At 40.6% G+C, this 144,179-nt stretch overlaps 1 pseudogene; it reads left to right on the forward strand.

Annotated features, from left to right (window-relative positions):
- The first annotated feature begins 57,118 nt into the window (after positions 1–57,118).
- LOC131409988 (protocadherin-8-like) lies at positions 57,119–104,001 on the forward strand (annotated as a pseudogene).
- The last annotated feature ends 40,178 nt before the right edge of the window (positions 104,002–144,179 follow it).

A 144,179-nucleotide genomic window follows, 5' to 3' on the forward strand; every position in this document is an offset into this window, starting at 1 on the left:
TTGAGAGAAGGACTCCTGTTAAGCCTCATCTCCTTTCTTTAGTGTGGGAAATTCTGCTTGGATCTGGGGGACTTGAATCTCTATAATAATTCGCTGTATTTTTGGCCATAGTTCCTGAAAAAATGAACTTGTCAGCATCTTTGTTTTTATCCCTTTGGGGAAAGAGAGCTAGAGAAGTGCAGAAGGGCAGTCGGAAGCCCGACTGCCCATTTAGCCCCCTCAGCATTTGCTCCTGAGCAAAGGCAGTCAGCTCAGGTAATTAGAGTCAGAATCCTGACGGAGGTACTTTGTTCAAAGTTCAGTCACAGTCTGGGATGGAGAACTCTGCATGCCCACTTCCCTTGTTAATAGCTTTGCTGACCTTCTCCAAAGAAAAAGTCATTAGAATGTTGAGTTATGATCTGTTTCTTGTAAAATCGCGCCAGTCCCCCATTTATAGCCCTGTATTTCAACCAATTCTAATTACCTCTTAGAGTATACTTTTCCTGGCCCTTGGAGAATATTTCAGACCCTGATCCAAGCAATCAAGCGTACTTCTTGGCTTGAAAGCTGATTGTGAACCGATGCACACAAGTCTCAAGGAAAGCCCCCTTCCCTTGCCCAACAACCACATAATCCTTGTCTCCAGGGCTCCAAAGAGCTGCTGTCATTCGGTTTCTTAACTTTGGAGGATAACCTTTCATGGAGGATGTTGGGTGTCAGGAAGCTAACGAGGAAGGGTAAAAAACTCTTCTGTATTTTGCAATAATTTTCTGCATCTCCCCCTGGAGGTTCTATTCTTCCCTCTAGTTACTGAACATCACTGTCTGAAGTCATTGGCCATCTTTTTTCCTCCACCTTTGAGGAGCAGGCTGGTTCAGTTTAGAGTCCACTGGGGGGTCCTGGGTAATGGAGTTTTTGTATCACTTCTGCTTTATCCCTACAAAATATCCGAAAGGTAAAAAGAAAAAAAAATCCCCATTGGTTTATGAAGTCAAGAGCTCCTTGGTACATCTTGAACTTGGCTTTGTCCGGTGAATTTTCTCCCTCCCCTACCTTCTTTTATATATTAGCCTCTATCATTTCAGACAATTCAAGCTACTTAAAGATTTTCGGAGGTCTCGGTTCCTTTTACACTTTGAATGGGACTAAAATCACCAGCACTACTGAGAGGAAACATTTTTACAGACTCTCTAAATCTCTCCACTGCTGAGAAGAATTTAAAAAAAAAAAGAAGCTTTTCTCTTGTCTCTTTATTTCTAATCACTTTTTCCTTCTAACGGGACTGAAGAACCATGAGAAACGGCACTCTTTTATGGCAAGGACTCATTTGCCCATAACGAACACTGAGTACAAAAGCAAATTAACAAAAACCAACCCTATGCTTAGAGAGACCATTAGGAACGATTTGACATTTATTGAACAACAGATGGCGATTAAAAGCATAAAAGCTAGATTGCCTCGCTAGAAACAAAGGGTAGTTCTACTGAAGAAGTCTAACGTTTCAATTAAAATACCGTTCAACGTCAATTAAATCATATGAAGATAAGACTGAAAATGGTTTCTAGCTGCACTATAATCAATAGTGCAGTTAAAATCCTCATCAAGAAGCACCCAAGTTTTTAGCTTGACAGTTTGCTAAAAGATTATCCAAAGCTTCAGGAAACCATTTCCTTCAGCGTAGGGGTCAAAAGGTAAACATTTAACCAGGAGTGCTTCATACGTATTAAACAGATTTATTTCCATGATGAGAAGGAAGCCTCGCTGCCTTCGCTTTGTTTCAAATCTCATCCACTTTTCAGTATAGATTAGGCATTAGTGTGGGGTGGAAAAATAACCCCATTATTTCCACAGCAAGGATCTCGCTTTAATGGTGTTCATATTCTTTTGGGAAACGGCGAGTCCGGGCGGAGAGAGAACGTGGTTTGGTAGTGAGACAGACCTTGGTTTGAATCACAGCTCAGTCACTTTGTGCAGGTGTCTTAAATGATCAGAATCTTTTTTCTCATTTGTAAAATTGTCATCATAATATTGCCTTTCCTGGATTGCCTGTGCATTCTAGGGTCTCAGAGAATGAGGGCCCCTGTCTTGAGCCCTCTTTTGGAAGAACCTCCTGATATGGAATCTATTCTAGCAGATCTTACCCAAGCTGAGTTCAGTGGGATACACGTTCTGCTACCTGCTCCATGTGGGTTGAATTGTGTCTCCCTCAAATTCGCATGTTGAAGTCCTAACCCCCAGTACCTCAGAATGTGACTTTATTTGGAAACAGGATGGTGGCAAATGTAATTAGCCAAGTCAAGATGAGGTGACACTGTGGTAGGGTGAGCCCTAATCCAGTATGACTGGTGTCCTTATGAAAAGGGGAAATATGGAGACAGACACCCACACAGGCAGGATGCCATGTGAACGTAAAGGCAGAGATCAGGGTGATTCTACAAGCCAAGGAATGTCAAAGATTGCTAGCAAACCACCAGAAGCTAGGGGAAAGGCTTGGAACACATTCTCCCTCACCGATGTCAGAAGGAACCAGCCCTGCTGACACCTTAATCTTGGACTTCTAGCCTCCAAAATTGCAAGACAATAAATTTCTATTGTTTAAGTTGCCCTGTTTGTGGTACTTTGTTACAGCAGCCCTAGCAAACTAACGCACTGTGTCAAGTACATTTGGTAAACATTGGTATAGCATCCTGCTTTTGAAGGTTCATAAAGCAGTTTACCAGTCAGGTCTCTGAGAAATTCTGTTACTAAGAATTACCACTACTTTTATTTAATCCATGGTTTCCCAGACATTTGGCCATGGAAGACCACCTCCTCCCCAACCCCTCACACATACATCCTCATAAATAGCTATGTATGTCTCTTGGAATTACTTTGGGAAAGAATGCTCTAGAATGTTTTGCTTTTAACCCCAACTCCTAACTTACATCACCCCTACTCCTTCACCTCAGCCCCAGGACTTTCACTTCAGTTCTTGCTCCTTCACCAGCCACAACCAGCCACTTAACTGTGTGCCCAGCACTACTCCAGAATGACACCAGCCCTTTAGTCATCACAGCATCCCTCAGCAGCCTTCCCTAGGTGCTCTCACCCCCTTTCTCCACTTCTGCTCTCCACGTGGCAGGTGTTGCTTGAGAAAGTAAGGAAACCCAGTCAAATGATGAATTTGGATCCATGGCCATGAAATGTAGTACAATTCAAGCTGAGTCTCCGTTGCTTCTCAGCAATCCTTATTTTCTTTTACTGTTTCTCCATTGCTCACATGCCTTCATGCATGCACTCATTTATCATCTAGCGAGTGGCCTGTTGTGGGCCAATTTCTATACTAGTCACTGCATAGGTAGGTGAGCCAGGGCAGGCACTGATGGATCCCTTCCCTCAAATACTGATGGTCTAGCAGAGGAGATTAACTAACGCTATAAGAGAAAAAGCACTCATGGAAGTACTGTCATATTAAACAAAACAGAATAAAGAGTGAGCAGGAGTTTGCCAACCAACGGTGGGAGAGTATATTTCAGGAATAAGGAATAGCAGAAGTATTCAGGAAATTTCAAGTTCTGATCAGATATTAGGTTACTAGTTGGGGGAGAATAGGATGTGAAGCTAGGAAGGAGACAAGGATAAAAATATTACATGCTAAGGCATTTGCAGTTCAACCTGAAGGGAAGGGGAAGCCACTGATGCCTGTATATAGTGATCAGATATTCATTTAAGAAAGGTCATTATGGGATTATAAGTGATTTTAATTTTCTTCTTTGTCCTTTTGGTATTTTCAAAACTCTGTCTGCTTTAGTTTTCAAAAATATTATATGTCTCAAGAATATATTTTTATTAAAAGGATTAAAAAACTCAGACCTATACAGAGAAAATCCTGGCTTTTCTCAACTTTCTCCCCATCAACTTAGATTTCTTCCCAATAGGTTTGGCTTATTCTCTCAGTTGAGTCCCTCATTTATCTTTTTATGCATTTGCATGTGTGTATACATGCACACATACATATGTATGTATACATGGACACATATACGTATGTACATCTATATATGTGTGACTCAAATTTGTTAGTTAAAAAACATAAATGCAATCATGTATGCCTCTTTTTAGTGACTTACATTTTTTCACATTTGCAATGTCCTGGAACTCTTTCCCCATATGGGTTTACCTCATTCTTTATAATGGTTCACAGTATTCCATAGAACAGATGTAATTTAATTTATTTTAACCACTGCTGTATTGAAGGAAATTGTTATTATAAGCAGTACTTCAGGGATATTTTGCACATGTTTTTGTGTGCATGTGTGAGTATTTTTTTAACTCCTAGAAGTAGAATTGTTGGATTAAAAGTATAGCATTTAAAATTTTGTAAAGTATTGTCAGAAATGACTTCCAAAATGGCCTCAGCGATTCATTCTTCTACTATGTTTTTCAATGAATGAAGTTACCAATGTTTTAAATTTCTTCCAATTTTTGGGGCCAAAAATTTCATTTAAAAATATTCATCTTTCTTATTACTAATGAGGCTAAGGATCTTTTTATGTGTATATTGCCTATTTGTATTCATTATTCTATAAATTGCCAGTTTTTAGCCTTCGTTCATTTTTAAATTTGGGACTCATCTTTACCTAAATAATTTGTAGAATATTTTTATATAATTTGTATATTAATTATTTGTCATTTTAATATTTAATATTTAAAAATTTCTTGCAATCTGGCACTTATCTTTTAACTTTGTTTATTTTGACTTATTATAAGGAAATTTAAAATTTATATAAAATAATACCTGATAATTTGTTTTTCTATGATTTCTAGGTGTTGTGTCTTGCTTAGGAAGGATATCTCCACTCTAGACTAATTTTTAAATTATGTTTTTCTTTCGGTACTTTTACAGTTTCTAGACTACAATAGAGTTTATTTTTGCACATGATGTGATAATTGAGTTCTAAGTTGATTACTTTTTCAAAAAGACTAACCAATGTCCCAACTCCATTTACTGAATAATAAAATACTATTTTAATAAGAAGTAAAATATTTTAAAAATATGTATTAATTTGGTGTCATTGTACAAATTGGATTGGAAGAGATTAAGAAGAACAATTAGAAGATGAAAAGGAATGCAGCCTTACTTGTTAAAATGTAATCCAGAGTCCCTAAGGTTTGTTACTAGAAAGAAAATTTTCAGGTAGGGAAGTCTGGCAGCTTAAACTAAGGAACTGTTTGGCAGTGAAAGAAGTGACTGAGAGGAGAAGGCATAAAACTGAGAGATCTTTAGAAATAGAATAAATAGGGATTTGTAACTGATTGTCTGAGGGAGAAGTAGGGATCCTGTGTGATTCTCAGATTTCCAACCTTGGTGATGTTAAGTACAAAGAATTTCCTAGACAAGAGACTAGATTGAACACAGTAAAATATGTTTCCCAACATAAATTAATAAAAATGCTGGGTAAAACATTGAAAAAGTGAAAATTAAAAAAGGCACACCTAAAAACAAGAAGGAGGCTCTCTAATGCTAAAAACAAAAAGGAAGCTGAAGAGGTGTTTAGGATGCAAAGCCAACGTGCCCAGGGAGATCTGGAGCCAACAGAGACATTAGTGGCTATGTTTTGAACATCATCTTGGGGACAGAGTTAAGTCCACAAGCCCTGGGTTGGAGTGGGAGCCCCTGAAATCAAATGCCTTGTGTGAGGCTTTGGGCTAGAAATGTGCTTTGATTCTTCACACAGGGCAAAAAAGTCACTGCCTTTGACAAAGGGGCTACAGCCCAAAACAAGCTACTGTCTCAGGCTAGGCGTGGAAACCATCTTACCAGGTCACAACTCCAGGACTGTGACTGTGCAGGTATAGGGCCCAAATTTATATGACCTGTGTGGAGCAAGAACGCTGACACCATAAACTAACTTAAAAACTGGTTGGGGCTGGTCAAGCCCATAGTGCCTGAGCAGAGAAACTAAAATTGGCCAATTAGGAGGCTAAGAAGCAGAAAATATGAGATAGATAAATAGATAGATGAATTCCACACCTAGACTTTTAATAGTTCAAGTGCAGAATATCAAGTATAATGAGAGAACCTAAAAGCCAATGAAGGGAAAAATAAAAAGGTTAACTATAATCTTACAATAATAAGATTGACAGCATACTTCTCCTCAGCAGCAATAGTTGTCTTAAGGTGGTGGAATATATTTCCAAAGTCTCAAAGGCAAATAATTGGGGATTTAGAATTCTATAATGAGCCAACTTATCACTTAAGAGTAAAGATATTTTGTACTACTTGAATTTGTATCAGGTGCTTGTTTTACATATTTAAAAAATTAAATAGAAGAGTGAAAGTAAGATAAAGACACTTTAGGCTTCCTAGGATTTAGAAAGTTTACTGTCCACAATAACACTAATAGATTACACTCACTAAAAATATTACTAAATGATATACTTTAGTTTGAAGAAAAGTGTATTCAGAAGGAAGAAGAGACATGCAAGCAGGAAAGGGAACAAATAAATTATGGTGATAAATCTAAATGAGAATTGACATTAAAATCTATGAGAATAATAACAATATTGTTCATAATATGTGCTTGAATCAAAATGAACAGAACATCAAACAAACAAAGAATAATAGCACAATAGCAGGGGAGTTGGGTGGGGAATTCTGAAGGGATTCAAAGTCTGCAAAGTTCCTAGTTTAGTCTGGAAGGAAGACAGATATGTGTATTAACTTTAACCTTTGATAGAAAAATTTAAATTTAGCTCTCTATGTATGAAAAATTTAGGTATAATTACTAAAGGAACAAACATAGACTGTATAACACTAAATGGGTAAAGGAAATGAAGAAAACATGATTAATCAACAGACACTAGGATGAGAAAATAAATGAAGTGGAATGAAAGCACAGTAAATAGAAAACACCAGAGAAATTTATAAGTTGATCAGTAGAATAGCATAGAGACCCCAGAAAATAACTTGGGCATGGAACTTGGTTTGTCCCTGAAGGGACATCAAAATCAGTGGTGGAGAAGATATGCTATAAAATACATGGTGTTGGGACAATTGACTTTCCGCAAGGAAGGCAAATGGAAATTAGATTACCACTTCACACTACACCCAAACAAATTCCAGACAAAAATGTGAAAAATGAAACTCTAAAACCACCTGGGAAGACATGTTGAAAGAAATGTAGAAAATATTGAAGAAGATGTGAACTTGGGAGAAAGAAGGAAGTCTTAAAAAAGATCAAAAAGCACAATCCATTATCAAAAAGGTAGATCAATTTGACTCTGGAAGGCAGAATGCTCCATAAAAAAAGTTTAAAAACAGCCTATGAACTATGAAAAGCTACTTCCTGTGAACATGACAAAGGATCAGTGTCTAGAATAAAGAAAAAAATCCCTACAAATGAATAAGAAAAAGACAAATAGAAAATAGAAAAAGTGTCCAAGGATATAGAAGGCAAGTCACAGTTGAGATGTAAATGAACAATAAATATAAGAAACTAGAAAAGTTCTCCTTTTCACTAGTTGTTTGGAAAATATAAATTAAAATGGGGAACAACATGTTTTGCCTTCTATATGTCAAAAAATAAAGTCTGACACTTTTGAGTATTGATGAGCATGTGGAAAAAGATATGTAATAAACCATTGAAAGGAAAAAATACCTAACATTCAAACTGGTACTTTATTATTTTTCCCTTTTGTTTGTCTCACATACCAGTCCTGGCTTAGGATATGGGCCATGGACAGAGGGGATGAAGTGATTTTTGAATGAATGAACGGACAAATCCCCCCAAAGAAACCCGGTATTGTCTCTCCCTCTGTCGTTGGACTGGATGTTTGTGTCCTCTCAAAATTCAGATGTTGAAACTCTACCTCTCATGTATGTATCATGATGATATTAAGAGGCGGGGCCTTTGGGAGGTAATTAGGGTTAGATGAGGTCATGAGGGCTTTCATGAATGAGATTAGTGCCCTTATAAGGGGAGACACCAGAAAGCTTGCTTCCCCAACAAGAAGTTGGCAGTCTGCACCTCAGAAGAAGGCTCTCATGGTCTGGAAGAACCAGACTGTGCTGGCACCATGATTCCTGCTTCCAGAACAGTGAGAAAATAAATATCTGTTGTTTGTAAGCCACTGGTGTGTGGTACTTTGCTATAGCAGCCTGTACAGACTAAGACACCCTCTTTAACACCTTATCTCATTTTTTTTTATATCTTTTTATGACCCTTACTTTATTTTTCCTCTGTTAGAGTCATTTGTTAATGTGTCTACTTGTCTTACTTTGTTCTCTATTCTCATTCTTCCAAATAGCAAAATTTTTGAAAGCTGACACTATTTTGTTTCTGGCTACCCTATAACTCATAGCATACTACCTTGGATACAATAAATATTTGTTAAATTTAATTCAATAAAGGTGAAAATCGTGTAATTTTCACTAGAAAAATGTGCTGGCCATGAGAACCATTGTTTACCGGTGAATCTCCTAGAACTTTCACGTATCAATTTAAGGGGCTCGGTTGCTTATGAATGAAAAGGATATTTTTTACACCTTTTCCTTTGAAGGGGAACAAAGTCATTGGATTTACTTATTTTAGGAAAATTGTGCTTAGAGGAGGAAATGGGAGTTATGGCAACAATCCATGCATCCTGAAAATGCACTGGAATTTCCTCAAAATTGGATTTGCTTTTCTTCAGACCTCTGATGCTCTCTTGGCATTTTGATTACTAAAGACGACAGGATCTTGGTGTGACTTTGGGGTTCCCAGAAAGCGAATTTTGGTTTAATTAGGTCTCACTGTATGAAGTGCAAATTGATTCACACCAGTGGGGAGAGGGAGGCAGGGAAAGAATAACTCTGCTCCCTTCTCTCTACCTGTTTCTTCTCCACATCTCATCCCCCACATCTCTTTCTAAACCGCCTCTCCTTTCTACCTGTATCCTTCCTTCTTATTGCTTTTCACCCTTCTCAGGCTCTTCTAACACAACTGAGTGCCCTTTGTTAAAAATCTCCATCTTAAGCGTGTACCTGTTTCGGCTTTTCCTTATCTGCACACAATTTATCTTTCTCAGGGATGAAGAAGGAGGGTATTTAGTATTGTATGGACACATATTCTGTAAACCACTCTAGAAAGATCACTATTCAGTGAGTGTAGTCTGGTGGTTTAGGACACGGGGAAAATTTAGCAACCCAGGGTGCCTGGGCATCAGTGGGCAGAAATAATTGCTAATTAGTATCCTACTAGCTTGGGAGCACTGATTGGCTTTGGGGGATCTGCTTTCTAGACCCAAAGTGTATTTTGTTCATTTTAGCTTGCTAAGGGGATGAGAGAAGCATGACGATTACTGAAATAGTTTCATTTCAGTAATTCAACCTAATGAAGACTTGTCATTTGAATGATTATTCAGTAGCTGGTCCTTGTTTTTCTGCCAAGGTTTCAGAAAAACAAATTCAGATATTTCTTAAGCCTGAGAAGACACATCCTTTCTTTTAAAATAATTTAGAGAATTTTATTTTATTCACGGATACAGGAATGCTCACAAAAGATTTGTCATCCTATATGATTATGTAAGTAGAAAAAAATGGAAGAAAATATCTTTTGAAACATTTCATTTTCATTTCAGAACACATCAAGCAATAATATAAAATAAAGTGCTTCAAATTGATATCTTTAATTTTCTCCTAGAAAGAAAATTTGTCTGCTATTTTATGATTTATTGAGGCTAAAGGCGTATGTGAGAACAAGTTTTATGATTAATTAAATGAAATTACTTGAGCATAATACTCGTAATGATATTATCTTTGAATTAAAATTCACTTGAATAAGATTGATGGCATTTTCAATCAGCAGATTAATTAAACTCTTTTGTTAATTACACATATGTCAATATGTTTGGATTATATATTAATCAATATACTGAAGCAACATCCACTTACTTTCCTCTAGACAACTGCTTTGCCGATATTTTCTAGCAGCTTTACTTTAGAAGTTAGAGTTCTTTCATTTTCTTTATATCAGAGGTCTCAATATTTAGCAGATTTAGATGTGAAAATAATTATCGCAACAGTATTTTTGCTTATTTTTCTTATCATTGTGAAGGTCTTTTTTGGGTTCCGATGATTGCTTTAATAATTATTCTTGTAAATGAACTTCAACTCTGCCACACTCAGATTTTTTTGTTAGAACAATGCAATGATGGAACTAGAGCTGACAAAGTCTGCAGCTGCATTGCTCTGCCTGATGCCTGTCTGATTTGAACTCTTAGCTGCTGTTCTGCTTCCCACTTGCAAGCAGGGTGCTGACTAAAATGAAATATTCTATTGTGTTTAACATTCTGAAGGATTGTTAGCTATTTAGGTACTTTCCTCTTTGGAAAGGTGACAATTTACTCCCATCCCACCCCCGGCCCCGCCTCCTCCCCTCCCTCGCCAAGTCCCATTTCTAGAGCTTTAATTCCTGATGAGTTCATATTTGCCTTTGTAGGTAGAGCCTGGGGGAAAAAGTGACTAGTGCTTTTGAACACAAAGCCATAGAAAGATGAATTTTCTTATGGTCTTGGTGCACTTGCGGCAACGTGATAAGCCCACATACGGGTAACGTTTTGTTTTGAGCGTCTCTACGCAGTGCGAGAAAACCAAATGGCGTGGTTGGACAACCAACCCAGAACCTTTCCTGTTCCTACAGTTTCTGAGCATATATTTTCTATATTTTTATTCACTGGGCCAAATGCTTCTCTCTGTCTGGCAAGAGTTTGCATGCTACAAATAGCTACCCTTGAATGAGTGGGAGTTTTCTAGGCTCTCAGAGAATCCAATTCTGAGCTGTCATTTAGCTCCTGTCAAAGCCTGGCTGAGATAATTGATATTTGAGAAATAGAGTTTATAGATGTGCAGTCTCCTACGTGTGCTAAGCTGTAGCCTTGATCACCAGAAAGCTCTAAATGTGGTGCTCATTAGCTTAGCCTTTTCCAGTGGAAACTCGTTCATGAATCATGTTTTAGTGTTAGGTCTTTATCTTTTTTTTTAGGCATTAATATTGGAAACAGTGAAGTGAAGAATATTTCCGTAGCTTCTGTAAAAACTACTTAAAGATACTGCCCATTATGTTGTTCAATGTTCCTTGTGCCAGAACTCAAGCAATGAATCTCTTTTAAAATTTATTATCAGGAAAAACTTTGTCTATATTGAAGAAGTGAAAGTTTTGTTTTTTTTAGATAACAAACGCTGTATCCCTTATTGTTTCTCTGTATGCGTTGGCTGTCAGGAAGCTCAGAGTGAACATAAATGCTAAATAATAAGAAGAGAGAGTGAGGAATCACAGGCAGGTTCTAGGAGAAGCATAGGAATAAATCTGTCTTTGTCTTCCCTGTATCTCTTCATTTACTGATGCAATGAACATTTATTAAAGGACAACTGTGTTCTAGGCACCATGCCAAACGTTGGGAAGAAGAACGTGATCCTTACCCTGGAAGGGATTATAGCCTAGGAGGAGGACAAGGTAAATAAACAAATGAGTCCACCAATGAGAGCAGTGCTAGAATAGGGGGATGCATGAGGTGCTGCAGCGGGGTAAACAAGAAGGCACCCAGCTCTGCCTGGAGACAGGGAAAGTCTCCTCGAAGAATTATGAAGAATAAATTCCTGGAACAGACAGGGTCACGGTGGAGGGCAGAGCGTGAAGGCAAAAAGGGAGAAATAACAAAGCAGCCACAGCAGTGTGTGAGCTAGGGTTACGCAATGAAGCTGGAGAGAGGGGCAAAACCCGAACATTAAAAACCTTGGTGCCTTGTCTAGAAGTTTGTGATTTATCCTCTGGGGCACACAGATTTGTAGAAGTGTTTTAAGCAGCACGATCATATTTGCATTTTAAAAGGCTTCTGGCAACCAAGCAGAAGACAATTTGGGAAGGGGGCCAGATGAGAAGCAGAGAGTCCAGGTAGGAGGTAGTTGGAAAAGTACAGGAAATACATGAGGGAGTGCACTGAAGCTGGGGCGAGGGGGTGAAGAGGAGAGATGAAGTAGAGAGAGAAACAGGCATTCGATCAAGAGATATCATCTAGTTAAATGTTAGACACAAAGAGAGGAAGCAGCAAGGATGACCACCCAGTTTTCTGGCTTAGGAGATTAAGGATCATGATGAAAGGAGAGAATATAGAAAGAGAAACAGGTGCAACTGTATGGGTTGGGAGATGATGTATTAAATTTTGGTCCTGTGGAGCCAAGGTGCCTCCACAAGAGATGGATGGTGGGAGATGCTTTGTAAGCAGCTAGACGGAAGGGTCTGGACCTGAGGAGAGAAATCTGAACTGAAGACGTAGATCTGGGAGTTATTTCTACACTGGAGATAAGTGAATTCCTCAATTCAATGAGATCCCTCAAGAAGAGTGGGAAGTGTGAGTGTAGAAAAGGGCTGAGTGTAGGGGGTGGCCAGAAACACAAGTGTCCTTAAGGGAGCCTCAAGAGGCATGGGAGACAGGAAGGGAGGGCCCTGAGGAGCAACGGTGTTGGCCCATACATCCCACTGCCTTGTGGTCAGTCTGTGAGGTTAACCCATGGGCATCACAAACTCAGTATGTCAAAAGATGAGCTCATCCTTCTCCTCCCCCCGTCACCTCCTTCTCTATTCTCCCTTTGAAGCAGAAATCTACCCATTCCCCAATCCAGATCCGCAGAGTCACCCCTGTGTCCTTAAGTCCCCAAGACTTACAGGGAACATTCACTTTGTTATTAAGCCTTTCCCTTGTCTCCTGCCTTAGCCTTAGTTCAAGCTCTGGCACTTTTGGGATTGGTTATGGCAATAGTCCCCAATGTATCTTGCCTCTGGTCTTGCTGTCGAATTCAAATTTGCTCACATCACTTCTGTGCTAAAAATCATACAATGGATTCCTATTTCCTGCCCAGTAAAGTCCAAAGCCTCAGCTTGCTTTACAAGATCTATTTAAACAGTGCTATGTGAGGCAGCCATTTTGCTGTCATTCTTTTGCATATGCAGAGTGCAAGGTACAAAGAAGCCTCCATTGTCAGCCTTGCTCCATTCCTCCTCCTTAAGGTTTTCTTAGTCTAAGGATGAGAATGGAGCCTCTACCCATCCAAGGTCAGAAGCAGAAATTGTACTGTGTTTTGTGGAGTTGTGAAATCTACTGCTACCGTTCCGTCTTGGGTTAGTTTCCTGATACTGAACTGCAGTATTTTTTTCTCTTATAATCACACTTTTGCACATGTTATTTCTTGTGCCTGGAATGACTTCCCCTTCTTCATGTTGATAGGTTTAGACAAGAAATAACAGAGATGTAGTGAATTCTGTACAATAAGGGATGTTTTGTTCAGGTTATAGTTAACCTAGATGCTGTTTTCTTTCCTACCCCCTCCCATCCAATCCGGAATTTATAGAAACCTTCCCATTGTTACAATGCAGTTCAAAGAGACGGAAAGAAAGATCAGAACAGAGCACAAAAACTCACCTCTGGGTGACTGTTAGAGGCAGCCACTATTTGTAGAGAGCACACTTTAGAGTAACCCAAATCCCCTCAGAAATAAGCTTGATGACTGAAAGATAAATTTTGAGCAATTGTTGACTTAGAAACTGAAAATTCTCTGTCATTTAAATGAAAACCCTGACACAGAGAAGAGTCCTTTGCAGAGCACAGAGGTCTCAGATGTAGAATTTTGTAAAGCAAAGAAGAGATTCAGCAAATACTGTAGCTTCAGGGCTAAGAAAAAAGAGAATTTGCACAGTATCTGTGGAGAGACATTTCTCTTAGAAATATTTCGCTAAAAGTTTCACCCATTCTGAGTTGAGGGAGAATGAGTAGTTTACTGTGTGTTTTCATGCTTAAATTCACCATTTAATAATTCGTGTATAATCATTTCCAGAGTAAGCATCGATGTAGTCATTTTCAGCTGGGGAAACAAATTATAAACCTAAAACTCTCTGTTAAAATTAAAAGCAGGTATAAGTCATCATCTGATTTGATAAGCCCAAGAAGAAAAGAATCCTATATGTCAAGTGCTTTGAATTTTGAAAATGCTTCACACTGATGAGATAAGGGTATTTACATTCTGTGGCCACAGCCACAGAGCTAGCAAAGAGCACAGTTGAAAGAACAGACAGGAGGGGAAAGGCAGTATTTAAATTTAAATTTACACAGGATTTGTCTCTTATTAAGTTTATTGGAAAGGAGCTGGAAGCTTCTGGACAGATTCAGTAACTACAAATTTCTCCCTGAGATAGTCATTTAATGTTAACTACAAAATTGCTGCTTAATATTCATAGAATGCAACCTTCCCCTGCTGCATGTGTAAAAGATTCTATTATTTACTCAATGCATATTTGTTTTGGAGGAAATGGAATTTGTTTTCTTAATTTGTAAAGAAATGCAACAGCCTTGTGTTAATCTATGTAAAAATTGGTCTTGCGTTAGTTGGAAAATCCTTTTATTTCTGGGCCTATTTTTCTCTTTGCAGGTTGCAAGTAAATACATGCCATTAGCAGATTTAGATCCAAACACAGCATGAAGATTGGTTTCTGTAACACAGTAACTTAAATTTCTTGAGCATTTTCTACGTGCCAGGCACTGTGTTGAGCATGGTACCTGTTGTTGTCTAATCTCCCTGCATGGGTCAGAGTCCAGTCAGAGAAGCAGAGCCACCGTGAGTGTTATGGGATGAGGGACTTCTTCACGGGTGCACTGGGTGCCTTTCTTCCCAACTCCATTTTCAGGGACTTAATGTTGTAGCTTGAAAAGTGGGAGTATTTACACCGCAGAAATCAGCCAAGACTACAAAAGCAGGCTCTCCCTGGAGAGCAGGTTTATTATAACTGTGGAAGGAGCTGGGGAAGTGAAGGTCTGGAAGAGGGAGTTGGAGGATGGCAGGTGTCATTTACCAGTTCTCCAAAGGACTGGCTCAGGTGGACAACTCAGAGCTTGCCAGAAAAATCTGGGAGCCAAGCATATCCAGCTGCCAAAGATGGACTGCACAGGGGAAGCTCTTGGAGGGGACCATAGGAAGCCGTTGCCTCTGTGTGTTTGCAGCCAAGCATTGAGGAGTAGGCCTGTGGTTGCTGTTGATGAGCAGAGCCAGCAGTTGGGGAGATGAGTTAGACGTGGAGCAGAGGGAAGTCAGCACCAGCTGGGATCCATCAGGGGCTAGTGTATCCCCATCACCGTATCTGATTGCAAAGAAGGCCTTCTGCCCTTCCCCTTCCCTCTGCTTCACTTCCACCTCTCAATTTTGGGGCAAGTTCCTCTTTTGGCCAATTCTAACCTTGAATCATACAGGAAACAGGTGTCTGGGAAACAGAGTTCCCAGTTTAACCAAGTTGACATGGCAGAATCCAACACACTTCCCAACAGTACAATGAAACAGATATTGTTATCCCCATTTTTCAGAAAAGAAAACCAAGATCCAGTGAGGTGACTTGCTGGAGGTTACACAAATCTATCACTAGGTCTGTGAGATTCCAAAGCCTGTCTTCTTAACTGCTGTAGTATACTTGGAGTGTTTTTGTTTCTATTTTGTCTTTTTTGCTGTTTTTGAAGTAATGACCCAAATGAAAGAATCCCATTCCAAAAGTACTATAGGTAAACATTTGACATGGATGAACCCATTTGACAGTTATCATCAACACTCTAGTGTGTGGGATGGCCAGATCAGGTGAGCATTTACAAAAATGTATCTTAACAAGGCTTAGTTTAGTCTGATGTGTTACCCCTTGCCCTTAGCTTCTGGGGATACAAAGATGCTAGGATGGTAGGACAGGGTTTCTGCCATCAAGGAGGACGTAGTTTAGTTGATAAAAATAGACATAGCAATAATTTTGGTACCAAACCATTTTATGTACTTTTCCAGATTTACTAAGCCCACGTGCCCTCCAGCCTTGGATGGCTGCTCAGCAGACAGCCTGACCATCACCGCCGTAGTCTGAATCCTACCATCACCATCTGGGCTTCAGCGTGGCCTCCATTTTGTCCACAGAGGCAGGAGCCTTAGAGCTTCTTGGCTCAGATCTGACTTGACTGAACTTGTGAGGGCTGTGACTTCCCCAGCACTTCTGGGCTCAGAGAAAGTGGTGCAGTTTTGGCTATGGACTGGGGCTTCTCCAGCAGCTTCCCGAAGGGACTGGATATTGTAACTCAGAAGAAGTGGGTGGGGAATTGACCCTTGGTGGGGTGACCTTTGACCAATGACAAACAGTAATTGGAAGACCCTGGCAGATACATCCTCCCTTCCTGTCCACACAGACTATTCTCAGGTGTAGTGGTTCACACAGCTGACTAGAAGGGGGAGAGCGGTATTGTGTGATTGAACAGCTGACTCTGTTTCTAGGAAGATGTAGCCAGTTCAGTAATATACCACTTTTTTATTGCTGCCCTCCCTCCTTTCCTCATTCTCCTTACCCTCTCACTGTTGCATCTCTGAGCCTCTTGTAAAGCCGGACCTCTAATCTTTGCTTCAGATTCTGATTGTTATGGAACCCAGGCAAAGATAATTACCTAAAAGTAAACAAACACTAAACAAATTATAATAGTGGCATGTATAAAATACTATTGGATAGATGTTAGCTCAGAGCTGGTCTTCCTCAGCAAAAAGAAGAGGATTAATATGGATGTTAGCTCAGGGCTGATCTTCCTCATAAAAAAAAAAAATACTATTGGAGAGGCTTGCTAAAAATATTCAATTCTTGACTTCTGTTTTGATGCTTATCTTATGTTTCACTATTCAAAGCCCAAGCCTTTGATATCTAATTCATTAACTAATTTCTTAAATTAATCCCTACGTGTTCACATGCCATGATGTGACCATATATCATGACCCTCAGGTGACATGTTTGTATTTTAAAAGAGATCTCATTAAGTCAAAGGGATGAGTAGTGTGTGGATTCCATATTGTGCAGTGAGGAAGTCACGATGGAAGAGAGAGACTCTCAAATCACATCCCATTGGTGGTGATCTCTTCATCCCAACATGATAATCTTATGAGTAAGACTTGCCACAGTAAAGACATGACTTTATGTTCTAACACTTCTTAAAATTACTTGAATTACCAATATTGGGAAGTAAACAACTACACGTTTTCTTCAATGGAGCTAGTGGGTGCTTTCTTTAGAAAAGATATGCAATTATTATTACGTATGACTATGGAAAAAACCCCCTTCATCCAGAAGATCTGTAGTCAAGTTGTACTAATCTCACTGTAAAGGCACAATGAGATTCTATTAAGATTAGTAGAATACGGCAAAATAATAGCCACCTTGCATTAATGATTAACATATTAAGAAAGTTTAAAAAGCAAATTTCTAAACTTAAGGATAACATGCATGTGTTCATATTTTTAAATGTGATTGTTTGGCAACTGCAGAATGGGTAGATTAGCTTCCTTTATTAAAAAAGAAGAACTCTCCCAAATTGACTTTGGGGACTAAATCCCAAACTGCAAATAATCAAAAATAAAGGTTAAAAATGAATACGCTGATACAGCAGTCTCCCAGAACAGAATGCATCATCACTCTACAATTATAACTGGGTTTACCAAGTGGCAGATTAAAAGAGAAACTGTCAGTTACGATATTCTAGCCACAAAGATTTTTAGCAGAACCTTGTGGTAAAAATTAGGGCAAAGGTAAAATGGTATATTTACCCTCGGGCCTCTGAGAGTCTTCACAATAGTTAGAAAGAGGGATTTTTTTTTTTTTTTCTGTCCAGGTTTTACCTTTTCTTTTCTTGGTTAGTGACAGAATCATCTCCATGGAAAATTAGCAGTCAGAGAGCAATGTTCAATTTCACTAAATTATGGCACAATTCTGGTTCTCTATGTTATGAGGAGCCTTTAATGCCATTGCTGCAGGACAATCAGAGACTTTTTCCAGTTCTTGGTACTTGAACTGCAAAGGAGAATATTAATAGGATAAAATCCTAGGATGGAAAAATCTTTCAACTCTGAAATTCTATGCCTGGAAGAATCATAAGATAGCATTTTCTCATAAAGTCCCTTTGCTTTAGAAGATCCACAATCCTGATTATTATTCAAACCTAATTTCAGCTCAGAAAACTTAAGTAAAAGACAATCTTCAAGTTCTGAGGATTATAAAGGATGACAGGACGTGTGTACTTTTGATCAAAAATGCACCAGGGGCAAGAGCTGCCCACCAAAAGACGGCTCAGAGATGCTGTCAGTCAGAATCATGGGGAAGCAAGTCACAGCAAATCCCTGTGTCAGACTCCCGGGCAATAAAACCATTACTCCTTAAATGGTGGGCAGTTAGGAAACGTTGCTGTACTGTGAAAATGACATTGTGACATTCTCGGTTTGTTATTTCTCTTTAGTTTTCATTTAACGTTTATGTACTTGAAAAGGCAACCAAATTACACATTGTCCTTGTTAGGGTTTGAAACATAGCATACTGTTCATCTCATTCTTCAGCAAATATTTATTGAGTGTCTGCTATTTACCAGGCACGATGCTAGGTCCTAGGGCTATAAAAATGATTGACTCTTGATCTCCGTTCTGTAGTAGCTTACGGTCTGGGGGGATATAAGAGTTGGAGGTACAATTAGAGATCATCTAATTTTATTGATAAGGACTCTTGGGGCCCCAGAGGGTTAGGGACTTGTTAAAGGTGACCTGGCTTAGTGGAGACAGAGGTGAGATGATCCATGTTCTCTGACTTCCACAACAGAGCTGTTTAGAATTCATTGTTCATTCACTCATTTACTCACTAACACATATTCATTGAATGCCTACTGTGGGCTATTCATGTCCTTCCCCTCCTGGAGGTTACAACATTAGCAGGGAAGGTGAATATAAAAATGGTGAAGAAGGTACAAATTCCTTAAGCTGTAACTCGGATATACAAATAATGTCACTTAATTTTTTAATAAGTAAATTTAAACAGTGTTTCAGCACCCCACCGCTCCCCAATGGCAGAATATTTAACGTAATCAATTCTGAGTAAATCCTGTTCATACTTGTTATTTTTTTTCACTCTTTCTTTCTTCCCGACAGTTGATATTAAGTTGCCCCTAGAACTTGCGGATTGTAGAGGAGGCCCATTTGGTCCTAGGTCATCATCTGCCAATACTGGCAAGAGATGTCTGATTTTCCCTGTACTTGGCCCTCTTCATTGATCCCATTGGCATCTACTGCGATACCTATCAACACTTCTTGTCTATACTGCCTGGGTTCCTGCAGTGAAGCCCCTTGTTTGGGACTCCAGGCCCCTCCAGATCCACTCCTCATACTCTCTCTCCTCTCCAGGAGAAATTTTTAAAAAGGTTTTTTTAAAGCTCTTCTTGATTGGAAAATTCACTCTTACATCTTGCCATCTTCCATCTTTGTTGCTTAAGTCGTAAATATTATGCCTCTTAGTTCTTTAGGGCTCTATTTTTTGATAGTGAAATGCTAGGATTTTTAGATTCCTTTAAGCCATTGTCATAGAGATGATTCTTGAAAAACTACTTTGAAAATCAAAAAATAATTGACACCTTTTTCTTTTACCAACCTAACCTGAAGGCAGTGGTAAGGGTAGGTTGTGTATCGGTTAGTTATTGCTCAAAGCAATAACACTCATTTGTTATAGCTCCTGGTTTCTGTGGGTCAGGCATGCAGACAGGGCACAGTGAGGACAAGCACAGTTATCTCTGTCCCACCAGGTCTGAGGCCTCAGCTGGAAATCATCAAACACTGGGGGCTGAAATTATTGTAAAGCTTGTAAATGCAGTATCTGGAGGCTGCTGTTGGCTGGGGGCCTAGCTGGGGCAGTCAGCTGGAAGACTCTCACATGGCCATGCCATGTGCCACTGGCTTTCTCACAACATGGTGGCTGGGTTCCAAGGGCAAGAGGAAAGAGAGAAAACCAGGCAGAAGCCGTATTGCTCTTTATGACAAGCCTCATCAGTCACACAGCATCCTTTCCTTGGTTGAGTCAGTTACAGAGGTCCACCCGCGATCAAAGGGAGGAAATATTGACCCAACCTCTGGTTGGGGGGGCTTGTCCATGTCACATTGTGAGCATGTGGAGTGGGACATATATTGGTGTGGCCAACCAGGGAAAATATACTCTGCCAAAAGGGGGTTGGCAGGAAATATGGGGAATGAAAAACACTGGGTAATACTTCACAATATTATTTTGTCTCATTTGGTCTGCCACTGATGATGATCATCTATATGCGCAGGTGTGGCCAAAAAGAAATAAAGCATGCATTGACAAAGAAGCAAGCTGTGCGTGGTTGGTTTTCTAAAAAATCTCTCTTCTTAGAGTGAGAGGCACATTCCATCTCCTGTATTTGTGCTCCACTAAGGAGCTAGGTCTGCCCTGCACATTTACAAAATAGGTGCCATTCTCTTTCCAGCCTCTCCTTTTGTGTGCTGCCCTTTCTCCACTTTCTCAGGGGACTAAGTTTGTTTATGCTGGATTTCCCCCACCTCCGTCACTAATTCTTGCCCATTTCTCCTTCTTTTCTTTTCCATATTGTAATTTAACGGTTCAGCTTTTGTTGGGGAATTAATTGGATTATCATGTCCTTAACTAATAATAGCTTTTTTTTTTGCCCATGAATTTTAACAGCTGCCTAATTGAAGTATCCAAATGGAATAACTAATAATGAGAAACTTAGGCTTTTAAAGCTTGACTGCAGGACTCATTTTTGGATGAGACCAAGGCAAGGTGGGTAGAAGTAGCTCAATAGTGCCTAATTGTGCCATGCTGATGCCCATCTGTGTGGCCTGGACCCAGGGCTGACCTGCCTTCAGGAGGCTGAGGTAGCAGAGCGAGAGGAACTAGCTCCTTCTCATGCTGGGGTGAAGGGGTTGATCTAGCAGAATGGTGGAGCCCAGCTACTCTCCTCTTTATTATTATATATTATAAATGAAATTATTTTATTATTTTATTCTGGTTATAAAAGAAATGCATTCTTACTTTCAAAAATTTAGACATTTCTGGATTGTATAGAGAAAAAAGAAAAATTATCTGAAATCTTACCACCAAGATCATCTGAGATTTTAACTCGTAAAATTTTGGCAAACGTCCTTCCATATACTTCTATATGATGGGTAATTACAGCTATACCCACACATAATTTGTATACATATTATACTACACACACAGTTTTGTATCCTGTTTTTTCTTCATTCAATAATAGGTGGTGGCTATTTTTTTCCATGTCAATAAATGTAGATCCACATCATCATTTTTATTGACTGCACAATATTCCTCTGTGAGACATACCATAACTTATTTAACTAATTCTATTGAGCAACAATTATGCCTATTGTAATTTTTTGATATTATAATCAACATTCTGAAGAACTTTCCTGTACATCCATTTTTATGTACTTGTCCAAAGATCTCCTTGGGATAAGTGGAAATTGCTGGGATTCTTTCTTTTAAAAAGGACAATAGGAAGCCATGGGGGAAAGAAATCTGGGTGAGCAGCCTCATACCAGAGAATTCTTGCAACAAATATGTATAGAAGTCTATGCTGTGTGAAGAGACTGATCTAGACAGCTTGAGATGCAAAGACAAAAAAAAAACTTTAAAAAAATCTCCTAATCTATTGGGGAAGATAGACTCTTACACAAATAATTACTGGAGTAAGATCAAATTCCCAATAGAGGTAAGAACAAAGTACTGCAGGAAGGATAAAAGAAGAAGCTATTGCATCTGGGCAAGAGAGATGGGGAAGAATTAATCCAGAAAGCAAAAAGTGAGTGGGTCCTGCGGTTGAGAAGGAGTTAGAGATGAGCATATTCGTTTGCTAGGCTGCCGTATCAAAGTACCACAGACTGGGTGCCTTAAACAACAGAAATTTGTAGAGGCTGGAATTCCACAACCAAGGTGTCGGCAGGGTTGGTTTCTTCTGAGGGTCATGAGGGAAGGCTCTGTTCCAGGCCTCTCTCCTTGGCTTGTAGATGTCCATCTTCTCTCTGTGTCTTCACATCATCTTCCCTTTGCCAGTGTCTATGTCCAAATTTCCTCTTCTTATAAGGACACCAATCATATTGGACTAACGTCCACCTTAATGGCCTCATTTTAACTTAATTACCTCTTTTAAGACCCTATCTCCAAATACAGTCACATTCTGTGGTACTGGGGGTTAAGAGTTCAACATACGAATTTTGGAGGGGACATGATTCAGCCCATAATGGGGAAAGAATGGAGAAATGCTTGTATAAAGGCCCAGAGTCAGGCGAAGGTGCTGCAGTTGGGGAAGACTGAGGAAGCTCTGTGAGGTAGGTGGAGAAGGTCTTGGGGGCTGGGAGTGAGGAGAGGAAATAGTGGTGGAAGATGTTTCCATGCTGGGAGGCAGGGGTTTGTAAACAGCCCTGAGAAAGGTGGGCTTTATTCTACAGGGGCTGCGGAATCATGGGTAATTTTAAGCAGAGGAGCGGCGTGATTAGGTTTGTCCCCCATTTAGATGTTGCTGTCAGAATGTTAAGAGTCAGTAAGGATGCGGAGCATTTGAAACTCTCATGCACAGCTAATGGGAATATAAAATGGAACAACTATTTTGGAAAACAATTTGACAGTTCCTTAAAAAGATCCTATACATCTACCATATGTCCCAGTGTTCCTCTGCTAGGTATTTACCCAAGAGAAATAAAAGCATGTCTAGACAATGATTTGTATGTGGATGTTAATAGCAACTTTATTCATAAGTGCCCCAAACTGGAAACAATCCATGCGCCCATCAACAGGTGAATGGCTAAACAAATTGTGGAATATCCACTCAATATAATACCACTTAGTAATAAAAAGGAAAGAACTACTGATACCCACAGCAATATGGATAAATCTCAAAATAATTATGCTGAGTGAAAGAATTCAGGCCAAAAGAAAAAGTACAGACTATGTGATTCCATTTATACAAAATTCTAGAAAATATAAACTAATCTGGAATGAGAGTTGGGGGCAGGTGGGGCAGGTGTGGGAAGGATAGATTGCAAAGGGGCATGAGAAACTTTTGGGGGTGATATAATTGCTCATTATTTTGATCGTGGTGATGGTTTCATGGGTGTACGCAATTGTCACAACTCATGAAACTGTACACTCTAAGCAGAGGCACATTATTGTGTGTCAATTATATCTCAATAAAAAATCAAGTAAACAAAAGGAAAACAAAACCATGATAAACAAGAGAGGAAGAAGTATATCTGGTGGATAAAAAAATTGGAACATAAACTCGAGGAAGGGAGACCAGTCGGGAGGTTCCTGCAGAAGACCTGCAGGAGATTATGAGAGTCTGAATGAGGCTGGGTAGGTGGTGCCCACTGGGCTTTGCTCTGCTTCTGTTCTGAGACATGTGCTTCGAGGAACTGAACTCCTGTGGGCTGCAGACCGGCACTTCGTCCCTATGTGACAGTGGAGGACACGAGTGTTTCTTCCCCTCACTCTCTACTCATGTAAGAATAATTTTAGGCATTCGTAGTAGCGGTGAATAAGACAGACAAATGCCTGTTGTGCTCATGAGGCTACCATTCTAGCAAGAGACAAAATGAATATGTCAGCTAGTGTTAACTTCTACGATAAAAAAGCAGAGTAAAACATCAAGCGATGGATGGGGACTGGGTGTGGAAACTATTTTAGCAAGGTATTTAGAAAAGGCCCTCTAGAGAGGTGACATTTCAGCTCAAATCTACATGAAGTGGTGACGGGAGGTTAGTTGAGTTCAGGGACAAGTAACTTAGGCTGAGAGACTGGCAAGTACAAAGGTCTTGAGGTGGCAATGGAAGTGGCTTGTCAAGGAGAAGGCTGGAAAGAGTAGAGAGAGTGATAGCAGAAGCTTAAGCAGGTTCTTGATTTGCCACCAACATGTGCCCCAACCAGCTCCCTGGTAATTTATGCTGGGCGTTTCTTCCTATAACAACATTCATGCTAGAATGTCAAAAGTGTTAATTACTGTTTGAAATACTATCCGGTTGGCTGTAGCTTAGATTCTCTTTCTTAGGTCTTGTTTCCTCTTTCGTTTTTTGCAAGGTTGGGGTTGGCTATGGCATTTGTTATAATGGGATTTGATCTACATCTCATTAGCTTCTAAGGTGTGAAAAAGGTCTTACAAAGGAGTCTTTATTTACCATCTATTTTAATGCCCAGTGCTGAGTTGAATCCAAAATTAAAACAAACCTGAGTATGAATGAGAAATGGGTAATACTAGTGGTTGAAAAATTAAGATCATGGATACATCCCTAATAAATTCTGCCTTTAAGAATGTTGTATTAAGAGAAAGCAACAAACATTCCTGGCCACCTCTTATGAGGTAAACGTTGCCACCTGTCTTAATTAATTCCCTCAACAACCTTATTATTAATACTGTTTTGCAGCTATAGAAACCGAGGTTCAGAAACACTAAATAACTTGTCCAAGGTCACACAGCTAGTAAATGCCAGAGTCAGGATTTCAAGTCACATCCGCTGCCTCCCATTTGAAACTCCTGTCACTGTACCATGTCAGCCTTTAGTGCTATGCCTCAACATACATAATGCCATGCTGTCACAGACTGAATAGAGAGACAGTCCTCTTAAGAAAGCAAACAACTTCCTTGAGAAAAAAGCCCCAAGGCTTTATCTCTTGATTGTCAGAACTACCTATTTGTCTGAACGTTTTGGAGGAGCCTGTGCCCAGCTCAGCCACTCTTCCCTTTGGATGAGAATTCTCCAAAGGGACTGGGGGCAGGGAAGGAGGCTGGGGGAAGTGGCCAGGTCAGCCTGGCGTGATTGAACACTGCTCCATTATCAAAGACCTGATAAAAATCTGGGACCTCTGGGCACTCGATTTTTAAAGTAATTCTGTCAGTTCCCTAATAATAGTAATAAATTAACCAAACAGCAGATTCAGTGGTATTTTATGTCCTAGGGGTATTGCTTTCACACTTCAACTTGATAGCATGATTTATCAAGAGATAAATTATAGCTGGGAACGAACGGATTTACTGATGTCAGAGAGACAAGTATATTCCAAAGATGTTACCATCGATGGGCACGTACCTGACAAGCATACTTGAAAATCCCCAAACAAAAAGCTTCTCTTCAAAGGCTGAATAACTTTAATCTTCACTTTAGATGTAGGTCATTGCAAGGACAGAAGGATTTTGATAGTCTAATTACTCCCTTCCCAAATTACTATGACCTGAAAGTATTAATTATTTTGCTTTTGGGAGATGGGGTTATGCAGCCACCTCAAACCTTTTCTTAAATTCATGTGGAGGATAAGTAAATAAATGAACGTGGGGTTATGCTACTGTAAAGGAACGTGTAACTACCGGCTCTCCCATCCTCCACTCCCAATCAGCCATTACTTCGTGTCTATCATTCACATATGGGTACACACGACTAAGATAGAGTTTGGCTGTTGGACTTGCTCACTGAGCAAGAGCTCCTCATCCTTGGATATAAGGGCAGGTGAGATTACTTCTGGGGAGGTTGCTCAGAAGAGTAATCAGAAAGCAGAAGTGAGACAGAGAGCCCAGGTAGAAGGCAGAGATGGCTTGGGCTCTCAGGTTTAGACGAGAGCTCCCTGGAGATTCGTGAAGATGGCTCCCTCTATACGGAGGCAGACCTGGAACTGTCAGCTGAGAATGAGTCCTGCCCTGCAAACCCATAGATGCTTACGGGACTATCTAGAGTAGGTACTTTCAACAAAAGGCATATCAGAAGAATTCTTGGTAAGAAATGGTCTAATGAATGTGCTCTTAAAGTCTTTTCCGGGTCTTTTATGAGAAGAATAAGAATGGGCTTATTCTTTGCGGGCAGGAGCATGCAGTGGTGAGGACAGGTAGGGGAGCAGGGTAGGATGTGTGCTGTGGGCCCTTGACAGTCTCTTGAAGGAAAAAGAACTCTAAGCTTGGGGTATCTACCATATAAAAGAGGCAAGTTAAGGGTGTCCTGAGCCTTGGACATTTAAAACATGTTTGTAAAACAAACTCCAAAGTCTGGGCAGTGTACAATTAACAAACAGACACATAATATTTTGCCCAACAAATGAAAGCAAAAAATATAAATCATTAGAAAAAGTAGAAGTAGAAATAAAATTTAACTTCAGAAGCAAGCAAGCAGATAAGCTCATTAATGAATAGTCCACTCAAGGAACTAATAGGATTTAAAATGCTCCCAGCTTTTGGATGGTTTAAAGCTAGCCATAACTAGACAACTATGTACACAGATTAAAAGAAAATGGTGCAATGCAGTTTCTTGTTAAATCCCTTTAAAGTTTTCCAATAGCCCGAAGCATCTGTCAAAATCCCAGGGAGGTGCTACAAAAAACTATTTTAAACCTCCAAATTCAGGGCACCTGAAGAAGTAAAAAAGCATGTCATTTTTCCCTCTTGGGGATAAACAGCTTTGCCGTATGTAAATTGTGAAAACTGTTATAAACGTATAACACTTTCACATCACAAAGTTTATGTGGATCTCTCTAGACTTGGATACATTTATTTATTGTAAAAATATTTAAGTTGCTTCATGTACATTTTCTTTTTTCTGACCAAATTCTGGGTATGTTTTTATAGGGAAAAAAAATAATCAAGTGTGAAGCAGAACTCCTGGATTCTGGAGAAGCATTTGGTTTTCAGGATAAAGCTCTAAGATTGAACCCCACCATGCTGGATGTCCAATCTTCAGATAAATCCTCCAGAAAAACCCTGAGGACCAGAGAAGTCATCTTTACCACGTTTTCTTCATACTATCTTAGAGAAAATATGCCCACAGGCTAATGTGAGAGGTAGAGCAGAACCAGATAGAGGCTTAAATCTCCCTGAGAGTCAGACAGTTTGGTGTGTAGATGAATTTTGATAGGTGTCCAAAGCAATTGTTGGTCTCTTATAATCATTCACACTTCTAGTGGGCAACTTGTAGGAGGGCTAATATTGGGAAGAAGGGCAACCCAAACCAACTGTATTCAAATTAGTGCAGACAGAAAACCCAGATTTGGTTATCTGCCAGCCTGCTATATTATCCCTTTCTCGACTCCACATTCCATCAGAAGTAGGAAGGTGGGGCAAGGGGTGAACTCTTCCATTTCTTCTGTTATCACCCTTTCTTTGAGGCCCAATTTAGCCCAAAGTGGGTAAAAAAAGGGAGACTGCTGATAATACGTATTTTGTCCTTTACCCAGAAACATATTGCCCCAGATTTCCATCTTTATTGGACCAATCGACACAACGGTTTTTGTTTTGTTTTGTTTTAGAAGAATGACATCAATTTTTTTCTGCCTTTGGTTTGTTGAAGCAAAAGTTGCTATGAATCGCAAACGTGGCGTGCTTTACCACTTAAATATACTGCATTTAAAAAAATTACAGGGAGAGGGAAGAGGGCGAGAGGGGTGATTAGGTACATGTGTGTGGTGATGGATGGTAATTAGTTTTGGGATGGTAAACATGATGTAATCTACACAGAAATCAAAATATCATGATGTACACCTGAAATTTATACAATGTTATAAACCAATGTTACCTCAACGAAAAAAATATAATGGAAGAATAAATGGGAAGAGTGGTGCCATTTTTAAGTGAAGCATAACATATCAGATACAGAAAAATGTGCAGCTTGATGGATTTTTACAAACTTCATGCTGAACATTCCCATGAAAGCCCCACCCAGGTGAAGAAATAGAAAATTACCAGAACCCCAGAAGACCCCTTGTGATCCCTTCCAATTCCTATCCTGACAAGGCTAACCACTATTTTGACTTCTATCGCCACTATTTTGATAGATAAGTTTAAAAAAAAATTACTTTAAGTGGAATCATACAGTACGTGTTCTTTCTTGTCTGACTTCTTACATTCAACATTGTGGTTGTGAGAGTCAGCGTTGTTGGTGTAGCAATAGTTCACTCATTTTCATTGCTCTAGCATTTCATTGGGTGAACACGCCACGGTTCATTTATCCTTTATACTGTGGATGAACATTTGGGTTTTTTACAGTTTTTGCCTGTTATAGATGTTGTTATGTGCCTTCTTGTACGTACTTTTGGTGAACATATGTACCATCTCTGTTGGTTATATACTTAGGAGTGGAATTGATGGGCCAACGAGTGTGCATATGTTCAGTATTAGTAAATCCTAAACAGTTTTCCAATGTGATAATGGCAATTAACACTCTGGTTTGAGAGTCTGGGTTGCTCTACATTCTCATCGTTACTTGATATTGTGTCTTTTACATTTTAGCCATTCTGGTAGCTGTGTGAATGGCACCATTTCTGAGAGTATACATTGTAAAACATAATAGTTAAGTTCAAAACAAAATAACATATATTTTCATGTTTTGAAGATTAAATAATGTCCAGAGAGAGACAACTATGTGGATGACCTCACTGGGGGATACTGGTGACAGATCACTTATGTATGAACAATGGTTTGAAGATAGCTAGTCTTAATTATTCCATAAAAGATGTGCAGAGTTGCTTTACAATGTAGGATCTTAGAATTTAAATAAAAATAAGATGTTTTTCACTCTATTTTGTGTTTCATGGGCATTTTGAAGAACTGTGATCAATACCTGATTGCAGGCAATTTGACCACTGCTTAATCTACATCAGCACAAAAAAATTGCTACAAAAGGGAGTCTGTTCATATGCTAAATCCTCTGAAGCATGTTTCCCTGAGGTAATCTAGATTCTGCTGCCATTTATTAATTCACCTTCCATTGTTTGTAGAAACTCAGAGTTTTTGAAGGAAGTCTACCTGTGTTTCCTATTGCATTAGAGCTGTTCAGATTTGTCATTCGTTACTCTAAAATCACATTGACCATATTCAGAAAATGCCTAGTTCCGTGCTGACCATGCAGCAACATCTGATCCCAACTGTTACTTGGGAATGCGTTTGGTGGCAATAACAAACTAATTGGCCAAAAGTAAATCAAAGTATTTATTTTCTTCACATAATGAAAGAGACACATTTGCTGGTTTTAAGACTTATTTATGAGCTAGTTATTTTTCCAGCTCTTCAGCAATGTCTTCAGGCATCCAGCTTTCAATCATTCTGTTCCATTATCCTAATGCACTAACTTCACAGTCGTGCTTGTTGTCTCATGGTTGCAAGATGGCTGCTATACTTCAGGCATCACATCTACATTTAAGGAGTAAAAGAGGAAAAGAGAGGGTGATTCCAGCCGTATCTTTCCCATTTATCTGGAAAAGTAAAGAGCCTCCAGAAAACTTCTGCTTATACATCTGTATTAGTTATCTATTGCTGTGGAAAAAATAAGCCCCAAGTCAGTGGTAAAACAACAACAACAACAATGACAAGAACCCTACAAAGGATAAATCAGATGAAAACAAAAACCAAATAATTATTATTTCACAGTTTCTATGGATCAGGAACGCCACAGGGGCTTAGCTAGGTGGGTCTGGCTCAGGGTCTCTCATGAAGTTCCAGTTAGGATGTTGGTAGGGGCTGCAATCACATGAAGGCATGACTGGGACTGGAGGATCCACTTCTGAGATGGCTCATGCCAAGATGGCAGCTGGCAGGAATCCTTAGTTACCCACCACATGCGCCTCTCCATAGTCTCCATGTTGTTTCCTCACAACATGGCAGCTGGCTTCCCCCAGAGCAAGTGGTCCAAGAGAGAGCAAAGCAGAAATCACATTATTTTATCAACTAGCCTTGCAAGACTAACACTGTCACTTCCACCTTTTGAAGGGAGGAGTACCAAAGAATTTGTGGACATATTTTTAAACCACTACTACCTGATTGACCAAAACTAATTCATTAGTTCAGTCTAATTGCTGTGGAATCTGGGAAATAAATTTATCATCAGAGGCTATGCCCATTCTTCCATTGAACAAAACAGGGCCTCTACTATCAAGAAGAAAAAGGAAAGGAATATCGGGAAGGCAACTAGCTCAAGAAATTGTATGTAATGGAATTTTTGAGAACTTGACTAAATAATTCTAGAGTTTATCTGAAGAAATGAACTATTTAAAATAGATACAAAAATTTTGAAAAATAAGCCTTTTTAAGAATGAATAGGGGAATGATCACACCTATTAGACTTCAAGATGAACCAATACATAGGCAAATGAATAGAAAACAATGTATAGTACATAAATAGATGCTAATTTATAGGAAATTAATATTGAAAGAGATGAATTATTTAATAAATGGCGTTGGAAAATATGTGTTTGAGAAAGATTCATTTACATTCTTGCTATACCACAGAGTAAATTCTAGATGAATTAGAAAGTGAAACCTGAAAAACGAAGCCACTTTAAGAAACTAGAAGAAACTTTTGGTAAATATTTACCTTATCCCAGATGAGAAGGACTATCTAAGCGTATAAGCAACAGACTAAATAGCAAAGGGAAGATTGATTTTAATATTTAAAATTACAAACTCTGTGTCAAAAGCATCATAAAAATTTAAACGCAGACAAGGAAATTATGCATTATTGATATTTTGATGGGGTATATTTATTAACAAGAAAAATACTTTAGCTTTGCTTGAGGTAGGTGGCCCTTTTCTGTGGAACAAATATTTCAGATTAAAAATAAAACAGTGGGAAAATATTAATATATAATGAGTTAATATAACTGATAATGAAACCTCTATATTCTCAATAAAATGGACAAAAACATAAAGCTACAATTCACAGAACAGGTAGAGCAAATGGCTAACAAACAGGAATAAATGGCCAACCTCATTAGTAATCCTAATGACGCAAATTAGAACAAAAATAAAATTTAATGTTTTAGCTATCAGAGCAACACAGATTGTTTAGCGTAAATACTCAGGGCTGGCCAGAACGTGGTGAAAAGGGATTGTCAAGCGCTGCTAGTCTATGTAAAGCAATTTGACAATCTTCATCAAGCCTTCAGCATGTTTGTACTTTTTTATTTGACGATTTTACTTATAAAAAGTCTAAGGAAATAACAGAAATGAATTTAAAAATGATTGTATGAAGTGGTATGTCTCAATATCATTTATAGTAGAAATAAAAAGGAAATTACCTAAATGTCCCACAAGAGACTCATAGCTAAACAAATCACAGACTGTCCATATGGTGGAATATTTGGTTAAAATACTTTAATGAATTTCAATGACTTAGAAAAATGTTCATGATACAATTTTAATTATAAAAGCAACACACAGTACATAAAGTATACGTGATTGTATATGAATTATGGAATCTGTATTAAATAAGAATAAAAAAGTTTGGGAGAAAATAGAACAAAATATTTGCAATGTTTCCTGAGAACTAATTTTCTGGGGGGTTGTAAGATTATGAAAAATTTGTGTTTTGTTTAGATTTACCAACTTCTCAAGTTTTCTACAGTGTGTTGCTCATGTGATCAGAAAACAGTACTCAGTAAACTCTAAATGCGCTGTTTTAAACTTATCATCTAACCTATCTTACTGCTCTTGGGGAGTTGTAGAGTGTGTGTGTGTGTGTGTGTGTGATAAAGACAGAGAGAGAGAGTAAGAGAGAGAGAGGGAGGCAGAAAGGGAGAAAGGGAGGAAGGGGGAGGAATTGGTGTACTATAATTCTAGGGAACTTGTGTGTAAAAAAATGCTAAAACTCATTTTGTCAGGAAGTGGTAGATTAAACCTTACAATGTGCATTAACTCTTTCAGGTCGCTAAGGGACCAATTAGTGCATTATGCTAAGGGGTACTAAATTGTATCCTACTAGCCTGGAGGAGACCAGGCATGTCCCGAAGCTCTAACTCACATCACCACTGGGAGGTGATTCAAATCTGGAAAGAAGCTGGTTCATTGAATATTAATTGAATGGGTGAATAAATGAAGGGAAGGCAAAGAAGAGAGCTAACAAGCTAACACTTATTGATTACTTTCTATGTGCCAGGGGCTCCCCACTCATTATTTTGTTTAATTCTCATGGCAACCATATGAGGCCCCTGTTATTATTATTACCATTTTGCAGGGGAGGAAACTGAATTTATACCAGGGACACAAAAAAGCTTTCCTGCCCTTCCCATGGGAAGATGCTGGCATTGACCTGAGATAGTCACTTACTCGCTGTGGTCAGGAGTACGAAATCCCTTTTGGCCCCACAAGAGTCTTCTTTTAGGCTGACTGATTCATGAAATTCCACAGTGGGAGATATCTCTCCTTTTTAGATTGTGGCTTTTCTGAGTCTTCCGTAGTAAGTAGTATCTTTGGGGAGAGTGGGTAGGAAAGATTTCTGGGGAATGGAAACCTGTTTGGAATATCAATTATTTACACTGAAATAAGGCTACTTTTCATATTACTTTCTGAGAACTTTTTTTGTTTTTTTCTAGTGAGGAAGATTGGCCCTGAGCTAAGATCTATTAACAATCTTCCTCTTTTTGCTCGAGGAAGATTGTACATGACCAAACATCCATGCCAATCTTCCTCTGTTTTGTATGTTGGTTGCTGCCACAGCATGGCTTGATGAGTGGTGTGTAGGTCCGTGCCGGGGATCTGCACTCGCAAACCCTGGGCCGCTGAAGCAGAGCACGCGAACTTAACCATTATGCCACTGGGCCGGCCCCTCTGAGAACTATTTTTAACTAAAAAAAATTGAAATGAAACAGAGGAGAGCAAAATATTGCTGAGTGCCTAAGAAGGACAAAAAAGAGTGCCCTAGACCTAGAAGAAAGGGGTCTGGGGCTACTACCTACTAACTGTTGGTGTCACAAGTGGGTTTAGAAGCACACTTTAATCTGTGCTGATTTCTCCTTTAATCTGCGAAAGGCAAAAACCAGGCATTTGCAAGATAGTTTTCTGGGCGGCCTGGTGCAGGCACAGGTTGTTTTTGTGCCTTGGAGCAAAGGAAATCGGTTCATAAAGAGGATATATTCCTGACTCATTTCATTAACAAGAAGCCATAGCCCAGTCAGTTGGCTAGTACTGTGCAGACTTGTAAATGGTATGTGAAACTGACAGAAGAAAACACAACATCGGAAGTGAATCCCTTTCTTATAGGGATCCTGGGCTAGGGAAAGAGTTGGTTGCTCTGAATATTTCATATTTTTATTTAGAAGACTTTTTCTGTCTGAGAGGGAGCACTTTCCTGCACAGGTGGTGAGACACAGTTTTACATTTTAGACAATTTAAAGTTTTAAGTACAAAGTTCTACATCCCTATTATTTCATTTTTAAAACAGAGACTTCAAGAAATAAGATGAAATTTATAAAAGAAGCCTTTTTATTCTTTTCTGCTTCTTAGTTTGGGCATATTTATATTTAAGATTTCAAAGAATGAAGAGGGCAAAGTGTTTCTTTCTAGAAAGAAAATCCAAACTAGTGACACCTTTAAATAGATTTACACCAAAATTATACACTGCAAGTCTACAAGCAACATTATAAAAAAATTACCCACGTGGCCTTTTGTATTGTGATCCTTTGTATGATACTGAAACTCCTGTAGGAGGGAGAAAATAATGATTAGGCTTAAGCAAAGTGAAAAGATATTTTCTCAGCTGGAAGCTGTTAATACTTCAGCTGATAGAGACTTGGAGAATAACTCCTCTGTTGTGTGTTTAAAAAATAAATATACAAGCACTGGAATAATTCACAGGATGAGAAATCACAGGAGGGAAATAACAGCCGAGCAGATCTGAGACTGATGGTTTTTCTGCTTATGGGGATGTTGCTCTTTTGCCCTAAGTCTTGAACTGACAGCTCTTCTGGATGTTGTCTCCAGTCCTCTGGGCCCTGCTGTCTTTGAGTAAATACTACATTGCTAAGTCAGTCAAGGGCTTTACATTTTCATAGAAGACAGATCATTATGGGAAGCATAGGCAGAGAGTTTAGGGTTCTAAAACTCCTCCACACTTAAAAAAAATTGAATATAACTTCTTTTTTTATATCGTAAAAGCAATATATTTCCATGATAGAAAGCTTAAGAAATGTAGAGAAGCAAAAAACAGTCTGTATAATAATCCTAATGAGAGAGAATCACTAATTAGCAGTGGAGTGTATCTGTTCTTCTATCTCTTTTTCAGTCCAATGGGAGTCTATTTTACAAAACAAATTTTCTTAAATGGTACATATAATTTTTTAATCTTCTTGGGTTTACTCCCCCATCCATTCCCATGAGTAGTGGTTGAGAGTCTACACTTTGGAATCAGAATCTACAATAATGAATTCTCAGCCTGCCACTTACCATCTGGGTGACGTAAGTTTCAATTTCCTCCTCTGCAGAATGAAGGTAATGTTATCCAGTCTGCAGGGTGTATGAGGATAGAGATAAAGTGTGTAAAGTGCTTGGCACACAGTAAGTGTTCCATTAATAGCAGCTATTAGCATTTTTCTTTCTTTCTCCCTTTTTGTACCTCTGCCGTATGAATGCCATGCTCTGTCTTTTGCTGGGCTCAGCTGCCCCTAGTCTCCCTTCCCATACTGGTTCCATTTACAACCATTTCAAATCTTTCTTTAGTCTTTGATGTCCTGCTCACCAAGCCTCAGCCCTCGTGAGGCTGGAAGGCCGTGCTTCTCAGCCAGAGTTACTTCTGTCATCAGTGGTATCCATTCCGCCTTGAGACAGGACATTGGTTTTCACAACCATTAATGAAAATTCATTCTTTCACATTCCTCCTGTCTCATAGTAAATGTGATGTGCTTTTCCTGATGATGCTGCCCGCTAGGAATGGACACTTGATAACTTTGGATATCCTCTGAGTAACCTTGGCCATACAGGGTTTATCCTAATTTATTGCTTCCTCTGCAGAAGGAATGTCTTTACTATTTGACTTCCAGCCCTTCAACTTGTGCATGCAACCACATCTGTCCTACCTCTTCCCATTCCTCTGGCCATTCCCAAGTGTCCTTGATATACTCCTTCCTATCATCCAGACCGAGTGTGTTCATGGCACAAGGTCTTCTGATCTCAGTCCATAAACTTCAATCTGTTCTGCGACCTTGATCCTTTATTAGTACAGATTATAATTATTTATAAATCTGCTAAGAGCTAAAAAGTACAGATTGTTCAGTTGATTCCCATAATACTACTAAAATTGTATATGTCATTCAAAAATATGTATTTCTTAAAATTTTTCCTTGACAGATGAAAAAAGGCGTGAGATTTCCCAACAGAGTATGCTTACCTGCATTCAGGAAAAGCAGTACTGAATATGGTTAGGTTTGAGTGCTGAGTATACTTTATTTTATAATGTGTGAAGACTGGAAATGTTTTGGACAAGTCAGAGAAACCTGACAGTAGAGTGTTTTGATTTCCACATTTCACTATATCCAACTGTCTCTGAAAGTAAGGCAAAGAGTTGAACTAATCATAATGAAGATCCCACTTGTCTGAGAAAGGGATCTAAGGACTAAGAGTCAGAGGTCCCTATCTCTGTCAGAACAACCTTTAGGGAGAGAGGAGTGTGTGGATGAGGTTCTGTTTCCCTGCTGTCTTCCCTGCAGGAGCAGGGAAGCAGCATAAGAAGGTTGAGCCCCATCAAGGACTAAGGCTGTGCTGGGACACATTTCCCTCGTTTCAGACTAGACTCTTATGATGTTCCCTGCAACAAGCAGGATCGAGGTGTCTGCCTAGAAACTGTTAAGTCACGGACTAAGAGCTATCATACACAGTAGCATATCAATTGCCCAGCATATTCACATTCAGGAAATGCTGAGTTGAGAAACTGTGCTTCCTTGGGTTCAGCAGTGGGGCAACAGGTGAGGAATGGGCAGTCAGTTGCACTTCCTTCTTTTCTTTCTTTGCTTGCTGCACCCAATAAGTATGCTTATTTCCTTGTGCAAGTGCCTGGTATAATGGGATGCTCCATTTAGTTGGCTGGTGTAAATGGGCCTAAGAAGATTCTTTTTTTGTGTGTGTGAGGAAGATCAGCCCTGTGCTAACATCTGCCAATCCTCCTCTTTTTTTGCTGAGGAAGACTGGCCCTGGGCTAACATCCATGCCCATCTTCCTCCACTTTATATGGGACGCCGCCACAGCATGGCTTGCCAAGCGGTGCCTCAGTGCGTGCCCGGGATTCCAACTGACGGACCCCGGGCCGCCCCAGCGGAGCACGCCCACTTAACTGCTTGTGCCACCGGGCCAGCCCCAGTGAGAAGATTCTTAAAAAAATTTTTTACTGTGGAAATTTTCAAACGTACGCAAGATTAGAGAGAATAGTATAACGAACCCATGAACTACCAGATAACTTCAGCAGTTTTCGACATTCTGCCAATTTTGTTTCATCTTTTGCCCTGCCACTTACCTTCCATGCCTCCCTTGTAACTACAGTATTCTAAAGCAAATCTCAGAGAAGAAATTCTCTAAATGTTTAGTAGATATCTCTAAAAGATAAGGATATAAAAACAATAACATAATCACAGTACCATTCATACCTAACAAAATTAGTAGTAATTCCTTAATATTATCTAATATCTATTCCATGTTTAAATTTCCCTGATTGTCTAAAAAATCCATTGGTTTGTTCAAATCAGAATGTAATCAAGGCCCACACATTGCATTTGATTGTTATTTCTCATAAAACTCTTTAATTATAACAGTCTTCCTTCCCTACACCCTATTTTCATGCCATTTAGTTTTTGAAGAAACTGGATCATTTTTCCTCTGGAATCAGGGCAGACTTTGGATAGAATGTTTCTTTAGGCCTTAAGATTTTTTTTGGCTAACTTAGAGGCCATGTGAATAACGTAACAGTGTGTCTGCAAACATGTTAATGTCATCCTTCATGATGGGACCCACATGACTGAGTGATTAATGAGACAAGGGAGAGCAGCTTCAGCCACAAGATATGGGAGGTTGAGAACCATTGCTCAAAGGGACTTCTTACGCAAAGAAACTTAAATGACAGTCTAGCAGAACAGCTGCCTTACCAATGATCTCATTAAACATATTTCTGCTCTTTTAAGAACGCCACCTTGACTCAGGGACCACCGGATCTATGAGGGTGGACTTCATACCTTTTTCTCTGTGCAGAGTGTACTCTCCCTCAGCCACTGTGGCTGGCTGTTTTTTCCATCTGTAAACTCTTGATGATTCCAGTCAGCACACTGGGAGTAGTTATTCACATACCTACCACGTGCTCTGCGGATGAACAGAGGTGTGGTGATACCTTTTGAAAGGTCTCTCCTTTCAATTCCAAATTCAAACAGACTAACTCTCTTTAGTTTTTAAAATCTACTTAGTTGATTCTTTGAGGTTTGAACTCACCTGATCCTGCTAGGAACTGGAAAAGAAAAACGAATTGTTTCTTGACACGACCTCTGGGTCAAGCTCAGCCAGTCTGCCATCTTTGGGGGTCTAAATATGTAGGAATGTGGTGACAGACCAGCAGAGCTCTGCATTCCTCCATGCTCACGTGGACTGATCGATATTTTTTAAACATACTTTATGATTTTCCAGCATCACACGCTTCTTTCTCTTTTAGAAATGTCCTCCTTCTGCACCTCCATTGAAAACTCCTTAAGGTTTAGTTAAGATGACAACTCCTTCATGAAGCCTTTCTTGAGCTCCCTAGCAAGGTGTGTTTTCCTCTTCTCTGACCTTTCAAAGTGCTAACTAACATTCAGTGCAGCCGCTGGGACTTGAACTTGTACAGAGACCAGAGCTTTCACTTGTCCTTTTGCCTCTTATCCCCTCTAAAGACTACAGCCAGGTATCTGACCAAAGAAAAGGTGATGACACATCTCCAGCCAGCCAACAAAGAAGAAAAACCAGTCAAGAATGACAATATGTCATGATAAGCCCTTGACGAGTTATCCTTACCTGTGCCTTGTTAATGAATGGAAATTTCAGTTCAGTTAGGTAAACTTTTTTTTTTCCCCAATGTTTACTCTGTGCCAAGGATCATGCCAGATATGGAGGATATAAAGAATAATAATAGCTAATATTTATATCATGCTTATGACATATCAGGCCCTCTTCTAAGCACTTTACAATTATTATTCACTTAATCCTCAGAACAACGCTATGAAGTTGGTACTATCACTATCTTCATTTTCTGTTTGGAGCAAGAGGCATTATGAGATTAAGCAATTTGCCAAGGTTATAAAAGCTGTAAGTGACCAAGCTGGGATTTCAACCAAGGCAATGTGGCTCAAAGAAAAATAAGACATAGTCCCTTAGCCCTTGAATGTTTAGTTTGAGGGTTCTAACAAAAGGGGGACTATGATTCTCTTCCAGTCTCAGAATCCCAGACACGTTCCACAGAAATGGATGTAACCAGCAAAGGGGTGCAGAGTATGTTCTGGGTTAGGACGCTGTGGACAAGGCCACAACTGAGACCAATATTGAGATGGTTGTCCCTGCATGCACCAGGAAGACAGGTAAGGTAAACAAGGGCTGAGCTGAGCTCCCTGTTAAACTGTAAAGCCTCCTGCAGAGGGCGTTACTCAGCATTGTCCTTCAGAAGTGACTGGGAGGATCCGCTGCGTAAGAAGGCTGGTATTTCCCTGAGGAATTCACATTTTGCTCTTGTTTATTACCATCAGTGATCTAATTGCACAATGCCATCTTGTGGTGCGGTCTTACTGCCTATTAAGAACTGTTCTCAGGGACCTCTGCATATAAATAACCATTTGGATATTTCCTTAGAATTTCCTTCCAAAGCTACAGATCATATGGCAGGGAATGGATGAAACTCTGCTGAACCGAAGCCACGTGGAATCGTAGCCAAATGTTAGGATGGCATAGCAGTCTCCACAAGCATTTCTCTGGGGTTTGGGGAATGTTCAGAGTAACCCTCTATCTTAAACACTGTGTTTTTTAGCCAAATGGGTTTTCTGAGAAAGAAGAGGTTTTAAGGGCTTCTCTGGAGATAAATGAGCACATAATCATCTGCTCTAGTGGGTAATGGTTCCAAATCTCTGGCATAAATCTAGGAAGTTGTTGCCTTAGAAACAACTAATGTTGTGTAACTCTCTTACCTGGACAACAATTTAGGGTCTCTATAATTTGCTTGCTTCTATCCCTGGTTTTTAAACCTTTAGCCCCACGTGAAAAATCTTCATCTCTTTCCCTAATGAGGATGATAACAAACAATCTTTCTCATTTCCCCAAACATTGAACATTTGGTGGGGACCAATCCTCTTCTTAAGTCGGATTCTGTTAAGGTGGTGGAGAGGAGATCTGCCATGGCAGGATGACTGGGGGTTTGATGATGTCCTGGTTTGCTCAGGACTGAGAAGTTTCCTGGGATGCAGGATTTTCAGTGCTAAAGCCAGAATGGTTGTTCACCACAGTAGGCACATAGGCAGCTGTCTAAGCAAGGATGCCCAGCTCCACAGCCTCTGGGCTCTGGACAGCTCTGAGTTCCTCCCTCAACATGATCAACGGAGGACAGCTCAGAGCATGGTCCCTACTGAACTGTCCAGTGATTGCTCTTTCAAAGATTACCTCATAGCAGACAGAGTTACATTAAAGAAACTGCTGGAAATATTACACACAGCCAGATTCAGTTCAGTTCATTCAATTTTACTCAATTTATCAAGCTTACGTGGAGTTTCTGTAAATATGTGACACTGCACCTGAGGCAGGGGATACAAAGATGAATAAGGCCGGTGCCTTCTCACTAGGGGCTCTTAGTCTAATGGGAGAGATGAAGGTGGAAGCAGAGAAGCACCTTTCATTGTGATAGATGCTGTAATAGAAGTGGCAGACAAGGTACGAGGAAGGGACATTATTAGAGTAGTCAACTACACTAGGAGGTCAAGAAAGGCTTCACAGAGGAGGTGATGCATCAGTGAAGAGTTGGAGGATAAGTAGGCATTTGCCAACTGGACAGGAGGGAAGAACACTTCAGGCAGAGGCAAGAACAGAGCAAAAGCACAGAGACAAGAAATGATCTGTTGAGTAGGAAATTCATGGTATATTTAGAGAATAGCAGGTATGGTTGGAATGCAGGGTTTGAGATAGAAGGAATGGTAGGAGAGGAGAATGGATGCAAAGAGCAAGGGACAGACCATGAATGGCACTGTATGCAACTATAGGAATCGCTGCTGACTACCTACTCAACTCCTTTTCCCAGTTCGTTGATTTTGTTCAGGTGGTCCATTCTCCCCCACATAGCCCTGGGCTTTTTTGAGCCAATCAAAATGATCTAATTTCTCTTGGCAGTGGCTTGAAGATTTGAACTGAGACAAAGTCTGGCCAAATATGTGAGGAAATGTGCGTCTGTTGAGAGCCATATAGGAAGAGAAAACCTATTCTCCTGTCAGATGTTGTCATGTCCACACATGTGGCGGCCATCTTGCAATCATGATACCTGGCTTGAAAACAAGCTGAGTTGCTGAGGATGTTAGATCAGAAAGATGGGAAGTACCTGGGGTCTTGGGGTCAATTTCTCTGTGGACATTTTGTTATTAGATGAGAATTTTTCCTCATAGCCCTAGCCATTTTGAATTGAGATTTCTGTTACTGGTGGCTGATGCATTTAATGATATGGTAAAACATACTAAAAAGTTTAGGCTTTTGGTGACAGGAAAAATGGAGTAATGTCATGGGTTTTCTTGACATTGACTCCTATTTGTCAGTGGCCATATTTCCTGCATTTAAATCCTAGATGGAGAAACTCATTCATTCATTTATTCATTCAACTAGATTTTTTGAAACTTTTGCTAAGTACCATTCTAGATGCTGTAGATATAATGTCAAATAAGATATGCTATGTACTCTTAGAGGATTTACAGTCTCTTGGTGAAGACAGGCAAGTAAATCAACTTCGCAGTATATTGTGGCAAGTACTTTGGTAAAGTTACACCCAGAGAATTATAGCAGTGGTGTAGGGCTCCTAAATCAGTATGATAAACTGTAGAGTGCTAATCATGGAGGTGATACTTGGACTGAACCAATTGAAGACCCCTGAAGCAGTAAATAGTTATCCAGAGAACTCCATCTGGGCCCAGGTATACCCACATCTTTGCCCCTCTTGTTTCTGTTGTGGTCCATCTGACTTCAACCCATTTCTGGATACCAGAGACCTGTTCTTGTGCTTGCCTAGCTCTGTTAGATTTAGTTTCTTGCTCCTGTCTCTTGAATTGGCCAGTTCACCCATACTAACCTTGTTGGTTACATGGTTTCAGCCTCCAGAGTCTTTCTGTGCATGTGTTCATACAGTCTTAACTTCACAGATTTTGGCTTTTGCCCACTGCTTCTGGACATGTTCTTGCTTAGAAGGTACCTAGCTCATTTCCAGCCTTTCTGACTTCTCCCTACCCTTGCCTCTCAAATTGTTTTCATATGTGGGCTATGAAATTAGCTGCCGGGGCACGTGAGTTCAGTGTACTAATAATGACTGTGGGCCACACACATGTAATCATTTTGAGACAATATAGAAGGTCATATTGGTTAGAAAACTTTGGAGTAGGTAAAAATTATATAGAAAATAATTTCCATTTTCCTTCTTGGCATCATTTTTTGGGAGAGTCTCAGACTTTTCAAACATATGGAGAAGCTATATATGCACAGCAGTATAACTTTCCCATTTACCACAATTGTTTGCATTATGAATGATGCTGCTTAGTGTGGGAAGAGTAATAACAATCCCTTTAACATTATGTAAAAGGCCTTTCTCTAGAGAGTGAAAACTAAAGAAGGTTCTCTGGCTCATGCAATCTTCCTGAGAATTAAGTGCATCAACCCCAGAGGGGTAAGGAATTTAGAAAGGTAGAATGGTTTCTCTAATGGTTCCCTGTAGGTTTAAAGCAGTTTAATATTTACTTTTAAGGTCACTGAGCTTGAAAATCAGTAGGTAGAAGGGGTTTAAGTAAACAGCAGAGATAAGAAGTGGCATACATTACTTTTTAAAAATTAGATGCCACATATTAAGCTTCTCTCATATTATATTTATTTTCAAAAAGAATAACTCTATCGAACTTATAAAAATAATGTAGCTCATTATAAAGAAATCAAGTAACAAAGAAAGATACAAAGAAGAAAGAAAAAAATGCCACTCCAAATCCCACCACATGGAAATAATCTTCGTTAACAGTTGCAAACATCACGCTAGGCGTCTCCTTGGGATGACATTGCCCCTATTCAGAATGTGTGGTTTAAGGTCTTCCATTACCCCGTTTCCTGGTTTCATTAAAGACAGGAAAGGTTTATTTTCCCAAACATTTTTATGATTATTTTTGGTTGTCCATGGGTTTTGTGTAGACAATGGCACAAAATGACCCTTATTGTGCCATCTTTGACCAGAGTATACATTTCTTCTGGCTAGAAAAAATTCAAATAACTTTAAAATATTTTAAGTGTGAGATGAAAATGTGTGAATTCAGAGCTCCAAGGTACTGTTCTCCATGGTTTATACTGGTCACTTCAGCCCCAGGACTCCCAATTTGGGGAGCCATCTATTCGGCATCAATCATTATTGAGTATTTCATAATTGCAAGGAACCATGCAAATTCTAGTAAAAGATAAAAGACATAGAAATGTAACACACTTTTTTACTTTTTAAGACTTATAATTTAGTGATAAAGAGAAGTCATTCATTCACTCATTTTACTGATAATTTATGGAGCACCTGGTATCTGGCCCTGTGTCAGATGCTAGAGATATAAAGACAATAGGTAACAATGTAGTTTCTGCCCTAAGGAGGTCATAGTCCAGTGAGGAGAATAAACACATGGACAAATAGTAATTGTATCATATGACATGTGCCTCTGATATGCATGTAAACAACAACAAAAACAAGAGATAGCATCTCTCAAGTAGTTTCTAAGAGAAATACGCTTAGTCCTTGAGCATGACTTAGGAAGGAAAGAGTGATTTCATCTTGGGGTTTTCAGGGAGAAGTATTTGAGCTGGTTCTTAATGGATTTGCAGCCTTTTAACTGGCAGAGATGGATGAATATAGTATTCTTAGAGGAGGAGAGGCCACGAGCAAACCAGAGCACAGAGATGGGCAAGGAAGGAGAGAACCTGGGCAGTGCAAGTTGTGCAGATAGTGGGAGCTGAGGTTCATTTTTGGTAGTTGGGAAAGATGTGGTTTGACAGGTCAGTTAGGGAGAGATGGGTAATGCAAAGATTTGGTTTTTATCCTTTGCAGAGTGGGAAGTGACTGCAGATTGCAATGAGGGAAGTGACATGATCAAAGCAAGGCTTTTGGTGGCTTGGATGCTATCCCCAAGCAGGATGGATTAAAAGGAGAGATATGCAAAGGAAATAAAATTTATGCCACACCTGTCATATACCAAGCTCTGTGAAGTTACTGTGCTTCAATCTTTAGGAATATATCTACAAGGAGGCACTTTTATTTCCATTTTAAGGTTAAGGAAACTGAGGCTCAAAGGACTTATGAAACTTGACCAAGGTTCCAAATCTAGCAGGTGAAAGAGTCTGGATTAGTTTTCCTGACTGACTTCAAGGAACATGGTTTGAACTCCTTCCTCCACAAAATTAGGAGGGTCTGGCATCATGGAGAGCTCTGAAGAAGTGCCAAGATACTAAAGTTATAAAAATGCATAGTCTGTTCAGGGCACAATGTCCACCCAGCCTTCTGAATTTGGGGAGAGTTTGATAGACTTGGAGAAGGGTCGAAATCTTTAATCCTAAATTGGTCTATTAGACCCTGAACAAGAAGAGCTGGAACAAAGACTGTCACAATGAATATTTCATTGGTAAACTTTTATGTTTTATTTTTTCCTTCCAAATAGAGTTTCTCAAGCTCTCACGGGAAAGGAGAAAAGGAGGGCAAGTCACGATGCGGATGATGAGGATTCTCCTGCTCCAACTTGCTCAGAACACTCTAGCCACCCACTTGGCCCAGATTGCCCATGCTGGCAGGAACCAGTAGAGAACAAAAAGGCAGTGTGTTTTGAGGTTATCTAGCACAGTGGGCCTTCTCCTTGCCCTGCCTGCAGGTGTGTATGTGTGGGTATGTGTGCACATACCTGTGCAATACTGATGGAGTTGTTAGAATTAGCCAAAAGATTTCTTATCTCACTCTCCTGGATTTTTGTCTCTAGTGCCAGGCAAGCTTTCCTAACCATTTTTTTAAAGTAGAAAAATAGTCTGGAAACGTGAATATTCACTGAAATGACTTAAAAATACTTCAAACAGTTTCAGAGGAAAAACAGGAGAAAGACAAAGTTTTAAAAAGCTAGCTCCAGCATCTTTACAATAGCCAAGACATGGAAAGCCAGCTCTGGTGGTCCAGTGATTAATATTTGGCACTTTAACTACCGTGGCCATCATCTGTTGGTTGTCTGTTAGTTGTGGCTGAGTGTTGCTGTGATGCTGAAAACTACGTCACCAAGGTCACTCATGGTGGACAGGTTTCAGCAGAGCTTCCAGACTAAGACAGACTAGGAAGAAAGACCTGGCCACCCACTTCCAAAAAAATTGGCCATGAAAACCTTATGAATACCAGCGGAGCCTTGTCTGATATAGCACTGGAAGGTGAGAGGATGGTGTAAAAAGATTGGGCAGGGTTCAGCTCTGCTGTACACAAGGTTACTAGGAATCAGAATCGACTCCATGGCATTAACAACAAAAGATATGGAAATAACATGTGTACATGGATGGATGACGGGATAAAAAAAATGTGGTGTGTATATATATATATATATATATATGTATATATATATATACAGAATGGAATATTATTCAGCCATAAAAATAAGGAAATTCTGTCATTTGTGACAACATGAATGGACCTCGAGGGCATTATGCCAAGTGAAATAAGTCAGACAAAGACAAATACTGTGTGATCTCACTTATATGTGCAATCTAAAAAAAACAAACTCAAGAGTGTAATAAGATGGTTCCTTTATGCCACTAAGTTTTGGGGTGGCTTGTTATGCAGCAATGCGACTGATACACTCCCTAAGGGGCTTCATCCTGTAGCATGACTTGAAATATCACCTGTAAATGCTCATGACTTTGAAATCCACTTTCCAGCCCTGATCTCTTCCCAGAACTCCAGACTCTTAAGTCCAGTTATCCATGTGTCTACTCTATTTGGTATACTTGGTCTACTCCACTTGCTCTCTCCACTTGGTATTCAGTAAGCATTATCTCAAACTTGATATGACTCAAACAGACAGCTTGATATTGACCCTTGACCCTCAAACTTACTTCTTTCCTTTTTCTCCATCTTTGTATACACCTAGTTTCTTAAGCTAAAACTCCTTTAGTCTTGCTTCCTCCTTTTGCCCCCAAGATGGCATCCAACACAAAAGCAAGTACTGGTCACTTTTTCTACAAAGTGTACCTGGAACCTGTCGCATTTTCTCCATCTCATCTGCCTTTGTCCTAATCCAAGAGACTGTAACCTCTCTTCTTGTCTACTGCAATATCCACTGGACTAGTTTTCCTGCTTCTACTCTTGCCTTCTTAAAATCCATTTTCAACATAGAAGTCTGTGTTAGTTATCTATTACTATGTAACAAATTACCCCAAGACTTAGTGGCTTAAAACACCACCATTTACTATCTCATAGATTCTGTAGGTTAGGAATCTGGGCAGCTTATATGGGTCCTCTGGCGATGGATCTCAAGCTCAACTGGGAAGCATCTGCCTCTTAGCTCAGTCATGTGGTTGTGACAGGATTCAGTTCCTTGGTGGCTGTTAGACTAAGTGTCCCCGTTACTCATGGACTGCTGGCAGGAGGAGTCCTTCCCTGGTTCCTTGTCACATGGGCCTCTCCATAGAGCATTTCACAACATGGCAGCTGGCTTTATCAGGATGAGGGAGAGGGCAAGAGAAAGAGAGAACTGACAAGTCACAGACTTTCGTAATCTAATCATAGAAGTGACATCCTATCACTTTTGTCATGTTCTCTTTGTTAGAGGCAAATCACTAGGTCCAGCCTATACTCAAGGGCAGGAGATTTACACAAGCCATGAAAACCAGGAGGTGGGGATCACTGGGAGCCATGTCAGAATCTGCCTAGTGCATCACCCCAGAGTGATCTTTTAAAACGATAAATCACACCATAGTGCATTCCTTCTTAAAAACCCCCAATGGTGGATACATGCTATTGTACATTTGTCTAAACTCATAGATGCACAAAACCACGAGCGAAACCTAATTATCAGGCTGTATCAATGTAGGTTCATCAGAGGTAACAAATGTACCACTGTGGTGGGGATGTTGATAGTGGCGGAGGCTATGCATGTGTGGGGCAGTGGGTATGTGAGAAATCTCTGTACCTTCCTTTCAATTTTTCTGTGAACCAAAAACTGCTCTAAAACATAAAGTCTATTGAAAAAGAAACCCATTATCTCCAATGGCTTTTATTGCACTTTAGAGTGAATTCCAAATTTCTTATTGCTTTACAGAGCCCTACATGTCTACATGTCTAGCCCCGCCTACTTTTCTCACTTCTTATTTTACTACACTTTCTCTCATCCACTTCACTCCAGCCACCCTGGTTTTCCTTCTGTTCTTTGAATTCTCCATGTACGCTCCTTCCTTGGGTCTTTGCGTTAGGTGTTCTTCCTTTTGGACCAGCTTCCCCCTGGTCTGCGTGGGGATGGCTGGTGCTTACGTCTCTGTTACATTTAGCTGTATTACCTTTGTGGTGATTCACCTTTGAATAAATTCCTTGTCTAAAGTCCAGCTACCACATTGAACTTGCCTTAGCAGTTCAACAAATGAATAGATTGGATTAATATATTGACCAGTTCCAGTTTTGGCTCATTTACTCTACACCCTCAGCAATGTCAATCTCTATTAATAGAATTACCAGAGATTTTCTAACACACAATTTCCATGACTAAGTTTATAACAATAGCTAACTGTTATACGATACTTATAAGGTGGCAGATACTGTTTCAAATGATTTACATGTTTAAACTCATTTAATCATCATGAGACTCTGGTTCTACAGGTGAGCAAAGTGAGGTTACAGAGAGGCTAAGTTGCCCAAGGTCATACAGGCAGTAAGTGGCAAACTGGAATTTGACCTCACAGTCTGACTTGAGAATCCTTGCTCTTAACTAGTATACACTCTTGCCACTCATAGTATATAAATTTCTGCAAAATCCCTCCATCACTACTCAACACAGGAATAGGTTGGTTACTAGATTCACGCAACCCTCACAGGTATTTTTTCAAAAGTACGCAGAACTTGCAATCTCTTGATTTGTCTATTGTCTTCATTAACAGTATTTCTACCATTTAAATGACTGTGTTTCAACTACCTGGGAAAGAAAGAGGAGAAATGTCAAATGTAAGGAGAGACATTCTCCAAATTGTTCTTTGAAGCCATTGTTTCACCCAGGGAACAGATTATGTATCTAAATATCTCTCAGATCTTCCCTGGTCTGTAGTCGTGGGAGGACTTTCAGAAGTTCTTCTGGCTTTTTGGCAGGAAGAGAACAACTGTGAGCTTGGTTATGACCTAAAAAAGACTCCCTTACTCCAAAGATGTTATTGACTCAATGATACTTTCGGTGTTACACCATCGAACACGCCCCTTGGCGATCAGAGAGCAGGGTTTTCCTGTGTAATTGCCTCATTCTCCGTCCAGACGGAGCTATACCTAACCCTATGGCGCCACTACTCCATCTTGCCCGCCTGCAAACTTCTCTCCACACACATTTTGAAATTTAGCTAGTAATTTTCCAGCAACGAAATTCCTGCTGCCCCAATGATGATGATCAAATGGCAGACAACAGAGACACCACCTGCTGCCAAGTACTGAGATAGAATAAACATTCCTTCTATTCTGAGAAGGAATAGCAATGTCTTGAAAGTCAGGAAGAAAAAAGTGACCAAGTAAAACTGATTTATTGAAAAATATCCCGGGTCCCTCTGGGAGGGCTGTCACCGATGTTGTCTCCTCAGGGAGGCAGGCTCTTCTGCTGGCTGCACACAGAGGGCCTGAGCGCGGATGCCATTTTCTTTGGTGCATGCTGCCTCTGGGTAGGAAGAATGCTATTTTTTGTTTAAGCTGATCATTCACCTGAACAAATAGCAGATGTTGATGAATATTAATTTGGGCTTAGATTAATGCTTCAAAGTGTCAATTTAATTTCTGTTTTACTATTCAGCCCCTGATTGTAATGAGCTACTTCAGGATGTCAGGAGCGTACACCTGGCTCGGGGGCAGGGCTGGAGGTCTCCGAGGAGTGGCAGGGTCCTTGGGCTTTTATCTCTCTGCAATGGGACAATTCCAGTGGAGCCCAGGTGGCTCCCAAAAGTCACCCAGCTGTGCACTGGCCCACTAGAGAGCTGGCAACTCCTCAAGGAGAGAGAGACACACACACATACCAAACAGCCATTTGACCTTCAGGAAAAACCAGGAGCTGAGCGTCCCCAAGCTGGGCTTTGGGCTCTGAGAGGGACAGGCACATTTCTCAACCTTTCTGAGCCTCAGTTTCCTCACTTGTCAAACAGAACCATTGAGAAGACTAAATGAAGTACTCGTGTTCCGTGCTTGCAAGGGCCTGGCACCAAGTAGCTCTCAATAAATGAAGTTCCCTTCCCCCTTCCCTTCAGGTGGATAAACCTATTCTCAAATAATGTAAAAATTAAACTCCTTCCTTACTGAGTTTTCAAATATCTCTCTGTTATCAATGTTTCTCTCTGTTGCCTGATTTACTAATTCTCTGTCTGCCTTACTAGCAGCTTGGTAAGGAAACATGACAAATGTTTCTATTTTGAGTTTTCTGCCAGAATAATGTGAATGCTATGATGTTTTTTAAAAAAGGATACAAATGGAACCATATTCCACATTTGTCTTGTTCCTCATTGGCCTGTGTTGCTGTTTCTCTGTTGGATGGACAGATAGAATGGATTTTTCCCTCATAGAAAATCACTCTCTGCAGCCCCAGCCTCTGGCCTGCCTGGGACTTGCCTTACTATTTCACCTTCTCTCTCCTCCTACCTTGCCCGCTCTCGTCCCACAGACACCCAGGTTGTTGGCACATTACTAATTTTTACACATTTCTTACTTTTTTAGCACACTTACTATTTTAGCACATTACTAAAATTTTTTTTTTTTTAATTGCAGTCAGGAGAATCCTGAGTAGTGTCGACGTGCAGGATTTCAAGGCCCATGTCTTGTTGAAACTGTCGATGGCTGGTTTCAGCACATCCATGTGAAACACCCAATTTCAGCAATTCCGTGGATTTCCACCTCCCTCTGGCTCTCTTTCTGAACTTAGATATTATAATAGTTTTCTTGGTCTGCCTTAACAAAGTACTAAAACCTGAGTGGCTTAAAATAACAGAAATTTATTGTCTCATAGTTCTGGAAGCTGGAAGTCCAAAGCCACGGTTTTGGCAGCGCCATGCTCCTTTTGAAGTCTGTAGGAGAGAATCCTTCCTTGCCTCTTCCAGCTTCTGGTGGTGGCCATCAATCCTTGGTGTTCCTCGGCTTGTGGCAGCATAATTCCAATCTCTGCCTCTGTCTTCACATGATATTTCTCCCGTGTCTTCACAGTGTCTTCTCTCTGCATGTCTGTGTCCAAATTTCCCATTTTTATAAGAACACTAGTTACCTTGGATTGGGTCCCACCCTAATGACCTCATCTTAAATTTTGTAAATCTATAAAGACCCTATTTCCAAATAAGCTTACATTCTGAGGTACTGGGGTTAGGACTTCAACATATCTTTTTGTAGGCGGGGCGCAGGGGGGCACAATTCAACCCATAGCATGTATAAATTACTTCTCATTTTTTTCCTCCTTGGGGCTCTGATCAACCTTTTAGGATTTTTACCTTGGTTTCAACCAAAATCAGCAAAGCTCTTCACGATTTGGTCTTTATTCATTAGTTCATTCGTAAAAATATTTATTTAGCACTTACAATATGCCTGGTCCAGAATTTTTATATCTACCATCTCATTGAATTTTCAAACATACTAGAAAGGTGGGTATAATTATTTCCATTTTACAAAGAAGAAAACGAAAACCCAAGTAAATTAAGATGCTTGCCTATCTCCTCACAGTCATGGTCAGAGCTCAGTGTTTGAGCCGCGGGCTTCTGACTTCAAGTCTATTGCATGAGGTCAAAACTGTACTGACCCCTGACAATCATTACTTTCTATTCAACTGTTATTTCTCCACCCTTGACTCTAAGAAATCCTGCCTGTCCTTGATCTCTTCTCTCCCTTGACATTCTCTGGTGGCTCCCTGTCTTTGTCTGGCTGTTTCAGTGACTTTGGCCCATCCCTCACAGTCAGTCCAGCGATATTGGCTCCTACTGGCTACCTTCTCCCTTGACCTTCTGTTCTACTCTCTTTCAAGATCTTTTCTCTTTCCTGCACTCCTCCCTTTTGTCTCACTCTCTTTGTTCTCTCAATTCTTTGAACACTGCATCCTTCTGACTCCTGGTGTCATTCATCTACACCTAAATATAGCTGGCAGTCTCTATCCTTTACATTTATACATTCTGGACATCAACATACTTCCTTACCACTTCTTCTCCACACGCCTCTGTTTTTTCAAAGCGACATTCACAGCTTCTGACTGTGAGTATTTTAAACAGCCTGAAGACATCACTTCATACTGGAACGCAGCCCAGTTCTCTACCTCTGCTGCTTCTTCCAAACATGACATGGGTCCCTGGGGGACATTGCATGTCCTTTCCCAAGCACTGAGAGGTGGCCTCCTGCTAATGTGATTGTAGGGAGCTTTTTCAACAAAGCTTAAGGAGTCTAGATGTCTGACTGCTCCTCTAACGAGATTAGTGCCCTCCCTGGGAGAGCTCCTTGGACTCATTTGAAAGATTACCTGGTTGATAGGTCTGCCTGTTAGAATGGCTACCCCAAACTATCCTAGGAAGATGAAAACCTAGCCTTTTCAAAAAATCTTTAGAAAAGGTGGGTTAGTAACTCCCTGGATAAAATTAAAAACACTTCCCAATTACAGGCTCCATATTTGCTTCTGTCTGCATTGTACCTGCTCATGTCCTCAGTGATCCGATCTTCTCTATAACTTTCTTTTCCTTTATAGCTTTTTAGGTACTATTTATATGCTGGAAAACGTCAAATCTAATTCCCTCACCTTGGTGTCTTGCCCAAGCTCCAGATCTATATTTTTAGCTATCTGCTATCCACGTGCATATCCTGCCGGCGCCTCTCACTTAACTGTCCTCTATCCCGGCTAAGTGTCCCCTTCCTCCTGTAGTCTGTATGTTGATGTAGACTGGTGTTACGTCCTCCATCTCCTAACCTATGCATGATCATCCCTGATTCTGTGTCCAATCAGTTAACGAACCCTGCCATTCTAGCTCTGAAATATCCATGCGTCCGTCTTCCGCTCATCTTTGTCCTCAACATTTCTCACTGACCTTGAGTCCTTTTAGCTGCTCCTTCTCTCCAGTCTCTCTTCATTCTAATTCAAATAGAATCTCTCAAAAAAGTAAAGTTGACCACGTGGCTGTGTTGTTTTGAAATTGCTGCTGACTTCAAACCGCCTAGGACAGATCTCCAAACTCCGTAAGTTGTCATTCCAGGTCTTCACAAATCTAACTATGACCGACTTCTCATTCCTCAAGCTCGGGCCCTCTTCTCTCTCCCCACCCTCAAGCATACCAAACTTCTGTCAAATGGGGCCTCTCATTGTGTCTTGGTACTTCTGCATGTGATGCTTCCACACTTGAGATACCCTTTCTTCCCTTATTTACCTGACAAATTCCTTCTCGCCTTAATGAAGCCTGTAGTAATTCTTTGGGCCAGAGTTGGTAGCTCTCCCTACTGTACTCCCACGGTACTTTGTCCACTGTTGTGTAGCGCCATTCTAAGCTTCACAATAACTCGTGTGTTCTCATTCGTCTCCTCCACTAGACTGTAAATTCTGTAGAAACTGGTACAGTGCCTGGCATTCCATGGGAAAGCACGAATGTTTTTGAATGAGTGAAAGCTTCGTAACGTCAAACTCAACTCTATGTCTATTTATCTTTTCTTTCTTTCCCTTCATTCTTCTTTTTTCCCCCTCAGTAGAAAAGGATCTGATTAATTATCAAAATCCATGTTATACAAGCTATAAATAAATAAATATATAAGTAAACAAACTGGGGTTAAACAAAAAGAAGACGACAGTGAGACAAAGTCAAGGATGGGTTAGCACCTCATCCGCCTGCCTGGGGTGGCGCAGGGCTAGAGGGTGGCTACAGGACTTCTTCTGAGCTCCCCAGAAGCCCAAACACAGTACGACATCCACCCGTACTGTTATTAGCACCCATATAATAGAATATTGCTCTCGGGAAGAACAGTAACTTCAAGTCTTGAGACCCAAGAGAAATTTCTCATGAGGGCACCATGTAACTAGAGAACACCACCATCCTCTCCCTCTGATAAATAGCCAGCACACGCAGGATGATTCCCGGCTGAGCTATGGGAGGGATATATTTGCCCAGTGTCTACCTTAATGAGTTTTAATTAGGAAATGTGAGTGTATCTCCTCTTGGTCTGTGTCTGATGAACAGGAACAGGAAAAAGAGTGGAGAGAGGAGGTCCCCATTCCCTGACTAAAAGCCCTGACAGTTTCACTCACTCACTCATTCATTCACTCATTCATCAGGCAGTAATTCTTAATTGAAAGTCTATTTTATATAAGGCCTTATGGAGGATTTTCCCTCCACCTCTTACTGTGCAATCTCTCCCGTCCTAAGTGTGGCTGGAAGGTATATTACCATATATCAGCTCTTTCAATCAGAGGCCAGAGGACGCATCTGCCTAAATTGCTTTGTACAGGATTCGGCACTCAAGCTGGAGGTTTTTCAGTGGCAGCTAATGGTTGTCATAGGGAGGAACAAAAAGGGCTCTTGGACATGCTTCTTTTTAAGCATCCAGGGAACATTTTCTGGCACTGGAAAGATTGCTTTCACAGAGCAATTTTAGCCATTATCAACTGAGAATAAAACCTACTTTACGAAATTAGATTAGCCAGTCTTCCCTCCCAGATTCATTTTTCCTCCTTTAGAGTGGTGAAACCCATCTCTATTTAGCAGGCCATGTAACCTCTCCTACCTCGTCGTTCAAATCATTTAGTAAAATAAAAAGGCTTTAAAAAAGGAGGTTGCAAATATAAACACGAGTGCAATTAAGATCTCAACTCCATTACATTAATATAACTACTTTGCATGGAGTTCATTATGATGCGCATCAGGGTTTTAATGTTTTCTCCAGTTTAATGCCATCCTTAGTTAGAAGGAAACATCGTGCTATAGGAAACAATTGCCTCTTGGGTTGGAAAATAGTTTGAATAGGATTCCATTGTGATTAATTAAGCTCACACACGATAAAGTAGAAAGAACCAAACAGTTGTTCTTCAAATTGACAGCATATTCAGTGAACAAAAAAAGATTTATAACACTAAATTTAAATTTTCCTGATATAATAATATATTATGGAAATTACTCGTCTTTTTTTTTTTTTCTTTTTGCTGGAAACATGGTGAGCCCTCATGTGTTTTTTTGCTGTGCAAAGAATAGAGACACAAACAAGAATGCAGGAAATAGAAAAAAAGAAGGCTTAATGAGCAGGCACAGGCATGATAATATGGATATAAGCCTTTATTTTCTCTCCATTACCCTCAAATTATTTCCCACAAACATTCGTCTTTGGAGTCAGCTCTAAATGTGTGCTGTTTCGTGAGGAGGGGCGGTACATCTTTCTCCCTGGATAACAGCCCTCCTTCCTGGAAGTCATTCTCCAAATTGAAAAGCAGCTCCCTCTCCTCTCAGTTCATCTGCTGGCTTAACCCATGCTCTACTCTCATGCAGCGAGTCTTTCAGGAAATAACCATTGTCAGCCTTAGAATACGAGGCAAGCCACAACAGTGGCATTAGAAACCTATAACTAACATGTCTGAAAAGAGCATAATGAGCTCCGCTTTGAAATTGTTGTTTCCACTCAGTCTCTCCTTCCCTCCCTCTGTGTATTTTGTCTTTGTCTTGTCATTCTGTCTCCTCATCTCTTTCTTCGTATCTGTGTCTCTCTGCGTGTCTGCCCATCCCTCCTCGGTCAGTCCATCCACTCCTGTCCCTAACCCCCCCTCATCCTAGCCTCCTTCTCTGCTACCTCTCTCTCTCTCTTTCTCTCTCTTCTCTCCTCCCTCCCTTCCTCTTAAATCCTGAGTCTCGGTTGCAATCAAGATCCCAGATGCCAAATAAGGAGTGACGGCACATATCTCTGGAGAGTGCCTTCTATTAACTGGCAAGACTCAGGAACTGCTGTTAATGAATAAAGGCAGCTCCCTAGGGTCAGCTTGGTCTACTCGGGCAGCACGTTCAAGTACTTTTCATCATTGAAAAACTCAGATGTGCCTCCAGTACTGATTTCTTGTCTGACAGAATGATGCTTCCAAGGCTGTGGCAGGATCAGTGTGATGCTTAAAAAGTTACCTCTCTTGGTGCCTCCTTTGTCCACACTGTCGTGGCATAACCCAAAGTCACCTGGCTGGAGAGTAAGATGGGCCTAAGGTGAATGAGGACACAGTTTAAATTTTCCCTTGTCTTTAGGAGGCCCCAAAGGAATATTTCCCCTGAAACATCTTCTACATTTGGGAAGAAAGCTGACTTCTCACACGAGACGGGTAGCTTTCTGTTAAACAGCCAGTGGGCTAAGACACCCATAATCATCCTTGTTTGCTCAAGATGTGCAGGCTTGAGAAGCAGAATTACCAAATCACTCTGTAAATCCAAAGAGATGAAACACGATAGAAACTTGATTGATTTGGCAAGCTCTACAACCCCTTTCTGAGCTAGTGATGAACATCTGGAATGAATGTATAACAAACACCCATGGACCAACTGCTGTTTCTGATTTCTGACTCTCTCCCTCTGCAACCCCACAGACCTTGTTTTACAGACTTTGCAAGACAGTCAAAATAATTGATTTTTTGAAAAATGTATAAAATAAAACCTAAACCCAGGTTTCGATTTTTGAAGCATAGAGAAAAGGAGTTAAAAATACTTTTAAAGTCAAGCTATTTGTAGATTTACTAGTTCCTAAGAATGTACTCCTTTACTTTTTTCTTTTTTTTCCACCCTTGGTGTCATCTGTAAAATTAGAAAAAACAAGAATTGGAATACCTCACGTGGGTTCAGTTAAAAATATATTTATTAACTATTGTGTATCAAGTACTGGGATCCTAGGGTAAGTGAGACATGGGTCTTGCCCTCAGAAAGCTTACAGTCTTCATGGACCTTACAGGGATTTTATAAGAAAAGTGCTGAATAAACGTCACTTCTCTTCCCCGCTAATTAAAAATATCCCCATTCTCACCTTCACCCTGATTTAAGGACTCTCTAAGCAGGGTGGGCAAGCATACATTAGAATCCTTCCTTAGCTTAGACTGTTCAGTTTCTTCCTACTTCTTTTGGGGTCTCCTTGGTAGAGCAGTAGCATCTCTACCCTCACATGTATGACTTTGCAAATACTTTTACCTACAAACTGTGAGCAGGGATGTTTGTTGAATGAATGAATGAATGAGGGCCTGGATTGATTTCCAATTATTTTTATCAACCTGTCTTTTACTTTGGACTCTATGAACTCTTCCAGGGAGGGAGGACGATGTCTCTCTCATCTTTATGTCCCCAAATAATATGTGCTCTCAAAAACTCTTTGAGTTACATTCAGTTTGATGCCGTTTTATTTATTTTTTTGGTAGGAAGGGAATGTTTTTCTCCTTGCCTTCATTCCAGAAACACTGGGTGTGGGTTTGTTGTGAGGCCATGTAAAGTGTGGATCCCAGCAGATCTGAGTAGCTTAGAAAGGAAGTGGTTTGGAGGGTGGGAGGTGGCAGCCATAACACATCCATGAACAGACATGGCAGTATATCTCTGGCCTGGGTATTCTGCTCTGAAGCATCTCTGCAGAGGTCAATACTTAGCAGCAATTGAGTAAGCAATTTTTTTTCTTCTCCTGCCAGCTGTGAAGTGAAGGTGTTGGCTGCCTTCTGGCTTCCCATGAACTTTCAGTGCATGCCCCTCTCTCAGTTGCAGAGATCCTATATCAGTCTTCTGTAGCTGCTTGTTCCTTGGCTCCATGAAGTTCCTTCAGGCCTCTCCTCCCCTCCGCCTGCTCTGAATCTCCCTACACACGAGCTCCTCATGGTTGCCACCTCTTCAGGCTTCTCACTTTGTTTCACTGTTCTCTTCTTGCCTGGCTTACAAGTGGTAGCCTGATTTTGGAATACCTGCTTTTTTGACTGACTTAAAAATTCTTAGGATACTACTGCTATAAACAGGCCCCAAATTTTGCTTCTTGACAGTGACTGAGAGGTATCTCATCCTCCTCTCATCTCCAGTCCATGGGATGCAAGAGCCTAGACCCCTTGACCTTGTGCTGTATCCATAGAGAAAGATGCGATTTCCCTAGGATAGGCTGTTGTTCAGACTGGTTCCAGCTTTCTGAGTTTGAAGGGGGGATTGTGGGTGAATATGAGACAAATATCTCTCTTTCTCACCCATAGGTCACACAGCTACCCCTATCTTCATCCAGGTGCACAGGGGTAAGAGGTTTGTGGGTGCCATCTACATCTCCCTGCTAAAGACATCCAAAAAGTTCATATGCTGGCTCCTAAAAGGAGTTTTGGAAGGCATGAGGAACCTTCTTGGGATAAGAAATTAGTGAGAATGCTAGCCTCACTAAAAAAATAAAACATTCCAGGGCTTGCCCTGGTGGCCTAGTGGTTAAGTTTGGTGCACTCTGCTTTGGTAGCTGGGGTTCGGTTCCTGGGCACGGACCTACACCACTCATCTGTCAGTGGCCAGGCTGTGGTGGCTGCTCACACACAAAGTAGAGGAAGATGGGCAACAGATGTTAGCTCAGGATGAATCTTTCTCCGCAACAAGAGGAAGATTGACAACAGATGTTAGCTCAGGGTGCATCTTCCTCAGCAAAAACAAACAAAACATTCCAGAACAGGACAAATCTAAGGACATGAATCTGACACTGGACTTTTAAAGTTATCCCTTCACCCCCAGACATTCAACTGAAGCAAAAGGACAGTCTCAGGGGCAAAGGAGCTAAGGCTCTATGAGCTTGGCTATGCAATGCTTTTTCATGTTTTCAGGTCACTCTTTAGACTTTGGGAAGCCATCTTTGATATCTGAAGGCTGGGTCATGTTTCCTTCCTAAGTGCCCCCTCAGCACACTGTGCCATCGTTTTTGCCAGCACCTAGCATACGGCAGGGCATGTCTGTGAGACTGTAGGAGCACTGAGTGCAGGAGCTCACAGGGGCATACCAGGCACTCGGTAAGGACTTGCTGAATGAGTAGAGTAGGCAGCCCTTTTATAGCATGGGTAGTCCGCTCTCCAAAAAACCCTGCCACCTCCAAATGTCACCCAAGACAGGGTAACTTGTGCCCAGAATGCGACTGGTAAGTATTGACTTTAGGAATTAATTTTTTTCTCTAGAATTCTTAAGCAAACTCTGTGAATGAGCACAGATAGCAACTTCTCCTCATGGATTCATGGGCACTGCCTGTCCCAGCCCCTGGCAACATCTTCAGTGAGTTTCAGTTCCCTTCTTATTACATGCAAACTACCCTGGAAGAAGTGGCATTTTACACTGTCCGACTGGAATTAGATAACAATTAATCTGGAGAAACTTGTGGTAAAAGTTGTTGTATCAGGAGAGAACACAGAGGGAATTAAATGAATTAATACTTGAAAAGCACAGAGTTAGCACTACATAGCGTTTGCTAAATAAATAAAATATTACTGCTGCTATTATTATTATTATACACAAAGACATCATGCAGACCAGAGTATTATTTCCTAAACCAGTGAAGTTCTGATATTTTAAAGAAAAAAATATACTTTACATTTTGGAAGCTCCAAAATAAAACATGGAAGTACTCTTGGCTCGAGGTTTATTCTATTTAACACCTTTCAATAGGGCAACATCTGGATGTTATCATGGCTTGGTAAGACAAAATGCCGAAATTACAAATTCTGGAAATGCTGTGCATTAGGCACTCTTGTCTTTTCCTGAAATTGCCTTAAAGATATAAAAGAGCCTGATTGTAATAACTCCCCTAGAGTAACTATTCTTCATTTCTATTCTGCAAGAGAAGATAGCAGGAAGTGGGATCACTCTAAGGGTATGAGTAAGGAGAGAGGGGAGCTAATCCTTAAATATGTGTGCCCTGCATCTCAAATAAGTACCTAACAACTGTGTGAAAGGATTACTGGTAATCTTACATATATATATGCTTTAACCTATTAACTGCAGTAGTTGTTGCACCAAGATAAGATGCCCCTAAGTGTTCGAGGCTAGGTGGCCCTGGGTCAGAAAGAATTTATTATTTATTTCCTAAAGACCTGTTCTCCAGTGATAGGGATGGAAATTTGGCATACCAGGTCTCCCCTTGTCAAGCAAGTGAAATGGTTGTTTCATTTTTAATCTGGATCCTTTGCCCTAACAGATAAATCTGAAGAGTGCTGTTAAGGATGTGATGAATTGGGCTTCTGGTGATGGCTGTGGGAAACGGAGAAAGATACAGCAGCCTGGGACTACATTCATTGCCATGCGACTGCAAGCCTTTGAGAGTGAAACAGGTAGAGACAGCTGTTTCTGAGACGTAAGCAAGGAGAAAAGTTTGTCTCAAACGTGCCTTGAATCTTTCAGCGGACTTTCATCTCTCATTTCAGGGAATGTGTTGAAGGCCTTTGGGCTGAGCTGGACTGATGGGAAAACTGAGTACTATTATGACTTGGTTTGTTTTATTATTGGGTACCATGAAGCTTAGTAGGCAGTGGAATGGGCGCTTCCCACTGAAGTTGTGGTTCAACAGCTCTAGTCAGAGGTGAGCTGCCCCAAACAAGGGTGAGTAGGGTGTGTCTGAGTAACCCCTGGTATCATTGGCCAAACGCGACATCTGCCAAGCACAAAACCAAGCAGCAGTTTAATCCTTATTGGGTCATCTGGTCCAGGATGACAGCCAAACTGTTTGATTGTAGTTCCCGAGAAGACTTGTTCTGGACCCAAAGATAATTTAGATTTAATGTTATATACAATGAGAAGTCATTATAGATTTTTAGCAAGAGTTGATATGATTTGATTTATATTTAGAACAAAATTGGTGAACCATTTAGGACCCAGTCAGGAGACGGAAAGCACAATAGTAATTTGAACCAGGTAGACTTAATACTACATACAAATTATTAACTAGTTAAAGGGTATGACCTACTAAGAAGTATAAAGGGAACTCTCAAGAATACAGGGATCAGATGTAGGGAGCTGTCATTACTTACAGGGATGAGAGAGAGCGTGCAAGAAAGGAACAAACTTGGAAGGGGCCCCCCGTCCCCACCACCAAGGCTGTGATTCATCCAGTGTGGTCCAGCAGAAGGCAGAAAAGTTCACGGAGGTGATGCAGGCTGGGTTGGAGAGCAGGAAGCCGCCTACCAGAACGTGCACGGAATTTGTGAGAGGGTTTGCTGTCACTGGGTCTCCTGCACACCACTGCCAGGGGAGCTGCCGGTTGGCAAGGAAGCTACGCCCAGCGCTTTGTAGGAACAAAAGCACCAGAACCTGGAAAAGAAGACTCTTCCCCTGCAGTCTCCCTCCAGCGCCCTCTGTTGACAAGGCCTGACACCATGCCCCCTTGCAAAAAAGGAACATTTACTGAGCCCAGCTCCAGTATCTCCAAGCAGGGCAGAGAAGGGTATATTTGGGGATTAGAGACAATAAATTGACAACTGGAACAGACAGTTAAGTAAAGGTTGGCTTGAAGAGGGGAGAGCCTGGAGGCTAGAGTGGCTGAGGCCGTGGGTAAGGTAGATTGAAATTGACAGACTGGTGCACTGACTTTGGTCCTGAAATGTGGTTGAGACAGTGGGGATGGCAACGAGAGGGGATTAGAGTGGTACTGATGAGGTAGAGTAGATAGGACTCCAGGGCTGATGAGATGGAGACGTGCAAGATGTAAGCATCAGGAATGCCTCTTTGGTTTGGTGGCCTTCATAACTGGGAAAAAGAATAGGTTTGAGTTTGAGGGGGAGATAATGAATTCTGTTTCAGACATGTCAATTTACGGTAGCTGTAGCATAGCCTGACAAGATTCAGAATTTCCTGGGAAAAGCACAATGGATTCAAATGTGTAGCGGGGCTATGATGTCCACAATTGCTACGAAACTTGGAGACAAAGAAAAGGAATGAAAAACAAATTTTCACCTTAAGAAGAATTTAAATAAAGTTCTCATTCGAAAATAAACTTTTTTCAGATTCACAAAGATCTTACAAAATTTCAAATAAAGCTTGGAGCTGTAGTACTTTTTCTTAAAACACACTGAAGCTATAATTCAGACTAAGGATCAGCATTACAGTTCTGTGTGTGTGTGTATTTGGGTGTGTTTATTTCGGTGTGTTTTTGTTGTTGTTTTGTACAGAAAGAAACTTTTTTATATGTATGTAATTCCCAAATGAATGAAGTTTCTATATTAAGCAGTGTAGGAAATGTAATATTCTACTCTTTTAAGAATTTATTGCAGGTCAAAAGTTGGTTAGACAAACGTATAAACTCAAAAGAAGGAAGTGGGGTTAATGGGCTGAGAAGATAAAAAACCAATATAATCCTCCCCTGCCATTCATTGCTTGTGCCACACATCAGGCTACTTAGTTGTATTTTGTGTCTAGTTAATTCTTCTATATGAGTCCTGCTTCCTCTTCTGTGCTAAGTTCCTAGAGGGCAGGAAACATACCACATGTTATTTACTCTTCACAATTCAATAATAGGTTCTCAATAAAGACTTCATTTTTACTGTTCAATGAATGCTTATTAACATCATTCTGAGCCAACATAGGCCTAGGTCATCCTTGGAACTAACATGAAAAATACACAGTTCATTTCCTTGAGGAGCTCATGATTTAAAGGGAGAAAAACATAAAGAGAGCCCATGTTGATAAAATATGGTTAAGTGCTTAAAGTGATAATCCTTTCTCTAAGCAGACTCTTCAATTCTGAGAGAGTCTTTGGACTAAAAAGCCAGGAAGTACCACCTATTCTTTACATCAAAGTTTGTGAGCTGCCTGTGTCTCACACCGTGCAGGCTAATCAGAACTCCAGTAGTGTTTGTATGCAAAAATCAAGTGAGTGTTCACATATTATATGAAATTATACTGGAGGGAACATCAGAACAGTCTAAAGCTTTATAAACTTGACAAGAACATTGGGAAGATTAACAAGTTAATATTTTACAAAATGCTTTGAAGATAGAAAGTGCCAACATAAGTGCTAATTATTATTATTAGCCCCATGACCTTTTTCCTTTTCCCTTTACTGTTAGATCTATCATAAAACTTCTTAACTTCAAGGGAAATTATTTTTCTTTAGATGAGCATTTTTTTATGAAGTCAAATGTTAATATATGCATTTATGGAAATACCATTTCTTCCATTATTCTTTTTATCCTCCCCAGGGGGCAGAGATGGTGTCATTTATCTGTTCTGTAAGGTGCCTAGAAATGCAATGCATATTTCATCACTCCGTAAGTATGTTGGCAACGGCTGGCTTACCCATAGGAGAAGCAAAATGTATATTTAGGATCCTAGCTGTGACTACAAACTAGTAAGATTAAAAAAAAAAAAACAATCAAAACTTAGGGAGCTAAAGAGATTTGCATTTTAAAGTGGTCACCAGGGGAGACTGTAGAGTCTACTCTACCAAAGATGCTGACATTACTCCAAATGTTTTGGTTCTCCTCATTCGGAATTGCTTTCAGAAGCACTTTTACAAACCATTATAAGAGCTAGTGTCATTACTTCATGTCACATCTTATATATGAAAAGAGCATGAGAGACCAAAAGTGTGAACCATGCCCAAAGAGACCTCTCTCTATTGGTGTGTGTAAGGCTCAGAGCGTTAATGAGTTAGAAACTCATTGCAATAATATGAAACAAACCATCCTAATGCTGTACACATCCATATAAGCTTGAGAAAATTTTAAACACAAACGTTGAAAGGTTTTAGAGCATTTTAATATTTAGATTTTCTGTCAAACTTGGTTGCTTGGGGAAAAAAAATCAAAACTATGCTTAAAGATTATTCACTGAAGAAGGAAAGAGGGCAAACAGAAAGAATAACAACACACACACACACACACACACACACACACATTCCCCTCTACCCTTCTCCTTTCTTTTTCCGGTAGCGTGATCCTCTGAAAAACCTACTCAGGACCTCCCAGGCTTATTTCCTTCTCCTTTCTTCCGCTACAGGCAATGACAGCCAGAAACTTTTGGTAACTTTCCACATTTTTCTAATCAATCTGATTTGTTGCCAGTAAAGAGGAGGAAAGAGAAACAGATAATGGGCAGCTGGAACACAGAGTTGGCTGAATAGTCACAGGCTTTTATTCCTCTCCCATCTCATGCATCTATTTAAGGCTTGTATTGGTTTGCTAGGGCTTCTGTAACAAAATACCACAAACTGGCTGGTTAAACAACAGAAATTTATTGTCTCACTGTTCTGGAGGCTGGAAGTCTAAGATCAAGGTGTCTGCAGGGTTGGTTCTATTGGGGGCTGTGAAGAAAAATTGGTTCTATGCCTCTCTTCTAGCTGCTGGTAGTTTGCTGGCAATCTTGGGTGTTCTTGGCTCGTAGACACATCATCGTGATCTCTATCACGATGTTTACTTGGTGTTCTTCCTGTGGGCATGCCTGTCTTCACATTTCTCCTTTTATAAATATACCAGTCATGTTGGATTAGGGTCTAGTCTAACGACCTCATTTTCACTTGATTACCTCTGTAAACACCCTATCTCTAAATAAGAACAGATGCTAGAAGTACTCAGGGTTAGAACTTCAACATAAAAATTTTTGGGGGGAGGGAACACAATTCAACTCATAACAAGTCTAGAGAGGGGGTGTACAGAGAAACGACAATGTAGGGAAACAGCAAGTCTAACAGCTTGATCTTTGGCATCATGGCGCATGTGAACAGGAAGTCATTCCTCTCACTTTCACAAGTTGCCATATTTATAAGGGTCTTGGGTAAGAAAACTTTATCATATCCATCTCAGGTAGATTTCCATAGTGCTTTACCTGTACCTGTCTTACGACACTCACAATTTTCTAGCTTGTACTACAGTTTCTTATGTACACAATTTCTCTCTCCTATAAAACTATAACTCTTAGAAAGGAGTATCTAATTCATATTTGTTTCTATTCCTTGATCTAGCACAGTGCCTCATACATAGTAGATCCTCAATAAATTGTCATTGACTCTATGAGTGACCATTCAGCCTTTATAGGTACAGGGATCAAAAAGTATGCAAACTCATTGCCAAGCACTGTATCCGTCGGGAGAGATTATGTTGTGCTGCAGGATCAAACAACTCCAAACTCTCAGTGACTTAGTATGACAAAGTTTATTTATTGCTCAGGCAAAATCTTCTGCAAATCCAGGCAGTTCTTCAAGGTGGTCGTAGTCAATGTGGGAGCAAAACATCCCAGGCAACTCAGCATGAAGTTTCAGAGTTTCCTGTGGCAGGGGAAGAGATCATGGAGAAGCCAGCACTGGATCTTGAATGATTCAACTGAAAAGTGACACATATCACTATACTGCCAGCCTGTTGGCCAGCACTAGTCACATGACCTTTCCCAACTGCAAGGGCCTAAGCAACATTGTCTTCCATGTGTCAGGAAGGGGAGAAGCACTAGAAATGTAGCTGAACGCTAGTAATATCTACCACAGGCACTTTTTTTTTTTTTAAGTTTATCTTATAATAGCATTGTGTTTTATACAGCATTTATTGAGCCCATGCGCTAGGCAATGTTTCAAATGATGGTGGTGCAAAAGTGAAAAAGACAGACTAGAGGCTACATTCCAGTGTGGGGCGAGGATAACAAAGGAGTGACCAAATAAATAAATATTTGCATACAGTGATAGATGCTATAAATAAAATTGAACAAGATAATATGATGGAGAATAACTTCCCTGTGATCTCAGCATCAGTACGTTCTAAGAATCTTAGTCTTCTATCGGAAAGTTAGTGCTCATTTCTGCTTTCTCATATAACTAAAAATGTAATATAGTCATTCTTATACTATATTATATTAATTGAAACCCAATTGAAGAGAACCTTCAAGTTTCTGGAATATGGAACACGCCAACACACTTTTAGATATTAAAGTCAAGTTATGAGAAAATTAAGTCACACAGAATATTTATAAAAAGGAAAACTTAAAAATGGAAACACACACCTGTTTCAGTTATCTGTTGCTGTATAATAAACCACTCCAAAACTTAGTGGTTTAAAACAACAGCAATCATATATTTACTCAAGATTCTGCAATTTGGGCAAGACTTGGCGGGGAAAGCTCTTCTGTGCTCCATGTCTAAGAGGTCTTCTTCATTCTTCAGTGATGACTTAGTTGGATGACTGTAATTGCGGAGGTTACCTGCACATCTCTGTATCTCTGTGGTCTCTCCAAGTGGCTAGCTTGGGCTTCCTCACAGTATGGCTGCTGGGTTTCAAGATAGAGCATTCCAAAAGAATAAGCCCAATACGTAAGTGCTTATAAAACCTTTTCTTGAATTGCACTTGCTAATGTCCCATTGACTAAAGCTAGTCACATGGTCAAGCCCAGAGTCAGGGAGCTGCTGCGTGAGAGACAACTACACAAGGGTGTGATGGGAGGCATGGCTCACCAGGAGCTACTTAATTATTTGTCTATCACTGTCAACTCTCTGGACTCTAATAATTCTCATTCCTCCTATAAAGACAATACACGCTACCCTTTCTGAGACTCCCAAAGACTCATTCTATTACAGCACCAGACTCAGACTTGAAGTTGAATCTCATCGTCTAAATCAGGCTCAGGGGAGGCTGAGGCTTCTTAGGTATGGCTGCTTTCAATCTGAATACCTGTGAGATGAATAGATAAGTTATCTTTCCCCTTCCTGCCCACCAACACCACCACCATATAATGGTAGCGCAACGACAGAAAAACTGCAATAAAAGCACTCATTCAAAAAGGGAGAAGTGGGAGAAGTATAGCAACCACTAGTCCTTAGCAAACCTGAAATCTAGTTGGGTACATATTGCCAGTTTCTTGGTTGGAGTGTAGTTCCGATCTAGTAGTGGTTCTCTATGGCTCATGATTGTACCTGAGTCACTTTTCCAGTCTTCATCCTGCTCATAGATGGTTGAGAACACAAGGACTTCTTTTCATTTTGAAATTCAAATTTCATTTTGAAATGTCTCTGTCTCTTTTAGTCCAATCTGGCAATGTTTGATTTAGTATAATTCTCTTAAAAACGTTGTGGGTTTCTAATAAAACTTACTATGGGTTCACTTCATTAGACTAGCTTTGTCATACCCATAACGCTCTTCAAGACTGACTCCGCTCTCATTTTGCCTACAAGTCAGGGTGCTGCAGGACAATGCCCTTAAGATTCTTAGAAGGCATTGTTCTTTTTCTTTTCCCCCCAGCTTAGAGAGTCTATGAGTCCTGAAGATTCTTAGAAGCCCTTTTGTCTAGCCAAGAGTTTATGGGGCACTGCCTTAAATCTTTCTGAGTTCTCATAAGCAACATCCTTGATTTGATATTTACTTCGAGGTCCCATTTTACTGAAGTGCCCTGGATTTATGTTTAGTGTTTTACCTGAGGTTATTTCTTACTTCAAGAATATTTTCCCAAGACACACTGGGGATGAGAATTAGTTTCACTTTTGAACCCCAAAGTCCTTTATATTTTCTTTAAATTCTGCTGGAAAACTGAACAGTTAATTCTTTAGCTCATCTTACTCCTCTCTTAACTTATCTTAAGGAACTAAAAGCAGCCAGGTGCTACCTTTCAACATTCTGCATGGATCCTTAGCTGGATCCACAAGTTAATTTGATATCCTTTCTGTTTTCCATGTTACTGTAGGTGACAGTTTGGCTAATTAACCTGCCCATACATATCTTGGGTTTTCTTTTTTCCAGCTTCCAAAAACAATTTCCTCCCTGTCCTTCTCACTATCACTAAGTGACTTCTCGAGGTTTATCAGGGCTCTCTGCCCACTGCAGAATTTCAAATCCTACATGTTTCAGGTTTTGGTTGTAGCAGTGCTCCACTTCTGGGTACCAAGTCTAATTTTCAAGCTACCTCAAGTGACTGTTTTACTAATTGTTCTGCCAGTACATAGCTCAGGCCTCCTTTTCTCCAGTTTCCAATAGCTACTGCTTCACTGCCTTTCCATTCTCTGCTAACACAGAAACACAAACAAAAATCTCTTCTAAGTGATTTCCCTAGGGCAGTAAGTGCACATTAATTTGATTCCCTATATCTTTTGAATCAACAGTTACAGCACTGAATAGCTGTAATTGCAGTTATTAAAATTTCTCAATAGTCAAAGATTCAGTTTTCTTAGACTTAGAAAAATTTACAATCAACAGTTTTCTTCCTTCCTTTTCTTTCTTTCTTTTCTCATTCATTCATTCATAAATTATTTACTGAGTATTTCCTGTGAGCCAGGCACATAGTATTTGGCATTAGAATACAGAAATAAAGAAAACAATTTGTTTGCTTGCATGAAGCTTATATTCTAGTGAGGAACTTATTCCTCAGTTATCCTAAAAGTCAAATGAACGAGAAAGCCCATTTTGGTTATTTAATAACTGAAGTGAAAATTTCGAAGTGAAAAGTTCATCTTTGATTCACCTCTCTTCACCGGTTGGTGAACTCCTCCCCACCTTTGGAAATTCTGTCCCTGGAGTCCACTGTTCTTACTTTTTTTATTTTTTATTTTTTAGGAAGCCTTTGTCCTTGGCTTGATTTTCCCCAGAAAGGGCCTCAGGATCCATCCATAGTGTTCCTGCCTTTCTTTACACTAATACATATCTCTCTACCTTTTTCAGTTCCCCCAGGGCCTTACTTTTGACTCAGGTTCCCCAAGTTTTTTTTCAGTAATATGATATTGGATAACAATTTCTTTCCCTGACAAAATAGTAACATTTAGATAGGGATTTTCTGGAGCTGTAATGCCTCAACCCCAAGAATGTCTAAAATTATGCCTGGGCTTGTGATGTAGATATGTAGGGGTAAGTCGACCTTTCAGGCTTCCTTAAGTTGCTATGACAACTCAACATGGCTTCTGTACCTCCTAAGATTCTCCATGTGAGCCAGGCATGTGCTAGAGATGGTGTGCTTTCGAGTGGGGATAGAACCAATGGCCATGCAATTAAATTTATCCAATTTTTTTTTCAAACCAGGGAGGTTTGTGATACAGCTCTGGCTTCATACCTTTACTTTGGAAAACCCCTTATTGGTCCTTCAAGTTGCTAAACGAACCTGATCAGCTGAGTGGTAAAATTTCTACCTCATGGCCACTAGAACTTTGACTGCAAGTGCAAGTAGCTTTGTGACCAGCATTTGCTTTTCATTTTACTTGAAATAAATCTATGTTAATTTATCTATTCTGAATATCTAACATCTGAGAAAGAAGATTTCCAACCCCACCCTCTTTTTTCCCCAGTGCAACTTTCTTTTATGATTGGTTATGCCATAGTCTGCAACAGCTGGCCTGGACATCAGAAGAGATGATAAGACAGTGAATGTGACCCACTCTCAGGTGTTGAGCTCCTCACCCACATTGAGATTTTTATCTATGAGGATTAAATAGAGGTATCTGAACCCAATAAAGGCAGCTCAGCCCAGGGAGATGATCCAGAGCCTGGCTCCGGGAGAGGAGACCAAGCACAGACACTGCGGGAGTACTGCTCTGCCTCTTGCTGTCTGTGTACCTGTGAGGTTTGGAAACTGCTACATTTCTATAAACATGGCATGTTCTCAAGTGAAGAGAATAATGGGAAAGACTCACTTAACCTCTTTAAACAATAGTTTCTTAATGTGTAAATGCAGATAAAAACATCTGCTCAGCCTTCCCAAATATGAGTTATATTTATAGTTCTGGCTAGCCAGGGGATGGAGGTGTTCATAAATATCTGAGAAAGTTTCTGCAAACCAAAACAAAAATATGTTCCTGCAGGGAAGGGCAGGTCTTGCTGCCTTTCTGACTCAGCTTGAGTTGCTGTTGGTGGTCAAGTAACATTGCTTCCTGTGCTTCTTTGAGAGCAAGTTGAGATCCAGAGACAGAGAGGGACGTTCCTTTGTACTTTTGTTGCTACCTGGAAGAATTTTATTTCTCTTTTTTTTTGTAAGAATAAAAATAGAATCTAAAAATGTTCCCTTTCTCTGGGGGTACTTAGGTGTGAAACAGCTTAAAACCATCATCTACACAGTTATGACAAAGCTCCTTCTCTTTTCAGGGAGGGAAGGTATAATCCTATTATCTCTCTGTGGTTATCAGTGCCACTCGAAATTCCAATTAGTGCAGCTAATCACCATGGGCTCCTCTGGTACTTAGCTGGCAAACAGCTAAGTCTAATTAATACTTTGGAGTGGTGGGTAAATGGCATTTATTTTACTTCTCTAAACACATTTTCTAAGTAAAATTTTGATTTGGGGCTTGTTTCATTGCAAATGGATGATTTATAAAAACGAACAAAAGAATGAATTCTGTATGAAACTAACCAAATAAGATCCTTAAGTGATCTTGTCAAGTCTGAAAGGAACTAGATAGAGGTCTCAGAGGGAAAGGTAGGCTACTCGATGGGCAGTCAAAGGCATATTTCTCATCCATTTATTGTTTTAAAAAAATCTATAAAATAGGAGAGGAATTATTCATTTAAACTCAGATTTGTAAAGACAGTCATTACCATTTGACTCATTAACAATGATTCTTTGCTCAGAAACAGGATAAAGTATTAATAACCCAGGCCCCTGGGCTTTTTAATTCAAATGGCTTAGAGCCAGTGGTCAGTGGCAAGTCTATTACAATTACCTGGGTGATTTCCAGGTGAAATATCTTCCCTGTGGCCACTAGGCATTTTAAATAGGAATCAGGGCTTGGCAACATCTGTTTCATCATGCAGAAATTCTCTGCTAGCTCCTGCCCCCCCAAATTCAGAGTCCCACCATCTCCTGTCCTAGTGAGGTCTGGAGTTGATTTGGATGTGGGTCAGCTTCTCATGGGGGAGCCAGGCTTGACCATATGCCCAGTGTTGACCAATATGGTCTACCTATGCCTTAGAGGAAGAGGCAGATGCACTCACAACTTAGTTAAATCCACTGTGGCTACTGAAAAATCCATTCTGATGGTTATTGTCCCCTTGATGTCTGAAAGCAGCACAATATTAATATTAACCCAAGAAGTAAGGGTCTGATTTTCTTTCAAGGCTGTCTCTCTCCATAGGCCTGGTGGATTCCTATGCTTGTGTCCCAGAGTAACTTGCTTATAATTAAACAATTGCTTTGTTCTCCTCTCTTGAAGAAAGTCCATATTTGCAGAGACTACCCGAGTTTCCAAACCAGAAAAGCTGTAGAGAAGAATAAAGAGGCTCAAAGGGTTGCAAATTTCTTTGGTTTTGAGCTCAAGCCTTTGGCTGGGCACTGGGTCTGGGAAAAGGGAACACTTATTTTTAAGACAAGAATTCTGTGTTTAATTTTTGCAAATATGAAAGAGCTGAATGTTTACTTGGGAAGGGATTTGAAGCCTTTTGTAGGCTTTTTGAGTTTTCAGATAAAGGCAATCCACACCACTGTTCTTAGGCAAAGCAGTCCTGTAAGTAGCTCTCACAGGAATGAAGAGCCGCTCCCCAACGTGTAAGCATTATTCTGAATAATTATGGATATTTTCCCTTCCAAAAATATTTTTTTCTAGAAGCTGCTATTTCAAAGGCTTTCAATTCTGTGTGTCATTATCAAATAATCTTTTTTGTACTCGGGTGTTTATTATTGGATTGCAACAACGATAAAGCTCTAGGGGTTTTTGTCTCCTTTGGTATGCTAATTAGCTAGTTTCCTTTTGATCTTTTTCTTACTGAAAAGAGTGAAAAGCTATCTCGGTAGGGAATCTTAGTGCTGTACATTCATCCCCTCATCTCCATAATCTGAGGATCAGAGGAAGACAACAATTTCACTGCTGAATGAGAGCTTCTAGAAGCTTTAGTTAGAGCTCACTGCTGCCAAATAATCCCACTGGCACTCAGAGGTGGGCACAGAGGAGGAAGACGCAGAGGGGGAAAAGGCACAAATATTTCACGTGGCCAAGTGAGCTCAGTTGCTTGTATTTCTTCTCCAAGCGTTCAGTCCATGCAAATCCATGTCATTTTGCCTAACATTTAACTTTTAGACTTCTTTCTCCTATTGATATGTTTTTAGTGATAATGACTGAACACTTAGTTTGGGGAAAATGGCCTGAATAGTGGGAAAAAATACACAGTTGACAAAATCTGTTAGACTTGGAAGCTGCCTTTCAAAAGTCACAGTAAACTCACATATTCAGAGTAACCGGGGAAAATGCTGCGGCTCTTACAGGTTAGATGCAGATACTTGCATGTTAGATTATGTCTGGGAATGGATGGAAGAAAGAAGTTATTAGATTTTTAGTGATCACTGATTGGTCTACTATAGCTGGAAATATTCACATTTTTATTAAGATCTAAGGATTTAGGACAAAGTCTGGGAAGTCGAATGGGAAATTTCATCATCAATATCATCACCCAACATCTATTGAGAATGTACTCAGAGGGCAGCACTGCATTATAAGGGCCAAGCAAGTTGATATTTAAATATTCTAGTCACAGGAACTAAACCCAGCACATACACACAGACACACATACTCTAGGTTGAACCATATGAAGTTACTGTTTTTGCAAGCAAAAGGCAATTTTCATATGGTTCAACCTAATACAGTTTACTGTTTGAGAGGTGTGATTATAAGGTAAACAAGATTTATTTAAAAAAAAAAAAGAGTTCATACATCCAAAAGAGTATTGACTCCTTTGAAATCATCCCAATAGAGGTCCAATTGCAAAAATGCTGCTGTGGCTTAGGACATTTTTAGAACAGCCCTAAACCTGAGGGTTTTCATTCCCCAGTGTTTGGATAGCAATCTTGACCCTTTGAAGATGGACTTGAATTTTGGAAATAAAAGAAAGTCATTCAAAAGCACCTCTTTGAATAAAATAATTCATACTGAATAAAACTATTTGGAGTTTTCCTTTAAATAAGAAAAAATTGAGTATAAATAATGCAAAAATTTCCTTAGGTGCCATATCAGCCACCAGAGCCATACAATTTTCTATTTAGAAGATACCTTAGAGGGGCCGGCCCCGTGGCTTAGTGGTTAAGTGCACGCCCTCCGCTACTGGCGGCCTGAGTTCAGATCCCAGGTGCGCACCGACCCACTGCTTGTCCAGCCATACTGAGGCGGCGTCCCACATACAGCAACTAGAAGGATGTGCAGCTATGACATACAACTATCTGCTGGGGCCTTGGAGAGAAAAAGGGAAAAAAAGGAGGAGGGTTGGCAATAGATGTTAGCTCAGAGCCGGTTTTCCTCAGCAAAAAGAGGAGGATTGGCATATATGTTAGCTCAGGGCTGATCTTCCTCAAAAGAAAAAAAGAAGATACCTTAGAGATCGGCTGTTCCAGCAGTCCTAAAACTTTGTTGAACCTAAAGATCTGCAGGGGAATTATTAATAAGGCAGTTTTGGGAACCTTGCCGTAGAGAGTCTAATTTTTTAGATTTAAGAAGAGACCTGGAAGTTAAATAAGCTTGTCAGATGACTTTGATGCAAGAGGCTGTCAACCATACTTGGAATTGCTACTCTTGTCTGTAGAGATAGATACTGAAGTTCAGTGACATGCTGAAACTCCGCTACACAGAAGCTGGCACAGAGGCAGAACTCCAGTCTCCTGGACTCCCAGGAGAGCCTTAGGAAGGGACTTATTGGGTCTGAATCAAAGTCCGGTACTTATAGACTGAGCGGCATTCAACAATTTTTTTTTTTTTTTTGGTGAGGAAGAGTCGCCTTGAGCTAACATCTGTTGCCAATCTTCCTCTTTTTTTGCTTGAGGAAGATTAGCCCTGAGCTAGCATCTGTGCCAATCTTCCTCTGCCTCAGCAGAGGAAGGTGTAGGTCTGTGCTCAGGATCTGAACCCGAGAACCTGAGCCGCCAAAACAGAGCATGCCACCCTTGAACCACTATGCCATGGGGCTGGCCCACATTCAACCACTTTTAAAACCTTTATTTTAAAATGTTTAAAATTTAACCATGTTTTCTCATTTGTAAAATAAGTGCAATACTGATACCAAGCTCATAGTGTTGTGTCTATGTAAATCACTTACTATAGGGCTTGGCAGATAGCAATTGTTCAATAAACACTAGCTACTCTATTTTTATCCAAGGATTTTCATTATAGCTCTTTGTAGTTGTTTTCTTGTCTGTACTTGCCCCTTTTCATGCCACCCTCTCCCTTTTTTTTTTTACAGGCATCTCCCCTTGGCATTCCTTCCCCCTGACTTCGATCACACCTTGGTTCCTGGTACTGCCACCAGACTAGAGAGTTGTTGTTGAAAGGTAGCAATCAGTTATAACAACTCTCTAGCATCCTCCCTGAGAGGAACAGCTGGGTCTTTTCACATTTTGCCTTTATGCCCAATTAACCCCTAACTACAGCCCTACTGGCTTGTTATTGTTGCAAAAAAATCCTCAACTATGAAACCAAAGTGTGCAAAGATCAAAGGTATCAGCACAGAAATTCCCTCGTCATGCCAGATGAGTGGAGGGCAAGGAGCAGGCTATGGGGAAGGGCAGCCAGAACAGCTGGTGGCCTCTGCACTTGCCCATGGGCTCTTCAGACCTGGCTCAGAAGCCAGAGGCACTAATGACGGTGCCTGAGGGAGAAAGTCAGCATGAGGCATCCATGCAAGGTGCCAATGAAGTACTTGTAGCTCTTCTCCATCTGTTCCTGTCACCCCTACACTCTCCCATTTGCTCACAAATAAATAGGCAATGGGCGACCAAATGCTGCCTGAGCTACCTGATGCTGCTAATTACCATGACTGTTTAGAGCCAATTATCTCCACAAAAGCAAAACATCTTCATGTAGCATTCCAAATGGATACTGTTTCATCTGGGGCAGAGACAAATTGAACATTGTGGCTTAGTTCAAGCTAAAAGGGCTCTTCTTTGGCACAATTTTCAAAGACCCTTTTGTTGTCTTTTTTTTTCTTTTAATTTTTATTGCAGCTTTGCAAATGCTACAATTACTAAAAATGCAGGAAGCATGACTGGGGTGGGATAACTCCATATAGATAGATTTGTATGTGTCTTTTCATCTGTATATGAAAAAAGAAAAAATATATATATATATATACACAAACACACATACAAAATAGATGCAGAGTGCTTGTAGCCTGTTTTACAGATCAGTCTGATCTTATTCTTAGTTTGAATCCCGTAAGTATTTCTCTACTCTGTCTCTCAATTTCAATATGGTTAAAAGTATCACATAAATGTACTATGTGAGACATCCACGTAACACAATGGTGCATATACTTATCCAAACTTTTGTCGAGAATCTACCCTAGGACTTCATTTATTTAGTACAAATGCTTGGACAAAAGCCCTTAGGTTAACTCTCTTTAGTATAAGTGAAATGATGCTTACATAAGACAAATGAGGTGTAAATCTAAAATAATTATCTGATTTTCTGGTCAAAACATTTCAACTAAAGGAAAAGGTAAGCCGTGAATAAGACATATTTTCTGCTGCTCTGATTAGTGTCTTTGGACAATTGCTCAGCTCTTCTCCCTTTATTCATAGGTACGGACTGAGTCATTGCTCTCCAGTGTCACGATGAAAAGGAACAAAGGTAATTTATGTAAAAAGTATGTGCAGGATTTCAGTCTCTTCTCTAAATGAAGGAAGCTTCTACAATGAAGCCAAGCACCTGGAGAAAAAAGATGCTGAGAAACGCATATCCGAGCTGTGGAAACACCTGGGAGAGCCTGAATTTTCTTGGACATGCTTCTAATTTCCCCTTTGTTTCTCTAGGGGAGAGGACCATAATATATCATGGCAGGTCTGCATGTTAGCTAAAGTTAGCGTTAAGTAGAGAGTTTTGCCACACCTACGCGGTCATTCATTCTTTTACTCCGGTGCTAACTGTGGCCACTCATTGGGAAGTAGGACCCACAGGACCTGTCCTTGTGGAGTTTCGAGTCTAGCTAAGGTGAACCCTGTGGGAAAAACAGACAGAGTTTACTCGTTAACTGGAGTAAGAGAAGCAACACCAAGATACTTCAGGGCCTAAGAAATGTTGTTTTTAATAGTCTTAATTTTGTGATTCCAGCTTACTTTTCTGAGATTTAAAAATATCAAGGTTATTTCTCATAGTGTCAAGCCCTGCCAACTAGCGTTAACATTTAGCAGAAATTTGGATGTGTGTGGTAGTATGTGCCAATATTAAACAAAACTTTAATTTAGGGGACTGGGGTTGCTACTGATAGCGACTATAAAATCCAGCTGGTGACTGAGCTGAAACTTTCACATGATGAAAAGGTACCACCGTTTCACCATGTGAGCATTGCGTAACAGCTGTTCTGGAAATAATCTATTCACTGAGCTGTTTCTCCCGGTTAATTGGGAGTGTGTGTGTGTGCATTAGGGAGAGAGAGGGAATATGTGGGTGTGGGTGTATGGGTGAACATATGCATGAATGTGTTTGCACACTTGAGTATGAATGTGCATATGTGTGAGCATATGTGAGTGTGTGTGTCTGAGTGTATGAATGTATGTATTCATTATATAGGCCTCCTCATACTCTGCAGAGGATTGAGAGACTCTTCTGGAGAAAGTTATTCAACTTATACAGCAGTAAGTAAATATACTTCTAGTAAGTCAGTATACACTTAAATATATGGTTGAAGAGGGGCTTATTGAAAAGAAACGGACCTTTCGTTAAGCTTTAGGTTCCTATCACGCTATGAGGCAATATTTGGGCAGTGTCCATGGTAATCTGTGCAGTAGTCTATGCAGTGTTGATTTTAAATTGGCCCTTTTAAGTATAGCATTAAGTGGCTGCTCATAAACAGCACTGAGCAATTTCTGAGTGGGAGGAGATTCTTCAGCTCCTTACTGGTGTGTTCTGTAAAACTGATGTGGGTGTATAACATTTCTGCCCAGGATATAATTATACAGCATGTGGGGACATTTCAGGGTAAATATTTTCATTTTTTTCTGATAAAAAAATGTGCCCATTGCTAAAATTCCTTGGAAAATGAACCAACAATGATAGATAATTATTTTCTTTTCTTTTTCTTACAAAAATTCTTCTCCGCATTGTCTCTATTCTAACTACTGTTAGAGGTTGTCACATCCAAAGTTGATCTCCTTAATGCTGTGTTCTGGCGTGCTTCCCTGATCAGACTGGGTCTTCATGACATATGGTGAGTGGAGCTCTGTTACTTGCCTGTCTAATTTAAGCATCTGGGGCTTGATATTTTTTTTTATGTTAGTCACTTAGATTTATTAAACGTATATATATTAGGCAAATTTTTGCATCACCTAAATGACAAGCCCTGGGGAGAAAGTGATGAATAATCCAGGGCCCTTAAGGTGCTCGTCGAGGGGAGCAGGAGACTTTCTTTAAAAAAGGGACTGATTAGGGGCCGGTCCCGTGGCTTAGTGGTTAAATGCGTGCGCTCCGCTACTGGCGGCCCGGGTTCGGATCCCAGGCGCGCACCAACACACCGCTTGTCCGGCCATGCTGAGGCCGCATCCCACACACAGCAACTAGAAGGATGTGCAACTATGACATGCAACTATCTACTGGGGCTTTGGGGGAAAAAAAGGAGGAAGACTGGCAATAGATGTTAGCTCAGAGCCGGTCTTCCTCAGCAAAAAGAGGAGGATTAGCACGGATGTTAGCTCAGGGCTGATCTTCCTCACAAAAAAAAAAGGGGAGGGGACTGATTAAGTGAGATGGGAGCACAAAGGAGGGAGAAAAAAATTCTTTTCGTGGCATTAGGGGAGTTTTACAGAAGAAATGATGTATGGGCCGAGGCTTGACTAATGGGTATGAATTTGTCATGTGGCAGAGTACAGTCGAAGAGAGTGGGAGAACATTCCAGGCAAAGGTCTGAATTTATAAAAATAAATCCAACAGTTGAATTTCCATCCTCAGAGTAAGTAGTCACAATTAAAGACCTATTTATCATTTTTCTCCTGTCTCACTCACTATTCTAGTCTTGCCATTTTTCCGTTTTGTTCTGTACCTGATTTTCTTCCAAAATCTTCTGAATCAAGCACTTCACTCAGTATAAAAATACAAGACACTCAGCCTAAGAAAGAGAAATTCTATTCTGTGATGTGTTAATTACTCTGACTTCCTTGTCTAGGACAAACTTATTTCTTGGTTTAGAATTTTCCTTTTTGTTAGAGACCAAAACAATGCTTTGTATTCTCCGGAGCTACCACAGCCTCTACGCAATAACCCCAGAAAAGAAACAAACCTTACATTCCCGTAGAAAAGACAAACAGTTTAGGCAACCCATAGCTCTAGCCAGGGCTTATTTTAGGCTATGTATTACTTCAAGAGGCTCACATGAAGTCAAGGCTAGTTTGAAATTGGTCTCCATCTGTTTTTTAATTTTATTTCATGTTTTTGAATTGTGAGGCATTGGGGCTCAAGTGCCCTTTAGATAGTTCAAGATGGACAAAGCGATAAAACCAAACCAAACCAAACAATGAAAACAAACTAAAAAGCAAAAAAGCACCTTATCTGATATTGCAAAAGACTTAGATCTTTTGTGTATAGGAATGGATACCAAAAGTGCTCCATTCATAAACAGAAAGTGAAGATTTATTGGAGTAAGGTAATGAAGGCATCAACCAGGGGCTAGAGCAAATATTCTTCTGGAAACATCAGTGACATTCTGCTCCATTTCATACTAGGTGGGACTGTAAATCTGCGAAGGTCAAAAAATGGCTTCCCTTCAGGCTCATATGAAATGTTTAAAGATGTCACTTAGCACCAATCTTAGTTACAATGTTACACAGCAAACAAAGCTAAATTGTGATTTAATTTCTGGACGTGTGTTCTTGATTTCTGTCTTGATTTACGTAGAACAAAGGATTCGGTTTATGACCCATGAGATGATCTATTCTTGTACTAACATCTGTCTTGTCCTTTGCTTTGCAAGATGATAGTCTCCTTTTGTCTAGGAGATAATTTTTATATGATACGAGAAGAGAATTCTCTCTATTCCTTTGCCTCTGGGAACTTTCATCTTTTTCCCTCTGTTTTCTTTAATTCCATGTCATGCAGTATAATACAAGCATGACAAATGTGAGGTGGAGACACTGGGCTGATTAATATTATTTACTGTGATGCTTTCTCTGGTCCATTGCTGCAGAAATGAGAGGAATCAGACCTTACCTGGAAAGAGGCAATTGGAGTGTCTGGTTTCCACTATCTTCCACATTTCTGATTGCTGCTTTGCTAGTGTAAGAAGATTCTGTGATTGGGTTGACAATTCTGGTTAGTGCCACAAATATTTATCAAATGCATGTGCAAGGTTTTGTATTAGGTGTGTGTGTGGTAGGGGAGGTGGTACTGGAGGAAGGGGGACCACACTGTGGGCAAAGATAAACAAGAATTGGTCTTTTTCTACAAAGCCCCTAAAATTTTGAAGGGAGAAGGCTGACATGTGAACAGGAAGGAATGAAATGAATTTTATAGTAGAAGCATAAGCACAACGCTCTGGCAACCAAGAGAAGGCAAAAGCTTTAGAAAAGCCAATCTCTCTTGAGCTGTAAAAATCCTTACAAACTGGAACTCATTACTTCTAGCTTGATATATTCTCTGGAGCTGTGATATGAATAGATCCAACTCCATTTCACATGTATATTTCAAAATTGCCTCTGGTTTTGGATTTTTGTGGCAATGTGTTTTATAGACTGTACTGGTTCCAAAGGCAGGTAGTACATAGTTAAATAGTTATAAAAGTCAAAGTATTTAGCTTCAGAAACCTAATTTTTTCAAGTCTCCTTTGTCTGGATGGCTTTATCCTGCATGCTGTCTTGAACATCAATATTTTTGATTGTGGTTCAGGAAGTTTCGATCATCAATTCACTTCCCTTCTTGTTACACATTGTGCTTTTTTAACCATGAATGAGATTCAGGTAATATATGTACTCACTGTAAGTGTATGCAAAAATTTCTCTGTGTACATTTTTCTTGGGAGAGAGTCCATTCTGTTCATCAGATCCTCAAAAAGATCTATGAACCAGATGATCTAAAACTACTATATGTTCTCCTTTCATGATTTTACCCACTCTCAGTATTTCAATACCAACTAAATGTAGATGACTCTAAAACCTGTATTTCTACCCTAAATCTCCCCTGAGTTTTATTCTTATGTATCCAAATGTTTACCGCCCATCTTTGCTTCCTTGGGCCAATAGCACAAGCCGACCAACTCCAAGATTAAATTCATGATCTTTCATTCTAAATCACCCTTACATATTTTCCATCTTCAGTGATGTCACCAACATTTCCTCAGTCACTCAGGATAGAAAACTGAGAATCATTTGGCTAATTTTTACTTGTCCTTTAAGGCAACTCAAAGAGCACTTGCTTCTGGAAGCCTCTCTTGACCACTCAAGACAGGCTGGTTGCTTTCTTTTGGGCTCCCACAGCACCCTGTGCATATCTCCATCATTTTTCAGCCACATATTAATGATCTGTTTATGTTTCCCTCATTGGTCTGTAAGCTCCTTGAGAAAAGGAACCATTTCTTACTTGGTTTGGAAATTCAGCACCAAGCCCAGAGTCAAACACTCAGTAAATGCTTAGGAATCAATTAGGAGGAGAAATTAGGGGTCTTCAAAGAATATACATACTTGGCTCTCCGAAATTCAGATACAGTGATAGTGGCTTGAAATATTCTGATTTCATGGTCCATGAAAGTGTAGAGGAAAGAAAGCTTTGTTCAGTGTGGTCTGCAAACATGAAATTATTTCTAAAGTCAGACCTTAATGCTGATTCTATGTCACTCAGTAGGAAAGAGATGCCCACTGTGTAGTAATGGTCTATATTCTACGCATTCTTTCTAAACTTGAAAATCTTCCTCCCCAGAGAAAAAAATTCTATTAACTTAAACATTTAGGTTTTTAAAATATTGTTTTAGAATCAAGTAATTAATAATTCATAGCATTTTGTGGCAAATTGTGTTAGTTACAAGTACAAAATTCCTGAGGCTTCATGAGTTCTGGTGGAAGCATAAAGGACAAGTGTACCAATACTTTCCCCATTGTGTTCAAGACAGAAACACTTTCAAAATAGGGACTAATTGAAAGAGTTAGAAAAAGCCCCTTAGATCTTCACCTACAAAACATAATTTTAGTCATTGTAGTTAGGTTTTCTGTACTTTTCAAATGAATCAGAGTTTTGTTTTCCTTACCCTCCTCGAGGGTTAAGGGCGAGGGAAGGCCTCCCTCTACTCTATGCCATGTAAAAGGGACTTAAGAGAAAGCGTGGTATTATAGAAGGAGAGCCTGACATCTCATCCTGGATGACTGTTGGCTGAGCTGTAGAAACCCATTCATCCCTGTGTCACCGTGGGAACAGAGCCGAATACAGAGAGAGTTCTAGGGAGAGGTCAACCTGTGTCCTCTGGAGTCTGGAACCAGAGATTGGGCCCTGACTCCAGCTTGGAAAATCCTAAAAGCAAGAAGCTATGTGAAGATGCCTCTGAAGATTAGACCAACGGAAGAATGCTACCGGAGGAGTGTCCTATACACCTAGATTTTGGAAAGACAGAGGTGCAGGCCTTCTCCTGAACTAACTGGACATTTGGTGAAGTAGCAAGTTCAGAGGAATCTTGAAAGGACTCTGCCTGAGAGGTCTGCTTGTCAGGACAAAGTGTCTCCAGTAAAGAGGCTGAGTGATGTATACCACTGGGGCAGTAGTGAGGTGAGTGGTCTAGGAATGGTGTTGGAGATACTGTGTGTGTGTGTATGTGTTTTGGGGTGGATTCTTTCCCCCAATCCCATTTTCAGCCCCCCACCATAACTTTTGAGGGCAAGAGAAAACATTAGCGATGGGATAGGCAAGGGAATAAGGAAGACCTAGATAAAAACTGAAAAACTAAAAAAATCTGCATTACTGAAATTATCAGGATATCTATTGCACTCAGTGCTACTGATGCCCTCCTAGGTTTCCTTTGTACCTAATGCATCAATCTGCCAGCTGCTGTGAGTGGTAGCTGCTAAAAGCTCACAGCTGCTCTATGCTGCTGAGACTTGCCCTTGGCCAAACAGGAGCCACCTCACCCTGGAAGCCATGAATCTCCTCTTACCTAAACCTAAGACATCTAGTATTTTATAGGAATGGTCAAATTTCTGCTGCTGCTGGGATTGGATGTTAAAAATGCTAGAAATATTTTGAGGGGATAGCTATTCCTGGTGTTAGTGAACTAAAAAAATCTAGACAAAATGTATTATATAAAAAGCCTGTTTGAAGCCTTGGAGACCTATGAAAGCAACTATAACTTGAGGGGCCAAGATGTTGGACAGAAAAATGCAGAGAAGTAAATTTGATGTTCAGGGCAGCTTTTCCCTTCAAAGCATTTGCCAATTCCAAAGAACCAGCAAAGAGGCTGAGAAATTGAGCAGAAATTGAGGCTGAAAGATTAAGGAGCCAAATTGAGCTTCTGGTGGTTTCACAGGCTAGGGGACAAAGACCAGAATTCAGGGCCAGCTCAAGGAGGGAGACCTTTGCAAACCCTCTAGGGTTTTAATTAGACTCCTAGATGGCTTATACTCTAGGAGTGAGGGTGGACCAGAAATAGACCAGCCCCACAAAGCAGAGCCCAGATTTAAATCAGCTTATTCTCTGATCAGATTAAGATGATCTTTCGCTATTCTGTCAGAAGCAAAGCTAAATGCTGTCTTGAAGAAGTTGACTTTATCCAGAGTCTCAACCTATTTCTTCAAATTTTCATATATGATATCTAGAACTCAATAAAAAATTACCAGGAAATGCCAGGAGATAAGCATATGCTTCTGAAAATTAGGAGAAAAAGCAAATTGAAACAGACTTGGAGGAGATTCAGATATGGAAGTTATCTGACATAAATTTAATAAACATGATGAAAATAAAAGGTGACATGGAGAATTTAAGCAGATAATAACTTTTAAAAATAATAAAATGAGAAGTTTAGAAGTGAAAAATAACAACTGAAATTAATAACTCAATAGATATGTTTAATAGCAGATTAAAAAACTGCTTAAGAGAGAATTAGCAAACTGAAAGATAAGCCAGAAGAAAATTTCAACATAAGAGAAACATGGGACCTAGTAAATAGATCAAACATACTTTGAACATATTTTTCATTGATGGGTACCTTTACAACCCCTCAATGAAAGCAGAAAACGATTGGAATAGAAGCCATATTTGAAGGGATATTGGCCAAGAATTCTCCAAAAATAATGAAAGATACCAAGAGTCAAGGAGTACTACAAATCCCTAGTAGGATATATACAAAAAATACTATACTTAAGTATGTCATAGTAAAACCACTGCAAACCAAAGAAAAAGAGAGAGTCTTAAAAGCAGAGAAAAGCCAAAATAAAACTGTCATATGACTTTTCCAAAGAAACAATGGAAGCTAGCTGACAATGAAATTATTTACTCAAAGTTTTGAAAAATTGCTTTAAATTATTTACTCAAAATTGTGAAAAAATAAACTAACGTAGAATTCTATCCCAGCAAAAATGTGCTTTAAAAATTAAATCAAAATAAATATTTTTAGACCAAAAAAATAGCTGAGATAATTTTATCACTAGCTGATCTGCATTATAGTAAATACTAGAGTGAGTTCTTCTGAAAGATGATTCCAGACAGAAGCACAGAGTTATAATAAAGAATGAAAAGCAATGTGAAGGGTAAATATATGGATAGATCTAGATGAATATTGAAAGTATTAAATATCTATAGGATATAGATATCTATAGATATCTATAGGATATTTAAACCTCCCAAAACAATATTATTATTATTACTCTATTATTATATTAATTATATTATTATATTATTATAATTATATAATATATAATAATATAATTATATATAAATATATAAATATAATTATTATAATTATATTATTTATTATAATAATATAATATTGTAATTATATTATTATTATTATTATATTATACTTATTATTATATTAAGACACATGACAAATGTAGAACAAAAGGCTGGAGAATGAATAAATGAAGTTATGTTGTTCTAAGGTCCCTTGCATTATGCTGTGGTAAAAGTCAAGGAGGCATGTTTTATTCTAGGGTAACCCATAAAAGAATAGTAAAAGTACAATAAGCAAGATAATACAAAGGGAAATGGAATAATAAAAATATTTAATTAAAATAAAATAAGGCAAGAAAAGAGAGCAAAAGGAACATAGAACATGTGAGGAAAAGAGAAAATATATAGCAAGATGATAGATTTAAATTCATATATATCAGTTAAGTGCATTAAATGAAAAACTAAATGCTCCAATTGAAAGACAAATATTGTCAAACTAGATTTTGTTTAAAAAACCTTTATGCCACATATAGTAAACAACTTAAGAATAAAGATGCAGAAAAGTTGACAGTAAAAGGATAACAAAGCTATTCCTTATTAACATTAAACAAAGAAAGCTGTTTTGCTAAACTAATAACAGCCAAGTAGACATTAAGGCAAGAAGAATTACTGGAGGGATATTTCCCAATGATAAAATGGTTAATCTGCCAGAAAGTAACACTGACCAATCTGCACAGGTATAGCAACAAAGGCTCAAAATTTCTAAAGTAAAAACTGATAGAACCAAAATGAGAAAAAGGCAAATCCACCATAGTTTTAGGTAATTCTAACATATCTCTTTCAGTGACTGATAGAATAAGTAGAGGAAAATAATTAGTAGGGATTTAGAAGAATTGATCACATGTTTAACATACTTGACCCAACTGACATACATAGAACACTGCATCCAACAATTGCAGTACAACCTAAAACAACTCTCAACAAATTTCCAAATGTTAAATTCATACAGTGTGTGTTCTCTGACCACAGCAGAATTAAGCTAAAAATCAATCATGAAAAGATAACTAGAAAATCCCCAAATATTAGGAAATTAAGCAATATGCTTCTAAATAAACCATGCGTCAAAGAGGGAATCAAAATGGAAATTAGAACTTATTTGGGCTTTAGAAGGAGAACTAATATCCTTGTGCTAAAATCATCACTGCAGCCGTCAAGGATCTAGCCCAAGGAAATTGAATAGATTCTTTCTTTTTCATTCTCTTTCTGTTCAAGTTTCAAGGAATTTTGTATCCGTGACATGGAAATACCATAGTAGGGCTTTTTACATGTTTGTTTTGTAGTTTGGTGTATCAATCTTGTAGGTCAAATGGTCAATTTAGCGTGGCTTTCTGGAACAATGATGATAATAATATTAAAACATTGAACACTGTGCCCAGGTGTAGAAGTGATAGTTCTATCATCCAAAAGATCTGTCAAATGGCCTGAATCCTTTCCTTTTTTCGTTTATGTAAAATGTTACTCTTCCCTGGAGCAAGTCCTGCAGATGTTTAGGAGCACAGCGAAACACTTCACACCACCATTTAACCAAGCATACTGTGCAAAGTAATTAAGAATCCTGCTATCTGTTTGCTCAAATATGAAGGAAAGGGATATGTAAACAAAATGAGACAAATTAGATGTTTTTGTGTTCAGAATAAGGGCAAAGATGGTCTTTTAATGAAAACATTTTTTATGTGCAAACTTTCAAAAGGTTGCTTCTTCTTAGGGAATATTACATTATTAAGTAATAATAACTGTGTTCGTAAGTTATGAAATGGAAGATGATGCTCTAGGTTTCTCTTTCTATCCCTCTGATGAAGATTATAGGCTTCTAATGCCAAAAGCATTAAAGGATTGTCACATTAGCGATCTTTAGAAGCCCAAGAGGCCAAAAGTTATGCTATGGCATTAGTTACTGTGCTCGGAGGGCCTTGTCTTCCCTAGCAGGTGATCACAAATTAAGTGTCATAGATTAATCACCAGAGCTAAATTTAGAGAGTTAAGGAGCTTGTTGATTCCTCCCATTGCCCTCCCATTGCTTTAACCTCCAAGGCAAACTACCAGCCCATCAGCTGCAAAACACTGCTGGTTTCTATTGGAAATGCAAAATTCTGCCTTGATGTCAGGATGAAGGGGCTGCATTTGTAATATTGTGCTCATAAAACAAACTTCATTCTTTCCCAAGTAATTGGCTTCCTGCTGACAGGAGCTCTAAAGAGAGTCTGACAAGAGTTTGAATTGATGTGTTAGTACCTTACTTATGTATCTCTCTCCATGAGCTGTTTATATTTCCTCCTGTTAGCATACCCTTCACTTGGGAAACATGAATTTGGATTTCCAATGTCTTCTTGTACAGACTTATATTAGTGATTTGTATTGTGTCGAGTTCTAAAATGGTAAAATTGGTGCTTAGGTTAGACCACATGAAATCATAAGGTTCTGGAAGTCTGATAGCCCCAAACTGCCCCAGGTTTTTGACCTTTTCCTGTTCTGTGCTCCTTTGTTTGTTCTGAAAGACTCACTTGGATTTTATAAGATGCAAAAGATGGTTCTATTTTCAGTGCCTTGCCCTTTAGCCTATTACGGAGCACAATTTGATTCTTGTTTTAGAAAACAGTTCAAACCTGCTTTAGATGATTGCTTTTGGGAGAAAAACATCCCCAATCCTAAAGTGCTGAGACTGAAGTGGTTTTGGGGCATATGTTAACAGGTGACTAAATCAGAATAAAAACATTTCTGAGAATGACTGCCTGTTAAAACAATAACAGAGATTCTTTGCAGAATTCTTTGGTGTCAGGGCTGATTGGTGGAGTCAGGGCTTAGGGACGCTTTTGCTGAAATAATGGGTGACAGAGAATTCAGAAACAGGGTTTTGCATCTACACTTATAATAACAATCCTTCCTTATTTCCACCCACCTCTAACCCATGAGATGGAATTGCAATGATGAAATGTGTTCCTATTAAACTCTACAGAGTAAAACCCAGCAAATTCCGAATATCTTCTGTCTTCTCTTTTTCAGTTAGTAAAGTTTACATTTAAAATATGTGACTGGAATGCAGATCTTAAATACATAAACTAAGGCAGCAGTTTAAGAGACTGAAGTCCACAAAGGCAGGACTAAATCACATGAAAATCAGTTGAGATACTGCTTATTAAAGAGCACTGTGGTGTAACAATTGAAAGACCTGGATTCCAAGCTTAGTTCACCCATCTACTTGTCATTTGACCTAATTAAAGCAAGTCATTTGATCTCTCTGTGCCTCAGTTTCTTCAACTGTAACCTGAAGGGTTTGGACAAATATTAAGGAGCCTGTGAGTCTGTGAATTATCAGACTTGGATTAATGTGTTGCAAGAAACTGACATATATGGGCAGAGTTGATATTCTAAATATTTACCAGCCCTTCAGCATAAGTACTCACCAATCAAAATGAAGGCTTGATATAAATAACCAGTAGCACTGTACCTGTGCATGCTAGCCAAATATCAACTACACTTATGGAAATGGAGCTCTGGCTATTTGTGTCAAATCACCAAAGCAGAAAAGACCTTAGGAATCACCAGTCCATCTTCCTGATTTTACAGGTTGTTGCATTCTCTGTTAGAAGAAGCTCATTGTGATACTGAAGAATTGCTGCGGGAAGATGACACAAATGCACAAGGGTTTAGGTACACAATTGGATATCTCAATAAATGTGGTAGATCGTTACAGTAATGGCACTGCTGAATCATACTTCCCTGTATCCACACCCTCCATTAGTCCTCTCCCACATTGATTCTGGCCTTGGCTACGTGACTTGCTTTGGCAACAGGGCATTAACAAATGTGATCCAAGCAGAGGCATAACAAATTCTTTCTCATTAGGGCCCCATCTCTTGCTGCTTTTGGAACACAGCCACTATGTGAAGAAGTCTTCTGGCCTGCTGGTGATACACGGCCCAGCTGACAGCCAGCAACATTCATCAGACGTGTGAATGAGGTTTAGACTAACCAGCCCCTTTGGAGCTGACAGATGACTATAGAAACATGACCCCAGGTGAGACCAGAGAAGGAATCTCCCAGCTGAGCTCAGCCTAATTGCTGACCCACAGAATCAGTGCAAATAAAATGATAGATATTTAAGCCACTAAGTATTGGATTGATATGTAGCAATAGATACATGATACAACAGGAAAAGGATCTCCAAGTTGGGGGGAGGGGAGGAAAGTTTCAGGGGGTGTTGGTGGGAGGAAAGAGAGTTGAGGTCTCTTCCACCATTTTCTTCCTTGAAGTTGGGATCAAGGATTTGTGTCTAATCCCTATAAACAGATCCTTGCTTCCTAGATGGGACAAGAAGTCCCTTTTTACCTGTCTTTCTGATCAAGCACACTTGGTTTCAGTAAAAACATAGCTAATTTTTCCTAATTCCTCTTAGTGAAGCATACAGGTAGATTTTCCCTTCTGCACTTCCCTTAGTCACAATTTTTCCCTTTTGGAATGTAGCAACGATCACTTGCCCTGGCCTTTTCTTGTTGATTCAGTGGGTGGCTGCCAGCAAGACATTTTATACAATATTATGAGAAGGAAAAAAGTTCTTGGTAAAGAGGTGAGAAGATAAAGTTTAAACATGACTGAGAAACAATGATAGTTTCCAAATGTCCATTTACAACCTGCAACCACCTTGCTTTCAGCACTCCTTTGAGGCAATAAAAAAATCTATTTTAAAATTGTCCCAAAGTTTCTGATGTCTTCCCTCTGGCAGCCGTGAGTCAAAGAGTTTATATAAAACAAAGCCCTGAGGACTTCTGCTTTTTGTCATAAATGACTCCAAAACTGGACAAATATATGAGGCAACTATTTTCAGATATTGAACAACAAATAGCACAATCCCCAACCCCAAGAGAAGGGAAACTCCCTCCCCATGTTCATCCAGGTCTCTGCCCAAGTTTCCAACTGTGGCATACAAAGCTGGAGTCCACACAGAGCATGGTGGTCCAGTTGACCTGCAGAGATAAGATTTTGGGCTACTCAAGTGGATGGAAGCTGCATATCAGGGCACTGGGGAGGAAGGAGCTGTGCTGGATGGTGAGAGAGGGAGAGAGAAGTCTATCTAAGAGTTCCCATGAATCCTTGACTATAAGGGCTGCATATGTGCGGGGCAAGTCACACAAGTCTTACTACTACAGGGCTGAGAGTAGAAAAGAGATACCTGAGGTTGATCATTGCTGGAAGATGCTGGAATTCTGACCCAGTCCGAGGAGATAGTTCTTATTAACATACCAGACATTCGTCTGAACATCAGAAAGGTCATACCTTAGAAGAAAGGAGCATGCCTTGTAGTCAGGCCTACTCTAGACTCACCCTATTAAAGCCTAAAAATCCAAGCATTGACAAGATTTGCTGGGGAGACAGAGTTTGGATGCTGAGTCCACTAATTTATGGGGAATTAGAAACAACTAGGGCTTTCCACAGCCTAAAACCTAGGCTAACAAGTTCAAATTTACTAGTCAGTAATTATTTTGCCTGTCAAAGGCGTCACAAGAAGAAAAAATTATAAACTAATATCCCTCATTAACACAGACTCAAAAAAAATTAGCAAATCAAATCCAGCAATAGCTAGAAAAGAGTAGTATATCATGACCATGTGTGTGTGGGGGGTGATCCTAGGAATATAAGATTGGTTTAACATCTAAAAACTAGTATATGTAATTCACCACCCCAACAAAACAGAGGAGAAAAAGAATATGATAACCTCAATAGATACAGAAAAAACATTTGACAAAATTCAACATTCACATATGATAAAATCTCTCAGCAAATTAGGAAAAGAAAAGTTTCCAAAATTGATAAAGAGTATATTAAATATATCTATAACAAATATCATAGTTACTTGTGAAACACTAAATGCTGTTCTCTAAGACTGATAATATGTCTGCTTTCACCTCTTCTATTCAATATTGTACAGAAGGATCTAGCACAGTGAGATAAAGCAAGAAAAGTGAATAAAACGGCTAAAGATTGAGAAGATTGTCTCTATTCACAAATGACATGATAGGAAAACCTAAGGAATCTATAAAAAACAAATAAACAAATAAGAAACAACTAGAATTAATGAATGAATTTAGTAATGTTTCAGGATACATCTAAGTGAAAAAACAACTGTATTTCTATATATTAACTACAAAAAACTATAAAATAAATATTAAAAAATTGCTTAGGATAGTATCAAAAAACATAAAATACTTTAAAATAAATTTTAAAAAAGACATAAAATACTTGTATAATGAAAACAATAAAGACTCCTGAGAGAAATTTTTAAAATTCTAAATAAAGGGATATACCATGTTCATGGATTAGTGGACTCAATATTGTCAACATGTTCATTTTCCCCAAATTGAAACATGGATTCAATGCAATTCCAAGCAAAATTGCAGAAGTAATTTTTGTAGAAATTGAGAAGCTGATTCTAACACTTACACAGAAATGAAAAAGAACTAGAATAGTCAAAACAAATTTAAAAAAGAAAAACAGGTCCAGCCTGGTGGCATAGTGGTTAAGTGCACACGCTCCGCTATGGCAGCCCGGGGTTTGGATCCCTGCCATGCACCGACACACCGCTTGTCAAGCCATGCTGTGGCGGCGTCCCATATAAAGTGGAGGAAGATGGGCAAGGATGTTAGCCCAGGGCCAGTCTTCCTCAGCAAAAAGAGGAGGACTGGCAGATGTTAGCTCAGGGCTGATCTTCTGCATAAAAAAAAGAAAAACAAAGTTGGAGGACTTATACTACCTGGTTTCATGAACTTTTATAAATGCTACAGTAATCAAGATAATACAGAATTGTCAGAAGGGTAGGTATATAATCAATGGAACAAAATAGAGAATTCAGAAATAGACCCTCATGTCTATGATCAATTCATTTTGACAAAAGCAACAAGATAATTCAATGGGGAAGGGACAGTCTTTTCAACAAATGGTACTGGGACAACTGGTTATCCATATGAAGAAAAGTAAACCTCGGCCCCCAGTCCATACCACACAGAGAAATTAACTCAAAATAAATCACAGATCTAAATCTCAAAGCTAAAACTATAAAAATTCTAGAAGATAAGGTGAAAAATAACTGTGTAATCTTAGGATAGTCAAAATTTTCCTAGATAAGACACAAAAAGCACTAAGTATCAAGTTTAAAAATGATAATTTGAAGTTCACCAAAATTAAAAACTTCTTTAAAATTTGCCATTAAGAAAATGAAAAGGTAATCCATAAGCTGGGAAAAATATTCATGAATCATACATCTGACAAAGAACTTGTAATCAGAATATATAAAAAAACTCTTACAACTCAACAGTAAGAATGCAAACAACTCTTAAAAAGGAGAAATAGACTTACCCCACAAAATAAAATATACAAAGAACGTATACACCTTAATAATAAGGAAGATAATCCATTAAAACAGGAAAAAAACTTGAACAAACACTGCACCAAAAAAAATATAGAAACGACTGCAAGGATATGAGAAGATGTTCAATATCATTATTCATCAGGGAAATGCGAGTTAAAACCACAGTGAGATCCCACTTCACACATACCTGAGTGTAAGGATTTAAAGACTATGAGTGTAAAATGTAGGTGAGGATGTGGAGCAACTGGAATTTTCATACACTGCTGGTGGAATGTAAAATGGCACAACCATTATGGAAATGGTTTGTCAGTTTCTTATAAAATTAAACATGCACTTATTATATACTTTAGCGTTGCACTTATAGGTATTTATCCCTCATTCCATCAAAATAAAAAAAAACATGTCCACCAAAAGACTTTTGTATACTAATGTTCAGAGTGGCTTTATTCATAAGAGCTAAAAATTGCAAGCAACTTGAATGTTCACCCAGGTGAATGATAAACAAGGGTAGTATATTCATACAATAGAATAATACTCGGCAATAAAACAAACAAAAATGAAATGCACAGAACAACATAGATGTATCTCAAAAAATATTACACTGAGTGAAAGAAGAAAGACACAAAAGAGTATGTGTTGTGTGATTCCATTTATATAAAATTTGAAAACAGGTAAAACTAATGTATAGTGATATGATTCAGATCAGGGGTTGCCTGGAGTGGAACTGACGGCAAAGTGGCACTGAGAGAACTTTCTAGGGCTGATGGAAACAGTCTACATCTTGATTGAGGTGGTGATTTCACAGTGTTTACATTTGTGAAAACTCATTGAGATGTAGACTTAAAATGAATGCATTTTACTGTACGTAAATGATGCTTTAATAAAAATAATTTAAAAAAACTAAAATCCTTTAATGATAAAAATAACAAAACAACAACAATAGCAACAACAACAAAAAGCCTTGAGGAATGTCTTATTGAATCGTTCTTTTTATTGAAGACAATTTATTACTCAGCTCCATCCAGTTATGAGGACATAAAATATTGAATTGCAATATCATAAAATTTAAGGAGAGTGCAAGTTTCAAGGCAAATACAACTATGATTAAACCTTTTCACATTAACAAAATCAAACTTTACAAAAGCAGGAGAGAGAGGCATTAATTGTCCCATTTTTATATTAGAGAAAATGAGCCTGAGAGGTTAAATAGCTTGCCTAGAATCATAGTAAAGTGGAAACTGGGATTCAAACTCAGATATCTTGGCACTAAGTCCAATGCTCTTTCCACTATACTATGCTGTTCGTCTTCTCATGCATCCCTTTAAGATACTTTCAATAACCAAAGCTAACAATGTCCTTTCCATTGCTAGGCCTTAAGTTGCACTTCCTTTGACGTTATTAAATAGAAAAAGGCTTTTTCAGTTGGCACTGAGTTTTTTCTGAAATCTTCTCAATCGCTAGCTTTCCGGAGGTGTGGGGATCTTTATCTTCCTTGCAGGAGGTATGGAATCTTTGAACAGTCAAACTAAATTGAATCTTATAATAGCATTTTCTGTCCCCAATCTGCATTGCCAATGAGAGTAGAAATTGGTACAATATTTCTGGAGAGCAGTTTGGCAGTAAGTATCAAAACTCTTAAAGTCTGGCATATCTTTGGACTGAGCAATTACTTTTCTGGGAATTTATCCCAAGGAAATTATCAGAGATGTGTATGTACAGATATATGTGCAAGGTTGTTCATCACAGCATTATTAGCAATAGCAAGATATTGGAAAGAAGCTAAATGTCTATGTCAGAGATTGTTGTTTTTCCTCCATCATCGTGTCTCTTGTTCCTTAGCAATAAGAACCCTGGTTTACAGATGGGCACATAGCCACCCAATAAAGCATTAGATACCTCTGCCCTCTCTTACGGCTACTTTGTGGCCATTGGAAGTGTATATGACTTCTAAGAAGTTTCCTTAAAGGAGTATGCTTTTCTTTGACCTTGTCCCTTCTGGCTTACTGGACTGTGGATGTAATAGTTGGATTTGAAGCACACATTTTGGAACATGAGGCAACACTCTAAGGATGTAGGAATAGCAAGACAGGGGTCTGCACCTGGCACTGTGGGAATCACCATGCAAGCCTTGAGACTTGTTTTGCACGAAAGAAAATAAACTCCAATGTAGTTTAAGCCACTGATTTGAATTTCTCTGTCACAAATAGCCAAATGTAACCCTAACAAACACAATGTTTAACAGCAAAGGGATGGTTAAATTATGGTATATCCATAGGGTATTTGACATCAAGCAACTGTTAAAATGATATCATACAAGACTCTTTATTAACATGAAAAAATTTTCACAATAAAGGGCTAAGAGGAAAAGAATAGGCCACATTCAAAAGCAGGATGCAGGTAATATTTACAAATATAATTTTTGTTATATATATACACATATATATGTGTATATATATAGAGAGAAGGAGATAGATAATAAATATACATAGAGAGAATATTATATATAGTATATATATTAGTATGTATATTTAATATTATATATAATATATATATATATAAATGTTGACAGCTGTTATGTTTGAATAGTGGAATTGCAGATTTTTTTTTAAAGTGAGGTTTTCTGTGTTTTTCACATTAGGCATGCATTATATTGGTTATAAGACAGGAATAGCTGTCAAAATAAAATAATCTTTTCCCCAAATAAAGCAAGGTTAATTGTGATTCACTAATTTTAAAGAAAAAGGCTATAGTAACAGATAAATAAAAGAAAGAAGAAATTAAATATTCAGGAAGTCTTGTCCCTTTACAGTGTGCATTTAAAAATATGTGCTGCTGTTGCATATCTTGTTATGTTGATGCATGAATGGTTATGATTAGTCTTTAAAACCGTATGTGAGCCAATTATTTAGTAGATGGGTGAATGTACATACTTTATGGCTCCTACTCTAATAGGATGTGAAGCAGAGGGACAATCTAAAGAGGACATCTAGCGGTTGCTGTGGTAACCTTATGGGCTATATTTTAGCAACCTTTTATGTCAATTTCTACAGTTGGAATTGGCATATTCTTAGCTTTAACATACAGGAAGGAGGCAGCAATTGGTGGTTATTAACCCTTACAGACTGTATTTGCTATTGCTATTCAGCTTTAAAGAGAGTAGTGAGGTCACAGTGGAGGTGTTGAAGAACAGCCCTAAAATTATGATTAAAGGAATCTAAAACCTGGGTTAGAATATTCATGGTAACCTTAAAGAACTGTCACTCCAGCTAATAATAAAAGTTCCTGTTTATTACAGATCACTTACAATGCAAGTGTAAGCATAGTGCTTAACAAACCCCATCTCATTTACAGCTGTGCCTTGACTTAAACCTTAAAATAGTCCTGCAAAGTAGTATTATTGTTGCTATTTTATACAAGAGAACAAAACTGAGACTTAGGGAGTTAAGGTGAGTTGTCCAAAGCCACATTGTTAGGACATGGTTGTGCTAGGATTCAAACCTAAGTCGTCTGCCCACTCTTGCCCACTGCCCTATGCAGTGTCCAGGAGGTTGCCCATGATGCCTGTGCTGGGTCTATCATAAATGTTCCCTTTAAAGGAGACACTCTGCAGCAATGCTAGCTTATCCAGTCTAGTCTCAGTCAGCCATGCTTATTAAACAACAACCACTCTGAGCACGACACTATCGGGATTTATAACAGTATGATGGGCCCTTCTTACGACATAAAAGTATACAACTAAGCTTACAAGAATTCTGCCAGATCATAATTTTATTTGGGAGTCTAGCTCTAAGGTAAGGCAGGATGGCAACAGTGGGGTAAGTCTAATTAGTGCTGGAAGGCGTGCAGTGGGAGTGATGCATCATAGCTGAGGCACGAAGAAGATGCTTCCCCAAAGAGCGCACCTTCGAATAAACTCTCAAGCCTTGCTTCTCAAAGAGCAGCCATGGAGGTGGCAGCAATGGCATCGCCTGGGAGCTTGTTAGAGATGCAGAATCTCAGGCCCTACCCTAGACCTACTGGCTCATAATCTGCCTTTTAATAAGATCCTCAGGTGAGGTGCAGGCACATTAATGTCTGAAAAGCATTGCTTTAAAGAACATATAGCATTTCAACAGCACACACAGAAGCAACAGCACTGTAGGCACAGGGAACAGCATGAGCAAGGGCACAGCAGTGGCAATGAATAAAGCAGTTCCAGGGAAATCTCGCAAATAGCATAAACTGTGGAGTGCAAGATGTTGAGTAGTGGGAAGATAGGTAGCGTGAATTCATGGAGGGTCTACGAGCTATATATTGTTCTCAAGGTAGTGGGGATAAGGAGAAGTTTTTCATCAGGAGATGATGTAATGATCATTTTTATTTAATAGCCCCTTTAAATTGATAAAGTATTTAAGTTTTGTGATAAATTTAGAACTTAACCTTGTGTAATATGTAGTTCCTTTACATATTTCCTTTCATCTTCACACTACCAAATAAATATATTATTAATAGGTATTAAATTTACGGAGGTTATTAAAAGAGAATGGAGTAAATCCTGACGGCAAATAGGAACACTTGAGAACTCTACTCCCGTCACCCATTCACTGCCAAGGGTTGGATGGTTAAATTGACCTAGGAGATTTAAAAGCCTACACAACTTTGTCCTTCAGGAATAGATGGAGCAAGCAGATGAAGTATTGTCCCACTGTATTTTGCATTGGTGAGGCCCTCCTTTGCCCTCACTCTGAGAAGGGACCTCAAATTCCTTCCCCTAGGCTCCTTTGATGAGGTTTCGTGAGAGACAGAAGCTATTTTGTAAAGCTGTCAGCTGTCCTGAATAAGAGAAATAGATAAAGCAGCCAGAAACAAGAGAAACAGATAAGAGGTGAATTCTCAGGAATGAGGGTGAGCCTTGTCTGCGTTGGATTAAAAGGAGAAGAGAGACGATGTTGGAAGGGCATGTGAATCAACTGAATGGAATCTTCATCTGCAGGCTGACAGCAGTGTTACAGAAACAAAATGAGTCAACAAAGACATCCAATGGCTGGTTGAGAGACAAAGACAAGGGAGAGATAAGTACAGCTGGACACCGGATGTTTCATATTGGGATGCCTACGCATATCAGGGAGGGTAAGCTAGAGGGAAAAGGGGAAAGATAAATAGTCAAACTTTCTGCTCCTGTACCTTGGACCCTGCTAGCTAGGACATTCTTTGTGCCCACCAGTTGGTGACTTAATCAGTTCCCTTAAGGAAGCTTGAAGACTGATATAAGATATAATTGCTGGGTCCTGTAACAAGTCAGATCTTGGGAAGATTTGCATTGCTTTCGGTCAGGGTTGGGTATAACTGCTCATGATCTGACAACCTATCTGATACACTTAATATTCCCCAACACATCTAATGACAAATAATTGCAATTAAAAAACTCCATCTGGAAAAGGGAAACCACACTCAATGGCCATTGTCTACAGCACATAAGCATATCCTGTTGGCCAGAAGATGCAAGGACTCCCTACCCTGACTGAGGTGTGTGATCCTAGACCAGCCAAGGTGGCTTCCTCAATTCTGGTCACAAGGATGATCTTTCTTAGCCTTTGTCCTTTGTGACCACATCTGAGCTGGTCACTGGGATGATATGCCAGGCACTTTACCAAAGTAACAGGCCATTTTTTATTGGATGTTCAGGAATCTCAGTCCCTTGTTTGCCAGTGAAAGTTTAGTATTTATTTGCATTTGATCAACTCCACAATCAAAGCTGGAGACAGTGTTCAATTTACTTCCAGCCCAGGGATTTCCATCTCCTAGCAACAGCCCGAGATTCTCTGTTCATGCCCTTAGCTCTCAGCTTCAATAACTTCCCCTTGGGCCTCTCCAGGGCTATTCAGAACAATTTCTTGGGGTGGGCGTCACAGCTAATATATGCCCCTTTGCTCCCAGGTTGCATCCCAAGGGTGGATGTCATTTTTCTTAACTTGGATATTCCAGACTTGAGGGAAATTTGAGAGGGACAGCGGGGCTCAACGCTCTGTGAAATCTCAATGTTATCTTCCTGATTAGTTTTTGTCTTTGTTTTTTTGCATGAACTTTAGTTTGGTGGAGAAAATTTTGCTTTTTCTACCCTTAAAATTTGCCAAGATTGCCAACTTTAAGCCTTCTTGGATTATTAGCCCTAATCAGAAAGGGACTGTTTTAATGATATTATATTTTCTTCCCTTTCTGTGCTCAGAGGGACCATCTTCAATTTAAGATGATCTTTTTCTCATAAATGTAGTCAAGCCATTCCAATCCCTGACCCCCTACTCTTCAGTTTTAATAGACACATGATCTGAATCCAAAAATATGAGTAATGGTTTACCAGCAGCTGTGAAAACACATAACAAGAATGTAGGTCAACCTCTTTATTTATTATAGATAGGTCTCCATGGACTTCCTCACCTGGATCCCCTCAGCCAACTACACATTTTAGAGTCTGTGACTTACAATTCCTTTCTCAATTTTAGAATTCATTATGTTTGTTTAGGGGACAAAGAACAGAAATCCAACCACTAATTGACTTGAACATAAAAGGGGAACTTGCTGTTATACTTAAATGAAAAGATCAGTGGGAGATCAGGCATGGTTAGATCTAAGTGTTCAGTGCCATCTCAGCTTTTCTTTGAAAAATGTTAGCTTTATACTCAGGCAAGCACTCCCAACCTGGTGGTTGACATCCCAGCTTACATCTTCTTAGCTCAGCAACTCCAGAAGAAAAAATATCCCTTTTTTGGTAATTGCAGCAATAATCCTGCAGCTGATGCCCAATGACCCTGACTGGCTTGGGTTGGGAAGCATGCACCTACCTGAATTAATCACTGTAGCTGGGAGGATGGAATATTTTAGTCTGGATAAGCCTGGGTCATGTGGCTATCTTGCACCAAGGGTGGGGGCATCTGTCATACCCCACTCACATTAATTGATTTGGTGGAGAGATGGTTTCTCAAAAGAAAATTAGACGCTGAGCAAGCAAAAACAACAGATGTCCTATATGCCCTCATAGGCCAGTGCTGAAACTGACAAGAAACCAGTTTTGCTACATGTGGCTGCACCATGTCTTGCATACTATTCATTAAGTCTCACTTATTGCAGAAGTCTCACATAATATACAAGTTCCATATACTAAACTTATGATCCGTTAGCCAGTTTTCTAGTTTAGAATCCAGATGATGTAATGTGGTAAGAATTACACAGAAGTAGCATAGGGTGGTGGCACCCTCACAACTATTCCGCAAATATTAATGAGCCCCTTTCATGTGGTAGGCAATGTACTGGGCGCTCGGATACAAATTTAATAATGACATGGTTAACACCTGGAAGGACTCATAATGGGGGTAGGAAATATACTTTTAAGTAAATTAATCACAAAGTGATATGCAAATACCTGCAACAAAGGATGCAGTTGTCTTTTGAGACCCCACAAAGTGGGCTTTTTGCTCTTCCCGCATTTTCTCACTTAAACCTCAAAGCAACCCTTCAAGATAGGCATTCTTCCCTAAAGACGTTGAGGTTCATGGAGAAAAAGTCTTCCACGTTTGGTCATTCATCTGGTAAGTAGCAAGAGCCTGTGGGAGTTCTATTTGGGAATACTGTATTTCTTAGTATTTTGGGATACTGAGAAAGTGTGACACATCTTTAAGCCATCCAATAGCTTTAGAATCATTTATTTGTTCCATCTTATCCATCCTCTACAGCTTATCTGTCATGAAGCCCTACTAATTCTTTCTTTGCAATGGTCCTCAAGTTTTCACCCTATACTTCTTCCACCTCATTGTTCAGGCCTTTAACATCTTGTGCCTAGATTGTAGGAGCACCTCAACTGGTCTGCTCCTTGCTTCCAGTCTCTCTTTAATTCACTCTGCTACCAGGTGGGTTTTGAGGTAGGCAGAAGTTGTATACCATACAACACTGCCTTGATCACTTATTTCACAAATATTTATGATAAGCCAGTTGTGCTGGATCATGCTTTAAAACTTCAAATAAAACACAATCCTCTTCGAGGATTTCACCAATGTTCAGAGAAGGCAATGGGTTACATTATTTGTCATAATAGAATACATGTCAATGATCCCTTGCTCCACAAACTTCAGTGATTTCTCTCTGCTGCCTTAAAAGTATCTGAACTCTTTAGCTTGGCATCAAGGTCTTCTTTAACTGTGTCATCCATTCAAACTTGTCCTCATAGTGTCCTCCTTAAACCATCCACTCCAATCAACTGATCTACGTAATCCCTGTAAAAGGCTCTGTGCTTGCCCTTCTCCACAGCTTATTCATATCACCCCCAGGTTCTCTCCATCCCTGGCAGTTCTGGCTGACTGTGCTTTTACCTTTAAACTCTGAGATCACTTCTTGTCTGCACTTGATATAACTTTCTCCACGTCATTTGGCATTTGTGACCTTTGCTGAATTCTGATGGTTTTATTTTTTTTAATGTATTTTCTTCTACAAGGCTATGAGCTTTATTGTATCACCAATACTTGATCAAATATCTGTTGATAAAGGGCCTGAAAGTGCTCTGATTACTGGCGGACATAAGCTTTTGTGTAGAGTGGGAATACAGAGGTTCAACTAGGAGGAAGAGAGACGAAGATAAATTAAGACACTGATGAAAAATTGCCTCTTAGTCTTTATTCTTTTATTCTTCTCTTGCTTTGCTGCATTCTCTAGTAGAGGGCAGGCTTCTTCCCTACAGGGACGTAAGAATACAAAGTATGATCCTTGAGCCAATGATTGAAGCCAAGTACCAACGTCAATTTACTGGCTCACTTGGGGTTTGAGGCATCCCTGAGCCAAAAAGGTAAAATACTTTTCATTGTTCATTGATTTAACTTAATTTCCTTCATACAGCTAGACTAATAAAATCAGCAGTTTAAAAAATAGTTTTATGTAGTATTTTAAAATTACATAGTTTTGATAATATCTTTATTAACATAATGATCCTATGGGAAACTTTTTTCTAAGTGAAGATTATATCATTTAAATCCTTGTTTTATGTTAAGGAAAATTTGTGATTAGTGGTTCTCTGTGATTTTTTTCTAGGTTAAAGCACTTAAGTACTTGATAAAATATATTTGTTTCTGCGCTATGCTTGTAGATGGTATTTTGGCTGACTTCAGGGCTGAATTATTTTCCCTGAAATCATTTTACAAAAAAAGACAAGCAATTTGCTGATAACTTTTCCTTTAAATGACTGCACAATCAAGACCTAACAACAAATTGATTATGCAATGGGTTAACAGGAATGTGAGATAATGTTACTTCTTATGAGATAACTTAAAATAATTTCTCTATTTTGGGGACTCATACTGCTAAAGATTGACTTTAGGTTTTTCAAGGTATGATTTTAAAAAAGAAAAAAAAAAACCCAGCTGTTAGGTTGATTTGTTTTCTTTCAAGCAGTCTTAATAGCTTCAATTTCTAGAACTTACTCCTTGAAGACAGCAACATCGCACTTGATAGTATTTTGTTCATTCGTCTTCAGAATGTTTGTTCAGTTGAGAAATGAAAATGAGTCTCAGTATAGTACATAGAGTGATTTGTTCTAAATGGCACAAAAACTGTTTCTGGGCTAGAGAAGTATTAGTTCAAGGTCCTATAAAGTTGATGCTCACCTCGATGCGTGGATGCCATAATCCAGCCAAATTTGCACATTAGGAACTTTCCTGTGGCTTCATTTTTCCCCCCAAACATATGTTATTAGTTATATGTAACAGGAAAGGGGAAATATGCAAAGGCACAGGCACTATTCTGAATTAGGGGATCATTTTTCCCCCACATTTATGGTGAAATCTACTTTAGTTTATGTACAGCGTGCTTTAGTGTGTAAAGGGACATTCTGGTGTTATGGGTTCAGCAAAACAGAAACTCCTTTATTGCAATGACTGCAACGCAAATCTATTTTACAGATCTGGTTTCCTGGCATTTTGGGGGAACACTGGCGTGCTTAGTGCTTTTGTTTTAGGAACAAAACTAAACACTGTAGGGAGTTCACCAAAATCCTCTCCCCTCACCTCCTTTAAAACTAAACTGAGTGAGAGGACCAAATTGCTGCTTTCTTCCCATTTTGGTCTTCCTGGGGTGGTGGCAGTCCCCTGTTCCCATTGTTTGCTTTGCTTTATGTTTGATTCCAACAGAGATCAAAACTACATTTTATGGACTTCTAGTTTGGCAATATGCAGGCAAATGGGAAAACAAGCAACATAAAGCAAATTTCTGCCACAATGCTTTTAATATTGAGACAGATTTTTATCTAACAGAGTCAACAGAATGGAACATGAGTGCACCAGCAGCTCAGGGCTGTAAACACAGCTTCTTGATGACACATCCCCAGGGGGACAAATCATACAGCTTCTATATTATTCAGCTTGTCACTCTACTGGCACAGAACTGATTTTTGCCTCAGAAAATGTCTCTTTTCCAAAACTCCAGCTGTCCTTCATTCATAAAGCAGTGTTTTAATAAGGTGGTTGTTTACTAGGAAACAATGCTAACAGTAATAATGAATCACTAACAATATAGCTTATTCCTTTTCCTAGATGGTCTACTTGCTGCCAAACAGCTGGAGGAAAAGTGGGGGAAAATGCAATCAAGCATTTAAACATCATAGCTGGATGTTTCCAAACATAAGTGTCCAGATGTTTAGCATTGTGGAGGTAATGTGTTTGATTGCTTGTCTTTTTCATGTTTTATCTGGATCTTTTGATATTCTGTAGATAAAGTCATGGACTATTCTTCATTTTTAGTATGCTGAGCAGTTTTTCTGATCATGAACGGCAACCATAATGCTAAAGACTAGCAGAGCCAGGGCAGGCAGAGATTGTGTGAGATGAGGGAAGAGAAGAGGAAGGGATGAGACTCAGACTGTGGTTAAATGGGTCCCTCTCCTGGATAACATGCATGGAAGCATCTGCCTTTTTAAAGGCATCTGCTGAATCAGTTTTCAGACTTCAGTAAAGGGTCATCTAGGAATTAGAAGTTGGGTGGAAGGATCAGATCCTTTTGTCTTCCCTGAGACCCAGAGGCTGAATAACCAGCTGCTTCCTTGGGCTACCCAGTTCTAAGAAAGAAAGCAAATTTTCTGCCATTGATATCGGCTTAAAAAAAAAAATCTGGTCTCACTAAATCGAAGTAGAGTTTTTTGCTTCCTCAGACTAATGCCTCATCAGGCAAAATTAAAAATCTAAAGTAAACAAAATGAAGCACTTTTTCTTTCTAGGATCTCAGAATACTCGACCAAAATCAACACACGCTTCCCTCTGCACTTCTGAGTATTGGTTATCGGTACTTATAATTAGACTCACTGCCAAATGCTCCACTAAATTAAAGCCACTGCAAATTAATGATCTCATCGAAGGTGGCTCAGTTTCAGAACTGGATTCATAGGTCCTGGAGCTAAAATAAATGCAACTCCTAAAGAGTGAAAGAAAAAACAATCATTTACTGACATGTCCCTGCAGGAATCAGCAACATTACAGATCGTGTAAGAGCCAGGAATGGCCTGGTCATATTAATACCGCAGCTTGTTCACTGATTTCATTCAAGATGAGTGGTTACAGAACACTGTGCCCTAATGATGACTCCATGATGAGGCACAACGTCATCATTAACATGTGGGACTGTTTAGCATTTGGAACACTTCACACATAAAGAGAACTTAACACAGGACTATTTATTGTGCTTTAGACAGATGGTTTAATGTTTCTTTAGCCTTCAGCCTGTCATGCCACCCGTGGTTTTCTTCAGCCAAGGGCGTTTAAAAAATAATTGGTCTATAGCAATTTTCTAACAAGACTGACTGCAATATATTTCCCTAAATCTTTTTCTTACCCTTAACTATCCCTTACAGTGGTTTGTGGTTGATAAACCTCCCTGACTGACACTGATTCCTTACATATAAATAATTACCAACACAAAAGGAGCCGAAGGGGCTGAAATTTCATCATTAACAGTTTCTTTGCTATGAGAAACTATTCAGCAATGATTACTTTGGAAAACAGTTCTTCCCTGATTAAATATTGCCTAACTCTGGAGAAGCTGTTCCCTGAGAATCTTTCAATATAGGAAATCATAACCCAACATAGATGGATAACTGTGGGTGGTAAAAGATGCAGGTATGTGTTTGTTTCAAATTGTTAGAGAAGAGCAATTGTCTCTCTGAGGAATATGTAAGTGTGCTTAGGAAGGAATAAAGAGGCTGCGGTTCCCTTGCTCCTACTGTACTATCCAAGTGAGAATCGAGCACACTGCAAAAGCAAGCAGGAGGCATTTTTATAGTGCAAACTTCTATAGGAATCTTAATGACTCCCTGCACTGCCCTGGCCACCGATCAGCTCTCCAGGCCCTTCTGTGGGCTCTTTTAGAGGAACAACGTGACGCGGAGGCCTGGAGACTCTGCGGATTGGCCCGGATGGATGCTTACTTGCATTTTCTTCTCTGTGTAACCTCCCATATAGGGTTCAGAAGAGGTACACTTAGGCCTGGGGCAGATTACCCAGCACAGAGGGTTTAGTGATCAGATGTATTTAAGAGGGCAAGTGTCTCCTGACTGCGCACTCAGGAGGGCTTGAGAGGGCTGGAAGTCTGAGCGCAGAGCCTCCGATTGGCTTTTTCCTGTTTGAGGAACAAAGATATCTCGCTGGAGGCTCAGATTTCCCGTCGACACTTTACACAGGGCTGGATTGGAGTCCTTGCTGCTTCTGTGGCTGCTGGTTGTGTCAGTGTCTTGTACTGAAATTGTCCATTTCTTCACCTATAAGGAAAAAGCCCCCTTGGTGTTTCATCCGACCACATCCTGTTTAATTCCCAGCACGAGGGGCTAGGCCGTTTCTGCCTGATGAAGCAGTTAGTTCAACAGCTTACTGCTCCAGGTGCATAAGGGCAACGGTCAGCTGATCATCCAGGACGCAGGCCTGGACCACGAGCAGCCGTGTGGCCAGGCCTACAGTAACTGCTGGCCTTCGACGTGGCCAGCTTCTCGCAAGACCAGGTCCAGCTCGTGCACGTGGAGGTAGAGGTGAGGGACGTCAACGACCACGAGCCGTGCTTCCCCTGGGCCCAGATCCCTGTGGAGGTGTCCGAGGGCACAACTGTGGACACGTGCATCCCCGTGGAGGTGCCAGTGGACGAGGTCGTGGGCGCCAAGCGGCTGCAGAGCGTCCGCCTGGCGGAGCCGCACAGCCCCTTCCCCGTGGAGACATGCGTGGACGGCGCCCAATGCGCCGACCTGGTGCTGCTACAGGAGCTGGACCGCGAGAGCCAGGCCGCCTACAGCCTGGAGCTGGTGGCCCAGGACGGCGGCCGCCCGCCGCGCTCCGCCACGGCAGCTCTCAGCGTGCGCGTGCTGGACGCCAACGACCACAGCCCGGCCTTCCCGCAGGGCGCGGTGGCCGAAGTGGAGCTGGCGGAGGACGCGCCCGTCGGCTCGCTGCTGCTCGACCTGGACGCGGCCGACCCCGACGAGGGCCCCAACGGGGACGTGGTGTTCGCCTTCGGAGCCCGCACCCCGCCCGAGGCGCGCCGCCTCTTCCGCCTCGACCCGCGCTCGGGCCGCCTTACCCTGGCCGGACCGGTGGACTACGAGCGCCAGGACACCTACGAGCTGGACGTGCGGGCGCAGGACCGCGGCCCCGGGCCTCGCGCCGCCACCTGCAAGGTCATCGTGCGCATCCGCGACGTCAATGACAACGCGCCGGACATCTCTATCACCCCGCTGGCCGCCCTGGGTGCGCCTGCCGCCTCACCTTTCGCCGCCGCCGCCGCTGCCGCTGCTCTCGGAGAGGCGGACGCGGCCTCGTCTACCGGGCCCGGGACGCCAGAGGCCAGCGCCATCTCCCTGGTGCCAGAGGGGGCGGCGCGCGAGAGCCTGGTGGCGCTGGTCAGCACCTCGGACAGGGACTCGGGCGCCAATGGGCAGGTGCGCTGCGCCCTCTACGGGCACGAGCACTTCCGGCTGCAGCCGGCCTACGCGGGCAGCTACCTAGTGGTGACCGCAGCGTCCCTGGACCGCGAGCGCATCGCCGAGTACAATCTGACACTGGTCGCGGAGGACCGCGGCGCGCCCCCGCTGCGCACAGTGCGCCCCTACACGGTACGCGTGAGCGACGAGAACTACAACGCGCCGCTCTTCACACGGCTGGTGTACGAAGTGTCTGCGTGAGAGCAACCTCCTTCCTCCCAACCCCCACCCCCCACCCCGGGCGCCTAATTAGCCCACGGTGTCCGCCAGGGACCGTGACCTCCGCCGCAACGGCCAGGTCACCTACCGACTGCTGGAGGGGGAGGTGGGTCTCGCTGGGGATGTCGTGTCCACCTACGTCTGAGTGGACACCTCCAGCTGGGGAGCTGCGCGCACGACGGTGCTTTGACCGGGAGGAACCAGCAGAGCTGCACCTGGGGCTGGAGGTTCCTCGACGGCTGGGACCGGGCTGTGGTGCGCCCGCCTGTGGAGGACCAGAACGACCACGCGCCTCAGCTGGTGGGCCTGCCCCTCTTCAGTGGCTCAGCCCAGCTGCCTCTGCCCTAGGGTGCTGTCCTGGGCAACCTGCCGACCCGACTGCAGGCAAGGGACGTGGACGAAGGCCCCACGGCCGAGCTGACTTGCACCCTTGTTCGCAGCGACGGCGGTTCCGGGGCTCTAGCGCTACACCAGGCCACGGGTGAGCTGTCCCTGCAGCGCCTCCTGTCCCCGCAGTCCGCCGGCCCGCTGACGGCGGTCGTCGTGGTGCTGGACGGAGGCCCGCCGGCCCTGTCTTGCACGGCCACATTGCTGCTAGTGCCCGCGGACTCGGCGCCACCTAGCGGAGAAGTGGTGCCGGTGTCACTGCTGTCGCCGCCGCCAAACGAAGGAGGGGAGGGCCTCGCGGGGTGGCGCCTAGCGGCGGCCTGACCTCTCCGTGGTCTCGGTCAGTCAGCGGCTGCGGCCTTCTGCTGGTGGCCGTCGTCACCGTGACTCGTTCCTGCCAAGGCGAGGCTAGGACGCGGACGAAGAAGCTTTATGAGCACAGCCCGAGCGTGTGCCACAAGGAGCGGCCGGGCTGACGGAAGTTGCAGAGCGTCAGGAGCAGGCTCTGGGGCCTTCGACCTGAGGTTCTTCGTGGAGACACCGCCCGTTTCCATTTCCGCAAGGCTCGGGAGCGCGAGTCTGCGGAGATTTCCCACTCTGGGGACAGTGTGCTCCTCATCTCAGAGAGGAGCGGGATCCCGTGGGCTCAGGTAGAACACCTCCAGCTCTTTTAGTGTCCTCATTAACATGTAGTAGATTTTCATGCCGGCAGCGTTATGAAAATTCAGTGCCTGATCAGGTTTGGGACTTCAAGTGACTTTATTTTTTATTTGAGATGAGGGATCTTCTCCCTCATCTCCCTCATGAGATGAGGGATGAGGGATGGATTTTTATTCCAGGTGAAGGATGCTGTGCCCGCGCTGTCAGTTTTGATATCTAAGGGTGGAATATTATTAACTGCTGCCCTCACCCCTCTTTTTAAATAGGGTTCAGTCTCAGGTCTTTTCATTCCCTGGTCTGTGTGGAGAGGATAAATCTGCTGCAAGTTTAAGGTAATTTCAGAGTATTTATCGTTATCTCTAAGCAATATGTTTGACGTTTTGTACATTTTTATGGATAACAGAGTAATTCTTTCCTTTTCACTTCCAGAACGCATTCAAATCCGGATGAATTTAGTGTGCAAGATAGTGGAAAAGGAGACAGTGAGTTGAGTGACAGCAGTTCTGATATCAGTAGAGAGGGCTTCAAGAAAGCATCTTTTCGAATGATTGCAAAGCAGGAGGGTAAGTTCAAACCTGTGACTTTGAAGCTGTTCCTCTCAAAGTCATTGTAATACTATATGCCTGAATGAATGAGAAAAAACTAAATGAGTGATCTCAACTGTGCATACGTAGAGGGGATTATGCTGCGTGCTGCTGGATAGAGCTAATGTTTTTTGACCACTGATTATTTAGCTGGTTCTATATATTTTAAGTACTTTACAGTTATTGACTTCTTTATTCCGCATGATAAATCCAGTGAGGTAGGAAACAAAGGCACAGAGTGTTTAAGTAACTTGTCGAGTGTTCCAGTTAAGATCTTAGCCCAGCATTTCTTGTTCTAGATTTCCTGCTCTTAATCACCCTTAATACTCAACAGAGTATGAATAGGTAAATTTCGTACCGGCCAGGATGCCGTTTGCTGGGAGCAGATGAGTATATGGTTTTGTTTGGCTCTGCTTTGTTTAGAAAATCTGGTACCGACACAACATCATGCTATTCAATCCATCTCCTGTAGTGTTTGTGGATTTTGTTTTAGGCCAAAATCTCTGTAATGGTGGCTGCTTCTGGAGGGGTAGCTCCTGTGGGCAAAGGCATAGTCAATTATAAGGTATTTTTGTGTTAGTCTCTAGGAAAGTGGGCACTAGATCTTGAGTCCCTCCAAGAAGACACCTAACTCTCAAAGATGAGTCCTAATGGTATGTCCTACTGATTCAAGCGCCTCTTCACCACAATGGATGTTTTTGTCCAATCTATATTTAGTTCCTTCAAGTTTTTTTTTTTTTAAATGAGATGACACTAGAAGCATCTGCATCCTGGTCCCCTTCTTCTGAATATTCTTTAGTTTGTAAATATCTTTTCTAAAATGAGGCACTGAGAGGTGAACACTGTACTACAGAACCAGTCTCTCTCGTGACCTCCAAATTCGTATATCCAGCCGCCTACTCAATATTTCCATTTGGGTGTTTAATGGACATGCTACATGTTCAAAACTGAACTCTTGATTTCTATTCTCCAAACCTATTCTTCCTCTAACATTTGTATCTCAGTAAATGACACATCTGTTTCACTTATTGCTTGCTCTGGCCCAAATCTTTCATGTCATTGTTTTGTGTTTTTTTTTTCCTGAATAGAGGCATGCTCAAGTACCTCTTTTTTTTTGCAGGGGAAAATTTGCCCTAAGCTAACATCTGTTGCCAATCTGCCTCCTTTTTTCTTCATTCCCCCCCCTGCCCAAAGCCCCAGTACATAGCTGTGTATGGTTGTAAGTTTTTCTGGTTCTTCTATGTGACCCCCCACCACAGCATGGCTACTGACAGACAAGTGGTGTGGTTCTGCACCTGGAAATGAAACCCAGGCTGCTAAAGCAGAGCATGCTGAACTTTAACCATGAGGCCATCAGGGCTGGCTCTGTCTTTTTTGATTTTATCTTCCCACATACAATTTCCAATCCATCAGCAAATCCTTTTGGATTTACTTTGAAAATATATTCTCAATCAGTGCTCTTCTTACTGCCTTCATTGCTGCTACCCTACCCCAGGCACTATCATCTCTTGCTTGAGCCACTGCAGTGGCCTGAAAACTGGCCTCTCTGCTTCTGCACTTGCTCTCTTGCAGTCTGCTCTCCATACAGGAACTGGAGTGATCCTCTTACTTCATGAATCAGATCACATTACTCAACTCTCTAAAGATTTCTCTCTTAAAATGAAATCCAAAATCCTTATCACGGTGTCCCAGTCACCTCTGCTGTGTAAGAAACTAGCCCAAAATGTGGCAGCTTAAAACAATCATTTTGTTATGCTTATATATTCTCTGGGTCAATTTGGACAGGACATAGCAGGGACGGCTTGTTTCTGCTTCAGTGTCTGAGGCCCTAGCTAAGAAGCTGTGATGGGTCGTGGCTGGAATCATCTGAACGCTTATTTAGTCACATGTCTGGCATGTGGACTAGGATAACACAAATTCTAGGACTGCTGACTTGGGGGTGGGAGGGGAGGCTACATGTGCCCTTTACATGTGGCTCAATTTTCTCGCAGCATGGCAGCCTCAGGAAAGTCTCGTGGAAACTCCGGGTTGCAAACATGGATGTTCCACCAAACAAGAGAGACATCATAACCTCTTTTATGACCCAGTCATTTCTGGTCCAAGCAGTCTTAAGCCCACCCAGATTCAAAAGGAGAGGACAAAGGCCCCAACTCTACACCGGAAAATTAGTAAAGAATTTTGGGGCCATATTTCTAAACAAGTCACACATGGCCCATAAAGTCCTACATTATCTGGCCCCTGGCTGCTTCTCCCACCTGAGTTCTTACCACTCTTCCCCTTGATAATGTAGGTAATTTTATTGGCTTTCTTTTTCTTGAATACACTGAGCATATCTCTGTCTCAGACCTCAGGGTCTTGCTGTTCCCTCTGCCTGGTAAGCTCTTTCTCGAGACGTCCATATTGTTTCCTTCTTGCTCTCATTTAGGCCTTTGCTCAAATGTGCATTTTCTCAAAGAGGTCTTCCATACCTCAAATTGCCTCTCCCCTGTCACTCTCCAACCTGCTTTATTTTACTTCATAGCATTTATCACTGCCTCACATGATTTTATGTATTTATTTGTGTATTATTTGTTCCCTGTTCCAGGTTGAATCACCAGCATCAAATATGTACTAAAAATAATTACTGAATGGATGAATGAAGGTGTAGTCTAACCAGCATATACATTGCAACTCTATGACTACGCCTGATGATAATATCACATTTTATTTTATTTATTTATTTATTTTTGTGAGGAGATAAGCCCTGTGCTAACATCTGCCGGTCCTCCTCTTTTTTTGCTGAGGAAGACTGGCCCTGGGCTAACATCTGTGCCCATCTTCCTCCACTTGATATGGGACGCCACCACAACATGGCTTGCCAAGCAGTGTGTCAGTGTGTGCCCGGGATCCGAACTGGAGAACCCCAGGCCGCCGCAGCAGAGTGCACGCACTGAACCACTTGCACCACCGGGCCGGCCCCTAATATCACATTTTAGATTCGGGTAAAATTGTGTCAGTGATTTTATTTATTTATTTATTTTTTGAGGAAGATTGGCCCTGAACTAACATCTGTTGCCAATCTTCCTCCTTTTCTTTTCTTTTTTCTCCCCAAAGCCCCAGTAGATAGTTGTATGTCATGGTTGTATATCCTTCTAGTTCTTTTATGTGGGATGCCGCCTCAGCATGGCTTGGTGAGCGGTGTGTAGGTCTGCGCCTGGACTCCGAACCGGCAAACCCTAGGCCGCTGAAGTGGAATGCGCAAACTTAACCCCTATGCCACCAGGCTGGTTCCTGTTTCAGTGTTTTTAGAAGTTCCATTGTGCTGTGTTATTTTCTTGAAAATTTGAGTGTCATCTTAAAACTTGATTTTATGGTAAATTTATCTTTACAGATCATTTAATGTTAAATTAGCCTTTTCAAAAAAATCAAATTCCTGGAACTCCTACTGTTTATTCTCTATTCAGAGAATAACCAGTTTCTTCTTGCCTTAATTCGGTTTCCTCTTCATAACAACAGGCAGGCTCTCTGAATTCATGATAGCTCAAGGTGCTGCCATGGCAAACGAGCCTGTGACCAAGGCAATGCATTTGATCTGAGAGAGTATAGTTTCTTGGTAATAACAATGACGACATTTCCTCTTACCTATAGTCAACAGCTACATTTTATTTATGGATTAAGCATTTATACAGCACTTACTATGTGCCAGGAACTGTTCTAGGTGTTTTACAAATATTAACTCACTAAGTCCTCATAAAAATGCTATTAGGTAGGTACTATCATTTAACTCCATTTCACATATGTGGAAACTGAGGCATAGAGTTGTTGGAGTAATTTGATCAAGACCACCCAGCTGTAAGGGCAGAGCTGGGTTTATAACTCCCATTTTAACATTCTGCTGTGGCGCATTTTCAGTAGGTTTTTAAACACTTATTTTATGGGTCTTCTAAAGATTTAGGACTGATTTACATTCCTAAGGATGTTTCTATCTTTGGCTTTGAATGAGATGTTCTGATTTATGGTTTGGTTTATACTTCAACTCTCTGCTAAATTTTCTTGTAAAATTTTTAGTAGGATTGTTGAAAGGATGACACATGGGTGATGGCAAGATAATTGAATTAGACGTTGACAGCTGGAGATAAGAAGTTTAGTGAAAGTATTTTTATTATTTTTTCATCTCATTCTTAATAGTTAACACAGAGAGTGAATGGATTAATAAATGCATTGATAATCTTCAGAAACTTCATTTTAGATTCTAATTTTAACCATTCCTCCCACCAATCCTCTATCAGAGATTCCAGCAAATCGTTTAATTTACTTGCTTGAATATTATTTTCATTTCCTCAGTACACCAGCAGGTGGAGGTAAAAGTCATTGGTAGAAAATCCAGAGGAAGAAAAAAGAAAGAAACAGCTAGAAAATTAGCTGAACAACTGAATGTTGTTTGGATTTTTAAGTATGTTGCTACATAGCATTCTGATATTTTTTAATATTTTAAACTATCCCATTTTATTTCCAAGTTGTTTCAGATCATTCAGAACAAAAACATTTACGGATCCTGAAAGATTAATCGAGGAATCTCAAAGCAGCAAGAACCTTTCATCACATCTGGGAAATAGCTACAGGACTGCACTTTCTACAAGTACGCTTTGCCCTCACGTTTCCCAGCTGAGAAATATGAATTTCCAACTAGAACACTCAGAACTCAAAGGATGTTATTTTCAAGTCTATGCCTTCCAAAGTGAAGGGCTGCCAAGTGTATATGACAGAGTTCAAAACTGCAGGCCAGCAATGCCACCTCCCCCCCTTCTCAGACAGAATGATGAATTAAATCATCCTTCAGTAGATGGATCACCTTCACATACCTCTGAAATAGCCACTTCATTCTGAAATGCTGCAACTCACATAGACAGTTATGCTTGGGGAATATACACGTTTATGTTTCTGTCAAGTATTTATAAGCCAAGTTGCATACACAAGCCTCCTAGTTTTGATAGACATTTCCCTAAATTATGTCAACAGTCAGTGTCAGAGCCCATGATGATTTTATATAATCCAGGATATTGTACCAAAGAGTCTTAGCTGTAGTCGTCTTGTCACAAATATAAGTGAACATATATTTTATATTCTAGTATCATTTATGAATGTAATTAAAATATTCAGTCCAGCTATTCATTTACGTTTGTGTGTTTGCGGTTCTACTGGGAACATGATTTAAGTTTGAATGACTTTAGACTGGATTAAGACTCTGGCCCTCACTGTAACCATAGGCCCAGTCGGGAGAAAGATGAAGCTGTGGCACAGGCACCACATTGGGGTGGGGGGACCCAAATCGTTTCTCTAGCCTGACATCTGAGAGTGTTGCTGGGTGCTTAACGGTAGAGCAGTGGCAGCTTCTGGAAATGAGTGAAAATCAAATGGAGGTAGCTGGTGATGTGCTTTTGGGCACTTAGCCCATTCACAGCAGCAGCTCAGTCGGAGGCAGGACTGCAGGGAACAGGGGTAAAAAGAGCTAGAGAGAGTCGTAATGCCTCAGTTGTCTGGGTTAGATTCCCAGCAAGACTCCTTTCCTAGCTGTGAACAGGAGGCTAGGTGGAAACTGAGTCAGAAGGCCAGGGGCAAAAGAAGGGGTTAGACCCAACATGCAGTGACTTGCAGGTTACGTGAGCAGCTGGACCTCATCTGTGGCCGGGCCAGATCTAGGGGCAGCAAGGCTGGGTGATGGGATGGAAGCATCTGGATTGTGTCTTGTTTTCTTCAAGATTGGCTTAGACTCTGGAAGAATTGAGTCTGCAAGTGCAGGACACTAGTGTCTCCCCAACTGGAAGAGTCTGGGCTCATCAGGATCTGACAGAGAAGAGCTGTCTGCCCAGTACAATAATCACTAGCCACATGTGGCTGCTTAAATTTAAATGAATTGAAATTCAATATGATGAAAAATTCAGTTCCTTGATCACATTAGCCACATTTTAGTTGCTCAGTAGCCACACATGGCTAGTGGCTATGGTATTGGACAGAGCAGCTATAAAGCATTTCCACGATCACAGTTCTAATAGGACAGCACTGATCTAGAAGGAGTAGGCAGGAGGACCACCTCCCTGGGCTGGGGGTGTTTAGGACAGCCAGTGACCCACCGTTCTTGCTCAGCACATATATGGGGGACTGTGTGTTCTTATCTGTTCTCTACATTTCCCTGTTTCATGACAGTTAGTCTTTTATTGGTTTATATAAGTATTTCAAAATAGATTGGCACATTAAAATATTTGAAAAATGTCTAGAGACAAGAATTCCCAGTAACATAAGTTTTTCTGCAGGCCTGGGAAATTTCTAAAGGCTCCTCTGCTATTCGCACTAGCTCCTTAAATTTGTAGTCCTCATATTCAGTCCTATAACCTTAGAGATTTTGTAGTGATAGTCATGATAAAACCAACCTACTCTTACTCTTAAACTCGCCCAAGAAATAATTCAGCAGTTTTCAAGACCAGTAATTCATTCTTTAGCCTTGCTCAGGCAAGAAGCTGTAAGTACTTCTAACTCCTTTGGCCGCTGGCCTCCTATAGAAAAATCACTGCTGTATAAATTGGTTTCCAGATCCTTGTAGTGTCTTCAGAGTCAAGATGCTGTTCCAAGTGTCGGCTCTCTAGAACAGGTGGCCTAGGCCTCAGAGAGACTGCAGCAAATATGAATGTATCTAGCTTTACATGAGACATACTTTAAAAGTAAAATGTATGCTTATCTTTTGGGTTACATCGAATAATATTTCAACTTCATTAGAGTAATTTGTTATGCAAATGAATTCTGTGGACAACGTTATTTAGAAGCCAAGAAGCTAAAACTTTCCCTCAAATTTATAAAGGTAGGATTAGACGTATTTGTTTTTCTTAATACCAGGTTCACATGTGTTTGTGATGTTAGCTTCTACCTTAATTCTTTCTCAAGCAATTTGTAATTCCTGAATCCTGCCTTTTTATGACTGCATTCTCGGTGAGAAATAATAGTGGGCAACATTTATCAAACACTTATTGTATACAAGACTTTGTGCCAAATGATTTAGATGAGTTATTGTATTTATGCCTCACAACCATCCTAGTTATGTGATCATCCCCATTCTATAGATGAGGAAATGGAGGTTTAGAGAGGATAATTTATCTGAGGTCATACAGTAAGTGAAGGAATTGTGATAGAACATTGGAGTGCATGAATTTTAGGTTTACAGTGGGACACACTTTTGTGTGTACACACTCACGTAACCATCACCCAGATTAAGGTATAGAACATTTCCAGCTCCCTAGAATGCTTCCTCATGCACCTTCCCAGGCAATAACTCTTCCCAAAGTAATCACTATTCAAACCTCTTTCACCATCCATTACTTTTTCCTGTACTTGAACTTCACATAAATAGGATTGCACGGTATATTCTCTTTGGTACCTAGCTCAACAGTATGTCTATGAGCTTCATCCATACTGTGCGTACCAGTAGTTCATCCTTTCTCGCTGCTGTTTGGTCTTTCATTTATGAATTTTCACAATTTATTATTCATTCCACAGTTGATGGACATTGGGATGATTTCAAGTTTTTAGTTTTTGTGAATAGTGAATTAATTTACGCATTTTTTGGTGGACATAAACACTTATTTCTGTTGGCCGTATACCCAGGAGTAGAATTGTTGGGTCAAAGGGTGATGGATCTAGGATTTGAACCTCGAATTTTCTGACTCCACTATTACCCATTGTGCAGCGCCGGCTACATCAAAAACAGCTAACATTGACTGAGGGCCCTGTGTTGTGCTAGACAGTCTGCTAAGTTCTATTTTTCTAAGCAGGCTCTTGGTACAACTGAGAACTTGCTATAAGCTTAACTAATAACAGCAGGGGAAGTTTTATATTTGTTCAAAAAATAAGACAGTCTTTTAAATTATCATTAAATAGCTGATGTATTACAATGTATGAGGAACAGTTAGTAGCTTCTCTTTGAAAAGACCATAATGATATCCATCTTTGACAGACTTCTTTTGCTCATTGAAATACATACGGTAAGAGTAGAATTAGCAATTGATTATTCATTTACTCGTATACTGTAATTAGCTAAGGAAGAAACAAATCCATTTAAAACCAATTTCCATAGTCTACACATGCACAGGAATTGATTGCAGACTTGAATTTGCTGAATAAGAAGTGAAGCTAGCTAATCTCAATTTGTATTTCATCGAGTAAATGTCAGCTATTGATTTCTGTGGCTTACTACTGGTGAGGCCATATGTCTGTCATTCTTTAAAGGTAGCACAGCGCAATCACTGTACAGTTTAATTAGGTGTGGGCTAGTCATTTCACTTGCTTGAGGAAGATGAAATATTTAGCTGTAGTGGAAGGAAAAACCTTAGCCAGCTGCCTATTCTATCACCCTCTTTCAAACTCTTACTCATCTTAATTTAATGTCCATTGATTCTTATTGTTGGATGTTGTACAAAGGAGCCCTTTTGTAATGTGGTGTTGGAAGATTGGGCTAAAACGGACTTTACAGGCTAACTGAATTCTCTCAAGCTTTCTTGAGCTCTTGACAGTGCAGCATTACATTTTAAGGGAATGACCTGACCTGTGCATTACACAACAGTTTCCACAGTGTGCCTGGTTTTCTTAAAGAGTAGTGCATGCTGCCTTGGTCATCCAGGACTTGTTTACTGTTTGACAAGTTGCGATGCCTTCCGACCTCGCATAACACAGAATGTGTAATCTTGCCCTGTACTCGAATACTACTATTCATGTAAAAAGCGGCCTGAAGTAACAGTGAAATAATGTCTTCTTTCTCAAAAGAAATACTGAATCTCTTTGTTTTTGGTTTCCTCACCTAAAATGGGGATAATAATACCTACTTCATAGGGATTTTGTGATAGCTAAATGAGATAGTACATATAAAATGCTTAGAGCAATACTTTGCATGTAGTAATTATTTAATAAATATTTATTATTAACATCAGAGACATTTTTCATTTTCCCCTGGCATTGTTTAAATTGATGTAGTTTCTTATTCCAAATATTCCTACATTTTTCTCTTTATTTCTTTCTGTTTGGTGCAATTACTATTTTTTCCATCTCTTTTGGTTGGCTATTATTATTTTTTTAAACTAACTTTTCAAATAGGTGAACAATAATAGTTAAAGTCCCCTGGGGATTACAGTATTTTTGACAGTGTTATGAGTCTCTGATTAAAAAAAAAGACCCTTTAGTGGAAACATTTTGTGCAGTAGTTCCTGTAAGGTTAGATCAGTCGGTAATTTTGTCTTATGGCTATATTTCAAGCCAGCAGTGAACTTGACAGGCACATGAGGACGTCTAAATGGAATGGTCAGAGTCCAGTAACAACAAATGCACTGGTTCTTTAGTTCAAGAATTCTTTGGAAAACTCACAAAAACTTGGCATCTCACTTTTACCTGCTTTGGTGAATGTTAATGTGCCATTTAATTGAGCTTGCAGGCCACCTGTTCTGCACCTCGTGTACTCCTGTCAGCCCCCGGAGCTGTTGTAACGCCCCGCAAGAGGCATGAGATAGTAAAACGGTAAATGATCAGCTTCCAACTCAGGCCACTGTAGCTGGGAAGGTGATTGACAGTGTGGCATTTCTAAATAATGGGAGAGAGTCTTCTAGAAAGGATGCAACCTGAAAGGTATTGTCCTTTTAACCTGAAGCCAGGAAAACCTATAGAACTGCCCCCACTTAAGGCCCAGAAGGCATTCGCAGACATTCATAGATATTTTGGTAGACATTTTTTATAAAAGGCAAATGCTCTAGTCCATGCTTCCTTTTCAGTTCTATCTCCTGCCACCTTCCTGCTTGAACTTCCTGCCCCAGTCTCAATGGTCCGCCTTCCCTAAAATGGAGATGGGACAGGTGCACAGCCAGGCCCGCTTCTCTGATAGTCCTGAGGCCAGAATACACCTGAGGGCCTTTAGAGAGATGAACATCTGCAATGTGTCAATTACCTGCTCGCCTAAGTCCTTGTCCCCAAGCAACCTTCCTCCTCCCATGGACTTGGTTGTCCACGTAGGTCTGTTTTCAGGGAGAGAATGGGCTGGACCTATAGAAGCAGGCATTCTGTTCCTGTGCAAATTAGAATTTTCGTTGTAAATTAATTAAATTGTGATTTTGCTTTTATACATCAGTACCATGAGGTTGGTTGAAGTGATTCTGCTATTCAGAAAAGGATCTATTTACGTAGTGCTGAAAAATCAGGGATTGAGTCTGCCTATCTGAGGGCTGGATTCTGTATTATGATAAATCGGTAAAGATAATGAATACAAGTCCCTGAGGCCTCCTAGGGGACAACCTGCTGGTCCTTCCCCAGGCAGTGTGCCACCCTGATCCCTGCATTGGACACACCAGAGCGTTTCCTAATTAAATGTCTACATCAGGCATGATGATGTAGTAATAACTAAATCAGTCCAGCTCTTCATGTGCACAGTGATACTGCAATCCTGTGAAGCAGGTAGCATTATTATCTTTCTTCAACACATAAGAAAATTGAGGTTAAATTACTTATGCAAGTCATAGAGCTAATGAATGGTGGAGCTTCAATGCCAGACCACATCTTCTGGGTTCACCGAACATTCCACCTTGCCCTACTGTCTTTCCTTTAGCTTGTTAGTTGTTCATTTTATTAGTTCTATAGGCCTAGAAATCAAAGTACTTAATAACCCATTTTGGTAGGTTTTTTTGCTCAAATCACCAGGAGCATATGAACAGTCTAAATGCATGTTCAATTACTCAAAGATGGGACCTGTTCTCTGGCTGAGCATCACTCATCCATCATGCATGCTCCTAATAGACATGGCAGGTCTTGCACAAAGTAGAGCTTTTCTTCCTCTCTCAGTGGTGCTTCCTTTGAGGCATGCTACTATTCAGGGCCCTGTTGAGATTTTGATTAAAAAAGACAGATATTGTACAACTTCCATTAATGTTCTATTTCTCCTGTAGCAAAATGTAGGCTCTTGGAACTTTCTCGAGGGAATTTAATTTTCCATGTCTGTTGGCAAATTCAATCTTGAGTTTTACATAAAATACTAGGAAACAGTTAGTGGCCTGGTCAGGGTTTCTGCTTGTAATTCAATGATTCTTTGAGGGGACTTTAACCCTTTTGAAACCTATTCTCCTCTTCCATAATCCACACACCACTAAATTTCTAATGTAAAAGAAAACTACTTTTTAAAATATAAAGTGCCCAAGGTATTTAACTTTCTTTTGCCTCCTCTCTCTGGTTATGGTAATGACATTTGACTTATTTTTATAATGTTCCCTAAAGGTAACAAAACCCTCTGCAAGCTAAGAAACTATGAAAATGTATTTTGGAAATGCTCAGTGCACAATAACTCATGTTAAGATAGTGCATTATACACTGAACAGCTTTATAACGCCTCCAATGATAATGTGTCCTTGTTTATATATACATCTTAGCAACCCAGTCTTCACCTAGCTCACTGTACATATAATTTACATTCATTAATTCTGGGACTTATTTCAGCTTTGTGGATTATCTGAATCTTTTCCTTCTCTCTCTCTCTCTCTTTTTGCCACTTGATTGTTGTTCATTTTTTCCTACTTATTAGCACTTTTCTGTATTGAGGAAAGTCAAACATATAAATTTGACTTCTTTTGCGATTTGACCAAACCAGTGTTTTAGAAAAGTGGTCAAATAAATCAAGCAACAAGTACAAAGTTTGGAGTTGTAGTTTCTATTAATATTTTTTCTAGAGACCAGGAGTAAACTGGGGTAGGGAGTAGATATGAGTTTTACCTTTCTGCTCTAATATGGACTTGCTCCCTTAAGGCTACTATTTTTTTTTTTCTGGGGTCCTGCACCGTCATACTTATAATACCATGCAAACAATTGCCCACATTCCCTCAGAAAGACTAAGATAAAACTTGGGAAATGATTGACCTAGATATTCAAGTTTATGTTTTTAAAAAGTTTCAAGATTATTGACTACAAGAGTCACATTTATCGTCTTCATTTAACCATAAGCATACAGAAAACTGAAAGAATCCAGTTGTATGCCATGAGTTTTTGTGTTGTTGTTTTTTTAAACAGCTATCTTAGCTAGAACCTATGCTTTCTAAAGCAAACTAGAGAAGGGATTTAGTGAAAAAATGTTTCATAGACTGAGGGCTAGCAATTTTAGTTACTAAGATTACTTTAAGAGAAAAAGGTCATAAAATACATATTCTATCAGCCCTAAAGCTTGTCCACATCCGATGGAGCCCCCTTTATGGAGCTTTCCTTCTTTCTAAATGCTTGCTCTGCCCTCAGGGGAAGGAGACAGCTGAGCTTGGGGACAGTTGGGGCCCAGTTGTCTGTCAGAAGGGATCTCTTCCATAGCCATCTGCTCTTTGCTTGGTGAGCTCCCCCTCAAACGCTTGAGTCCACAGCAGCCTGGAAAGATGGTGGATTTCCCACTAGCCTTGATAGTGGAGATGGTTGTCCTGATGGTTGAAAGAACTTCTCACCCTAAGTTTTTTAGGGGCTTGGGTTGGGGTGGTTTGGAAAATGGAAAATATCCACTATGATCTTATTTTACTCATACTTCCCTTCTCCTTTTTCTTTTTATACTTAAGATCTGGTAAATTTAGGGGGTATCAAAAGTTTGCTCTTTATGCAGCCAATCTAAAGTGAAAGCAGAGCAACTTTTTCGTTTCCCCTATATATAGAGCCTTAGCGAGCATCTCGTTTGACACTGGCAGACTTTCAGGAAGCGCCTGTTAAATAATGAGATGATTTATCAGAGGAAAGTGTTATGTAAATGAAAATTTCATTTAAATCGATTTAGCACACTTTTATATCGATATTTTATTTTAAAAGCAATATAGGCATGCTGAAGGCAAAAATCACACTTCTTTCTTGACTAATTCTGGGTGAAAGGAAGAAGCAAGCTTTACTACTTCTTCAGCAAAGGGGGATAAAGGAAAATTTAAATGACATCATATATAGCTAAGTCACTCTTTGAATATCAGTATGTTTTAAGTCTATTGTTTGTGTTGCAAAACCTTAGGCATAAATTCATGTCTGTGGAGAAGACCTTGTCTGAAGGCCTGTGGAGTTTGTGTTAGGAATTGTGCTTAACTTGGATGGGATGAACTTGGCTTGGAAGCCTTGAGATCTTCCACAAGGAGAAGTGACTTTGGGCTGTGAATGTCATATTGTGTGCCACCCACAGGCCTGATTCTTTATGTCCCTTATCTCTAATCCTTGCCGACACCTGAAAGAAGACATTATTACCCCATTTTAAGACAAGGGAACATACTCAGTGAACTTAAGTGACTTACCTAGGATACAAGTTATAAAATTGTCAAACTGGGATTTTAATCCCTGCATGTTTGATTTGAAAGCCCACGCACTTTTCATCACGTCTTTCTGCCTTTTTGATAAAACCTACAGTGACACTCTTTGGATCCAGTAGTGTTTCAGACATATATCAATAAACACAGTAGCAAATGTACTACGCACCATTAAACAAAGTGTTTCACACATATATCACTAAGCACATTTACACATAAACTGTGAGCCACTAAGCACAATTTTTCACACATAAATCACTAAGCACAGTGTACCCCCAGTGACTAAGCGTCTCCTCTTGGATCATGGCCAGTTGTGTTTCAAATGGTCAAGTGTCAAAAAAAAAAAAGAAGCTTATATGTCAATACTCTCCCTGACAAGCTGCATGTGATTCATTTTAACATTTACTTTTCTCCTTTTAGGGGATTTTGGTCATCTGATGGATATGCAGTCTGTGCATTCTTTCTAGATACCCTAAAAAGTATCTGTAGATCAAGCCAGGCCATTATTGATCTGCATACCTGAAATTAATTACTCTGCTCTTCCAAGGATCTGCTTTTACAGGACTAGGCTGTGGGTTTATTCTGGAGGCCAACGTAGGGAGAACGTTACAAGAGGCAGAGTTGTGAAGCTCAATTACTGTCATGTACTACATAACGATGTTTCAGTCAATGACAGACCGCATATATGACAGTGGTCTCATAAGATTAGTACCATATAGCCTAGGTGTGTAGGAGGCTATATCATCTAGGTTTGTGTAAGTACACTCTGTGATGTTTGCACAGCGACAAAATTGCCTAACATATTTCTCAGAACGTATCCCCACTGTTAAGCAACACATGACTGTATATTTATCATAAGGATGTTTTTGTGTTTTTGCTTTATATATTTTGATGCAAACTTGGAATTGTTTTATCTTCCTTATGGATTGACCCTTTTATCATTATAAAATTCCAGTTTATCTCTAGCAATGTTTCTTTCTTTTTTTAAAAATTTTAACTATTGTAGAAAACACACAACATAATATTTACCATTGTAACCATTTCTAAGTGTACAGTTCACTAGTGTTAAGTATATTCACATTGTTGTGCTCTAGTAATGCTGTTTCTTAAAATTGACTTTACCTGGTGTTAGTACAGCATGCAATTTTCTTTTGTTTAGTGTTTGTATAGCACATCTGTTTTCATTTGTTTACTTTCAATATTTTTGTGTCCATATATTAGAAGTATGTCTGTTACAAGCAGCATAGTTTTTATTTTTTTTAAATCTAGTCTGGTAATTTTAATCTTAGAATATTTAGTTCATTTATGTTAATGTAATTACTATTGCATGTACTTAGTCTAATATTTTACTGTTTTCTTTGTTCCTTTTTCTTTCATGCCTTCTTTTGAACTAATCAAGTTTTTATTTATTGCTATTCCATTTTCCTCCTTTATTTACTTGCCTTTGATTATAAATTATTTCATTATCCTTTTAGTGTTTACCCTAGGGATTACAACATACATACTAGATTTATAAGAATCTACTATGAATTAGTACTTTTTACCATTTCCTGGAAAATGTAAGAGTATAGAACAGTCTGCATTGATCCTATATCTTTATCTTTTGTGTTGTTGTCATGCATTTTAATTCTACATATACTTTATAAGATAATATTCTTAATTGTTTTATATAGTCAATATTTATTTAGTTTGACATACGTATTTACATTGTTATTCTCCACGCTTTTTTGTGTGTATGTGTGTGAGGAAGACCAGCCCTGGGCTAACATCCAATGCCAATCCTCCTCTTTTTTGCTGAGGAAGACCGGCCCTGGGCTAACATCTGTGCCCATCTTCTTCTACTTTATATGGGACGCTGCCACAGCATGGCTTGACAAACAGTGCATTGGTGCGCGCCTGGGATCCGAACCTGCGAGCCCTGGGCCGCCAAGACGGAGCGCGCACACCTAACCACTGCACCCCTGGGCCAGCCCCTCTCTGTGCTTTCTTTTATTTCCATTTGGGATCGTTTTCTTCTGCCTGAAGAACTCACAGTAATAATTCTTCTACTGCGAACCTGCTGGCTATGAATTCTCTGTATTTACTTTATCTGAAAACATCTTTATTTCTTCTTCATTTATAAAAACTTTATCAAAGTATTGGGACTGGCCCTGCGGCCTAGTGGTTAAGTTCAGCACTCTCTGCTTCAATGGCCCAAGTTCGCGGATTTGGATCCCCAGCATGGACCTACACCACTCGTCAGCCGTGCTGTGGCGGCAACCCACATACAAAATAGAGGAAGACTGGCACAGATGTTAGGGCAAATCTTCCTCAGCAAAAATTTTTTCAAAGTATAATATACATACAGAAAAGTGCACAGATAATAAACATGCAGCTCAATGAATTTTTACAAACTGAATACACCTGTGTAACCAGCACCCAGCTCAAGAAACTGAACATGACCAGCATTTCAGGAGCCCCTCATGCTCCTCTTGGTCACTATTCCCATCAAAGGGTATCTACTCTCCTGACTCCTAACATCACAGATTACATTTGACTGCTTTTGCATTTTGTGTATGTGGAATCATGTGTTATATGCTTTTTTTGTGATTGACTTCTTTTGCTCAGTTACATTTGTGAGATTCACTCATATTGTTGCATAGTTATAGAGAGTGGATGCTAACCCCTGTAGTATTCTGGTGTGTGGATATACCAATATTCATTTATCCATTTTACTATTAATAGACTTTTGAGTTGTTGCCAATTTTGGTTGATTACATATAGTGCAGCTATGAATATTTTAGCACAAAATTCACGTGCTTCTCACATGCAAAATACATTCATTCCATCTCAACAGCTTCAGAAGTCCTAACCTATTCCAGCATCAACTCTAAGTCCAAAGTCTCATCTAAATATCATCTAAGTCAGATATGGATGAGACTGGAGGTATGATACATCTTGAAGCAAAACTCCTTTACAGCTGTGAACTTGTGAAACCAAACAAGTTATGTGCTTCCAAAATACAATGGTGGGACAGGCATAGGATAGACATTCCATTGCAAAAGGAGAAATTGGAAAGAAGAAAGAGATGACAGGTCCCAAGCAAGTCCAAAACCTAGCAAGGCAAATTCCATTAGATCTTAAGGCTCAAGAACAATCCTCTTTGGCTTGATGCTCTGCTCTCTGGGCCCACTGGACAGCAGGGTCCCTTCCACAGCTCTAGGCAGCAGCCTTGCTCCTGAGGCTTTGGCTGGTGGTCTAGTCCCAAGGCTCTGGGTGTCAGCCTGTTATCTGAGGCACTAGGTGGCAGCAGCCTGGCCCTCTGAAGCCAAAGAGAAGACAGCCTTGTCCCCTGGGCCTGTGCCCTCTGGGCCTGTGGTGACAGTGGCAGTCCTGCCCATCTCTAAACCACCTGTGGCATCATTCATCCCTTTTTTTGAAGAATAATGCATGTTCCTCAGCCAAATATCTCTACTGTCCCGTCTTGTAGAATCCCAGAAGTCCAAAAGCCTTCCTTCATTTTGTCTGGAATCTGTCTCCTTTGGTCCAAGCTGGCAGTGTTTCTCCTGGTATCATCCTATCTCTATGCCTGGCTTCTACTGAGGTGGCTGCTTAGATCCATGGATAATCTCTTTATGGAGTGATTGTCCAACCACACCCTTGGTGGTCTCTTCAGAAAGTGCTGTCTCATTTTTTGCAATATGGATAGGCTGAGAATTTTCCAAATCTTTAATTTCTGGTTCCATTTTGCTTAACAATTCCTTTAGTTTATCTCTCTCCTCTCTTCTCTCACATTTCACTATAGGCAAACAGAAACCAGGTCACACCTTCAACATTTTGCTTAGAAATCACCTCAGCTAAATATCTAATTTCATGCTCGCAAGTTCTACCTTCCACAAAACACTAGAACACAATTCAGCCAAGTTCTTTACCACATGGATCACCTTTTCTCCGTGGTCCAATATCATGTTCCTCATTTCTGCCTGAGACTTCACCAGAATCACCTGTAACATCCACATTCCTACCAGCAGTCTGTAGCCTTTTTCTAACATGTGTCTCAAAACTCTTCCAGGGCTGGCCCAGTGGCTTAGTGATTAGGTGCTCGTGCTCTGCTGCTGGCGGCCCGGGTTCGGATCCCGGGCGCGCACCGACGCACCGCTTCTCTGGCCATGCTGAGGCCACGTCCCACGTACAGCAACTGGAAGGATGTGTAGCTATGACATACAACTATCTACTGGGGCTTTGGGGGAAAATAAATAAATAAATAAAATCTTAAAAAAAAAAAAAACTCTTCCAGCCTCTGCCCATTACCCAGCTCCAAAGCCACTTCCACGTGTTTAGGTAATTTGTTGCAGTAGCATCCCACCTCACAGTACCAAAATCTGTATTAGATCACTAGGGCTGCCGTAACAAAATATCACAGACTGGGTGGCTTAAACAACAGAAATTTATTTTCTCACAGCTCTGAAGGCTAGAAGTCCAAAGTCAAGGTGCCAGCAGCTTGCTTTCTTCTGAGGCTTTTCTCCCTGACTTACAGTTGGCCACCTTCTTGCTGTTTCCTCACATGGCCTTTTCTCTGTGCATGTGCACTCCTGGTGTCTCTTCCTCTTCCTCTAAGGCCACTAGTGCTATCGGATTACGGCCGCATCCTGTGATCTCATTTAACCTTAATTGCCTCCTTAACAGCCCTGTTTCCAAATACAATTACATTGGGGGTTAGGGCTTCAACATATGAATTTTAGCGGGAAGCAATTCAGCCCATAACAGGGCTTGAGTCACTTTTTTTCCCACATGGGTATCCAATGGACCCAGCAGCATTTCTTGAAAAGGTGAATCTTTCGCTACTGAATGGCGGTTTCGCCGTTGTTATTAACCAGGTGACCATGTATGTGTGGGTCTGTGTCTGATGTTTCCATTATGTTCCATAGGTCAGTTTGTCAATTCCTGCATCATTACCATCCTGACTCTATAATAGGTGTTGATATATGGTAGAATAAGCCCCTAGCTTTGTTCTTCTAGATTATTCTGTTTATTTTTGACTCTTTTCATTTCCATAAGAAGAATCAGTGAATTTTGTAAACATATTGGCTTGAGTTTTGATTTTGATTGCACTGAATCTATAAGTCTATTAAAAAGCCTCTTATTCAGTATAGAAGTCTTGCACATATTTCTTTAGATTTAACTGTAGGAATTTGATATTCTTTGATGCTATTGTAAAATATACCTTTTTACATTTTTCATTTTTGTAAGATATTTCTGTTAGATATATAATTCCAGGTTGGCAGTTATTTTCTTTCAGCACTTAAAAATGCTATTCCATTATCTTCTGGACGCCATCATTTTATTTTTGAAAAGTCAGCATCAGTCCTATTCTTGCTCCTTTTGAAGGTAAAGTGTCGTATTTTATTTGACTGCTTTTCAGAGTTTTGTTTGTCTCTGTCTTTCAATGGTTTTACTATATTGGTTAGTCCCCAACGATGTCCCTCTAATGAGTCATGCCTCCTAGTATTTTTGCCCTTATTTTGTCCCTCGCCACTAATCTGGGACAGCCCTGTGACTCACTTTGACCAATAGAATACATCGGCTTTGACACTGAGGCTCAGGCATCAGTCTTGCTGCTTATCTGGCCTCTTGGAACACTTGGGATGCTCACTCCTGGGACGTTTCCTTTGAGAAGCTCACTGGTCAGAAGCGCATCTAGTCTGACACCACCATGCTATGAGAATCAAGCCACATAGAGAGGCCCTGGAAGACCCTGGAGGATAAGTTCCGGGAGAGAGAGAAAGGATGGGAGAGAGAGAGAGTAAAGAGGGAGGAAGGGAAGGCGGGAGGGAGAGAGAGAGAGAAGGAGGGAATATATGAATATCTGAGATGCCAGAAATGAGTGAATAAATTATTTGGAAATCTAGCCCAATCAGGCTTTCAGATGGCTACAGTCCTGCCACTATCTGACTGCAGCTGTGAGAGAGACCCCAAGCAAGAACTGTGTAGCTGAAATTGGTCAAGCCACAGAACTATGAGAGCTAAGAACAAATTATTTTAAGACATTAAGTTATAGGATGGTCAGTTATGCAGTTATAGATAAATGGAACAAAAAATAATACCTAGAAGTAGGATATGGTTGAAACAAAACCTGAAAACATGTGGCATCAGCTTTGGGACCAGGAGGCAGGAGAAGGCTGGAAGATCCTCGGAGGAATTGTTGATGCAGCTGGAAGGACAGTGAAGTGGCTACTATTAGAGGCTGAAGGAAAGACAACCCATGTTACGCAGTGGCAGGAAATTTGGGATGACTGTTGCCTGATACAAGATGGACAATAGAAGATGTCCCTAATGAAATAGTGAAACCATGTAAGGAAATTTCCAGAAAGAATATCAAAAGTGCTAATTGGTTATTTTTAGCCATGTATGATAAAGTATTACACAAGAGAAAGAGAGAGAGAGAGAGAGATGCTAAGGAGGAATTTTCCAGTTTCAGGCAGAAATTAGGGAAAATATAAAAGAACCAGTGCTTACTAGGTATAAAAGTAAACTGTGGGGGCCAGCCCTGTGGCTTAGCGGTTAAGTGCGTGCACTCTGCTACTGGCGGCCTGGGTTCAGATCCCGGGCGCACACTGACGCACTACTTGTCTAGCCATGCTGAGGTGTCGTCCCACATACAGCAACTAGCAGGATGTGCAACTACATACAACTATCTACTGGGGCTTTGGGGAGAAAGAGGGGGAAAAAAAAGGAGGAAGATTGGCAACAGATGTTAGCTCAGGGCCGATCTTCCTCAGCAAAAAGAGGAAGATTGGCATGGATGTTAGCTCAGGGCTGATCTTCCTCACACACACACACACAAAAGTAAACTGTATTTTATTCCCAGCCTCTCCATATTACAAAGGCTCTTAATGTAAGACCTAATCTCAGGATAAAGATGATCTGAAGGGTGCAACTGTAAGACACATTGTTAAGATTTCAGAAAGATTTAAGGATGTGCCTTATGGACTGTTAGAATTAGACACAAATTGTCTTAGAATCTTAAGGGTTTTATTCCTCAGCACCCTGACTTTCAGCACAAGGCAGACTACAGTCTCTTTCAGAAAGATTTCTGAGTGGAGCTTTTGTCTAGTGGGATGAATCCCACTACTATTCATAGGAAGCCCAAAGATCTTTAGAGAATTGTAATGACAGAAGTACCATAAGCTTGGACTAAAATGGATGGAGGTAGTTCAAAATGAAAAGAGCCTCTGGGTCCCTAATCTTATATGGGCAGGAAGCAGGTTGACAGAGCTACTTGGCTGCAAATATGGATCATTTCTTGTAGTAAAGGAAGTTTGGAATCAATAACCAAGAGGGAGGAGACACAGTTCCAGAGGGTGGAACCAAGAGCCTTATAAAACAACTCCCAGAACTGAGCCCTAATCAAGGAACTGGCAAACATATGCCCAAATGGATTTCACAATTGCTTCAGACTAGTGACTGTTATGTGACTCTTGTCTCCTTGTGTACCCCACCCCGACTCTCTGGCCCCTACTTTGACAGTGTCTATCACAGCTATAATACTCCGATATTACTCTTGTATGTTGGGTGTGTGGGGAGCAGATAATTTGTGTCTTTAGGTCACAGGTCTTCAGACTGAGAGGAGCTGTATTCAAGGGGCTGTACCTGAGGATTTGCACTTGCCGAGCCTTATCTACATTTGGGCCTGATTTAAATACTGCTGTATGCTTGGCTTCTCATCATGGGAAATTTAGAAACCAGCAAATGTTTTACAGAGAAGGTGGCAAGATATTGGCTTACTTCCTTATACTTCTCTTTTGTCCAAGATCTTGTTGTGACTGCTTCACTTGTTTTGATGCCTACGAAAAGATGTTTTTGTATTTTATCCCTTTTATAACTGTTCTTAGTAGGAAGGTCAGTATGATGCAAGCTACTCTATCATAGTCAGAGAAGTCCAAGTCTTTCATGAGGATGTTTTTTTGTTTTTGTTTTTGTTTTTTTTAAAGTTAGGCGAGATGAACCACAGCTTTATTTGTTTATTTTTCCCCCCAAAGCCCCAGTAGATAGTTGTACGCCATAGCTGCACATCCTTGTAGTTGCGGCATGTGGGACGCGGCCCCAGCATGGCCAGACAAGCAGTGCGTCGGTGCGCGCCTGGGATCCGAACCCGGGCTGCCAGCAGCGGAGCGCGCGCACCCAACCGCCAAGCCACGGGGCCTGCTCATGAGGATGTTTTTTGAGAACATGGTTCACTTACACTGTGCTATCTTAAAGGATCCAAAGAAGAACTTCTCTCAAGCCTCTGTTCCAAGAAGAGTGCTTCCTCTAATCAGCTAGTGCATTTTTATCAAACAGACAAAATGAACTATGTAACTGATTAGGTACTCTTCTTTTCATTTCTGTTGTATTTCTAACACATATATGAGATTTTATTAGATATATTTTTTTCTTGGGAGGTGGGAATGGCCTCACATATGGCCTTTCTCATTTACTCACTCACTATACTTTACTTTTGTAATCTTTTGAAAACCTATTTGGGAATAAGGTAGCGTGTGAATTAAGAAACAATGATAATTTTTTCAATTTGGAAGTGGAGGAAGTCCATAGAAGCTTAGCAATTACAGAGGACTCTTTCTTACAGGTTAACCAACGTATCAAAGTTGATGTTTACATAATCATGAGAAATCTTTTAAACAAAATGAGGGTAACATTGGTCAAATCCATTGATGAACGACCTACACTACTTCCTAAATGCAAACTATTCATCCATGGGAGGTGAATGAACCTGGATTTCCAGGTAATAAATTACTTCTTCCCAGACACTAAAGAGTTCACTGATGCCCTGGAAAGTGCTATTTAAATATCAAGGACAAGCACTTAATTCATGGACAGAAAGGAGGTTTATGCTATCCCTAGCACTCTACCGTTCAGGTTTTTTGACAAGCGGGCTGTGCTAGTTCAAACACAATAAACTGTAGTGTAAACAGAATGAAAACGAGGTATTGTTTAATTCAGTTTACTTGTCTAAGGAATAGAGTCCTACGCATAGTAGCTTACAAAGCATGTTAATTTCAAAATCTAGCTGATGGAATCTGTATGTGGTAAGTATGAAATAGCAAAGTATGCCAGCATTAATCCCTCTCATGCCTCTCTTCCTTTTTCCTTCTTCTCTTTGTTTTCTTTACTCATAGTGTTTTATTCTGTTACTTATTCCAAATAAACAAGTCAGCAACCACAGTATTTCGATTGTTGAGCTACGGGCAGGGGCAATAATGAAATATTTAACAACTGTATGGCATGGGTACCAATCAATCAGAACAGCTGCCTAATCAATCAGAAGAGGCCTCTCGATCAATCAGAAGAGGGGCCAGCATGAACAAGACAATGGCTGTACCTGTGCAGAGCAGCTGAATACCAACAGAGTACTTGACAGAGAACAAGTAAGAAAGTAAGAAGCTAAAACTCAATTCTCCTCTTCCTATAGCCTGTTGCCTACCAGATCATATTATCATGGAAGAGACGACATTTGTCTTTGTCTTAACGGTTTTATTTTATGCTGTTCTGTTGCGAGATGTTTAAAACAGCAAGTGCCACAAGTGAAAGGCTTTCTTAGTACAATTTATTTCCTTTCAAGTTATAAAAGAATTTAGAAAGAAAACATTTCATCTTATCGCACTCCTCGTTTTTTTCTTGAAGAAAGTCTCCAGGGTAATGAAACAGTTGGTGACTTTTGAGGAAGAGGAATATGAGCAAGGAGATAATTTGGTGTTTTCCTTTATCATTTAAATTGAAACAAAGTATGTGGTTGTATTCATGAAAAGAATGCGTCTTAGGCCAAAAAAAAATACAACCCTCATGATGTAGAAAAATATTTTCCATTTAATGAGATAATTTGCTTGAGGAAAATTTGAAATATTGAAAGGAAGAAAGATAAGTTAAATTATATTTTGTCTGGTGGCGAGGCTGGTTAGGTGGCGGGAGGGGAGTGGAAACCGGGTAATTGGCCTAGAATTAGGATTTTATGGCTGGGAGGAAAATTAGATGCCATCGTCTCCTGTCCTCTCCTATTTTACATAAAGAAATGGAGATCCAGAGAGGTTAAGTGGCTTGCTCGGGATCACACATTTAGTTATTTACTGAGAAAAAATAGAAAAGTAGGAAGAAAACCTAGTTCCTGAACCAATTAACTTTTTTTAGATTGCATGTACGTGGTGCCAAAGTAACTGATTAATTCTGAATTGGAAAAAAAAAACAAACACTTGGGAAAATTGTGTCCCTCCTCCCTGAGGCCTTCCTGCTGCTCCTGCACCTGCCCAGACTCATTCTGTGACGATCTGTCTCCATCAAACTCACCTGCTCCTCATCCAGGCCCTCAAAGCTCCGTCAAGTAACAGCTAAGTTATCTGCTAAATAGATGACAATGGTTGGAAATTTGGAGGTGGTTTTTATTCTTTTTTGAGTAATTAGTATATTTGATTTTTTAAAATATTTTTAATTATGGTAAAATACCCATTTACCATCGTAACCATTTTTAAGTGTACAGCTCAGTAGTGTTAAGTACATTCACATTGTTGTGCAGCCATCACCACCATCCATCTCCAGAACTCTTTGCCTCTTACAAATCTGAAACTGTATACCCATTAAACAACAACTCTCCATTTTCCCTCCCCCTAGACCCTGGCAACCACCATTCTACTTTCTGTCTCTCTGGATTTGACTACTCTAGGTACTTCATATAAGTGGAATCGTACATTCTTTGTCTTTTTGTGACTGGCTTATTTCACTTAGCATAATGACCTCCAGGTTCATCCACATTGTAGCATGTGCCAGAATTTCCTTCCTTTTTAAAGTTATGTTCTATTGTATGTTTGGACCACCTTTTGTCTATCCATTCATCTGTTGATGGACACTTGGGTTGCTTCCACCTCTCCCCTTTTTAATTAGCCATTTTGGATGTGCTCAGGTGGTTCCAAAGTGCATGTTCAAGATAAAATTGGAACCATTAGTGTTCCATATGTGACCTTAGTGTCACAAAAGAGTAAACTGCATATTATTTTACAAACATAATGCAATATGATACCTTTTCTTCATGAACTTATATCACTGTGGGGTGAGAAAAAGGCCTCACAACTGGTCTGGCACATGATGTTGAAGGCCATAGGTATTTCTTAACATGATAGAATATTTGAAGTTTGGAAATGGAAGGCATCTTAAAGGAGGTAGGGGTGGAATTTGAGCATTTAGGCTTTGGCATCAGGCACACCTAGGGTCAAGTTTCCAGAACTTTATTAGGCTGTGTGACCTTGATCAGATTAAGTTCTTGAATATGAAATATAGTATTGATTTCATGGGGTTATTGAGGATTAAATGAGACAGTGTAATTACAGTGGTTAATGCAGTTCCTTGTACAGAGCGAACTCTTAGTAATTTCTAGACAATGGTCGAATCTCCTCACTTTACAGAGAAGGAAGGTGAGCCTCAGAAGGGAAAGTGACTTGACTAAAATCATGCAGACAAAACCACACAGCTGGCATTCGGTTTCTATTTAAAAAAAGAATGAGAGTGATTTATTTTCAACAAACCAGCTTTCTCTCATTGAAACTTTAATAGTCATTAGTGACTTTTTACAGAAACTCATACCAAAAGGAAACGTGGCAAATACTGTTTTTTTTTTACTTCTTGTTTATTTGTTGTATCATTTAGTCATTCAATGAATTCCTTCGTTCAATAAATAGTCGTAGAGTGCCTGTTATGTGACGACCACTGTGTAGGCACTGGGGACTGTTATGTGGAGGAGTGTGATAAGTGTTCCAGTGGGGATAAACCTACAGAGCATGTGGCAGCCAACAGGAGAGGTGCCTGACCCAGGCCTGTGGGGTCAGGAAGTGTGAAGAACTGGAGACAGTGTGTGGCCAGGCCCCAGGTTGCCCTTTGTTTGCATAAAACTGAATAAGCCTGGCTTCTGCCTTTCAACCTAGGGAGAGAATAGCCACATAAACAGCGACTGAGAATATAATTGGAAAGTGTTGTCACAAATGGCTGGATTTCATCGTGTAATGTATGAACCAAGTGGTAGGGGCACCAGAGAGAGAGTGAGTGGTTCTGCCTGGAGGGTTTTTGGGAGGGGTGGTGATATGGGGTGGAAGGAGGGGTAATGGAGGTGCTGACAGATGAGGTAAGCCTTGTAGGATGAGTGGAATATCACCACCCAGAGAAGGATGGGAAAAGTACTCTAGGAAGAAAACCCAGAAGCATGTGGGCACAGGGCTCCAGGTACCTGGGACGCAGGATAGCCACAAGAGGCTGGGATGGAGTGTGGAGGGAGATGACCCTGCCGTGGGAATGTCCCAAACCTTACCTGCTGGTGAGTACAATGGGGTCATGTTAGCATTACTGTCTTGATTCTGGTGGCTCTTCACTGCTATCTAATCCTTCAAGGTTTTCCTTGCCTAAAGTCTCTGCCAGGTATTTCTGGGCATTCTCTCCTCCCTCCCCATCCCCACACCAAGGCTTCTGTCTCATCTGCACTCAGGATCAATTGCTTCCATTCTCCTGCTCTGGTGTCTTCATCTAGGTTTCTTGAGATTGCCACTGCTGATTGTGCCCTCCACCAGAACATTCTCTGCCTAACCAGGGCACCTTGGCTGGTGGCCACCCTCATCTCTCAGGGTGCCAGATCTGTCCTATGATCTGTGACTGGGAATGGGGCGGTAGGGACAGACCAGGATCTCTAGGCTCTCTCGTCTATTCCATTTCGTGTGAACGTGTTTGTGTGCATGTGCGTGTGTGTGTGAGAGAGATAGAGGGGGAGAGAGAGAGAGAGAGAGAGGGATGTCCGTGAGGCTGTGTTTCTCAAGACCAGAATCTTACAGACTCCCCTGAACATGCTTATATCCTAACCTTATATCTCATTAGGGCTCAAAGTCATCCCCTGGGGCCCAAAGGGGAGACATTTGCTATCCTATTCTCTCCTCTGACTTTATCTTTCCCACTCTTATGAAGGCACCATTATAAATGCACCATTTTCTTCCCCATTCTTTTGTCAATTAGACAAAAATCCCTGAATACATATAAATTAACAAAAACAGGTACTTGGTCAGAGAGTGTCTGCCCTGTGCCTGTGCATCTGATTCTCAACTTTGGTCCAGCCAGTAGCTTTTGGAGGCCTTTCATTGTCTAGCTGAGGAGTTCCTGGCATTTGAGAGATATTCAAGAAATGATTATTGAATTGACTGACTCTCCTGTAAGGAAGGAGGCTGTTAAGAGTGGGTTGGTTTGTTTGTTTGCTGGCAGGTGAATGGTATGAACAGATCTGAATCTTAGAGGAACCTGTGGGTTTTAGGAGAAGAGAGTTGTGGCAGGAAGACCAAGTAGGAAGCTGTAGCAGCCATCAGGGTAAAGGATGATAGGGGCTTGAGCCAAGAAAGAGATCATAGGCAGGAAGTGAAGGGGACAGAACTGAAAAACAATAGGGACAGGAGAAGTTGGAGACAGATGAGATGTGGTAGATGTGGGAGAGCACAGAACAGATGAAGACTCTGAGGTTTGTCTTGGGAGAGTTGGATAGATGGTGATGAGATGAGCATCAACAATTTTACACAGAAGGTAAGTGATTTGCCCAAGGGCAGCGAACATGCCGATAATAGCATTACGTGTCCTTGTTGAGCTAAAAACTCCAAACCAGAATAGTTTCTCCTTCATTACCCTCATGGCCTTTTCTTATTACATAAAAACTTCTACACACAGAACATACTCAAATAAATGTCATTAAAATTAAGAATATACTTAAAAGGACATATGAGAAGCCACATTCAACAAGTACAGAAATAAATTAGAGATCAGAAAATATTAAAATACCTGACCTGCGTGGGTATCTGCATAATATTTAAAATGATCTCATCCATTTAGTTCTAATGTTTGGTGTCCTAATCTGAAATATGAGCAGTGTTCTCATGAAGAGGCAGGCATGATGAAGGAGGATATCTTAATATACAGTGAAATATAAATTAAAAAGCTCTCTAAAGCTATTAGTAAAAGTACTGAAATACATTAGCAGGTGCATGGGTTCAACTTTGGATGAATGTTCTTTGAAATCGGATTCATCACTAAAATTAATCTGAGAGGCGTCAAATCTGTGCTGGGTTAAAGAAGTGACAAATGGGAAGATTTCATTGAAGTTCCAAATTGTAAAGGGATCAGAATTAATAATCCTCTGTCATGGGTAACCTGAGCACACGGGAGTTTAAGAAACTCACGTCTTGGAATAGGATGGAAAAGAAACCTGAAATATTGCTGTTGAAAGGAGCAGTCTGGTCATCAGCTGGATTGATTTGATTTTATAAATAACTTCAAATCGACCACAGACAACCATGAAGATGGTTTCTGCGACTTTCATGTTAGTGGGGCTTATATATTTCAATGGGCTCGTCAAATCATTCTCTTAGAGTGGATTAAGTAGAGCATTTTTTTCACATATACTTAATTCAGAGCTTCTTGGAGATGATGCACTTTAGAAACACCAATCTTCATTCATCACTGGCTTCTATTATGGGCTCTTCCTTCATATGGACTCACAACATGAAATGAGCATAAAGAGAAGGGGGAGGTGGGGAATACCGCACCACTCCAAATATCTCTCTCTGTCCAAATACCTGTCTCTCTCCAAATACCTAAAATAACAGATTTTGTCTTAGTCAGAAAGACATATCCCTTGGCCAGTTCATGGGCATGTTTCCATGTTCCAAGCGATGAGTTCAGGATTACTTATCTATAGGACACGTGTGAATCTCTGCATCATTATCTCAAGAGTTAGGCAGACAGTCCCTGGCACACTGGTTGATTACATATGGGTGGTCATGGGAAGGGATTTGGCTGATGGGTCTTCTGAGCTGGGCTTACTACACTTTTCTGTGAAGAACAAAGCTGCGGCTGATATTTGAGCCTGCTGCCAACTTTGCCTCATGGCTTCATAGGATGAGTGACTGCCACAATAGGTGGCTGCCTGAGGTTTAGCAGCCCTAGGATTGACACATTCTCCCTCTGAACCTCTGAAGAGCAGAATAGCTGTAGGAGGACTCAGCAACTTCAAGTCATCAACTAAGCATCCAGCCCATCTCCTGTTAGTGCCTGTGTCTATAGGAACAGTCTGGCTGTAGTGCCAGAGTATATTCTAGAGTCACTTAGTGTATGGATCCTTAGTTTCATCCACCACCTAAAGATCCTTCTTCTAAATATGGTTGAAAGAAAGAAAGAGAAAGAGAGTAAGCGACAGGGAGGGAGGGAAGGAGGAAAGAAGAAATTAGGTCAGAGTAAGTTTCCATTTCTCACCCACCTTCCTTCCTTACTCTTCCCACATCTTATATCATTTATGCTTTTGTATATCTAATAGATATCTGATCTGTTATATTTCCAAGATAGAATTCTTGATTTCTCTTCCATTAAAACTATTAGTTGTCCTGTCCCCATGTCAATAATGAAACCACCATCTTCTTGGTTATTGAAGCCAAAATCTAGGTGCTATCCTTCTTTTTATTGATTTCGATCCCCCTGCCTACTTGGATCCAGGAATCTTTAGAGTCTTTTGTCTACGCTTATTTTCACCTTGTTCTCATCTGCCACCATGCAACCTGCCACTCCTCTCCAGGATTGCCCTGGGCCTGGAACATTCCCCTATATGGAAGCTGGGTGCTGAGCTGTCGCTTGGCTCCAGATTCTTCTTCCTTATTAGGAGAAATCTTCTCCATATTTTGGGTCCACAGTGAACTTTCTTGTATTGCTTAAGCATGCATGTTATGCGATACCTGGCCAGCCCCCCTCCCCATGGGAAGGGAATGGGTCTTTGCCTGCAGCAGGAGAGGGGTACATGCAGTCCATTGCCACGCGTGAGCCATCGGGAGGGACCCACTGGCCAAAGGAGACCAGCACACACTACTGATGCTAAATTCGCTGCATCTCTTCTTTCTGTGAGCAGTGTTATTCCAACCAGTGCCCTGTATGTCGAGTCCTCCGTGGTGACTCGGAACCCGTAGAAGATGCAGTGGGCCGAGGTCCGTGGGCTCCTGCCTTTGGTGGCTGGCGTTATGATCTTTGGTATCCTCCACGTGGTGGGAATCTTCACTGGGGATTGGTAGCTGGATCTTCCTGTTCTACACACCAGCTGTTAACTCTGCTGGCATAAACTTCCCTGAGAACTTTGAGTAGTTGGCGTCCTTTTGTTATTCAAATATCACCTCCTCCCAGAGGCCTTCCCCCACAACCTAATTTAAAGTTATCTAATTGAAAGTATTCACACAGTCACTGTTAGTACATAGCATTGTTTATTTGTTTTTCTGCTTCTTGCTCACAAAAATGTAAGCTTCACAAAAGCAAGGATCTTATTCTCAATCCCTGTTGTATATATTATATACATATATATATTTTAAACTGTAAGAATTCAACTCCTAGCATTTTATTTATTTATTTATTTATTTTTTGGGAAGATTGGCCCTGCGCTAATCTCTGTTGCCTATCTTCCTCTTTTTTATTTTTTCTCCCCAAAGCCCCAGTACATAGTTGTGTATTATAGTTGTAGAGTTGTAGCTCTTCTATATGGGATGCTGCCTCAGCATGGCTTGATGAGCGGTGAGTAGGTCTGCGCCCAGGATCCAAACTGGTGAACCCCGTGCCGCCGAAGTGGAACGCACAAACTCAACAGCTACGCCACCAGGTGGACCCCTATATACGTATATTATATATACGTATTATATGAACATATATGTATTATATATATGCATATAATATATATTATAGATTATACATAACATGTATGTATATGTATTGTATATGTATATACTATATATAATATATGTATTATAGACAATATGTATTGAATGAGGAAATCAACAACTTCTAATTATAGTAAAGCTTCAGTTCTTATATGGTAAATATTCGAATATGGTAGTGTTTGTCTATGATGGCGTTTGAATAATTAGTTTTCAATTACTTTTAAGTTATGCCAATCATGGAGATGGGCCACTTAGATCTCCCTTCAAGAAAGAACTTGCCTTTCAGCGGCAAGGGGTGCAGTTGGCTGACTTGCTTCCTTTGTTAGTGTCATCGGGGTCCTCCTCAGCTTGGAAAAAAGAGGCCAACTCTTCCTGGGGAGCCCCCAGCTAAGGACTGAGTATGGTGGAAATACCAGGGCCTAACTCTGCCGAATGCAGGTCACCTCTACCAGGAAATGTCCCTCTACTAGGAAATCCTTGCTTTGGAGTTCCTGTGGGCTGAGACTGTCAGGACAGCGCCAGGGTCCGAGGCCCTTCCTGCCCAATCCAGCTTCTTCTCCTCTTTCCTTTCTCGGGGTCGGATCTGCATCACTGACTGAAAGCTTCCCCTGCTCTGACCTGTTTCCTCCTCATTTTTTCTTTCACAGAAAGGGTTGTTTTTCAGTCAGAGACACATTCAACCCGGAAGAGGTTTAACTCAGGTGTCATTTCATGAGGAAAGCCACTTACCAGGTTGGCTTATTTGTAGCCACAGAACTTTTGTACAACTGTTAGTTCAAAATTCTTTGGTTAACTAATAAAAACAAGGATGGGGGAAAACAAAACATTTATTGAGAACCTGCTTTCTGCCACACTGTTTTAGAAACTATTGATCACATCTCACTCAATTCTCACAGTGCCTTTGAAGGTGGGTAACAACATGTTCATTTTTACAGAAGAGCAAATAGACTTTTCTGTAGAGTTAGTAATAAACTGTCCTTAGGTTATGTGAGTCAGAAAACTTATATAACCTATAGAACTTATATAACCTATATATCGGGTTTTCTGACTCCAAAGCCCTTATCTTTTCAAACTCACAGTGCTGCCTCCATCTGGAAGGGCTCTTTCAAATTGGAATCTCATAATGGCAGCAAAAGGACGAGATGAGAATTGATAAACCCACATTCTAGAGCAAAATATTTGCAGCCTATGGTCAAGATTTGAGCAAGCATACATAATATAGCAAACTGGATGTAATCCATGGTATGGCTTTGTGTTAATTCCAATCCCTTTTCACTAACTAACAAGTGGAACTCAGCCAAAAGTGGCTAAGAGAATTGTAATTTTTTCCATCCTGCCCAGACCCTCTTTGTTTTATTTTTCTTCTTGGTTCAGTGAAAGATACTATGGATTAGCCTGCTCTACACTCACTCCAATCTCCATCCAGAAGTGCCTTCTTGTCCCAAAGAGGATAGAAGACTAATAATCACATTTTCCAGACTCCCTTGCAGCTGGGGCTCTAGACATGCTGAGCTTGCACTAATCAGATGCACACACGGAGGCTTTCATTGGGAACTGATCTGTTTTACTGTCACAGATCACGGCGGAGGCTTTGTGGTTCAGGAGCGAGTTGCTACGGCAGCAGCTTCCTTGGTGGCCCAATTCTGGGCTGTGATTTTTGAGCGTAATTATTGAAAGCCCAATCCAGAATCATCTGTTTATCCATTTCTTTAGCCCTCCAATGAGTCTGTGAACTAAATGTGTGTACAACATGAAATTTATTCTTGTTTAAACTTACAGGATTACGCAGTTGCAGTTAAGAACTTTGATCAATGCAGTTCACAATCCTAGGCCTGTTTTAGAGGAATGGGAAGTTCCTTATATAAGAAGGGCTAATTTACAAATTGTAGAAAAATCTCAGTTTATCTGTTGGTGGTTGCACAAAATTTCCACTTCAGGTATGAATTTCCACAGACCACATTACTATAACTCTTGCCACTTTGCTTTTCAGCCTTATTATTGCACAGATGCTGGACCTTAGGACATCATTTTCCTATAGGGTGCACACTGCAAATTTCTAGTCGTGGATGTTTAGTGTCAAAAAATTGCTTCTATGTTTTTTTTTTTTTTTTTCTGGGCTATTTCTCTAATTTGGGCCTCAGAACTGGTCAAGCATTTGAAGGTTGTATTTGCTGTGACTCAACGAGTAGTTCCTGGAAACATACCCTTCCTCCTAGGCAGAAGTGATAAGATGCTAATATTTCTTGTGGTCCCGTCCTCAACTCTTCCGCCTAGACCTCCCAGTGTCTCTCGTCTCTCTCCCTTGGCCCCATGACATCACTCTGGTTATAGGTTACTTATTTGGTGCTTACCTTATTAAAGGGTTTAGTCCCATAGAACACAGTGTATATTAGTCTGAATTCACACTGTAACGTACTCTGCAAGGTAACGTGCATGCACAGAAGACTTTGTAAACTGCAAGATATTACACAAGTGCTGGCTTTTCTTACTGGCTTAATTCCTGAGTCCTAAGACTTCACAGGGGTTCCTCAGGGCCTTCATGGAGGGATAAGAGCTTTTCACCTGTATTCACCCTCAGTTCTACTTTTATTTATGTTCTGCTGCTAAAACGATTGCAAATCACTAATCTCATCAAACCCTTGGCCTAAGCATTAATCCCCTTTATGACATTTCTTATGGTTGGTTGTCCAGCCTTTGCTTGACTATATCCAGTGACGGGGAGCTCATTACTTTATGAGGTTGCTCATTCTGTTTTAGGACAGTTTGTTTTGTTGTTCTTGTTTCATAATTCTTTAGGTCAAGAGAGAATAAATACTAGCTAACTGATTCCACTATTGGGTTCTGGTTAATTCTCTCCTCTGTAAATATATTTTATGTGCAGATAATCCTTGTAGGCATTTTGTTGATTCATTCCCTTATTTCATGCCCTTTCTGAGTAGAGACAAGGGTAGGCATATTTCCCCACCAATTTCATTTATACATCTTCATAATGAGATAGAAATAACCATAAGCTGACACTGAGTTACGGCAAGCAATTCAACAGACAGTATTGTGGTTCATGAGATGTGGGCCTGAGACAGGGACAGAGAAAGGAAGGGACAGATGTGAATGCTGAGGGCCTACTTAGTGCTCAGTCCATCATATATTTTTTTCATATGCAATTCTTACAAAAATCAATCTTAGGTGCAATTATCTTGAAGCCCAGATACATTAAGAAAATGGTATAAAATTTCCCAGCTAGTAAGTAGTAGAGTTGAGATTTTAACCCAGGTCTGTCTGATTCTGAAATCTGAGTTCTTTGTTCTGCTCCAGAAACACCTTTATTATTCTCCTGTTATGATAACACACATGGTCCTGCAGTTCGTAGTGCCTACTTAATAATTTCTTCTTCTGGCCTCAGTTGGCTTATCTGCAAAATGCGGATAATAATCATAGCTCCCTCACAGTGTTGTTATGAAGAATAAAAAGGAATTACAAGCTATGCACTTGGTGTCTGCCTGGCACATAGTTAGAATGGGATCCATGGTAACTTTTGATTGTTATTGTTATTCCCTGAGTAAATTAGGGAGCACTAGGGTGTTCACACATGCATAGCTGAATGTGAAGAACTAAAGAAAAAATGTGTATGTGAGTATGTCTTAAATCCCTTTTATGCTTAGGAGCTTTGCTGATGAATTGGATCGTGAAGCCAGGGGGCAGGGCGTGGGCATGGGGTAGGGGATGGTGCAGGTGGTACAGGGGAAACACTCTAGTTGCTTCCAGACTAAGAAGGACCCTGGAGGAAGCACACACCCTGCAGTCCAGCACTCTGGACATGTGGATGTAAGAGAGGAAGACAGCCCACTTGATAGGCACACCAGGACAGTTCAAAGGCATCACCACGGCACTGGTTTTATCCTCTCTCTATTCATGACCCTCTGATTCGGGAAATAAATCCATTAAACCAAACAGGATTAGGCTGCGAAGCCCTGCTCTGGATGCGGTTGTCAGGCCGCCGTCTCCCTGCTGGTGTTAATGGACTGTGGTGCAGAATCTTAACCCCCGGCTGTCCCACCACCCAGGCGAGTGCGAGACCGAGGGCCGCTGAGCACCGCTCACTTCTCTAATGTATCACAATTACGGAGACAGCTGTGCTAAGTAACCTTCCACGGATCTGCTCTGAAAACTTGCAGTGTGTTCAACAGCCCTCAAAATTTTTCATTTGGAACCTGTGGTGAGGTGGTATGGTGGTGGTTATCCTGAGCTGTGGTAGAATAAATAGAGTCACCTCAAGAGATTTTATTTTTCCTTTGAAGTGTATAGCACGTACAAAGGGTCTGGGCTCTTTCAGCTTCATTTGTATCACAATTGAGCACAGGGAAAGAGAAGGGAGAGAAGTCGCAAAGACCACACAGGTGCCGGGGGCTGCAGAGCTGGAGCTCATACGTTGCTGAGAAGCAGGCGCCTGCCTTGCTGAGAACAATACTTTGCATTTACAAAGCAGTGACCTGTCCAGGCATTCTGACAAGACTGTGTACATGAATTATCCCCTTAGCACTGCCGGTGGTGCTGGACAAGGCGTCCAGTGTCAAACATAGCCAGTGACGGAGCGGGGAATGCTACTCATCTCTGGGGACATCCTTGGTGGACTCCAGCATCCCCACTTGTCTCTGGTGAGCAGAGCTTTGGAGCCCAGATCGCTGGAAAGAAGCAATAATTATTTACCCAGACTACAATCCAGAAGCTAACCTAGTTCTGCAAGATGCTTCATGTTATTATCAAGAGCACCTCTTCTCAAGTCTCAGCTTTGCACTTCAGAAATAGGTGGAAATGACATCAGAGGGGGGTGGCGGCTCCCGGCACTGATTCTCTGGCTGATTCATCCCTCTTCCACGGAAATGCCTAGCAGCACTTCTCTTGCAGGTGACAGGGAAGGGATATTAATGATGGGCCCTTTTTCTCTGGGAGACCCACACTCCAGTTAATAATGTGCAGCTAGGCAAAGCTGAATAGAGAAGGCTGTGAGTGAAGGTGGGTGGAGCACTAGTGGGCAAGTGAGGGTTGTTTAACGGGAGTCCAGACAGGCTGAGTCTCTGTAGGTTCCTCTGAGGGAAGCAAAGTTCTCTCCTGTTGACTCAGGTGCAGAAGTGGGTTCCTTACTCTCTGAGGCTGCTTTGTCCTTTGGGAGGCACCCTGGTTGGTTTATCACACAGGATAGTAGCAGCTTCACCCAGTGGGTTGATGTTCCCCAAGAGGCCGTATATTTTGGGTTGCCCTTTCTTGGGTGCAGAAGGAGAAGGACTGCTAACATACAAGAACTTATTCCAGCCTGCTTTGGGACAGGCATTAGACCCTCAATAGCTAGAAAACCACTCAAGTCATCCATCTCTGACCGCCACCTTCCTTTCCAGCTGAATTTCCGATTGCTGCCTCCATTCAGGGGCGTGCACTCTTTCCTCCCCAAAGATGCCCTGCTCTTGAAACACTCCATGCTCTTTCATGTCTCTTGCCTTTGCTTGTGCAGTTCTGTCTGTCAGCAGGCAGAGGCCCTCCCCACTTCCCTACTTGACCATCCTGCAGGGCCCAGCTCAGTTGTCATCTCTGTGAGTCCCTCCCCAACCCCCAGGCAGACTCAGTCGTGGAAAAGTTTTCATGGCACTTTGAGCTTACCTGGACTGTAATGCCTTTCACATTGTGCTCAAATTGTTTATTCACGTGTCTATCTGCTCTATTACCTCGTTAACTCCTCTAGAGAAGGACCCATATCTTGTTTATTTTTGTATCCTCAGAGCCTGCAGACAGTAGACACTCATTGAAAGTTTTCTGAAAGAAGAAATGAATGGAGTTGGTTGTACACTGGGTGTGTGTCCTAGCTGTAGTCCCATTGTGCTGTGTATCTTTAATTAAGATATAACTTGTCTCTATTTCAGCTTCTCATCTGTTAGAAAGAAACGGATGTGAGAATAGTACAGACCTACCTTAGGGGACCTTGTATGAATTAGCAAACTAGAGACTTATGCAAATGTCCATTTTAATGGCTGCCAACCTTGAGATGTGGCTGAGCTTATGACTGGGAGCCAGCCAGGCTGCTTCAATCCACTTAGGCACAGATAGTCAAATGCACAGTCTTTCTGACAGCTGCTGATCACAGACACCATTAAAAAAGAAATGGTCATAATGCAGGTGATAATGAGAGAGGCAAGCCTTCTGAGCAGCAAGTTAGTACCACAAAGAAAACTACAAAGCCACAGGGGCCTTGCCTGGAAGGCAACCGCTTGGCCAACCCCTGCCCTTGGTTGTGGGTCACGTCTGTTGGGAAAGAGAGCGCTTGCGTAGACAGTCATTTACATTTTATTAAAAATAATTGGAGAAGTTTACAGACATTTCTTGCAAACATGCGACTGTCAGGCATGGGTGGAAAAGAAACATTTTCCCAAATTGTGAGAAATTCTAATGTCGTGGCAAAAAATCAGGAGTCTGATGATTAAATGTGGTGAGCTGTCATCTCGGCATTATATTAAAATAACTCGCCTCAAGCAAGTGCACAGTATTTCTTCCTTTAAATCTGTCATTTCTTGGGAGGCCGTTGCTTCGGTTGGCTGCACTGGTGGCTTTGTAGCCATGGCAGTTTAACAGCAACTGAGACACTCAGAGGCTTTCTGGGGGCAGGGTGGAGGGTGACGTGCAGGGCGGGGGCTCGTTAACCACTGCGTGGCTGCAGCAAGCCATCTGCAGATCTCTTTCTTTGTGACTTAGTGGGCCTCTCCAGCATCTGAAACTTGAAGCAGAGCACTGGCAGATACATTATTTTCAGCAGTGCTCCTCTGATGGTGATGTCAGGCTGCAGGCAGAATGAATTACATTTGCTTATGAAATCTGTTGCTTAATAGAGTGATCAGCGTCTCATTTCAGCCTCTAGTCACGATACTTTTAATGATGTCCACACTGTGCCGCTTTTACTTGCAAACCGTGTGGGGGGCGGAACAATGGAAAAAAGCTTAAATCAGTGGAAGAGAGAAGGGTGATGCTGGGTTAGGGACAACGTCCCTCCTGCTCTGTCGAATGGAGCAGATGTATCTCCGCACGTGTCTCTTTCCTCTTGCTTTTGCTCAAGAGGCCATTTAACCCCCTTACCTAGTCAAATGTTTCCTCCAGGTGCCAGGGTAGCCCCTCCTGTTTCTCTGCTTCCCTGACTCCTGCGTATAGTATAACGACGGGCTCAATGACTCTTGGAAACGTTCTCAATGGTAACACTTCAGTTGGTACCCCATTTTTGGCTTTTGAAAGCACATTCACATCTAAGTCCTATGAGTCCCTAAAAAAGAGAGGCAGAGTGGACTTGATGGCAGTGGTATTTTATATCCGCCTGCCCTCTATGGTTTACAAGGCCTGTCTGCACATATTGTGGCTCATATTGGTTTTGATTTCTAAGATGGTTATCCCCATAACACAGGTGAGAAGAGTAAGGTAGAGGAGACAGCCTGGCCATACTGAGAGCATGGGCTCGAGTCTGCTCTATGGCTTGTTTCTATGTGACCTTGGGCCAGCTACCTAACCTGTCAGAGCTTGGATTTCTTCTGTAAGATAAGGACAATAATCACTTCCTTAGAGGTTATTGCAAGGATTAAATGCAATCATATATAAGTAGAGCATTTTGTACAGAGGGTGTGTAACAATTGGCAGCTATTATTATTAGTGGTAGTATTACAGAAATGAAGGTTACGAGGCTTGGCTGAAGGCACCATGGTTAGGGCTGGAATTGCACATACCTGGTTACTGAGGAGCCAGGTCTCCTGAGCTCCCCCACTTTCTTCCCTGCCCTTGCTGTCTTTCTAGATGCCTGAGGAGCCTGCAGATTTCCCACCTTTCAGCAATTCCAGAGGCAGCCTGTGAGGATATAAAAAGCAAGTGCAGAGCCTGCAGAAACGCAGGTGCAGTCTCGGGTCCCTTTGCCCAAAGTGCAGCATTTCTTCAAAGCCCTTAAATGTCACCTCTCCTTGCTCGGCCTGGCTGGAAACGCCCCCACTATTGCCTTTTCAGCCCAGGGGTGACGTTTCCTGAGCCATCTGAGTTTGAAAGAGGGATTCACCTTGACCTTCCTCTTTCCTAGAAGAAGACACAACACAAACGAGGCCATCAAAAGTGTCACATTTCCTCCCCCCTCAGCATGTCTCAAAGCCCTCACTCTGACCCACATCGATCAGCCGTAAAACATAAAATCAACAGAGTTCTGCTTTTCTATTTCATGCAGAAAAATCAACATTGACTGGCAACATCAGCCAAGTTCACGGAAATATACAGTAAAAATGGGAGCGCCTACAGACTCCTCTCTCAGATCCTCTTAAGCCTTTTCTTTGTCCTGGTCCCGGATGACAGCTGTGGGGCAGGGCAAAACCCTGCTGCTAAGTACTAAGCAGGAGAAGTGTTCATCGTACCCGCACAGAGGGTGCTCCGAGCGACTTGGTGACTGACAGCCTGAATAAGCAGTTACTCCTCCAGGCTCAGGCGCAAGAGGCACGTGCAACCCGCTGCCTGACCTTACGCAGCTGAGCTTGGCATTCTGGGGCCGGCTTGCTGCCACCATTACCTGTTAAGGGTAAAATATTGTTGAGTTGATTGATGATGAAGCTCTGATCATGTTACTCTCCTGCTGAAATAATTTTTGACTGTGCTCCAAGTGCTATAGAATCAGGTCTAAATGCCTTACTCTGACATCCATGGCTCATCGTGATCTGACCCCAATCTACCTTCCCAGTTGTATCTCTTATTACCAGGCTTCGTGAGTCCTGTGATGCAGACAAGCTGAACAGCTCCCTGAATCTGCCCCATACTTTCCCATCTCTGTGCAGTTGCTTGCCTTGTTCCTTCCCCTGGGATGCTCATTCTCCTGACTGTCCATGTCTGTCATAGTCAGCTTGGGATCCTGTAATAAAATGCCATAGGCTGGGTGGCTTAAACAACAGACGTTTACTTCTTGAAGTTCTGGAGGCTGGGAAGTCCAAGATCAAAGTGCGGACAGATTCAGTTCTCCAGTGAGGGCCCTCTTCCTGCCTTGCAGACAGCTACCTTCTTGCTGTGTCCTCATCTGGTAGAGAGAGGGCGCTCTGGTCTCTTCTTCCTCTTATAAGAGCGCTAATCTCATCATGGCAGCCCCACCCTCATGACCTCATCAAAACCTAGTTTCTTCCCAAAGGCTCCATCTCCAAATACTATCACATTGGGGGTTAGGGCTTCAACATATGAATTTTGGG

Source organism: Diceros bicornis, chromosome 9 (assembly GCF_020826845.1).
Source record: "Diceros bicornis minor isolate mBicDic1 chromosome 9, mDicBic1.mat.cur, whole genome shotgun sequence".
NCBI lineage: Eukaryota > Metazoa > Chordata > Mammalia > Perissodactyla > Rhinocerotidae > Diceros > Diceros bicornis.